Source organism: Amia ocellicauda, chromosome 1 (genome assembly GCF_036373705.1).
Source record: "Amia ocellicauda isolate fAmiCal2 chromosome 1, fAmiCal2.hap1, whole genome shotgun sequence".
NCBI lineage: Eukaryota > Metazoa > Chordata > Actinopteri > Amiiformes > Amiidae > Amia > Amia ocellicauda.
The window spans coordinates 5,239,768-5,383,946 of NC_089850.1; the positions used below are offsets into that span (position 1 = coordinate 5,239,768).

The window sequence follows — 144,179 nt, forward strand, 5'->3', positions numbered from 1 at the left end:
TTCTTCCTGATTTGTGTTTATCTTCTTCAATCAGCTCAACTCCCTTTGGCTGCTGCCAATCTAAATTCTCAGAAAGTATCACTGATCATCTCACCCTACACGACCCGTGCCGATTCTATTCATAAATATTAAACGTTTGACATTGTTGTAGTGGCCCTGCCGAGCTAAAGTTTGGATGCCATCAAGGACCCACTCACACTACATGATCATTTGTAGTGGGAATACTTGTCATCACGATCAATGCTGATTTGTTGGAACAGCCAAATCGGGCTAAATTCGGGCTAAACTTCATGTAGTGTGAGCCTAGCTTAAACTACCTTTGTTTCCCAAGGGCATATTACAAAAGTGGGGATTGCATAAAAGCACCTTCTAAACAGTTTTTTATGGTTTGGAGCAGCATTTCTGACCACATTTTCTCCTTGTAGAAGAAACAAAGCAAGCAATGCAGAACTGTAGAACTTGGCCTGATTAATTACATAACACAACCAGTTATACCAGCCAGTATCAAAGGAAATATAAGCAGCAAACACTTTTAAGCCGCAGTTTAATTAATCTGAAATAATTCATTTTTATAAAATACCATATGTGTTCTGCAGAGCTGATGTTAGGTAACTCTGCAGCATCAGATTAGGACTATTTAATGAATGCAATGCAAATTATTGTATATAAGTATATAAAAACATACTGTTGCTAAAAGCACCTCAAATGAACTTTAATATATTAAACATACCTTCTGTAGCAGTTCAGTACAGTGCTAAGAAGTAGCTTGTACATTTGAATTAAGTATGTGAATGTTGTTATTTAGGAATATTTGGGAAAATATTTTATCACCTTGAAATGAAACAATTGATCCTGGAGTACAACATGTTATATTTGTACTGAAAGTATTTACACTCTTTATTACTCTTAATTTTTTTTGCAGTAATTTGTATAGTTTGATTAATATTATGAATTGCAGTATAGTTATTTATCAGTTATATTTTTTCAGAGTTTGTTGAACCCTGATTCTGGTATACTGTGACCTATGATAGAAGCTACCAGTGCTACCATATTCAGCACGTGGGTTTGGCTTTATTATATAGAAATATATAGACTTAATTAAAGAGAGGTTCCTCAGGTTAGCTATGTAAGTAGAGATGCAGCCCTGTGAATAGAGTTGTTGTTGTTGAGTTGTTGTTGTTGTTGATATTTGTAAATCAAAAATTACATACATCACGTCACATTTTTCTACCATCTTATATTTAATTTAACAAGGCATTACATTGTAGTTTATGAATAGTGAGTCAAACCTTTTTAATTCTTTGTGTCCAGTTTGAAGAAATTTGAATTTATCATTTTGTTAGCTCAGCACAACTGATGGAAGCAGATGGTCGCAAGACTATGACTCTCAAAAGACGGCTAATAGATATTTTAAATACTCAAAAGCTTGTCCATTTGTAGTCTTACAATACTATAAATAGTAAATATTAATGGTTAAATCAATTCATTAATTTACTGGTAATGGTAAGAAATGAGTGTCCACATACTTCATTATTTACGCAGACTACTTTCGGTTCTGCCTGCACTCTAATTCGTTCACAGCGAGCATATCCTTGTGCCGACCTCATCACAGCTGATGAAATGCGTAGTTCGGTGAGATAGTTCCAAAAGAAAAATATGTTTAAACATATTCATCAAAATACTTTAGATTTTTTAGATTCCGTCCTGGGTGTATTCCTGCCTTGTGCCCTGTGCCTGCCAGGATTGGCTCTGGCTTCCCCATGACCCTCACCAGGATAAGCGGTTTCAAAAATGGATGGATGCGCTTTCCACCCAGCTTTAAAGTCTTTAAAAGATCTATTAACCGACTTTTGAGAGTCAGCATTTTGCGACCATTGACTTCCAGCACTCAAATTTCTTCAAACTGGACACACAAAATTAAAAAAGGTTTACATAGATTTGTATGACTCTGGGTAAGTAAGACATCTGGCTAAAATGCCAAAATACTGAAGTATCACTTTAAGTAAAATATGTTGCCATGGATTTGTTAGGTCTAAGAACTGATGCCCAAGCTGCTGTAGCTGAACAGCATAACCCATGTCAGTCACTCAGGTGTGGTGTGAGGAGCCAAGATGCTTCACATGGCCAGGGTAAGCAGAGGTGAATATCTTCTTCTCAGAACTAAATCTGTGTCAAGAAACAAGATCACTGCTAAAAAAGGGAAAGCTTAAGGAAAGCTTTGAGTGCACATGTCCAGGTAACTAATAATATTCACAGATCTGTTTTTATGAGTGCTGCCAACCATGGATGCGGTTGTCATACTCCTGCCCCTGGGGGATGCCTTTGTATCCTCATTTTTTATTTGACCAAACTCTTCATTAGGCCTAGACCACATCAAAACTGTGAATTTTGATTAATTAAAACATGATAGGGTACAACTTTGTAATTGGCGTTTTGCCAGCGGTTGAAAGTCAATGTGTTTCTGCTCTCAGTCTTTGGTTACAGAAATACTCTTTACATATGTGGATGCCAAGACATGAATAAAACCACATTCTATTCATAATGTAATCAACTGTCCTTTAATAGATTATATGATACACATATATAGGTTGTAGAAAAAAACTAAACTTTAGTACAAGCACTGATATTTTTGTATCAGCTCAAATGGTTATATTCCAGATTCCTGGTCATTGAAACAGCTCCCTCAGATTGGAAGATTTCTGAAATCTAGCATTTGGTGTCAGGTGTGATTGGGCTATAGTGTCTCCTAAGTTTTTCCTAATTAGTGTAATAAAATGATTAACTGGATGAATTAAATTCTTCACTCCAGGCTCAGAATGTTTTGAGGGTACAGTAACTTGAGAAATCAACACATTTTAAGTTATCAAACCTAAAAGTAAAACATGAAAATGTGACATAAGCCAAACAGAGAAAAATGATTAAATTGAGCATCTAATAACTCCTGTTGGAACAAAAACAGGAAGACACATGGGACTCCAAAACCAAGGGCCAGACCCATCCGCTAATAGAAAACTACAGAATTGTACTCAGTTGCGGCTGCATTTTTAGTGAGATGCTACTTTCTTCTAAACATAAATGTAACCGCTATGATGAAAGTTTTGATTCCCCAAGTTTGGGAAACCCTGCCCTTACACACGCAATCCATCTAAATGCTCATTTTTTCAGCATAATTTAGGAAGAGAAGAATGTACAAAAGAGAATGATCTGACAGTGCATTAATGCCCCCAACCCATTTAAAAGGATTTGTTCAGTGCTGCGCACAATTGCACACAAATCTGTTTCAGGACACCTTCATGCAAGTGGTGCAAGTTTCACAGGATGTGCATTTGTTTTTAATAGTTGAGTTTATGCTTAACCAACTGTAAGGACTGTAAGGTATTTTATTTAACTTTAATAGCTGTTACATTCAAACATAGGACTCAATATGGTATCGGTATATACACTCTCTGGCCTACAGATTTGTAGATGCCTCCAGTAAGAGGGACAGTAATTCCCAAGGCCTCCATTTGGCTGCAACCACGAGTGTAAAGGACCCTCCCATTAGAGACAAATGCCTCATATATACTTTAAATGCTTTGGGATGCAGTAGCATTTCTTTTCTGAGGGTCTGTGGCAAATCCTATTACTTTAAGATGTGACGTCTTGACAAAGTGTTTGCACTTCTGGAACAACTCCAGGACTTCCTGTTTATATGAACTGGTGTCCCCTGGGCCTGTTTTCAGTTCACAACAAATACTTCTTCTCTGGAAGAAGGCTTATCCCATTAGCCCAGCCCCACTGGTCCATCGCAAAGAAAACATGGTTCAGCTCAATCCAAACATCTCCACTGGGGCTCCTTAGTGGAGAAATAAACTGGTCTCACTGAAAACGGGGTGGAAGTGCAATATTCTGGATCCACAGGAGGAGAGCTGAAGTTTGAACTGTCTTTATCAAAAAACTTTTTCAGTCAACGAAAAGACAGTTTGCTCAATTATACCAAGAAAAATATTCATGAAGGTTTGCAGTAATCAGACAAAATCTGAGCATCAGTTATTTAACAAATTATGAATGTTGAGTTTTCTTCTGATATTTGTTTGTGTAGAATTGGGATCAAACAGAAGTTGTTTGCCCATGTGTTCCTGAAAATATATATCATTATAAACTGTCAATGAAGTACTTACTTTTATTTTATAACTTTAGGCAGAAATCATAGCATTTAAAGATTATTTTAAAATATTAGAAAGCATTAAACAACCTCACTTTCTCCATCCAAACAATGTGGGGAAGCAATAAAAAAGGCAAACAGACTGTTAGGGTATATTGTAAAAAGTGTAGAATTTAAAACAAGGGCAGTAATGTTAAGACTGTACAATGCACTAGTTAGACCTCATCTGGAATACTGTGTACAGTTTCTACTGCACACACTGACACAAGTTTGATCTTTGCTATTTATTTTCCTCAAGAAAATAGGTTAATAAGTCAAATGTCTTCATTAAGGAAAGACATGCAATGTTGCCATTCACACAACCTCAATTCACAGTGCCTGGTGCATTCATATTTAATCTTTCCTTTTTACCATTTATTTATCTTGGACTTAATTGAACTATTTTTTCAATAGCTTAACTGCAGATATCATCATGACATGGTTGTAGGTGATGTCCTTGGTATTCTCTCTCATGAAGACTATCTGCTCATTATATTCATGCTTAATATACAGTAGTTTGGAACAAAAGTTCAGGATACTACAGCATTATCCATCTCTATTTTTAGAACAAGTAAGATCAGCCACCGTGCACAGTCCTGTCTATTCATCTTGAGCAAGCCAGAGCTATTTTCAAACCATAGAAACAGGTCGGCCTAGATAGAAATAAGAACTTCTTTCCTGTTATATGAAGCAATGGGTTGAAACTAGTGGAACGAAGACAGTAACAAAAGATATGGGGTTGTGATTAATCTGGTTCCAAGAAATGAAGAATAATTGTCATATGAGTTGTCATATGAGTTGTATGACAAGATGTAACCTTAATTTATCAGTAGAATATGTCAATCTGTTTAATTTAGCCACTCTGGATCAAGGCATCTGCTAAATAAACAAACAAATAAATAAATAAATAAATAAATAAAGGCAAAGATTCTCTTCTGATCAAATCAGCAGCATTGCTCAGCTAAATAATGAATAGCTTAACACAATAATAAATAAAACACCTTTGTAATAAGGTCTCAAGCCCCAGTTTAACTCTGAAACAGTGGAAGACAACATTTTGGATTGAGTGGCTTGCCCTGAAAAAAGCAGATGTTTTAGGACAGGTTGGATCAGTCAGCTGGCAGAGGAAACTGCACACTCAGCTGGAGGCACCTAAGTGAGAGAAGGGGAATCTCTCTCTATATATCTCTATCTCTATCTAATAATGTGTGTGTGTGTGAATCTTTAGCTTGTATTTTAAGCCTGAGAGAAATAGGTCTCCTTTACCTGCAGTTTTTTTATTTTTCTTGCAAATATTTCTCAACATAAAACCAATGTCGCCTGACAATAATTGATTTTGTGTTTTGGTATTTTAAAATAAAATATCAAACAGAACAAAATTTCAATGTACCATTTGTAATTCAGTAATATGAGAGCATTGGTCATATACTGTATATATATGAGATCTGATGAAAAAGTTCTAAGTTCTAAGACTGATGTACATATATCATTATTATGTGGTGTCCCCTTGAAAGTAATTAAATACATTTGTCCCACATTTCTGGCACTTTTGGAAGCAATGCTGGATGTCTTCAACTGTTATGTGACTAAGTTCCACCTTCACGTTATTTTGGATGGCTGGAATGTCATCAAATCTCTTTCCTTTCTACTTCATTTTGATTTTTGGGAACAGAAAAAAATCACATGGAGCGAGATTGGGTGAATACGGAGTGTGTGGTATCACAGGAATGTTTTTTTCTGCCATAAATTCCTGAATAGACAGAACAGAAGGTGCGTTGTCATGGTGTAAAAACCAATGACCATTTTCCTACAGCTCGCTGCACTCTTTATCCTTCAATTGAACTAAGACCTCTTCATAAAAGCTCTTATTGACAGTTTGACCATTAGGTACAAATTCCTGATGAACAATACCTCAAACATCAAAAAACATGATGAACATTATCTTCACATTTGACCAAAACTGTCGACGGTAGTCCTGAACATGGGTCATCTTTGACTGATTCTTGATGATCCTAGAAACATTGTATCCACTGATAAATGACAGCTTTACATAAATAATCATCACCAAAGGCAGTTCTTAACATTTGGAGCATTTCTGTTGCACTTTTACAAATTTTCACACAAAACGTGATGCACATGTTGCTGTTCTTTTCTTACCTATTATTTTATTAAGACTGGGGTAAGAAATATGTCTATCTTTGAACATGTCTTTGACAACACTGGCATAAGATTAGTTTGTTCCTGGGATAGGTTAATACTTTTCGTTTGTACACACCTCAGGGCAGCTCACTGCCTCCATATTGTCACCTGTAATAGAAAACGTCTTAGAACTATATATATATATGACAAATTAAAGGAAGAACTTGAATAAATGAGTGGAGGAACATAACAAATGCAAGTAAGCAATTGAAATCCTATCATGCTCTGTGGAATGTATAAAAATGCTGAGCAGGTCCAGTTGACCTCAGTTTTGGATCAAGATGGCAAGAGGAAAGGATCTAAGTGACTTTGAAAGAGGGGTCATTATTGGGGCACGAATGGTAGGAGCTTCAGTCACACAGACGCTCAACTGGCTAGTGTTCTGGACAAGTGGGTGAGTGCATGTGTGGCAACACCAAGAGAACGGTACAGGCCTGACTGCTTGACCCCTACAGTGAGGGGGTCTGGAGGCTCTGTTATGCTGTGGGGGGCATTTTCGTGGCATGGTTTGGGTCCACTTGTCCCCTTAGAGGGAAGGATCACTGCAAATCATTACAAAGTTATTCTGAGTGATCACCTTTATCCTATGGTGACACATTTCTATCCTGATGGGAGTGGTCTCTTCCAGGATGACAATGCCCCATCCACAGGGCACGAGGGCTCACTGAATGGTTTGATGAGTATGAAAATTATGTGAATCATATGCTGTGGCCTTCGCAGTCACCAGATCTCAACTCAGTTGAACACCTATGGGAGATTTTGGACTGATGTGTTAGACAGCGCTCTCCACCACCATCATCAAAACACCAAATGAGGGAATATCTTTTGGAAGAATGGTGTTCATCCCTCCAGTAAAGTTTAGAGACTCGTAGAATCTGTGCCAAGAGCATTGAAGCTGTTCTGGCAGCTCGTGGTGCCCAACACCTTACTGAGACACTTTATGTTTTTTTTTTCTTTAACTTGTCACCCATCTGTGTATGTTTTTATATATATATATATATATATATATATATATATAGAGAGAGAGAGAGAGAGAGAGAGAGAGAGAGAGAGATAGAGAGAGATTATTCTAAAAGTTGTTTAATCATGTTAGGTTTAGGACTGTTAAAACAGAAGTATAAATTAAAGAAACAAAAAATACATTAAGTGTATATATCAGTGATAATCACTTCATATAAATAGTGGTAATGATTCCTAAGGTTTTTTCTGTGTAGGGATGCTTTACATGATTTTTATTTTCTTTTGACACAGGTTATTTAGTCAAGCTACAGCAAGTGAAAAACATTTTTGAATTATTTCAGGACAGAGGGACCATTGCATGGAAAACAATACTGCTGCCAAAGGAACTAGATATTCTAGCAAATATTTGTCACATAATTTGCTTCTATGATAATGCATACATATTACTGCTCTGCAATAACCTGGAGAAGGTGGGATGTGCACAATTTATAAATGAAAGTATTATTATTATTATTATTATTATTATTATTATTATTATTATTATTATTATTATTATTATTATAGTGATATTGCAAATAACCATTTATTTATGAACAGATGTCATACTTATAGCTATAATTAAATAATTTACAATGCATTTGTAGTTGTTTACACTGAATTCTAAGAAAGCATTATGTCATACCAAATTGCTGCAAAGTGTTACAAATACAATGTCAGAACTGATTTCGAGCTGGATACACCAGCTTCATTATGGTGAAAGATTAGTCTTTTGCAGTTCTGTGCTGATTTGATCATGAGAAGGTTGCCCTGGGAATATACAGTTTATAGTTCGTCTGATCTGTACAAACGTATAATTCCTGAAATCAATCTGATTTCATCCAACTCAAAACTTTACTACACAGAAATATTCTCTCATTGAAATTGCCACTGTAACATTAGCAACCATCTTCCATCTTGCAAATCAATATGTTGTCATAGGTATCATTGCAGCCACAGCTCCCAGCCTTCTGAGATTTGTGGATAAAATGAGATGGCTAAAGAGGTTTTAAGGATAATAATCTATGCACATGATGTGACACACATAGTGTCGAAATAAACACAGAAAAGTATCAGCTGAATGAGTAATATAAGGTTAATATATTTTAGATGTAGAGCCCTGTGTGTTGTGTAGCCTCATAGTTCATTTTTTATCCCGCAGGTGTCTTTTAGACACTGCAGCTCAACTTAAGCAAGTAAAAAAGAAATGAACACAGTAAGCGCTAACTCATTTTAAAAATACTTAAATTATAATGAGTATTTGTGGCCATTGACATATTCACGAAAGGTTCAGACAGGTGTTACAAAAGCAGTTTTCAGCACATACAGTAATTTTAAATGTGGTTTATACATGTTTGTACATTTTCCCCATTACAATTTTAACGTTCTATTATTATTATTGCCTCTTTAAATTATAACCATATGCTGTATAGCTTAAGTGTATTTTAGAATAGTTTTTCTTATGTATGTGTTCCTGGTAATAAATACATTTACATATTGTGTGAATAATACTGATTATAATGTTGTTGTTATTATTATTATTACAATCAGGATTAAAGTAATGTTAGCCATATGCCCTTCTGTTATTCAATGTGCAAATACACATTATTTTGTAGTAACACAATTTCTGAGATGAGCAAAGTAACGCAATGGGAAAATTGTAAATGATTGCTTGATGGAGTACAGTATCCATATTAGGACATCCTCACTCCTCATTATCAGTTGTCACGCATCACTTAGTTTTGCAATGAGCCCTCAATAAGTTTATCATTCAGCCGTCAGTTATCACTCATATTTGGCATCAAGCATCATGATTATTTTATGTCAGTTCCCATACATCAATCGAATTGAATATCGGTTGTCACTCATATTTTGTGTCAGGTATCAGAGTGGCTATTAAATAAGGTCCCAGAAAAACACAATCAAATAGCTAAACCATCTTTACTGTTATTTCATTGGTTACAGGGAATGTCAATCATTTGTATTTGTATTCACTCCGAGCTGATTTTATGGTTGTTATTTGTGTTATAATACAAATATTTTGGTAATACCACATGTTTAAATTATCCACTGATGTCTTTTTTGATATGTTTGCATTTTATTATTCATTAGGAGAAGATTCTGAAGAGAAATGATTGCCTGCCTCAGTTCCACTGTCTGGTTCTTTGGCTTGATTGACATTCCCTCTCCATCACCTTCCTCCCCCCTGGAGCCATGAACTGTGTTTCCAACCCCCGAGACGCAAAGTGCAAATGAAATGGATTATCATCCATACACGATAATATTGTCTATTGGTACAACCCTAGACTGAGATATAGAGTGAAATGCTGTGAAAAAAGCAAGGTCCTATTGATACGGTTCCCTTCCAAATTTCACTTTCCATTCTTTAAAAAAACAAAGAAAAGTTAAATTGTGGTACTGAAAGGAAGTCAGTAGTTTTATTCATCTTGTTCCCTCAAATTACAAAGTTATTCAAATAGTTTCGGCTGTTGAAAAGGGGTGTTTTCTTTATTTCAGATCGACAGTATCCAGAGTCTCTTGCAGTGTCCCAACGTGTTGATCTGTGTTGGCCGGGAACCTTTTCGACCTCTCTTGGTGGAGAGCTTAAGGAAAAACTCAGATGATAAGCTTCCAGGATTGGGTGCAAGATCGCGCTCAAGTTTCTGCAGTGACACACAGGAGAGTAAGAAAAATGGTTGGTTGCTTTTGTAACATTATTGAAATACTAAACAAATACCAAAGCTGAACTTTCTTCGCTCACATCACTGCTTGATGCTGATGTCACCATCAGTATTTGTACTTGTTTTGAGTGTACTGACTGAAGTATTCATGAAATTGGTTAAACCCTGGGCAAAGCATTTTCATCTTTGTTGTTGCAAGGATATATTTATTTATGGATTGTCAGTATGTTTCTTTCCCCTTGTGTGACAGCAATAAGCATCTATAAAACGTTTTTATGCCATGAAAGACATGTCTTGCAAATTGTGTATTTTCCCCTTTCTTGATTCTTAAATAAAATAACACCCCTGGACACTCTCCCGTCGGGATATGAAGCAGAGCATGTTTGGAAAGTACGATTCCTACATACTACTACTACTAGTAGTTATAATAATAAAAGTTATGTTTATAACATGCCTGTTTCCTATCTTTTAAAATGAAAGTGCACCTCTATGTGATGAAAGTGGTGATTCTGTCAGACTTCAGTTATGCCTGCTTATGTAATGATTCTGAAACATGCACTCTTTGGCTAGACTTTATATCAATAACAACAATGTTGCAAATACTAATCAAGTGGACCTATACAGATTCTTGCAATCTCCTTACTCTTTGCCTTTCCTGTAAATTATCAAGAAGCAATCCTTAAAGTATTCATCTTATTAGTGTATTTGGAATACTGTGTCTTCTGTTACTACCCACAACAGTATATATATAAATATCTAGTATATGTATATTTTTTTATAAATAAAATTGACTGTTTCCTCAATTTGTTTTGTCAACAGTTAACTTTGGGCTTGAAACCAAAAAAAGCATCATCCATCCAAGATCTGATTCCAGCAATAGGTCGATGAGATTTTCCTTGTCCTCTGAGAAGTCTTTTCCCAATGGACTGAACATGTCTCCAGGGAACACCACCTATCCTTCCTATGCTGGCACTTGCCCACACGCCAAGGAAGCCCCGATGGATGATGACATACAGAAGAGAGTGCTCGTCAACAAAGATGGCAGCCTTTCTGTGGAGATGAAGGTCCGCTTCCGCCTGTTGAATGATGAGACGCTTCAGTGGTCAACTGAAATTAAAAAGTCTGTGGCTACCAACAGTGAATGCTGCTTAGAAAAAGAGAATGAAATGGGCCCCATTCAACAAGGTAATGCAGAAAGTTGCTCAGAAATTGAGTCCTTCTGTCCTTGTAATACAGAGGATTCTTACATGACACAATTCCACCAAAGACAACTGGATGATTCCCATTGTCAAAACTGCTGCAATCACTGCCAAGAGTATGACATCTGGAAGAACCCCATACATGCTGCACATTGTGGACATGAAGACAAGGAGTCAGTCAGGCATATCAGGTCTTCCAGTTCAAGTGCATCATCTCATAGAATTATACGCAAAAAGGCATCCATGGATAGCTTAGCCACCATGTCTAGTGGAGAATATACCGAGCATGTTGTAGAAGAATCTACTTGCTATGAACAGACTGTTGATGGGGACACTAGAGTGGAATATTGCACTATAAGCCGCTGCTGCAGCCACAGTGAGGTTTGCTCAAAGGCAGCGAGATCCAATTGCAGGGTCACTCCAGCAAATGACCCTGAGGAGAAATGTGAGAACACTGATGTAGGTCACTTATCAGATGATGAAGAGACAAGCCCTGAACGTTCTGCTTCTGCTTCATCCAAGAGCTCAGCAAAAGATCAGGTTAGCGTGAAAATCACTGAAGTCTCTGAGGAGGAGCGCGCCCAGTCTTCAATTAGCTCTTCTTCAAAAGTTTTGGAAGCACTGAAAGAAGACCAAGAGGACAAAGAGGAAGAGAGAGCAGGAAGCTCTGCCTCTAAAGCATTGTCACAGTCTCGTAATAGCACAAGGTCTAGGAATGAACCTGAACAGGAAGAACGGCCCAAGAGCACATTGTCAAATTGCTCTGGTTACAGCTGTAAAAGTGCAGCTTCATCAATGCACCATTTATCTCCCAGACCCGTTAGTAAATCATCAAGGTGTTCCTCTGCATCTTGTAGATCTAGAATGAAGGCCATTAAAGCTGCAGAAGATAGTGATGAAAGGCCTGAAAGTCATATGTCTACAAGTACACACATTTCAGGAAAATCTGGAAAGTCCAAAAAGGCAAATTGTATTGCTTCAGAAAGAGCTGCTTCACCAGGATCATCCGTATCTGAGGCAGATGCTGGCCATCAGGAAGATCAAACTGCTGAAGAGAGCGATGTAAGGGGGGCTAGTGCCATGTCTGCTAGCACCAGAGCTTCAGGAAAATCTAAGAAATCCAACAAGTGTCACTGCAGTGTTTCTGAGAGAGCAAGTACACCAGGTTCAGTGACATCAGAGAATCCCAATGGGCCAGATGGAGAGGAAGCAGCAGAAGAAGAAGAAGATGGAAGAACAGTTAGTCCCATGTCTACTAGTACCAAAGTTTCTGCAACATCCAGAAAGTCCAGCAAGCGGCACTGCAGTGCTTCTGAGAGAGCAACTACTCCAGGATCAGTGACATCAGAGAATCCCAATGGCCCAGATGCAGAGGAAGCTGCAGAAGAGGAGAATGAACGAGCAGTTAGTCCCATGTCCGCAAGTATAAAAGCCTCTTCAACATCCAGACAGTCCAGCAAGTGTCACTGCAGTGCCTCTGAGAGAGCAACTACTCCAGGATCAGTGACATCAGAGAATCCCAATGGGCCAGATGGAGAGGAAGCAGCAGAAGAAGAAGATGGAAGAGCAGTTCGTCCCATGTCTACTAGTACCAAAGTTTCTGCAACATCCAGAAAGTCCAGCAAGCGGCACTGCAGTGCTTCTGAGAGAGCAACTACTCCAGGATCAGTGACATCAGAGAATCCCAATGGCCCAGATGCAGAGGAAGCTGCAGAAGAGGAGAATGAACGAGCAGTTAGTCCCATGTCCGCAAGTATAAAAGCCTCTTCAACATCCAGACAGTCCAGCAAGTGTCACTGCAGTGCCTCTGAGAGAGCAACTACTCCAGGATCAGTGACATCAGAGAATCCCAATGGGCCAGATGGAGAGGAAGCAGCAGAAGAAGAAGATGGAAGAGCAGTTCGTCCCATGTCTACTAGTACCAAAGTTTCTGCAACTTCCAGAAAGTCCAGTAAGCGTCAATGCAGTACTTCTGAGAGAGTAACTACTCCAGGATCAGTGACATCAGAGAATCCCAATGGGCCGGATGGAGAGGAAACAGCAGAAGAAGAAGAACATGGAAGAGCAACTACTCCAGGGTCCTCTATTTCAGAGGTAACAGGCAGTAAAGTGATAGGGCAGGCTGCTGAGGACAGAGATGATGGAGCATTAAGTGCTATGTCTCTGAGCAGCAAAGCCTCTGAGAAATCCAAAAACAATACATGTAAATGCAATGCTTCTGAAAGAGCCACTACACCAGGCTCATCAGTGTCAGAGAGGGCAGTTGGTAAAGAGTTGGACAATGAAGCCGATGAAAGTGATGAAAGAGTAGCCAGTGCAATGTCTCTTAGCACCAAGGCATCAGGAAAATCTAAGAAGACCAAATGCAGTGCTTCTGAAAGAGCCACTACACCGGGGTCAACTGTGTCAGAGGCAGCAGTTAGCAAGGAAGTGGACCATGGAGCAGACGAAAGTGAGGAAAGGGTAGTCAGTGCAATGTCTGTTAGCACCAAAGCATCAGGAAAATCTAAAGCCAAGTGCAGTGCTTCTGAAAGAGCCACTACACCAGGTTCACTAGAATCAAAGACACCTATTGATCAGGAGGTAGAACAGGCTGAGGATGAGAGTGAGGAAAGAGCAGCAAGTGCCATCTCTGTGAGTACCAAAGCTTCAGGACAGTCCAGAAAGTCCAACAACATGGATTTCAACCCTTCTGACAGAGCAACCACACCAGGGTCATCTGCATCTGAGATGCCAGTTGGGATAGAAGCAGAAGTGGCAGAAGAGAATGAGGAAAGAGCAAAAAGCGCCATGTCTGTTAGCACAAAAGCGTCAGTAAAATCAAACAAATCAAAGAATAATCTTTGTAAGACTTCTGAGGCTGACCACGAAGCACATGGAAGTGATGAAAGAGTAGCTAGTGCAATGTCTGTTAGTACCAAAGCATCCTCAAAAGCTAAGACCAAGGGCAGTGCTTCTGAAAGAGCAACTACACCGGTCTCATCAGCTTCAGAGATGCCTGTTTTAAATGAGATGGAACATGCTGCAGAAGACACTGAAGAAAGGGTAGAAAGTTCAATGTCTTTAAGCACAAAAGCATCTAAAAAAAGCAAAGCTTGCAATGACTTAGAAAATTACAGTGAAAGAGCAACCTCTGCTATTTCTAAGTCATCCAGTGGCTCAGCTTGCAAGAAAAAGGGAACTTCCTCTGCTGTTGAAGATGAGCGGTCAGCTAGTAAAGCCTCAAACTTTTCTTTAAGTTCTTGTGAGAAACAAGCTGCAAAGAAAGAATCCGAAAGCCAAGAAGGAGATCTGTCTCACAGTGAACCATGTTCTGCCAGTGAAGCCAAAGAAGAAGTGGCTATAGATCCAGATGAGGATGAAAGACCCTCAAGTAGTGGTTCCAAAAGTCACTCAAGAAATAGTGAAAACCGAAATGGAGAATGTGAGAGGCTTTCAGCAGCTAGTTCCAGAGGCGTCTCAAGTGTTTCAAGTCGTTCCAAGGCTTCTGCAAAATCCAAAACTCGCAAGGCCACTGAAGCTGATCGAAGGCCAAAAAGTAACATTTCTAGTGTATCGTCGTATTTGCAAGTAAAAGGAAGCAAGATCAAATCAGAACCTAGAAGTGGAGGTGAAGCAACTCCGTCTGTTATGTCAAAATCCTCTAGGCCAAGTATGAAGGCTTCAGGAAAGTGTATAGAAGTTGAAGATAAATCAAGTCAAATGTCAGGCCCTATGTCTGTTTCCTCACAAAGTCTTCACACTCCTAGCCCACCAAAAGGCAAACCCAATAAACATATCAGGCCAGTCATACTGGTTGGTTCCTCAAAGAGCAGTGTTGCAACACAATCTTTTTCAGATGCAGAGCTCTTGAGAGAGAAAGCTGTAAATTCAAGACCAGCTACCTCAGAATCTAAGTCCTGCCTCTCAGATAAAACATGCAATGGTGCACTTGAATTGACGGAATGCTGCAGAAATGCCAGTGACAGCAGGAGTGATAAAGGAAATAAATGCAGAAACAGGAAAGTCTGCAGTGCTTCCCGGCAAACAAAAGAAGAATCAGATGAATCTGAACTAGTACCCTCTTGCTTACCAAATGCTACACCAACAGAGGTAGTCCATGAATGGTTGAGAAAAATACCCACAGACACTTCTATGTATGAGGTGGGAGATGAATTTCATGAAAGCTGTGAAGAAATGGAAATGCAGCCACAGCAAGTGGCATCAACTGCAGAGACAGCCTTGGAAGAAGGAGAGCCAGCGACATTAGCTCCTGAACATACAGAGGAAGAAAAACCAGAAGAACAGGAACATCAAGAAGACTTATCTGAAGTAAAGGATGCCCCCAAGGAAGACAACACTGAAATCTGCACTGAAGAGCAAGAAGAGGCAGGGCAGGCAGCTGCTGAACACTTGATCCCTAGTTCTCTTCCATCTGATCCCAACAAAGAAGCCTTACTTAAAAACTGTAACTCTTCAGTACAAGTCATGAAAGTCCTTTTGAGTCAGGGCACCAAGCTCGACAGATGTAATAGCCTACCTGAAGTCTCACAGGTATATGGGAGAAAACTCAGCAATTCAGCCAAAGAACTCCTGGACTGCCTTGCAAGCCTTCAACTGATCGACACAGAGCCGGGAGACATAAAAGCCAAAAGCACAAGATACAAAGAGCTCATGGGCATCTTGCAGTCTCTCTGGCTTGGAGCTGCTGCTGATGAAGGGCAGCAGATAGAGTTAAAAAAGACGTTTAAAGACCATCACTCGACAGATGATGAATTCAACCCCAGGTCTTCTTCGGGTGTCGATGTTAGCAGTGGTTCTGCAGGCTCTGGGAAGAGCAGTGTTACTGGCGCAGTGGATGTCATTCAGTCAGAGAAGAAAACAGAGTTTGCATCAACACTGATTGATGAGGAAGGTAGACTAACACCAACTCACTTGTACACCAGACATGACTCATTACATAGGCTGATGGAAGAAAATGAAGGAAATGACGATGAGCCGAATTCTGGCCTCTCCACTCCTAAATCAAAGTTAAATGCAAAGACATCAGCCATATTGTCTGACCCAGCAACTCCTGATATAGCAAGTCGGGTTCAGTGGAGTCATGAAAGTGAAGGGATTGGCTCTGAAGAAGAGGATGAGAGGAAAAATCATGATGTAGAGAATGAAGAAAAAGCAGACAATGATGAAATCATTGAAGCTGCCTCCAACATTTTAGAAGAAACAAATACTTCTGCCAAAACTTCAGACAATGATGGCAGCCATTTGAAATCAACAGAGGAAATGGAAACAGACACACCAGAAGAAGGGGCTTTGAAGGATGACGAGGCCACCCCAAGCCAAAGCAGACCACCATTAGCAAATAGAAATTCTGTAGACCCTGATCCAGTTTGGGTGTTAAATTTACTAAAGAAACTGGAGAAGCAATTCATGACACATTACGTAAATGCAATGACCGAGTTTAAGATCAGATGGAACTTGGAAGATAACGGACAACTTGATGTTATGATTAATGAACTCAGAGATGAAGTGCGGAAGAGGATCCAATCAAGTATTGACAGAGAGTTGAAGAAAATCCACAGCAGAGCCGGGAAGTTGCCATGCCCTCCTCAGCACCCCATGACAAGGGAGTCTACAGTGCAAACAGAACAACGCCGTCGGCGCCTGAAAGTAATGCGTAATCAATCCATCAATGGATCCCTTCAAAAAAGTGATGAATACTACACTATTAGCGGGACTGAATTCAGCGAACAACGCAGTGAAGATGAATACTGTCCATGTGACACTTGCATGAAAAAGAAAAGTGCACCTAAGCCTGTGCAGGTGGAGCTTGCTGTTGTTGCAAACGCCCCCATTATGAAGGATTTTGACCTGAGAAAAATCCTTCAACTAAAGAAGGAAGTTCCTGAACAAAAAGATGTGCAAGAAAAGGAAAAGGAGGACTATGAAGTAGAGTCAACTGAAGATGCAGAAGCAGAGAAGAAAGAGATTGCTGATGAGGAAATGCTAGAGGAGTCAAATGCTACAGGAGAAGAGGAGGCCACAGCTGAAGAGGTAGAAGAAGCTGAAGGTGAGAAAGAAGAAGGAGAAGGAGAAGCAGTTGCAGACACAGAAGACCAGCAGCTTGTGGAAGAGGATGACCAAGAGGACAATGAGGCTGAACATACAGTTGAAGACAAAGTGGATGATACAGAGTTAGAAAACCCTGATTCTGTGGAAGAATTACAAGAGATCGAAGCAGGTAAAGAGGAAGAAAATGAAGTGTCTAATGAAGAAGTGGTGGAAGGAGGAAATGTGGAAGAGGTGGCTGTGCAGGAAGAAGAAGAGAATGAAGAGCCTAATGAAGAAGTGGTGGAGGAGGGAAATGAAGAAGAGAATGAAGGAGACAATGAGGAAGAGCAAGAAGGGAGTGTTGCTGAAAATGTAGAGGAAGGTGAGACAGCAGAGAATATAGAAGCTAATGATGAAGAGATAGAGGAGGGAAATGAAGCAGACAATGAGGAAGATGGAAGGGTGGAAGTGGGTGCAGAAGATGAGGAAGAAGTGGAAGGGGGTGATGCAGAACAGGTAGACAAGGCTAATGAAGAGGAGGAGAATGGGGGAAATGAAGAGGAGAATGCAGCGGACAATGAGGAAGAGATAGAAGTTGGTACAGAAGATAAGAATGAAGGAGATACCAAGGAAGAGGTGGAAGGGGGCAAGGTAGAAGAGTTAGATGAGGCTAATGAAGAGGATGAGAATGGTGGAAATGAAGAGGAGAATGAAGGAGATACTAAGGAAGAGGTAGAAGGGGGCAAGGCAGAAGAGGTAGATGAGGCTAATGAAGAGGAGGAGAATGGTGGAAATGAAGAGGAGGATGAAGGAGATACCAAGGAAGAGGTGGAAGGGGGCGATGCAGAGGAGAATGAAGAGTCGAATGAAGAAGAGGCAGAGGAGGAAAATGAAGAAGAGAATGAAAAAGGCAATGAGGAAGTGGTGGAAGGAGAGGAAGAAGATGAGAATGATGCAGAAAATGAGGAAGGGAAGAAAGAGAGTGATGCAGAAGAGAACATAGCTGAAGAAGAACAAACAACAGAGGAAGAAAATGCAGAGGTTCATGCAGAGGGGGAAGAAGCAGAAAACCAAGAAACTGTAGAGGGTGAGGCTGAAGAACAGCAAAATGATATGGGAGAAAATGAGAAAGATGTAGAAGAAGAGATAGAGCAAGATGAAGTGGAAGATGATTTGACTGTAGAAGGAGATGAAGCAGAGGTCACTGAAGAGAAAGAGGAGGAGGACACACTGGCAGAAGAGGAAAATTGTAATGCAGTGGTAGAAGACATGAATACAGAAGGAGAAAACAAAGAAGAAGATGGGGCCAATGGAAATGAACTAGATGCAGTAGAGGACGAAGACAAAGAAGGTGTGGAAGGTGATGTGGAGGAATCAGATGAGACTGAAGTCCACAGTGAAAACAACTTGGAGAATGAAGAGAAGTTAGAAAATGTGGATGAAAATATTGAACAAAACACTTTGGAACATAAACAAAAAACAAAACAATTGTTTAAGAGACTAATTCTAATGCAGGCATTTTTGAAGAATGCTACTAAAGTAGAAGCATCTCCAGATGAGGAGAATCCTTCTGCAGTAGAGGCCAATTCACAATCAGAGGACTGTGACCAGCAGCAAGAGGAAGATAATGTACTGGAGGAAGACCAGGATGGTGAAGAAAATCCAGAACATAATGAAGAGGAAGGTGGCATACAATGTATTCCTGAGGAGGAGGAGGAGGAGGAGGAGGAGGAGGAGGAGGAGGAGGAGGAGGGGGAGGAAGGAGCTGAGCCTGAAGAGGCAGAGGTAGAAAACAATGAAGATGACGAAATTAAGGCAGATGAACGCCTACATAAACAGCTAACAAAATCATCTGTTGAATCCTTACAAGGGTCCATGGACAAGGAGCTGGAGAAGAAAGTGGAGGATGGGAACAGTCCCAATGGAAGCTCCAAGAGTTCAGGTGTCAAGAGCAACCAGATGTACCCTGAAACTTCATCAGAAGAAGAGGATAAACAGTCTGTTCATTCAGACTTAAATGACACGGCTTCTGCTAATGAACAAGAAGAGAAGCCTGTACAGAAATCTCCCAATAAGTCCCTCAAGGTGGGAAAGCCAAAAGAAAGTGACATTGACCAAGATGATCTAGACTTTTAAGAACAATCTTGGACTTATAGATATGATTACCTTATAACCTACTACAATAAGCACTTTATTATATTATGAATGTTGCTGTGAAGTATATTTTTTCAATGGAGAGATATGTGTATGTGCTGCAAAGGCAACCTGTTTCACAGTACGTGGTGTAAAAAAAGAAAGCTAAACAGCAGTTGCTTAAAACAAAAATGTAAAATAATGGATGTTTACTGTCATGATGAAAATGTTTGGTTTCTGGAATATGCAGGGGCATTTATATTAATCTTTTTTTTTGTATAGTTATTTAATTTAAAATGAGTAATAACTAGAAGGGGAATTATTATTGAACCTTAAATACACATTTTACTCAATTATGAGCCTTAGCCCTAAAGTATTTAATGACATTCAGTATTTGCAAATAATTAGCATAACAGCATGTGCATTTAAGCCATACACAATCATCCTGGTATGCTAACTATTTGTGGTCATTATAAGCTCAAAATGTTGTTCTTATATTATCTTGAGCATAACAAAACAAACAGAATTCCCCGTATTAGATTAGACACTCTGCAAAAACCCGACAATGTCTTTGAGAGTGACAATGTAATCTAAATGGTTCTCTCCATTCAAGATGTCTCTCTCAACTGAGTTACTGTTTTGAAGAAAGGCACTGTTGGGCAAAAACTGTATAGTCTGCAACCTGTTATATATTTTTATTTTTTTCCAAAATTAAATGTCAAACATGCGCACAAAGAAAAAGTATTATGAAAGGCACATTGTCCTGGAAATATGCAATACCTCAGTCAAATGGCTAGATGTAAAGTGATTACCATTGTTTACATCTCAGTTTCCTTATCAATTAGTTGGATTATTGTATCCAGATTGCTATATTTTATGTCACTTACACTCTCATAACACATAATAACCCAATATCTATTTGTGCAAAGCAAGAGTTGTCTTCAGAGACATGTTTTGAGAGACCCCACCTACGTGTCTCTAAATTATTCAAAATTGTGCTTCACAACAGATAACTTTTGCAAAAACAAAATGGGGTACATAACCAAAATGAATAAACTGGGAAGTATGTGATGTCAGATGTATGTGATGTTTGTTTAATTTATGTATTTATTGGAGGGTAGCCATAAAGGCTTTAATGCAATTTTGGTTGAACTAGACCCGATTTGCAGGTTGTTTAATTTGCCATTAATGTCCTGTATTAATGTATGTATGCATCTATAATTTTATGAATACTATCCTTAAGATGTTTGAATACACTAATTTGCAAGTATAAATATGTATTCTAACATTGCTTTAAGCTGTATGAAAAGGTTTACTTTCTTACATTAAACATATGGAGCTGTGAATTTATGTGAAGTCTTGATGAATTATATATGTTTATGTATTTTAATATAATATATTACAGTAAATTATGGATATCTTTCCCTTTTGAAAACAAATGGGACAACATATGGGGAAAGCATGTATCCTTCAGTATATATACATAATTTACTCATGCAAACATACAGGAATAATTTAGAAGCAATGGACAGTCCTTAATATACACCAATCAGCCATAACATTATGACCACCTGCCTAATATTGTTTAGGTCCCCCTTTTGCAGCCAAAACAGCCCTGGCCCATCGAGGCATGGACTCCACTAGACCTCTGAAGGTGTGCTGTGGTATCTGGCACCAAGACGTTAGCAGCAGATCCTTTCCTGTCCTGTAAGTTGCAAGGTGGGGCCTCCATGGATCGGACTTGATTGTCCAGCACATCCCACAGATGCTCGATTGGACTGAGATCTGGGGAATTTGGAGGCCAAGTCAACACCTTGAACTCGTGATTCATCAGACCAGGCTACCTTCTTCCATTGCTCCGTGGTCTAGTTCTGATGCTCACGTGCCCAATGTAGGTGCTTTCGGCAATGGACAGGGGACAGCATGGGCACCCTGACTACGCAGCCCCATACGCAACAAACTGCGATGCACTGTGTGTTCTGACACCTTTCTATCAGAACCAGCATTCATTTTTTCAGCAATATGAGCTACAGTAGCTCGTCTGTTGGATCGGACCACACGGGCCAGCCTTCGCTCCCCACGTGCATCAATGAGCCTTGGACCCCCATGACCCTGTCGTCGTGTGACCACTTTTCCTTCCTTGGACCACTTTTGATAGGTACTGACCACTGCAGACTGGGAACACCCCACAAGAGCTGCAGTTTTGGAGATGCTCTGACCCAGTCATCTGGCCATCACAATTTGGCCCTTGTCAAAGTCGCTCAGATCCTTACGCTTGCCCATTTTTCCTGCTTCTAACACATCAACTTTGAGGAAAAAATGTTCACTTGCTGCCTAATATATCCCACTCACTGACAGGTGCCATGATAACGAGATTATCAGTGTTACTCACTTCAGCTGTCAGTGGTCATAATGTTATGGCTGATCGGTGTATATCTTGTATATTACATGTATGTTATTGAATCAAAGGTATAGGCAATGCTTACAGCTGTATTTCGTTGTTTTTTTTTTTAAATAGTACATTACTGTACTATGGTTACATTTAAATGGCTATAGAATAATCTTACATTAAGTATGTGAGTACAGTTTTTTCTTTATAGTGCAAACATAGTGCTACTGAAAGCTTGGTAACTGAGCCTACAGTTTTAGCACACCTCTCTCTTGTTACGAGAATGGAAGCCTTTACAGATATGGACAGCTAATTATAACATGAATATCACAATCTAAATGCAATGCTTACAACATAGGCAAATTAAAAGGAGGCTCTCTTTTAAATGTAGCTATATTACATATTCATATGTTGGCTCAATTGCTCTTAGTTCTACTTGGAAACTAACATACACTTAATGAATTGTGGTATATTAATTTAGTATTAAATCACGCACGACTATGCAATAATAACCCAGCCTCTTAATATTATTTGGTAACACTTTATATTACAGTGTCATTAACACATTATTGGTAAACAGTGAATAAAATACTAATAAACCTTTATAAGATATGATTTACAATTTATAAAAGTAAATTGAAAGTATTTTGATAGCTGCCCAATCTTTATTATTTAATCTTTATTATAAATCATATCAATCATATGTTACAAAGGTTTATTGATAGTTCATAAATTGAATTACTAATGGTTCTATTGCACTATTTACCAGTGATTTATTAATGACACCATAATATAATGTTACCTATTATTCTCTAGTGTGAGAAATAAAGTGGAACAATTTAAACATTTCAGCAATTTCTTGAGTTAAATTAAATTAAACAACACTATGTTGAATGATATAAAACAACAATAATTAGGAGGGGCCTTGAAGAAATGTAACACTTTATGTTATTTGACTCCTATTAAGTATGATTGAAGTGCTACAGAACCCGAAGAGACAGGCAATATCTCCCTTGGAAGCCAATATAGATATTTATCCATTTGCCTTAGAAGCTTAAGACAGCTTGACTGAAGTATATGAATGGAGTATTTTTCGTTCTTAATGGTTCATACTTTAGTGTGACACTGCTGCTTTCTATAGAAATATGTACATTACAATCCTGAAGACATGGAGAATATTACTGATTATTTGCCATATCTGTACCTGCTGGTTGCTTTTAACTCATCATCATATTTATAAGGAAGACAGGCTATGGTTATGGTAATAGGATGTGCACCCATTCTCAGGTTTGGAGTCAATGCCTGCAAAGACTGGCACACATGGCACATCAATAGTAATACAATCCAGGGATGAAGGATTCTTCTCTTATGGAAGTGTTGTGAAAAGTAATAGAACATGCATGTAAAGGCACGGATAAGGCTTTGAAAAACAATAAGGGTTCAGTTATACAGAGAAAGCAAAAAATAAAGAAATAAAGAAAGAAAGAAAAATAAAGAGAAAGTCAGAGTTCTATACTGCGTTAAATCACCTTCCCTCTTAAAAACACGCTATTCAAAATACTCAGTCTGATGTCTGGTGTTGCTGCTGGGAATTTTGTATGCTTCAGTGGGGTTACACTTTTACTGTAATCCTCTGGAAACAAAATGACTACGACATCCTTCTCATCTGAAACTGTGTCAAATACAAGACCTCATGTGTTAGTATTTATATTGTAACTGCTGAGAAAATCCTCAGCGGCTACCAGGTGTTATCTTACATATGGCAAGCCCCTTGGGTTTTCCCTTTATAAAGGCAAATTACTGTGAAAATCAAACACAAAGGGATGGTAAAATCAACAAACAGAACAGTAATAATTTATAAAGCATGCTGTATACAGTGCTGCAAAGACCCAGCTGAATCAATAATTCTACTGACTGTCTTGCATCACAGTAGATGTGTTTGCAGTGGAAAACCACCCACTGTCCCGACCATGGGAACAGACTGAAAGGGATGTTTGGACAGGTAACCTATTTTTATCACTCTAAGTAAGTGTTGTAGGCAGGTCGTTTTGTTTTCAGTATTGGCCAATTTCTGAGATCTAACAAGATCTAACAAGATCAGGCATTCAAGTGGTTCCAAACCTGACAGGAAATTGCCACATCCAAAACGAGTTCTCAATCTTCAATTGATCACATTTCTCCTGGGATTATTTACAACATACAATAAGAGAACATGTACAGTACATGTCTTATATATAGTAGAAGTATTTTAAAAAGTTGCTAACAGTGTAAAGGTTACATCAAAAGCAGTTTATAATCAATATGTATAATATTAACAAATGATGAATAATAACCTATGAAAGCATTATAAATAGAGTTATAATACATTATAAATTAATTATCTTTCATTAAAACAAAAATGGCCACCTGTTAATTGTATTTAACCCACTGACAAGTTGTTAAGGGCATTGGACAACACAGTTGTGTTTATTGCAAAATGTTTCATATGACACAGTATAATAGATAACATTATTATATAAATATAAAAATAATATATTGTTAGATTAATTCAGATTTGTGCAATTGATTTAGGTGATGCATTTATAATAAGTATAAGAGAATGAATACCTGCTGAAGTGATACACTGAAAGGGATGAACATTTCCATCAGCCAAGGAGGCATTACAGATTTATTTTACCTTGAAATGTAAAATACCAGTTTCCTTATAAAGAAAAATTATAGTATAATACTTTAGCATGTTATTATTAATGTAGTGGGCCATCACACTAATGCTCAGAGACACTCACGGCCTTCTTTAGCGTGTGAACATGTGGGAGTGATTGCATTAGCAATCTGCTGCCATTGCACATGGAAATTATATTTAGAAGTCAGGTTCGGGTGTGGGCTTACAAACATCAAAGAGCTGCCACCCAATCAGAGCCCAGTGTGTGTAGTAGGGCAAGTAACCAAATAAGGTATTAACCCTCCCTTCTGTAGCCAGAAAATAAAGGAAGGAGACCGGTTAAGTGATTTCAAAATTAAATATACTTAAGGATACATTAAACTAGTTACACAATTATGAGTTTTAATTGTTGACTACTTACATACAAAGGTCAGATCACCACTTATCACTGTGCCACAATATCGCAAGAGCTTGGATCAGTGATTGACCAATCAACATGCATCATTCTAAAACTTTAATTTCGAGCACAATCAAATGAAATGCTTATCTAATTTTGTGCTTAAAGAAGATACAGAGGTTAATGAAAGAAAGCCTCCTGAAACTGAAAACACTGACACGTCGTACACCAAATGTGGCATTGACCTGCTAGAGAAACAACAAAATTACATTAATACCACAAACAAAAACGGTTAATTGTTACAGTGACTGGCTGTCTGATCCATTTTACAAAAGCAGTAAACAACTTGTGGGGTTATTCAGGGTTATTGTGTTTGCACTTCAAGCCTAATAATGCAAACAAAGAGTGACAATATCCAAAATAATTAATGTCCTTGTCTGCCTTATTCCTTAATTATTCATTCATATTATTGTTATTTATGTGGTAGATACATTTATCCAAAGTATTAAATGACGGCAAGTTGAGGGGTAGAGTGCATTTTTACATACCAAGAATCTACATCTACAATGCCTGTTTTATTATTATTTATTAATTAGCATATGTGTGATAGGCCATGTGGCAAGATGCTATGAGGGTAGGAACAGATTTTTAGAAGGCAGCAAAGTATCCATACAAAACTGCAATTATTGGTATTGGTTGTGTAAAAAAACAACTCAGGAACAAACTGATCAATGTCTTCAATAACATTAAGATCATTGAAGGAACAAAAAATAAAAAATAAAAAAACAGGATCAATGTTGGCACATCAGCACTTAGACAGCCAGCTCCCTCAACAGCTCTCTCCAACGAACCTCATTCAGCCAGATTTTACACCCTTTTGATTCAAAGCCCCCTGCACCAGACCAAACCATTTCCCAACATAAGGGAACAAAGAGAACACCACATTCAAAACCAAACATAAGTTACGCACAGAAACACATCATAACAGCTCTTTTAATACAAATATAACAATACAAAACCTATAAACCTTAAAGGGGAACGCCACAAAAATTCCATACTTTTTCCAGACTCTACATGCTACGAAGTGCCTTGTAGATGAATATTTTATGCAATCAAGGTGAGGGGGGGCCACCCCTGTAGCTCCCGGGAAACAAAGACATATGCATTGAGCCTTCAAGATATAGCCCCCCCACTGTAGTCTATGGAACAACTACCGCAGGTCCCCACTAGTGCCATAAAAACCCTGCTTTATGCTATGCTTTCCCGGCCCCCAAGAAGCTGTGATTCACTTGCTTTGATCTCATGGACAGGCAAATGGACAGGCTACATTTTAAACGTGATGTCTTGAAGTACATCATATGGGCTTCTGGAGGCGCTGAGCCAGAGGGTTAAAACATGCAGTGTGTGGCCCCTGAGAGAGATGTCAGGTTGAAGTAGGTGTGGCTTCTGGAGGCGGCGCCTAGCTTACATACAGAGCGCAACACAGGCTACATGAACCTGTCCTCATTCTATTACGTTGTCTTAAATACACTACATATACATACAGAAATACACAAATGTATAACTAAAGGCTCCTTCAAGACATCACATGTTTAAAATGTAGCTTATCCATTTGTCTCTCCATGAGATCAAATGAAAGGTGACAAATTGAGCGCCCAGGGGCTAAAGCATGCTGCGCGATGTAAGGCTGTAGCAAGTATGATTTTCATAGGGGCAGCCAGATGTGGCCAATGAAAATCTTGGGGTGGCACCAGAGGTTTTTTGGTGGGGGGGTGGGTGCTGACGGTGTTGTGTTCAGACAAGTGGGGGGTGGAAGGTGTTTTGTTCATGCTAGGGGGGGCCCAGACGGTGGGCCAGGCTTAATTCAGGGGGGGGGCATGGCCACCCCCTGTACTGGGGGGCCAGGAAAGTATAAGATAAAGCAGCGTTTTTTTGCCACTACAGGGGACCTGTGGTACTTGTTCCATAGACTACAATGGGGGGCTATATCGTGAAGGCTCAATGTGTATCACAGCTCACAACAGTCTTTAAAGTTATCCATTCAGGTGGAACTTGTTGAGTAATCAGGTAGTTAGACCTTAATTATACCAATTGGCAATTAGATGTTATATCAGAAATGTGTCAGAAACAAAACAAATGCATAAAATTATTTAACAAAAGTAAATTGTGATTAATACCAATAATGGTTAAATTATTACAATAAGGGGCAATTATAAATAAAGTAATCAAATACAATTGAAAAACAATGACAGTAATAATCAACTACTGATGGAGACCAAACAATTCAATTGAACATCTGACCATGACAAATAATCATGAATTATGATAAATTACAATTATATAAAGATAGTTTACAGACAATTACATACATTATACTAGCAATTCCAAATCAAAAGTTAAACCAGAAAGTAGAAACCAGACAACATATGCAGTTGAAAACGTCACTACACTAATCAATTAAACATCTGACATTAACAAAGATACTCATTGCCAATGATACCTATATAAATAAAAATAAATATAAATGAAAACAGATAAATGAAAAGAGAGGGCTGCAACCATACCTAACAAAACAAAATTAGTTAACATAACAAAGGACTTTTATAGATCACAAGCTAGTCCCAATTCGTCATTCATGCCATTAGGAAAGAGTGTACCAAGTTCATAGATCCAAAAGGCTCCCCATTGTGGCAATTTCTAATCACAAAAAATATGCCATGATGTCACGGGGGTGCTAACTCTGGAGCTTCTTTGCTGGAAGTCAATGGATAAAATCAGAAAAGTCACAAAAATCATTAAAAAATGTAATTTAATGCATGTTCGATTGCCCCATCACCCTATCTGCAAATACAGTTGAATGAGATCTCAAATAAATGTTGAGATCTCCAAATGATTTAAAGATATCTTGAATTTTTGAAGACATCTGGAAATGCAGTTCAGGATATCTCGAAATGTTAATTTGGGTTGCCATATAAGTACTGTGTTTTTTATTAATGTGTAGGTCATAGATCTGATCTGTGTAGAAAAACTTTAAAAACACACAAAAGGAAAGAGGAAATTATTTGTTTTGCATGTTCATTATTATGGTTTAACTCAGAGATCACAACAATTATTTATATTGAATCTCTGTAGATAGATTTACCAGTAGAATGTTGAAATGTAATAAAATAATGCTGTCAACGTGCAAATGTATAAGCTGTGGTTTTCCCTCTTGTCAGCCCAAGGAAGACAGGAAATTCTTACTTTTTGATGACAATAAAGCTAACAATTTACACATATCTACCAATCAAGTAGTCAATCAATGCACACTAATTATTTCTATGGCCCAGGTGGTGACCTCATTTATTTCTCCACTAATACAATTAAAGCCATCTAGGTACTGTACACATGCTCAAGTCTTACTTCTCTCCTTCCAGAGATGCAAGCTCTTCACATGTTGAGTTTAATTACCCTGAGCAGCTGTCTGAAAGCCACCCAATCAGAGAAGCACAACACTGTCCTAATTCCTGTAGCTTCAGATGGAAAAGTAATATCTTTAGCAAGGAGATGGGATTGTGAAAGCCTTACATCACATTCAATCTGGAGCAGGGGTTTATTGGCCTCAGGCCCCGGACAACAGTGCAGTGCTAGCAGTAGAAATGTATTCACAGTGTATTACAGTCTTGACAATGCCTGTATTTTATATGTTAGACAATGATCAAAGGAAGGTCATTTGACAGATACAAAACAATTGAAACTGCACAGAAATAAACATGAACAATGAATGGTTTGTGTTTGTCATCACATGCATTGGTCATTTAATAATATCAAATTATTTGTTGATCAACTACTCTTCACACCCCTTGGTTCCTGACAAAGAGACATGCATTGATGATATAATGACACCTGCTGGGGTAATTAAGGCTAAGTGTTCTTAATGCAGATCTCATCAATTTGGCCTTGATGAGCCTCACGCAATATCAATCATGGCAGGGATTTAATATCCTGATTCCCACTGTCCCCCGCTGAGCGGAACAGCTTGATTTCCGTGTCCAGTCCCAGCCTTGCCTTACATTCAAATCTCCTGTCAGGAAAGTCATCTAAGTGTCGTTATTTCACCAGCAAAACATCTTCTGGACTGAAGGATAGTTTTCTGTCAGATGCTGAGGGGCAAATCGTTTTTTGTGTAACATCTACGACTGATTACTGCAATGCTCTCTTCTGTGCCACCTTAAGTCACCTTATATCTCGGTTGCAATTTGCACAAACTGCTGTTGCAACAACTTTATCGAGAATAAAAAGTGCACACATAGGTCCTTTGATTAATTATGACTTCCCTTACGGTCTGGGACTGACTTTAATGTCTTGCTCCTGATGTTTACGGCTTTGAATGGCCCTCCACTCCGATATCTGTATGTGTCTCCAACAGTATAATTAGATAACAAGACGCAGCACTGCTTAGTTAGGGCTCAAGAGAGAAAATATGCAGTATTTGATACATTTTGGTATAGTATTCTTTATTGAATATATTATTGCCATAAATACGTATAAGTTGCCCTACATAAAGGTATGTGCCAAATGATGATGATGGCGATTATTAATTGCCATCTTCATCATGAATAAAACAGTAAACCTGTTCTCTTAGTTACCCAGTGCTGCAGGATACAAACAGACATATGTAACATGTTCCTGTGATGGATACCATGGTTTTCATGAGCACCTGATATAATTCAACTCAACTCGATCTATTCTCACATCTTTAGGTGTCAGATTTGTCCATATGCGAGTTCCCAGTCAATATTTAGACTCCGCTGGGTCAGTTCAATTTCTTCCCCCTAGTGTTGCTGCTTCTCAGAGCTAAATGTGTGTGACTGGTATTTGGCTGCTGTAAGCTGATCTCCTTTTAGAAGCTGGAGATTAGGAACAATGAGGGACGCCGTGATTATCCCATCAGGTGGCGGCTATTTAAGCTCATCTTATCATTCCAGGAGCGCACAGGGTGACCACACTTTCCAACCTCAGCAATACATCATTAAAGATGTTGTTATATATTATACCTCAGAATCAGGCTCGCAGTGAAAAATGAACGATTTATTTTTCTGATTTTCATGATTGTGGTGATTAATAGTTAATTGTAATAATCATAATTTAATATAATGCCTCTTGAAATACATTACTACTCTTCATGACTACAAACAACATATTGATAGTGGTGAATAGAGTATTATTGTGCTTGTCAGATTATTGAAGATGGTGCAGTGCAGGGTGACCCCGGGGGAGGGGATTCGCAGGGGAGCACCTGACCTGCTGTGCCCCCACAAGTGGGTAGGTAACCTAGGTAACCTTAATTACTTAACTGAATAGTATATTGCTTTGTTAGGTCAATTAATGATTCAATTAAGGAATTAAGACCCCAGTTGGAACAAAAACCAGCAGGGCAGGGGGTACTCCAGGACTGGTTTGAAAACCACTGCTCTGGAGTGTAAGAGGGGCTGGGAGTTAAAGAGTGAGAGTGAGAGTGAGAGTGAGAGTGAACCAGAAATGTGGATACAGTAACGGGACTTTGCTTTATGAACTTAAAGGATTAATAACTGTTTGTCTTTCATTAGTTCATGTTTAGAAAGGGACGTGTTTTACATTTATTGAAGCCACAATTCCAGGTCTCTCTAAATTACCAATCAATCTTGAACACAGGGAAAGTTTGCCTAATTAAGACCCACAATTGGTTCAATTAAGCAGTTAACGATCTGGATAGAACAAAAACCTGTAGACCCTGAGGCTCTCCAGGACCAGGGTTGGCCACCCATTTCAATACAAAGTCCAAATTTTGCTATTTTTTTCCTCTACACACAATGTAACTACTAACTGTAAGTGTAACTACACACAATTTAATTTGTATACATTTAGTTTCTTTAGTTACTACAGTTTTATACCAACAATGGAATGAGAGTTATGGAAGTTTAAACAACCAACAATTACTTTGAAATTTGTAAATTAATAGTGTAATTAATGAATAAAAATCCCCTCATGTGCAACACGACATCGTTTTATTCTTGAAAAACTGGGTGTCCATGTCACACTGAACTTTACTGTTTGCACATATAAAAAAGTTAATTAAATCCTTTGGAGGTAAATGAGTGGAGCTAACAGCAAAGATTATTGGACCTTTCATAGATCATACCTACACTGCGATGACATAATAAATAATGCACCCCAAAATTTTAAAGGTAAAAATCAGCAAACCATTAATAACAGCCCTGGCATCATACATCAACTTGAAACCTTCTAGTTAGAGCCAATTCCCAGGTATTCCAAGACCTGAAGCTGCATTTTGTTTTGTTCTCTTAGTTGCTATATTTCAACAGTTTGACTGGTTCATTGAGCCAGAGCAAGGCCTGAGGAAAAACCTGAGGCCACTCCAATTACTCACGGGTGTGCTGTATATACACGATCGCCAGCTCAAACTGTAACGCACAGTAAGTGTTTAAGGAAGACAGATTTTTTTACAAGGATTATATCTCACTGGGAATGTATGGTAGTATATATCCAATCATACGTGCATGCTATATTACACATGTCTGTAGCTTCTCAAAGATTTGCACTTGTATTTTGTGTTTCCCCACAATGGTATTGGTATTATTATCGATCAATATCTGAGGGTGATTGTTTTAATTCTGTAACTGCAAAACTGTGAAAGAGGAGTTATTGAAAGAAAGCAAAATAATGGTGCACAGATAATCATTTGTGAAAAAGGACAACACTACCATCCTAAATCATAATATTGCAAAGGTGTTTCAATTTCATATTTAAAAGTTACATAAATACCTGTACCAGAAATACGATATAAGTGATCTATCTGTTGCAGAACCCTAAAGTTTTCCATACGTGCATGTGGCGTCATTTTTGTTCAAACAAACGTGATTGTGTTGATCCCGAGGTTGAGTGCATCCCAGGCTTTCCGCTGAGACACCGTTCTTGCTCAATAACGTGTCAAAGCCGTGGGCTCGGGCCCCATCGGAGGAGCCTGATGGATGGTTTTTTAGCAAGATTTCATATATCTACCTTTTCCAGAGGGGACATGACACAAATAATTGGTGTCACTTCTATCGATCATGTGCCAAATGGCAGCAGAGCCAAACAGCTGACAAAACACTTCATAATAACAGAGGTCCCCCTCCAACTTGGATTGCAGCTGCCCTGCGTTGAGCTATTTCTGGGTCCTGGAAGTGCAGTTTGTGCTGAAAAGACAAGTTCAAGAGAGCAATTTGTGAATGAGATATAATTATAACAACAATAGAATATAGCACAAAAAACAACTAATATTAAGGTCCCAGCTAAACTAGAAATATACAAGAGCAGGGGGAATAAATGTGATTGATTGATATACAGTTAGGTCCATAAATACTTGGACAGTGACACAATTGTAATCATTTTGGCTCTGTACGCCACCACAATGGATTTAAAAGGAAACAAGAAACTTCCATCTTTAATTTAATCTTTGTAGGAATTACACACATTTTTATATGTGGTCCCCCAAGTTTTATTGGCTCAAAAGTATTTGGACAAACTAACATAATCATGAATTAAATTGTGAGTTTCAACACTTGGTTGCAAATCCTTTGTAGACAATGACTGCCTGAAGTCAGGAACCCATAGACATCACCAGATGCTGGGTTTCTTCCCTGGTGATGCTCTGCCAGGCCTGTACTGCAGCTGTCTTCAGTTCCTGCTTGTTCTTTGTGCGTTTTGCCCTCCTGCAGTCAGTGTTAGATGTTTCTACACAGACACTGCAACATGGAGTTCTTACTAATCACATGTAGCTGGGATTAGCCAAGCTACAAATCTCTGTCCCATGGGATTGTATGATTGTAACATGAAAACAAATGGCCACACTTAGACCAGACAGCAGTTGGCACAATATTCACAGTTATGATATAAACATTATAGTGAAAGTAAGACCAAGGTTGTGCATCTAATGGGTGTGGCCTGTGTCCATTTATTCATACACTGGTTTGGCAACACTAATATGGGAACTGAACCTTTTCACCCTGGAACAGAGGAGACTACGTGGGGACTTGATTCAAGTCTTCAAAATCATGAAAGGCATCGACCACATCAAACCAGAGGAGCTTTTCCAGATCAGCAGGGATACACGCACCTTTAAAAATAGACTGGATAGGATCTTTGGATCACTCAGTTATTAATGGACACCAAACGAGCACGATGGGACGAATGGCCTCCTCTCGATTGGACACTTTCTTATGTTCTTATGTTCTTATTAGGATGCCAGTCCTTAGAATAATTCTTCTTAACACTGAAAAGCTTGTAATTGTACCTCTTCAGACAAACCTTGATAGTAATTTGATCATCAATCTAATGAACCATGGTTAACTGGTTAAAGGGATTTAATGGTTTTAGGTTAGAAAAATCCATATTCATCAAAAACTGAAGCTGAGATTAACTTTAACTCCCTGACACCTCCCACCCCAAATGTTTTCCAATGAGAGGGGACAGCTCAGACATCACATGCATTTTAGGGATAGACAAATTAATATTATATCGGAGTAGTCATTTCTAAGGTACTGACCCAACATGATTTCATTTTAGGTTTTGACATTAGTTTATAAAGAACAGATTTGCAAGAGTTAAAGGAAGCCCCATGGAAGCTTCACAAACGGGCAAGATATGATCAAAAGACAAAGCCATGCACAACAAATTGAAGCACACACACGAATCCCAAACATGTTGGCTGGCATCCACAGTCCCCAACTCAACTGGAAATGCAGACAAATAAGGGGAAATGCTAAAGGAAGCACCTGCTGACTGGGGGAAATCCATTTCCACACCTAATACTGAGAATTTTTCAGATCTATTCTTGACTACAATAAAGGGGGTATTCCCTTGTCTCGTTCACCTCTCTGTACCAGCGCACAGCTGCAGAAGCCTATTTAATGCTGATGAATTGATTTCTAACCTGCTCATGGTCGAGTGCCAGTGATCACTGACAGTATCCTGAAATGTCTTGTTCCGAGCGTGTCAGGTGAACAGTGCCATTGTTGTATTTAAGGGGGTAACGGGGAGCAGGTGCACAGAGGGCAGAACTGCTTTCAAAACGAATGGAGGAAAACAAAACGTGTTTTATATCTTAATGGAAAAATGAAAACTCCTGCATGAAAGTGTGCATTCGATAGCCGTATATGTGCCAAATAGGTTCAAGTGTTTTTTGAGTGTGTTCATTTTGTGCAGTGCATCTCTCCTCTCTGACTCCTGCCTCTAGTCTTTTGAAGAGACATGACAACTATAACCCTGTACTAGCTGGGTTAACCTCCCCTCTGAAGCACTGAAATTACTAAAATGCTGGAGGATAACAAGGTGGTTTCTGTTACGAGACACTTTTTTAAATGCCTTTACAAGATACTGCTGCATTGTTCTATAGTATGTCATAACACCTGTGTGCAGTACAATCCTTGAGTGTGCCAGGTGGGCATACAAACAACCAGCATCGTTTCATCACTTGTCCTCTCTGAGCTGACTCCCTTTCCCACCTCTTGTTTCATTAGAAATGGAAATCAGCCACACACAATCTGTTTCTCTCAGCACTCGTCCCCTCTCTCCATCCTGCCCTGCATTTTGAAAACGATTTGGATTTACGAGCTCCAGCAGGTGGAAGTCACCAGGAAAAACAACAAAGTGAGGAAACGCCAGGCCTTATTTGGTCAGGTCCACTCGCATGCGCCTAGTGAGAGTGTCACGTACGGTTATGGACAGCACAGGCACTTTATTGTCCATTTCTCCGTGGCTATGAGAAGAAATAAGCGAGGGAGAACTTCTGGTGACCCAGCTGTGAGTGAGAGCGCAGCGTTTTCCCACACTGATAGGAAGCGCGGGCCTCCAGCGGCGAGAGGCTCTCTGAGGAAATGGCAGCGGGCCATTCATGGGTATAGTGTCTGGGGATGAGGGTGAGAAGTGTGCTCTGTGTGTGGGGATGGAAAGGGGGGTTGTTTCATTATTATGAGCGCTCTCGGGGTTATTGTGTTGCTGTTTACATTAAACCCTATTATGGTCGAGTGACCTTGCGTCTGTGAAGTAGCGCTGGCACACAATGGGTCCCCGGTGGACACGACTGCAGCGCAGCTCACAATACACTGGGTACAAGGTGACAACTGTGCCAAAGTGGAAGGTCTGCTTTTTTTCCCACAGTTGTTTAGGGCATCCTGCGGTTGTTTATAACCTCCATACTTGGGGAGATGGGTACCAGGGGATCACTTAGCGTCGAACTAAGAGCCGGAGGCCCATGGAGCTGACTTGGTGGAAAATGGGCCTGGAAATGTGTTTATAACGGAGCACACTTAATAAAGCTCTGCTCACTCACTTATTACATCCTGCATATTGTACTGGACACAGCTGATGAACAGCTTGCTTACTTCTGCAGTTCAAAAAGGACAAACATCAAGTACAATTTACAGTTAAGATAAAACAGTAATATAAAGGGAATATAAGGGTTCACAGTTTACTGTACATCTTTACATCTCTCTCTCTCTCTCTCTCTCTCTCTCAATCTATATATACACTCACCTAAAGGATTATTAGGAACATCATACTAATACTGTGTTTGACCCCCTTTCGCCTTCAGAACTGCCTTAATTCTACGTGGCATTGATTCAACAAGGTGCTGAAAGCATTCTTTAGAAATGTTGGCCCATATTGATAGGATAGCATCTTGCAGTTGATGGAGATTTGTGGGATGCACATCCAGGGCATGAAGCTCCCGTTCCACCACATCCCAAAGATGCTCTATTGGGTTGAGATCTGGTGACTGTGGGGGCCAGTTTAGTACAGTGAACTCATTGTCATGTTCAAGAAACCAATTTGAAATGATTCGACCTTTGTGACATGGTGCATTATCCTGCTGGAAGTAGCCATCAGAGGATGGGTACATGGTGGTCATAAAGGGATGGACATGGTCAGAAACAATACTCAGGAAGGCCGTGGCATTTAAACGATGCCCAATTGGCACTAAGGGGCCTAAAGTGTGCCAAGAAAACATCCCCCACACCATTACACCACCACCACCAGCCTGCACAGTGGTAACAAGGCATGATGGATCCATGTTCTCATTCTGTTTACGCCAAATTCTGACTCTACCATCTGAATGTCTCAACAGAAATCGAGACTCATCAGACCAGGCAACATTTTTCCAGTCTTCAACTGTTCAATTTTGGTGAGCTTGTGCAAATTGTAGCCTCTTTTTCCTATTTGTAGTGGAGATGAGTGGTACCCGGTGGGGTCTTCTGCTGTTGTAGCCCATCCGCCTCAAGGTTGTACGTGTTGTGGCTTCACAAATGCTTTGCTGCATACCTCGGTTGTAACGAGTGGTTATTTCAGTCAAAGTTGCTCTTCTATCAGCTTGAATCAGTCGGCCCATTCTCCTGTAGCATCAACAAGGCATTTTTGCCCACAGGACTGCCGCATACTGGATGTTTTTCCCTTTTCACACCATTCTTTGTAAACCCTAGAAATGGTTGTGCGTGAAAATCCCAGTAACTGAGCAGATTGTGAAATACTCAGACCGGCCCGTCTGGCACCAACAACCATGCCACGCAGGAGATTGTCTTGACCAGGACCACACCCCTAAATGCATTGAAGCAACTGCCATGTGATTGGTTGGTTAGATAATTGCATTAATGAGAAATTGAACAGGTGTTCCTAATAATCCTTTAGGTGAGTGTATATTGAGGTCATAAATGTAGGACCACATTACAGTAGCAGTCCGAGCCAGATCATGACCCAGTTGTAGATGATTCAGCTAGAAAATCCCATTTTTAAAAAAACTACTCACTTTTAGAATTGGTTACAGTCTGGTTCCAGACGACAATCAATACTGTCAATACTTTCTGTGCTCACGTTTTAAAAACCTTAAGATTGTTATTAAGAAATGTAGAAATCTCATTCAAATGCTGGCAACAAAACTCAAATGTACAATGTTTGATGTACATTTCCTGGAAAATGCCTCTCAGACTGACATAAAATGAACCGAAAATAATTTTTTAAAGAATAATTGTAATTCTTGTTGATTACAGTAACATCCAAGAATAGAAGGTACCAACATTTTAATCTGCTATCCATTTCAACAAAGGTGTTCTCTGTGTGGACACAGTGTAAAGTTGCAGTGCCCTTATAAGGTATTTACCTTTTATGTTCATTTTACAAAGTGCCCCGGGACAGTGGGCATCCCCTAAGCATTGGAATGACCGACTCACTGAGGTCAGCACCGCACAGTCCCTGACCTCCTGCAGGCGTCTGCTCAAGACACACCTGTTCAGACTGTACCTCGAATCTCAAGGCCAACATCTAGTGGACCTAATCCAACTCTTTCATGCATCATGTGGTTGAACTCATACGCTCCTTTGTGCTCCTGATTACACATGACTTTACCACTTTCAGTCACTGTACTGTAACTACTACTGTATTTTGGCCTTACTCCTTGGCACACTTTTATGTTCTGCTAGTTTGCACTAGGATACACACTTATTGTGATAAGCACTTACTGGATTTGCTGTACTTTGTAATGCTTTGGAAATGTTTCTTGTGAAAACTGTAAGTTGCCTGGGTAAGGGTCTGCTAAGAAATAAATAATAAAACAGGAAAAACATGTATGCAGAAATGTAATTTAACATTAAAAAAACTGAAAGCATGCTCGATCATGTCATGTTGATCCGTCTTGGTTCTTTGCATCTGTGCATCTTGTACTTGATATTTCAGCTCCAGGAAGCAGTACTGTTTGAGAAGGTAACTATTTTAAATACTGCATATCGCCTGCAGACAAATATGGAAATTTTAACATAAAATGAGGCATTCCTTATCCTGGTGTGCCAGCAGGAGATATCAGACATCACTCCACTTTTGCCATAATCTCAGGAAGGCGATGAATGTCTTTTGGTACAAGATAATGTTTTGTGACATACGGCCAGATAAATTACTTTAGAAACAAACATGAGAGTTAGCATACGACTCGTTTTAATGAATATGGTTGCAAGTAAATAAAGCTGTGATTAATTCCATCTTGTACCAGCAGGTGGCAGCAATAACCAGTCCGATTTCTATTTTTTATTTCATTTTTGGAGAAATAAAGGGATGTATTCAGAATAAAATGAGCTCAAATAAAAACAGCATTTTCTGTAATATAATTGTATAATTCCTGTTCAAAACTTTATTTATTTTAAATGCAAAAATAAGATATACAATCAGTTGTATCTCCTGATTGGCAAATACATTACCCCTTCTGAAAACGTATAAACAAATAAGTTAAATACAATATATTGAGAAAACACCGGTGATATTAAGAATGAATGTATGCAATGCAGAAGTATATGCAATCGACTGTGCATATTGTTATATTCCATGCCTGTAAAACATGCCTTGATTTTGTTTATTAGACTGACATCAAGCGGCCGTAAAGGACATTGCACTTTGCTTCTAGGCTAAATTTTGCATTTGATTTATGATTGTGCGGAAGGTTTAATGTAAGCCAGCTGCAAAACCCACACCTCGGATTAGTTGTATTTTGGACTTTAGTTCTATATTTAATTAAAAAAAAAATCACAACGTTGATCACCATGCTGTGATTTTTCTTTTCTAAAAAGGCATTTTTCGTTTTCTAAATGCATAGATTACAAAATAAATAAAAAGGGAAATTATAGAGGTGTGCTTATTACAAAGCAGCCACTAAACAGAGACAAAAAATACATGTTTCACTTGCAACTTGTTCTCTCATGATTAAAGTTTTGATCTGGGCACTGCCTATGTGCCAGAGTCACAAGTGTTATTTTAGGTGACAAGTAAGTGCTTTATCCATCTAAACTGACTTGTTTGAGTCACACATTAAAGCTTTGATACACATCCTGTCAGCTATGCTTAAACCGAACTGAACTGAGAAAAAACAGAATGGCCAAGCAAACCACTACCTTGGCCCATACAGGAAGTACAAGTGCATGTGTGGGATAGTACACAACATCCTGGGGCTCTCATTTTTCATAAAGAAATGCTACTCATGATGTATTTTTAGCTGCTAATCTGGGGTAAAAAAACTAAAACTTGCTGATGAGCTTGCACATATCACACAAATACTGTTTTCAATTTCCATTTGTAAGTAGTGTTTAGTTCACTGTTTACTGGTTTTGTAAAGTTTCTATTTACAGCAATTTATAGCAGGGGAAACTCATCTTAAATAGTAGTGGGTCTAAATAAATATAATTTTAAGACACTGGTAGCACATAGATAATAATTCTGTAATGGTGTAATGTCCTGGATAAGGGCATCTGCCTATAAATACATACAAACATAATCATTACAGCAATTCAAAAAAATAACCAAAGCCCTTGTGCAAACACATATTTTATCAAATATTTTGTAAATGTGGTGTTGTTACTTCTGTGAAGAAATTCACATTTCAATGTTTAAGATCAATCTTAACAGTCACATACATGTTTAAATATGCAAATATCTTGCTTTCTAGTGAGACATTGTTTAGAAACATTTGTAATACATTATGAAAAAGACTTGACTACTTCGATGATGAAACCTGCATGACACGTGCATTATCCTTTCATGTTCCAGCTTGTAAATCAGATAAGTCACTAATAAAAGGCAAGCTATTATATGACCATTTCCAATACCATGCAGTACATCTTCCATTTTTACTACTTATCATAAAGTGAACTGCACTGCACCTCACACAAATACATCTTTATTATCTGTGCTTCAGGGAATCTGAAGGTTTTCTTTGTTGACTTTTAATATGCAGTTTGTGAGTTGCTTTGCAAATGCAGTCAGTTGATACAGGCTGTCTTTACAGAACTCCCATTTGAAATGTATTTTTCAATAAACCTCAAGGGCATTCTACTTTGAAAAGCATGTGGGTAAAACCTAGGCAGCCGTTTTTTTGCAAGATTCCCATTTTAATTCAGTTGTCTCCAAGTGCCACTGGGCCCAGGCACGTGCACAGGTAAGGCTCAACCTGTGCAGAGCACATGCCCTTTTTCCCTAAGACTCCCAAAGTGCCCATTATCCCTAGCACCTGCCCCCTGGACTGCACTTTGACAGCCTTCCCCGGACCGCACTTCGGCAGCTTCCCCACCCCGGACAGGGTGCCCTCTTTCTGGCTTGAGCCCCTGCCCCCCAAAATGTCTGTCACGGTGCTGACTGAGCCCAATAGCTTTATATTGCCTGACTGCATGAACTTGCACTGAAGAATGCTGTGTCAGGGCTATTGGACAGTATGGGTTACAATGATAAACCTTCTCAGTTGTTTCCAAGACAGCTTCCTTTCCCAAAGATACTAAAGTTAACCTTCCTCCTAGAAATGAATGTATTTTGCTTGTCCATTCAGTTGGCCTGGCCAAAGCAGTGACATGGTCTGGGAATGCATTGGTTTTTGGATGAAGCTGAAGTCTCAGTTTCTCATGTAAGTTTATCATTTATCACTGTTTAACAGGTCACAATAATAAGAAATAAAAAAGTCCAATTCAGACATTTTAGTTCAGTCACATGTTCAATTTAATAGTTTAAGGCTTATTTGGAATATAAACACAGAAGATGCAGAGGTAAAAAACAATATTCTTCAGCACTGATCACTGTGAATAGTCATATTGCATCATGATCAACATAAGTGTGTCTATGAAATAAACAAAATATACATCCTGAGGTCAGGGTTCCCACTCAGAGACGTTGTGATGCAGAACATGTTGGTTTGAATCTGGGTTATCAGGAAAGCCAACTCTATGGCCAGCACTGTTTAGGCTGGGTGGTGGCATGCAACTCAGACAAGGATGTCTTGGTTTGCTGGACAGCAGCGCCCCCTGTGGCGTGGCAGACACTTGTCAGCCAATAGTATAATCCGTGAGATTTCAATTAGTGCTCCCTTCTCAATCAGCTCTGTTCAATCCACTGGAATTCTTATATTTTATTCTAATTGGAATCAGTGCTCAACACACAATGCATAGATATCATTCATAAATAAGCAAAATTATGTTTTTATTAAAATGAAGAAACATTGTTTCCAAAGGAAGTGTATGAATACTTTTGACTACAATTAAACTTTTTAAATTGGACACATTCTTATATCATCTTTAACTAATTTTATTCAAATGGTGTTCATTCAGTACAGGCCCTTAAAAGTAAAAATATGATGCTCGTTAACACCATCCCTTAATTGTCTGGTAACTATAAGTAAGGTGGTACTCACAAAGCTAAATTCACCTTAATACAATGTGTACTAATGTAATGTAATGTAATGAGACCTAGGATCAAATATGAGCTCAGCACTGTTCCTATGATAATGCAATGCAAAACAGAGCAGAGATTGTGGAAGTGTGGGGAAAGGATAGACAGCTTTTTAACACATTTTTCGTATTTATTTTAGAATAAAAGGGATTTGAAACATTCTTGTGAGTCTTCGCAGACTAAATTTAGAGAGAGACGTCAGACAACAGTGAGGTCACCGCTTCTGCACTTGACTACCAGAGAATATGAAAATGCATTTTACAATTAGATGTGATAATGTTACTGGTCTTAGTCAGAGATTCATATCACTGACCCATCTAATAGATAAAATCAACTTAACATTTATTTAAAAGATTAAACTCAATCACAACACATTGATAAATGGTATCTAACCTGCTCTTACACAATGTTATTTGTTTAGTAACTATTTGCTTTATTTTCTTAAGTCATTCATAGGCTTTGTATGGTTTCTTTAATATACCGTCAGAATTGTTTTAATAGCACTGTTTATTCAAGTGGTGCACTAGCCTATGAAACAGTTTCTGTTGAATTTAAGGTTACTTTATAGACAGACATAGTGTAAGACACAGCACCCATTTTCCATCAGAGCTGCATAGCATGTGATATAAGACACGGCTTGTGGTGTTATGTTTCCACATCATTTGAAAACATTTTGTTAATTCAGCACAAGCTAATGCACCCATCGTCTTACTTAGATGTGTCTTCTCATGGTTGGTGAATAACACACACTTTGCATAAGATGCTTCTTGTCGCCTAAGAATCTTGAATAAGTGATGCCCAAAATGTTGTATCTAAATCTAAGGCTTTACATATACGTATCAATTATACACACACATATGCTTTAACATAGCCTGAGCATAAAAGACACGCTGTAGTCTGAGACATAATGTATTTGTAGAACACAAAGAACATGGATGCAAAACGATAAACATTCACTTTTTTAAAAAGTTAACAAATTATATGTACTCGAATTTCAGGCAGTCGATGAATGGCACAAAGAGATTTGATGATCCAGTTCTGGTGAGCTTAAAATGTCAAAGGGTTTATTGATCAAGAAAAGGTAACCTGAACTGTTAGTACAAAAGTCTCTTTTCTGTGTCTCAGTGCATTTACAGAAGCTTTATGCTGCCATGGTTGATTAAGACCCTGAGCACATCCTTTGTCAGACACTTTCCTGAATAAGTTCCCGACCTGCCAGTTCATCCTCAGCACTTGCCTGCCGTAAACTTTCTGGGGGGAGAAAAAACTTTCACAACCTGCTTCCTTTACTGGAACTGACTCCTCGTCTCCAAACTTTAATTGACTGACTGAATCAACATAAAGTCGGTGGGAAATATTATGTTGATTGAGTTATTTTGTTTCCTTTTTTATGTTAATATATTTTCTATGGAAATGTTTTCTTTTACCGGTTATTCTCACCACATTGCAGTGTTTTATTCCACTTTCTTCTCATGGGCTCTCAAACTGCATGCAACTGAAGATGAAAGAAGTTAGACCCGTGCGCTCTCAACTACACAAGCTGTTAATTGGCAGTGAACCCCCTCAAAGGAAGTTGCTGAGCTAATGATTCCTGGATATCTGATCAGAAACCAAGGAAACTCCATTTGAAATGCGGGGCTGCTGGCACAGTAGCGGAAATTGCAGCCTGCAATTTGAGTAACAATCTTCAAACATAAATACCTAAAATGGCACAGTAATGAGAAATCTTTATAATGTCAGGAAAAAAATACATTCTTAAAGAATTTAATCTATTTAATCATATGTTCCATACACTTAAGTGTATACAGTATGGTGATTAGTGGAGATGGACTACTGGTTTACAGTAAATTCCCCAGACAGTGCATTTATTGGCAATACACTTATTGTTTTTGTTATTAAAAGATGTATCATGACTCAGTACATCTTTGACAGAGAATCCCCCCATCTTTTTCTTCATCATTAGTGACTACTGGATGAGTAAAATGCCCACACACTTCCTACCTACTATCTTGGTGGAAGACCCAGCGCCAAAGGTTAATTATGATCTAATAAAAAACATCATAGAGGAAACCGATATATTTTTCCAATGATCCCATCCCTCGTGGACTGTGTGTTGGTCCTACACAAGACACCATACCAGGCCCAGACAACTTCCTGCTTATTGGCTTGTCTTGAGGGAATGATCTTCTGATAGTTTTGCAGCATATATGTGACCCGTCTCCTCAAAAACAGTGCCAAAAAGCATGTCAGAGTGTAGCTTTGCAGCAAGTGTAGAGATGCAGTGATTGCCTTTGAGCTCTCGATGGGCGAGTATGCAGGTGAAGGCTCAGACTCGACTCAACATACCTTCAAGGATACTGATGAAATAAGAATCTGAGATCTGAGGTTACACAATGTACCGATAACGGCAAGAACATCCTACACAGTGGGATTATGCATAGTCTGTGCCACACATTCACCACACAGACAGCAGCTTTTGCATAAGCTTCAGCAGGCAGCGTTTCTTAGGCCTTGCTAATGATTTGATCTGTCTATTCTGTGCTATATCAAAGCTTCTATATGAACATGGTAGGGGCTTTGTATTTAGGTTTTTAAATTATTATTATTATTATTATTATTATTATTAGTAGTAGTAGTAGTAGTAGTAGTAGTAGTAGTAGTAGTAGTAGTAGTAGTAGTATATGTAAAAATAATAACTTAATAATGTATTTTACTGTTAAAAAATCCTTCAATTATTACATAAATATGTATTCATCAACACTTATAGTGAACATAACATCATTTTCATCTGGAGTAATGTCCTAAATGCACTAATGTTTAAACACGGTCCTTTTTAAAGGAAAATACATTACTTTGAATTGCTCTAGACTTTCTGCTAAGACCATATGATGGAAATAACACAACACTATTAATGACGCAATGCCATATTGCTAAGAATACTATTTCCTTTCTGATGTTAAATGTACCTTTAAGGGAGCTGTATCCTATAAGGCACGTCACTAAAAACATACTGGTACTTCTAAATGATAAGAAATAGTAACGGCACTAAATTAGATATGAATGAATGAATAGCATAATATAATTGTACTGCCATTAGTGTATCTTCAATCAATTGCAAAAAAACAACAACAAATCTATGCATGTATCTGTCTGTGTTTCCGAGGCTGTAGCTTCAACAGCTACTATGTCAGAGTACTAATAGTGCTACAGTGTTTGTGTATATGTATTTACAATGCGTGGTGGGCGGTGGGGGTTCAAAAATAAAAGTAAAATAAATACACAGTCTTATCTTACTTATCTATTTTTACTGTAGCTTGGTCTCATGGGGGGCAAGTGTATTGCTTAAGTTCTCTATCAGACAGATGTCGTCAGGAAGCTACAGCAACTGGCAACAGAGTATTTCTTGTGTGTGTGTGTGTGTGTGTGTGTGTGTGTGTTTGTGAGAGAGAGAGCTAGAGAGAGAGAGACAGAGAGCGAGACAGAGAAAGAGAGAGAGAGAGAGAAATAGAGCAGAGGAAGATACAGAGAGAAAAAACTGCACAGCAAAAGAAGGTTTCAGTTTTTCTTGGGTTGAACTCAATCTTATATGAAGTGGACTACAGATTTACAGAGACCTTAATGGACATGCTTTCTTTGGATGTTCCTCTACACTTTTGAAATAAAATGTATTAGCACCCAAGCACTAGGTAAGTAAGGGTTTAAATTGAACTGTAAGCATAGCAGGCTGGCTTATGAAGGATACCAGTGTATTTCTATGAATCGAATAGGCTGGGCATCTGGTAAGTAAGTAAGGTTGACTGCATCTCTATTACAATCTTTCACAAGTCTGTGCTACTCTTTCCTGATATACCACTTGTCAAAGAAAATAATAGATATAAAATAAATATATCAATATTACCAAAAGGGACTTATAGTGATACAATTATATAATTGTATTACCTTTCTGTTTTTACCTTCTGTTTTCTGTGTAATAGTCCTGCAAACATAATTATTCTGTTTGTTTGTTTGTTTTTATAAATAAATAGTTGTAGTAAATGTTTTATAGATATATGTATTTGGCTTTGGCTTCTTTACAACAGTCAGAATATTGAGCTAAGTTGACTGATTGGTGAGGAGTTTAAGTTTAATCATTACATCTTAATTAATTAATTGAAACACAGTCAGAGAGCACCTTTCAAATTCCTTTGACTTAATCATTATTTATGCCAATATATGTGTTTCTGTAATTTCAACACTACAATCTACCCAATATACAAATATTTTGATCCATAAGCATTCAAATTCTCTTTTTAAAACATGAACATTTAAAAAATATCAATCCTACATCTGTGATTTGTTTGTTTTTGTTGATTTATTTCCTCTTCTGATAGAAATTGTATACCATCACCCTGCCAATCAATAATTGGTGTATTGAGTTTTGATAGACCCTGTGCTAAAAAGAACTAAATGAAGACTTAAACCTTCATTACCTGTTGTTTATTTTTTAATTCTCAGTTAATTCTTGCGGTAACACAGAAACTACTATTTTGTCTTTACACTCACTATAATACATAGTAGATCATATCCATAAAGCTGGGGGCATCATGACCATTGCTTTGATAAAAGGTAATACGCAACATAATATTATTGCTAGTTTTAGCTCAGTTATGATGCAGTTATAAACAAGGACAGCGGCACATGGTCTGTGCATAATTACACTAATTACAATGTGTGTGTCAAGCTAATGCATAAGTCAAAAGAAAAGCTTTGAAAGTAAAATGATCAGCAAGTTATCTTAAAAATTAGGCTTCTGTTTTTTCAGACTTCATTTGTTAATAACAGTAACATACCCCATGTTCAGTTAAAAAAAGAAAAGAAAAGGCCGATATCATTGGTGAACTGCAGACGAAGCACAATATATGGATACAAGATGCACCAGCCATGTTGTGTCTCTCAGTGTACACTTGTGTTATTAGAAACATGGATTTTCTAGCTCAATGAGCATGTCGGCTAACGACCAATAATATAGATGTTTAAGTTTCATGTAGTGGAAAAAAAACATTCAGTTTAAATGCTGTACCAATCACTATCTGGATTTTATTTCTTTTGAAAACACATCCATTTCGATTGTTTAAATATTCTATCCATGATACAACATGTTACACCTTGAATGCTTCTGAAGGCACTCAACCGAATTAATCAAGATTTGCTTTTTGAAGCAGTGGATCCACAATGCTTTCTGTATCTCTCTGAGAAACCTCTTTCTTTGTATAATGTTGACAATTGGTTAACACTTAATGAATCCATTTTCAATCAAGGTAGAAGCAAACAGAATAGAAAGCTTAAGGCCTATTTGTTTGTCCATTACTGTCATCACTCTTTGAAAAAGCTAACACTACTACTTCTAAAATATCTAAAAAAAATGTGCCTCATGGATAATATTTGGTTAGCAGTAATGCCACCTTACAATAAGGGTTAAACAAGCCTGGCATTCCATTTCATTTTTTTAAACTAATAATATAATAGCATTATAATCCAATATACACCTATGTTTCTTCCAGGGCAATGGCCCATTATACTAGAAAAACACATTACGTCACTTAAACTATGCAATTCAGTAATTAACATTTGCTTAGTTTGCAGACGTTTGTAATGATGTTAATCAGTTGAAAGTTCAATCAAATGAAATATCATATGTTAAAACATACGATTTAAAGTTATGATGAGAGTTTTCATTTAAATCGTCCAGAATACAAATGTGTTTTGACAGGTTTTCACACAAAATAAATATGTAGATTGACTGTACAGTGAGGACTGATATCCTAAGGTTCTTGTTATCTATTTGAGTGCTAGAAAGTCAGTATCACAGACTTAAATTAAATATTCTGACATTTATTGTATTTTTGAGTGAATACTAAGCCACATAATAACAATGAATACTTATATATAGACATATCATATCAGGTGGAATAGACTGGGCCTCTTGCTTGCTCACTGATGTAATCTGACTCCATGTATAGTACAGTGTAGTAAACAGGAATTTCAAATGCTCTACTTTTGGAGATTCTGGGTCATTGCAGTTTGTGTGTTGCCTCAGAAAAACATAATAAGCAGCACATACACGCGGATTGCAGCATTCCTACACATTGCTTTAAAGATGAAACAAGAATGTTAAAATGTCAGAATATTAATTAAAGTTTTACAAATGAGCATGTAAGGAAAGTGTGTATGAAAGTGTGTTTGGACCCAGACTTTAATCCTGTTGTTGCTAGAAAAAAGGGAGTCAGGTTCAGGTATGCATCCGAGACGCTTTGTCCCAGATCCCTTCTGTCCTGCTTTTACATCTGTATTCATAATTTCTTTTGGATTCAGCGCACGACTCTGTAGTGGCAATCTGCAGCTGTTTTCCTCTGTTGGAATTTTTATATTTCCATCTTGCTCTGTCCTTGGGATCTCTGTGTCTGCACAATGAGCCTACAGCTCTCAGGTGTATTTTCTGTCTTGGCTCTGTAAGGCCGAAGCAATATGGACTGCTCCATTCTCCATGGTAAAATTGAACCCTCTGTCAAACCAGAAGTGGTCATTGAGTATTGTCAATTGGGTGCTTGGTGGGTGGGACAAACTTTTGATTGGCTGCGTATCAGGCCAAATCCAGTAGGCCAATGTCATAATAGAAGTGCCCACATACCAGACTAGGCTGTTATTAAATAATCAATCAATTGTGTCTGTGTAATGGACGTGTATAGCATAACAGGTGTGCAATTCATTGTGTTCCTTCTAGATGCTGTCCATGTGGATGCCTACCTTGTTCAAACATTTACATGCTGTTCTCTTTAGCACTGATTTTCCAGAATCTTCCACATCAATCTAAAGATCTGTGGCTACTGTAGGATGTATATATCTCAAACAGTTAGTCTTCCTGGCTTTACAGATGTCTTACTTGGTCTACCAGTTGTGGATAAGACTCTTGTTTGGGGTAGCGTTACAGCATTATACCCCATTATCCACTGAATACTGACCTGAACTTTGTGGCAAATCTGAGCTGTTGACAAGCCGACCTCATTTGAGAAACATGTTTTCCAGTTCATCTATTTTAGTTACTTTAATGTGTTTCATCATCTCTCAGAAAGGCAATGAAACAAATGGGATTGCTGTATGTACAATCAACCATTTAATAAGGGTACCAGCAACAAATAAAATGGCTACATTTACTACTACTACTACTACTACTACTACTATTACTACTACTACTACTACTAATAATAATAATAATATATGTGAAAAAAACTCTTCTTCTTCTACTTCTTCCTGTACATGTTATTTGTATCTTTGTGAATAATTTTCAAAATTATATTACAATATTTTGTGGTATTATTCTAATAGCAAATGACAGAAAATCATCCACTGAAACACCTGCTATAAAACAGGAAAGAGCAGGAAACATAATTTTTTAACTTAAATTAATATATTATCTGAATTTATTTTTATATTTGCTACAATTACCAATACCTCTCCAAAATATAAAACCAGGATTTATTATATTTAACACAAACTCGCTCTATGGTGTACCAGTGTATGATATGGCAAACAGTCCAAGCCCTGAGGAAGCAGTTTTCAATTATTCAAACTAAAATAATTATCCTTATGTGTGACAGAGTCCTTGGTTTTCCAGTTCTTATAGAAATTAATTATAAGATTGATCTAATAAGTATCTTTTAGATATCTTATAAGTATCTTAAATTTATAAAATAAGACAGTTACCTAACAGTTACTGGACAGAACTATTGAGAATAAATAAAAAAATAAATAATAATAATAATAATGTGAGAGACAAATATTTAGAGCTCAATATATATTTCTTACATACTATAAGTGATCGCATTCTAGTAGTAACCAAAATACATTATACTTATAAAAGTTAAACAGTGACTATAATAACAAATAACAAATAAAGTAGATGAGTATTCATGTGTTATCCATATGCGTTATGGCTAGTTTGTTCTAATGTACATTACAGATACATTACAACCTTGTGTGCATTTTAAATATTTTGAAGTAGTTATAGACCAATGCTATGATTTCTAATTATAATGTTGTTCTTGTTCTGCAAAATTCCATGTTATCTAAAACTATAAAAGCTTGAATCCTTGTTTTCATTACTAATGGTTAATTTAATCAGTTTCATATTTTTTTAGTGTTTGCTTGTCTCCATATGGACTTGCTTTGATAGCTAACAAGGGTACTTGGGGAGTAAATAAATTGAAACATTACTTGAATTTGGAGTTACTTGGGCTGCAACTATAGATGCGCAGAACTGGCAATTGGGCCACACTGAAAAAGCATTCCTATACTGTGTTTTCAAAATAACATCCAATCCGATGCATTACGCTAAAACGGTCACGTAATCAGATTACATTTGGAATCCTTTATTTAATATATATATAAACAACCAAAGCTAAATGCAAGAAGTAAAACAACATTTTAAAATTTTCTATATTATCAATACTATCAACTTTCAAAATTTCAAGACTGACAAGTTGATTTTTATTATTTGTCTTCATTTGGTAAACAAATCTAATCAAAGCGCTTGTGTAGTCGGTTACGTGTAAATATTGTGCAGAGTCTTTAATTTAAAACAAATTATCATGCTAGCTTTTCACTATGATTCCAGAAAGAACACATACTATTATGAGAGAATACCACCAATTAAACACCCAGTATACACACACAACATGCTCATAATGAGTTTTTCATGTCACAATATTTTATCTTGTTTGAACTTTGTCTGTAACTTATTTGGATTTTTTTTTTTCTGTGCCAATTTATTTTTGCTTTTAAAATGAACAGATAGTGAAACTGCATCTCTATTGATTCTACTAGTGATGGACTAGACAATATTAACTCCTGAGAACAAAGTTAACAGATTTCAGTCAGAACAATTAAGAATTAATGCATGTATGCAATTGCATTAATAGCCTTCTTAATCAAAAGTAGAAACAGAGCAAGCCTAGAGCCTACTGATTGTTTTTATGGAAAAGGTTGAACAAAATCTGAAAATAATGAAATTACAGGCTATGTGTAGTCTTGCAGCTTTCTGCCACCTGCCAATAGAAGATTAGAGAAGCATTGATAAAATGTACATTCAATGGACACACATAATGGAATATGATTCAAATGCAAAGAAAGTAAAACTCTAACATTACAAACAAAAGAAGAACCTGTGCTATTTCAGTGGCACAAGGCTGGACCTCCCCCGCTTACTTACTGCTGGATACTGATGTCACCCTTATATTTGTAACATTTTCAAGTGTACTTACTGCCTGATTTAAAGTAATGTTGAAATTCGTTAAACCCGGTCCTTTGCTTTTTCATCTTTCCATCTTGTTTTTTTCCTGTGTGGCTGTAATTTGCTTCTGTAAAAAATATTATCTCCTGTACAAGACAAGTTTTATATTTTTCCTCTTATTATTTTCATAAATAAATATGACAATTTTATTTTGCAATTTAAATTATATTTAAAAATGTTTTGGTGTTAAGGGTTTTATTATATTTATGGTGAACAGGGCCAGTCTACACATGCTGCATGTATACACGTAGGCCACAGGGTGTATATGTGCTAACAGTTTTTTTTAAATCCATTTATTATTGTGCTCTGTGTTTTCTTCTGTGGTCATGCCTTTTTCTAGTTTTACTCAGATTTTATATATATATATATATATATATATATATATATATATATATATATATATATATATATATATATATACAGTGAGGGAAAAAAGTATTTGATCCCCTGCTGATTTTGTACGTTTGCCCACTGACAAAGAAATGATCAGTCTATAATTTTAATGGTAGGTGTATTTTAACAGTGAGAGACAGAATAACAGCAAACAAATCCAGAAAAATGCATTTAAAAAAAGTTATAAATTGATTTGCTTGTTAATGAGGGAAATAAGTATTTGATCCCCTATCAATCTGCAAGATTTCTGGCTCCCAGGTGTCGTTTATACATGTAACAAGCTGAGATTAGGAGCACTCTCTTAAAGGGAGTGCTCCTAATCTCCGCTCGTTACCTGTATAAAAGACAGCTGTCCACAGAAGCAATCAATCAATCAGATTCCAAACTCTCCACCATGGCCAAGACCAAAGAGCTGTCCAAGGATGTCAGGGACAAGATTGTAGACCTACACAAGGCTGGAATGGGCTACAAGACCATCGCCAAGCAGCTTGGTGAGAAGGTGACAACAGTTGGTGCGATTATTCGCAAATGGAAGAAACACAAAATAACTGTCAGTCTCCCTCGGTCTGGGGCTCCATACAAGATCTCACCTCGTGGAGTTTCAATTATCATGAGAACGGTGAGGAATCAGCCCAGAACTACACGGGAGGATCTTATTAATGATCTCAAGGCAGCTGGGACCATAGTCACCAAGAAAACAATTGGTAACACACTACGCCGTGAAGGACTGAAAACCTGCAGCGCCCGCAAGGTCCCCCTGCTCAAGAAAGCACATGTACAGGCCCGTCTGAAGTTTGCCAATGAACATCTGAATGATTCAGAGGAGAACTGGTTGAAAGTGTTGTGGTCAGATGAGACCAAAATCGAGCTCTTTGGCATCAACTCAACTCGCTGTGTTTGGAGGAGGTGGAATGACCCCAAGAACACAATCCCCACCGTCTAACATGGAGGTGGAAACATTATGCTTTGGGGGTGTTTTTCTGCTAAGGGGACAACTGCACAAATCTTGGGTGAGAACCTCCTTCCCTCAGCCAGGGCATTGAAAATGGGTCGTGGATGGGTATTCCAGCATGACAATGACCCAAAACACACAGCCAAGGCAACAAAGGAGTGGCTCAAGAAGAAGCACATTAAGGTCCTGGAGTGGTCTAGCCAGTCTCCAGACCTTAATCCTATAGACATTCTGTGGAGGGAGCTGAAGGTTTGAGTTGCCAAACGTCAGCCTCGAAACCTTAATGACTTGGAGAGGATCTGCAAAGAGGAGTGGGACAAAATCCCTCCTGAGATGTGTGCAAACCTGGTGGCCAACTACAAGAAACGTCTGACCTCTGTGATTGCCAACAAGGGTTTTGCCATGAAGTACTAAGTCGAAGGGGTCAAATACTTATTTCCCTCATTAACATGCAAATCAATTTATAACTTTTTTGAAATGCGTTTTTCTGGATTTTTTTGTTGTTATTCTGTCTCTCACTGTTAAGATACACCTACCATTACAATTATAGACTGATCATTTCTTTGTCAGTGGGCAAACGTACAAAATTAGCAGGGGATCAAATACTTTTTTCCCCCACTGTATATAATTATTATTATTATTATTATTGTTATTTAGTTTTTATTCCATTTCTCTACCTGAATAGTTTGTTTATCCGACTGCATTTGGAGAAAAGTTTAAAACTTATTCTTCTGTAGTCCTACCAACAAAGCTACCTATCATATATGTGAGCCTGTACTGCATGTGTTCATGATAACTGTAATGCAAATGCCAGTTTACAAAATGTAAATATATAAAATGGTATATTTTACTAATATTTCACAGTTTCACGATAAATATCTTATAGTCGATCGCTGCTTCCACAATGTTTCCAAGCCTTTGCAAATACTTTCTCCCAATTTTGTAATTAAATAATTCTAACCTGTAAAAGGTTCTCTGCACTGCCACTCTGCTTAGACCCGCCTTCAAGCAAAAGTAAATGACCCAATCAGTGAAGAGGGTTTTTGGAAACCCACTTTATTAGATCAGAACGGATCTGGGGGCCGAATGTATCTGATACATCTATTTGGTTACTTGCCTTTAGGTGGGGCATACATGATGCAAACTAAGTTTTGAAAAGTTATTTGAAAGAAAATGCTGGGAGAAAGTCCAGCAGCCTATTCCAGTCTTTTTGCCAGGGGTGAGCTAATGTTCCTCTGTACAGTCCCATTATACACTTTGGAGCAGCGGCACTGGGAACTGTTCAGTGGAGATGGCTGTTAGTGATCAAGAAACCGGTCTATATTACATAACACAAGAATTTAAACTAAGCACATCAAATCTGAGGTCATTTTGTTCTGACAGGACCCTAATGACAATGCTCTTCTGTTTTCTGTTGGTTTGGTAACCTCAATATCAAGAGGAAAAATGCACTAAACCGCTTTATTAGCCAGAGCGGGAAGATTATCAGGGTCAAACAGGGCAGGCCAATGGAACTATTTGACAAATAAGTGCTGCACAAAGCTAAGACCATCCTCTCAGACTGATCACCCTTTCAGATCTGAATTCCACTCTCTACCCTCTGGTTCCCACTTCAGGCTACCCAGGATAAAAAACAACAGATACAAACACTCATTTGTTCCCTCAGCCATCACTTTGCAAAATTGCCATAATTGCCATAGTGAAATCTAAACTAATATTTGCACATTGCACTTTTTATGTGGAACAGCATTTTATTGTAATTTATTATATTTAATTGTATTGGCATATTGCATGTATTTGTTGTTTTCATGTTTTTTATTATTGCTTCCTGTGTTACTGGGTGTATAATCATTGAACTAAACAGAACTGATCAACGCAAATCACACACACACTGGGGGTTGGGGGGGCGCCTCCTCAGTCTTGCCGGGAGAGCGGGGGCGGCAGCATCAGTTCATACAGTTCATACCCTCCCGGGCAGTAGAGGATAATATACTGAGCAGCTTTGAAGTGGTGGATTTGCCGCCCCTTTTAAAATGTCGTTTTAGACCATCACCTAGTCCGTCTATTTCTCACCGGCCCTGATGGTGAATTATCTATATCACTTTTTTCTTCAGGTGGGAATCATAATCGTAACCATAACCAAATACAAATATTAAAACATTATTAAAAATTCTAAATATGTATATATATATATATATATATATATATATATATATATATATATATATATATGTCATTGAAACCTTTTTCTGATCTAACACAATGGAATGCAGTTCCACTTTTAAATGTGTCAGTTCTTATAGGAAAAATAATTGCAGTAGCTGGACTTCTGACAGCTCAAAAATATGAATAGGGCAAGCTTATGTTTAGATGGAGGTCATATCCATTTGGAAGCGGTGCCGTTTTTACATCTGAAGAAGTGATGGATTCCAAAATATCCCTGGATATTTTAGCCTAAAAAGCAGCTGCTCTTTTTGCTAAGAATCTCAAGCTTGGTCACAGATGGACTTTCAGCCAAGATAACAATTCTATGTCATCATCCAATTCTACAGACAATCAACACCCTTGACTGGTCATTACCTCCAGGCCTTTATCTGTTATATACTGTGTGTATGAATGGAAAACGTGCAACCACACAACCTGGTTTTGCATGGCGAAGAGGATAAATACCCCTCCTGAAAAGTTAGTAAACCTATTAAACGGTTACAGAAACTCCTCCATGTTATTAATGTCAACAATAAGTCGATTCACAAAATACAGCTTGAAAAATAAAATTTGAAAATCATGTATCAGGAATACACCTATACCCCGAAAAAACATGATCTGATAAAATGTGAATTTGTTGATCGCAAAGACAGCATTTGTAAACTTTCTCTGATCTTCATTGCATCTTGTCTGCAAGTCCATTAATTACTTTACCTTTTCTAACTTAATTTTAACCTTTCCATAAGAACTCCTATCTACAAAATGTTTTCACACTATTTAATAGTTAACAGTTCAATCTACTTGTAATATAGTTGGCTAAGTGACAAAGGGCATGGGCCCCTTTGTCACTTAGCCAACTATATTACAAGTAGATGTCCTATTTGTTAAAATACGAAGATATTTGTTTACAACAACTCATAAGGATGTGTAATTTAAAGCAAGTTCTGATGTTTTCTGTGAATTTAGCATTTTCCTCATTTTCCAAACATTGATGTCTGATGAAACAGAGCCCACATGGTTAAATTTCGCAGTGCTTAGTACCTGTGTTGTTAATACAATGTATCTTTTAAGTAAGCTTATATAATAAGCATTGTAGTTGAAGAAAGGATATACAATTTTACCATTGTAGAACAGATGTATTTACTGCAGACACTGCAGACACTGTAAGAGTTTTTGGCTCCCAAGGGCCACATTATATCAGGGAAGTGGCGTGTATATATATACATATGCCAAAATGCTATTGACTTTTTAAATTAAAAACCTAAAATGTTCTTGTTAATTCTACTGTAAATGTATTGTAATCAATGGTCTCAATATATTTGGAGACTACTATATATATATATATATATATATATATATATATATATATATATATATAGAGAGAGAGAGAGAGAGAGAGAGAGAGAGAGAGAGAGAGAGAGAGAGATTCAGAGATTACTTGATCGGTGTGCCACTTTATTTGTTTATTTACTTCTTTGGTATATGTTCAGCAAACTAAAAAACACTTAAACATAAAATATTCATGTTTTTTCATTTTTTTGTTGTGGTAATTCATACCCCATAAACAAAGATAAATGTTTTGCTGTGTAGACGGCATACATTACATTGCATTGGTAGATATATCCAAAATTAAGTGAAAATGCACAAAGCTCTGCATATAATTATACAGACTGGATAATTCTGTATAGCTGGTTGGTAGAATTAGAAGAAGTAACAGACGAAAGAACTATGTAGGTAGGTTTCTTATAAGTAAAGTGACTTCTTCTTAATAAAGGCAGAAACAAGGGATAATGCTTATTCTAAGAGAACTAGGACAAATCTCAGGATTTGAAATGTATGCTACTGGGTGCTCCCTGGCCAATTATAATTAAACACAGCCATTGGGATGGAAATGCAGATTACTATAGAAGATAACTTACCCATTCATTAACTAAACTAATTTGTTCATATTAAAGATTTATATTTTTGCTTCCCATATAAATACATCTGAAAAAAAAAAACTGAAATGTTGATAGGTTTATATTTTCTTAAGGTTAACATTTCAAATGTTGTTAGGTTGAGATCGAGAGATAAATTAACCTCAGGAAGTCTGGTTTAACTGCATGCAACGAGCAGTTTCAGAAATGACTTATTCAGACTCAGAGTGGGGATTTAAAAACCAAGACTGAATAATACTAATTCTGCTTCATTTTCCTTCAATAAAAAGTATGCTTTAGTTTAAACAATAATGATTCTGTTCATGTATGTATTTATTTTGATGTTAATTGTTAATTAAACAATGATCGGTTATTCTTTATTTTGTTCTTGCTGCATTTGTGAAGGTTATGGATTGGGTAAACATCATTGTGTTTACACATAGATTAATTTTGCTGTTCAGTGTTAGTTCATATAAGTTTTACTTTAATTATAGTGAGTTAAGTTAAAAGTGTTATTTAATATACAATACGAATAACTGTTAGTATTTATGATAAACACACAGGCAATATCAAGTTTTAAATCTAGTAATGTAACCCTTGGTAGATACAATTAATATATAAGTTAATGCTTTTATAATCGGAAAAAATTGTGTCAGTGTATATAATGCATGTATAACATTGTTATTAACTGGTATTTGTTTATTTATCTATTTTTAAATGGCACTTTAAATATAACGTGACCAAAGTAATTAATATACATAATTCTTTATGGTACACTTCACATTGCATGCATTTCCCTTTGTGTTTCAAAGTATCTCTATTACTTTGCTTTTCACTGATTGATTAAAGAAATTGAGTATGGTTAGCTCTACCCATTTTAAGATTCCTTATATAGAGTTCATAGGGTGAAAATCCACAGTTTTGTCATCTTTTTCAAACGTGTATATTTTTTCAGACAAATTCTGAAGTTGCTGGAAGTATCTAAGATGACTTTTTATGATTTATTTATTGATGTATAACATTTCAAAATTTGTATGCTCATTAAGTGTTTTAAAAAATCTTGTATCACTATTGAAAGAAAGTTTAATTTAATGAATTAAATGTTATATGTAGTTGTTTCGCGTACTTTCTGAAATCTAGCCAATACTATGTTGGCGAATTCTCTGGACAAAAGCTATTTTGAATTTTTAAATTCTCAGTTAAATAATTTAATGATCTCAGCAAAACAAGTTTGAAATGTAAGGTTCCTTAGATCATTTATCTGATCTTAACAGTAACCGTATAAACAAAAAACAAAAATGGATTACAAGAACAAACGTCCTGTATTGGGACTACAAATACATCTGTTTTTTGTAACAATTTTGTTTAGGTTGCAAAATGACAATCCATAATGTTTAGTAACAGAACATTAGCTTTGAATTAGTATTTAAGAAAAATTAATCCTTGGGTAATAGTATGCTATTAATCATTATTAGAGACCAAATATGATGGCGACATCTGAATCTGAAGTGTTTGTATATATATATATTACAAGAAAGTATTTGTAAATTGTATTACATGGATATTATTTATTCCATTGTATTTATTGAATTTCCATTATAACATCTTGTGTGATGTCTAAAAAAGGTTAACAAGATTTTGTTTTTTTTACAATTACGTATTGTGCAAACTCTGGTCGTCACATCCTACCGCAATTTGACAGTTATCGGCTGTTTGCATTTTAAAAGCAGTTTTATTTCATTTCATTATGCAAATGTATTACACTTTTTTATGTTTTAAATGTGGTCTCTATGTCAATAACTACAGAAGGGAAAAAATATATAATATTGTTTTCCTTAACATTTACATTTTACCATCTGAGTTCCATATGGAGAGTAGCTGTTATATTATTTCAAGTGCAAACAGATACATTTCTGTTAATTGATTCAAACTGCAACATAAGTATTTTAGCTTTTATTCAGAACTCTAAGAAAAGCAGTGTGACCTCAAATTTCTGACCTGTTTCTGTGTAGGAAAAGTGAGAGCTAGCTCACTAATGTTTCAGCATGTGACATTTCACCAGTTACAGGATAGCAGAAAAGACTTCTAAAGAGCATGGGATTTGTCTTCCTCTTAGGATCTATGTTCAGTGCTATTGGGACCTTATGGCTTCCTGTTTACTGGGACACTTTAACAGGGGAAGTGTTTCTTCAAAGTAGCCTTTAAACCGAAAGACATTATAACTATAAACGTTAAACAGTATTTTTATTATTATTATTATTTGTGATTTATTTGTGATATTTTGTGATTTGTTATGCACACTTAATAAAATACAGTTGATGAAGACAATAGCTGTGCGGGAAATATCACAGAACTTATAAATGTAACCCTGTACCTTACACTTGCTCTTTCAGAAAGTAACAAAAACATCAAAGATGGCTTTCAGAATGCACAGTGTTGGAAAACCATCCAATCAAATACATTCACACATACACAGGATCATGATAAGGTAATTAATGATATCCAATGTGAAGTGACCAGTGGGTTTCCTGCTAATGTTTGGATCTCAGACCACAATTCTCCATCACGATTTCACTTGGTTCTTTTCCCATACTATGACAGTAGATGTTTTGGGCATTTCTAAGTCCAATAATCTTTCAGCTCCTGTCTATCTGTTAACGGAAGCAGAACAACAGATACTCAAAAGCATATAAAAAATGAATAATTGTTAAAACCACTTCAATGTGTATTTCAATAGCTCTTCAATGGCTGTGCCAAAATATAATCACTTTTTTATATTTATATAGTCCCCACGGGGTGATAACAATCCTCATGTTTTGTCATGTGAATATCATGGGATATTACTGTTTTTAGTTTTTATTGTTGTTGAAGCATGGCAATTCATTATAGTTCCAAACAGTTTAGATTGTGCCTTTAATAATTTACTGCTCTGCTCAGAGTAGGCCAAGGAGTTTCAAAAGTTCACCCATAAATTCTGCTTTTCTTTTCCTTACTTTGCTTTTCAAATCCAATTTTGACATGCTTATATAGGAACCTCTCATGCCTCTCTATACTTTCAAGGGTATAGGAACATGATGCAAAATAGCTTAATTTAACTTCAGTATTATTCAGCTTGAGGAACTGTTGAGGAACTGAAGACTTTCCATTGTTTTCATATGAGCACTTGGAAGATATTTTCCATATGATCATTCACTTGGGCAATATTGCATTTTCTTTTTGTTGATATGTAATGAATGTAAATTATCAATCTAGATGCTTCACAAATGCTCAATGAAGCTACAGTGAGGGAAAAAAGTATTTGATCCCCTGCTGATTTTGTACGTTTGCCCACTGACAAAGAAATGATCAGTCTATAATTGTAATGGTAGGTGTATTTTAACAGTGAGAGACAGAATAACAACAAAAAAATCCAGAAAAACGCATTTCAAAAAAGTTATAAATTGATTTGCATGTTAATGAGGGAAATAAGTATTTGACCCCTTCGACTTAGTACTTCATGGCAAAACCCTTGTTGGCAATCACAGAGGTCAGACGTTTCTTGTAGTTGGCCACCAGGTTTGCACACATCTCAGGAGGGATTTTGTCCCACTCCTCTTTGCAGATCCTCTCCAAGTCATTAAGGTTTCGAGGCTGACGTTTGGCAACTCAAACCTTCAGCTCCCTCCACAGAATGTCTATAGGATTAAGGTCTGGAGACTGGCTAGGCCACTCCAGGACCTTAATGTGCTTCTTCTTGAGCCACTCCTTTGTTGCCTTGGCTGTGTGTTTTGGGTCATTGTCATGCTGGAATACCCATCCATGACCCATTTTCAATGCCCTGGCTGAGGGAAGGAGGTCCTCACCCAAGATTTGTGCAGTTGTCCCCTTAGCAGAAAAACACCCCCAAAGCATAATGTTTCCACCTCCATGTTTGACGGTGGGGATGGTGTTCTTGGGGTCATTCCTCCTCCTCCAAACACGGCGAGTTGAGTTGATGCCAAAGAGCTCGATTTTGGTCTCATCTGAGCACAACACTTTTACCCAGTTCTCCTCTGAATCATTCAGATGTTGGCAAACTTCAGATGGGCCTGTACATGTGCTTTCTTGAGCAGGGGGACCTTGCGGGCGCTGCAGGATTTCAGTCCTTCACGGCATAGTGTGTTACCAATTGTTTTCTTGGTGACTATGGTCCCAGCTGCCTTGAGATCATTAACAAGATCCTCCTGTGTAGTTCTGGGCTGATTCCTCACCGTTCTCATGATCATTGAAACTCCACGAGGTGAGATCTTGCATGGAGCCCCAGACCGAGGGAGACTGACAGTTATTTTGTGTTTCTTCCATTTGCGAATAATCGCACCAACTGTTGTCACCTTCTCACCAAGCTGCTTGGCAATGGTCTTGTAGCCCATTCCAGCCTTGTGTAGGTCTACAATCTTGTCCCTGACATCCTTGGACAGCTATTTGGTCTTGGCCATGGTGGAGAGTTTGGAATCTGATTGATTGATTGCTTCTGTGGACAGGTTTAAGAGAGTGCTCCTAATCTCAGCTCGTTACCTGTATAAAATACACGTGGGAGCCAGAAATCTTGCTGATTGATAGGGGATCAAATACTTATTTCCCTCATTAACATGCAAATCAATTTATAACTTTTTTGAAATGCGTTTTTCTGGATTTTTTTGTTGTTATTCTGTCTCTCACTGTTAAAATACACCTACCATTAAAATTATAGACTGATCATTTCTTTGTCAGTGGGCAAATGTACAAAATCAGCAGGGGATCAAATACATTTTTCCCTCACTGTATTAACATTTATCTGCCCGGGCACAAATATCTTTTTATAACATAATAACATAATTAATATACAATTGATAAGGCATTACCTTAACTATCAAATCAATGTTATAGTGGCATCAGCAACTCAGAACAGAACAGAATTTTTTTTTTTCCATGGTGTCTTTTTACAGATTAAACTCCATTATTTGCTAGCCCTCCTGCATTTAATTTAAACAGTGAAAATTACTTATTGATTTCTTCATGTGCCATATTTCTGTGATTGCTTTTAGTTTGCCAAAATGTTATGGAGTCTGTGCTGGTGTGTGTTGTTTTGTGGTTTCATGTCCCCACCCATAACATTTGAGTATGATTATAAGAAATCTAATTATAGATTGCATATACCAGATGTTACATATTTTTTTTTTAAAACATCAAAAGACATACAAATGCAGGAGTAAAAGTATCTAATAGTGTCACATAACATATTAGGTCAGCAGGTTCTATTTTCTGATTCCACTAAGTCCAGTGAATGCAGGTCAATGACAATTTTTCTTTCTCTAATCATTGAAAATCAGGGAAATGTGTATTGGATCATCACAAGTATGTCACATGTCCGGCTTAGCCATAATGGTAAACTGGCATTGAGGTTTTCAATTTTACAATATAAAATACATATATTTGTAGAGGGTCAGATTGGTATGAAGTACTGTATTTTTATTTCCACGTTAATACTTAACTGAAATGATCTAGCTGCATCCTGAACCTTCTAAGCACCTTATCAGCTTCCTTTAATGTTAACTACGACAGATAGTGTCATAGCAAGATTTTACATGTTGCTGCACTTTGCAGAAATATTTCATTTTCTTGATCTTTCTGATATTCTGTACACAGTATTTTTTTTTTTAGATGTGATGATGAAACATGAAAACAGATGCGTCTAACTGTTATATAATACTATAAGTGTATATAATAATTTAGTGTGTCTATGCTATTGCTGTCGTTATACATTTACTTGTATGTACTTCTGTTGTTTGGTCACACAGATATTTGAGATACGCCTATACATACATCAATGGATCAATGCAATTGTCATTCTCCTTCACAAGAAAGGAGACAGAGAAGAGCTAAAAAAAATGTAGGCCCATTAGTCTATTCCCATCTTATACAAAGATATCAACACATTGCTTTCAGACACCCTGGTCTTGGCCCAACCAAGAGAACAAGCAGGATTCAGAAATGGATATAACATGATGGATTGAGTTCCAAAAGGTATAGGAAAGACAGCCTACACCAAGACACTGACAGTAGCTAAATGCGAAATGTTACAGAAACTGGAAACTGGAATCACAAGAAGATACTGAAAAATAATTGGAATGGATCCGATAACTAAAATATGTGACATTGAAAGAGTGAAAATGTTAGAGAATGGGCCAGACACATTGCAAGAAGAACAGATCAAAGATGGACAAAGGAAGCTATTGAATGGATCCCGAGAGATTAAACATATCATCATCACCATTTACCATCAGCCTATATCAATCCACTGCTGAATGAAGCCCTCAAGATGTTTCCCCTCACTTCAATCTACAGCTTGACTTTTTCATGTCATGCCTGCAATATGTTTGATTTAATTTCCCCATCTGTTATGTGGTGGGCTTCATCATGCCCCCCACCGTCACCAAGCAGACTTTAGTGATCCTACATAGAATCTGCAGAAAATCTGAGCATTTATTGTATAAATGGTCATATTCTGCACAAATTCTGTGCAGAATGATGAAAGTCTGCTCAATGTGATCGCACCCCATGTAAATATATAATTTAGAGATATCTTCAATTGCATTTCAAGATATCTTTCAATATTTACAGATATATTTCAATGTTTTGAAGATATCTTCAACTGCACTTTAAAATATCTGCAATTAATTTAGAGATATCTGAAATACATGTATAGATATCTGCAAATCATTTGATGATATCTGAAAATGACTTCCTGTATGTAGCCCAACATTATCACTTTCTGTTCACTTTTTCATACATTTCTATGTAACTGAATTAGTAAACAGGAAGTGTTAATCTCATCCAACATACAGGAAGTGATTTATTATTTATATGTAAGTTATTTTAAGATACCTTGAAATGTAATTGAAGATATCTTTAAATGATAATTTGGCTTACCATGTTTAAAAACACAGACAGAGTGATGCATTCTGGGTATGGTAGTTTTCTGTAGGAAGTATGCTTACAGGCATGTAACCACTATTATCGATAAAAAGTAATGAGATTAAAGAGTTGAAAAACAGACTACAACTGCAGTGGGTAACTGTAACTGGATTTAATAAAAGTCTGTTTTGGAAACGGTGTAGGACATTAAGTAATATTTGATCTAAATCAAACAACACAGTAAGTGATATTTTATTTATAAAGCTACTGAATTGCATATGTACTGTATCTGTTATTTATGATTTATTATAGTACTATGTTTTTAGCACAACTTATGACATATTGTGGAAGTGATTTCTAACAGAAAACTTGTTGATCACAATGTTTTGTCAGTGACTTACTTTGGTGATTAATTATCAGTGATGATAGGTGATAAATTGTCCCTGGTGATGTTCCTGATGAAAAGTGTGTGACAAATTGAGGGGATACCAAGTGCGTTATTCGTATGGCATTATTTATGTTTCAATTAAATTAAATTAAAGTAAGAGTCATTCTTTTTAACTACCGATTAATGGCAAACTTTGGATTGCACTAATTTAACAAGAATAGATTAGATGTAAAATGTAAATTCTATATATTATGCACAGCCCCAGATTGAGAGCTGCTGGTTTAAGTGACAGTATTGATCACTTGTAACTCATCTATCAAAAATGTTGTTTTAGCCATCACAGAGCACTGACAATAAAGAGTAGTGATTTAAGCGGTTATGAACACGTGATCGTAAAAGCATTTTTAGTGGCCAGTGTATTGATAGACTTGGACAATGAGGCTTTTTTTTTGTGTGTGCTTATTTATTTTTCATTATGCCACATTTTTCTGTGTATACTGATTATCTTGAAAAAGTGGACTTTTATTACTGTGGAAGAGCAAAACCACTTTTCTTATTCAGTTTCTGATGCACACTGTGTCACAGCTAATGGATATGAGTCACCCACACGGCTCAAGGACAACTCTGTGAATGCCAAAACTATTTAGCAGTTTGTTCATTTCGAAATAACATACATAGTTCTTGAGCTAGTTCAGCCTTCTTCAAGGAAAATAATCATTGTATGCCCTTAACATTTGGTGATTGACATTGACCATGACGTCAATTTCAGCCACATTTGTTTAAAGATTAGCATCTGTGTGCTTTGCTTTAGCACCCATCAAATGTTTATTTAGGGGTCTATTGAAAAGCAAGCTTTGATTTATTCAATAATCTATTTCATGTTTCATTACAATGTGGTACACGGGTTGGGCGATGACTTAAAAATAATATCTCGATATGTTTACGTTTGGGTGATGCACGATATATATATCTCGATATTTCTTGTTTTTATCCAATCAAGCTACAAAATAAGACCAATGACATTTAAACAACAAGTCTTTATTTAATTAAATATGCAAAACTAACAAATACCACATGCAGGCTGTCATGGTAAATATATGCAGAATGCAACACAATATACAGTGCAAGTGTTGTGTGATTACTATTACGTATGTTATGTTGTTATGGGATATATATGTACACAAATACACAGTATGATTTACTGTCACATAACAACAATAACACAAGTAATAGTAATCACGCAACACATGCGCTGTAAAAAGGTATAGATTCAGGCAGATTTACCACATCCAGGATTATAGTGGCGCATTTAACATCTGCTAGACAGGGACATTTCTTCTCTGACTGTGGCGTATCGATTCTTCTTACCTGTACAGCACGTGCTAATACAAAAAAGTTATAATAATAATAATAATACTAATAATAATAATAATAAAAACTGTTGTACCACTTCACCATCATAATCAAAAGAAAATTAAACGTTCTACATTTGTTTGCATTGCGTTCCAATTTATTCAAATGCAAACCAGCTTTATTATTATTTATTTTTATACATATTATATCAGTCTAAATTAGCGGGGGTGGGGGTTGCTTGCAGATTGAGTTTAGCCCGGCGACGCGAGCTGGGCGAAATGTGTGCGCTTGCGCATTAAAGTATATCTTGGTTATTGTGGTTATTCTGCGTCAGTTCACTCTCCTCCATGTCTGTCTGTGTGTGTGATGCACATTTCTTACCTGAATCCGACACGTGTGGAAGAACCGGGGAGAACGCAAATTGTTGTCCAAATGATGTAAAAAATCCTGCCGTAAAGAGTGGGATTTGCGACACAACTGTATAAACGATAGAGCATAATATGAAATGATAGATGGTTTTCTATCATCACACGATACATATCGCCATATCGCACAGCCCTAGTATACCTTTTCTCTTGAAAGCAGCCCAATGCAGTGTTGGGCTGTTAGGCTTCAGTTTATGGCTTTGTGGAGTTAAAGAAAAGCTCAATGCAGTTGGTGTTTGAGGGAGGCTGAAGTATTATTATTATTATTATTATTATTATTATTATTATTATTATTTTTATTTCTTGGCAGACGCCTTTATCCAGGGCGACTTACAACATAAGTGCAAAACAAAGTGCAAAAATACAGTTAAGTAAAGGCATCAATCATTACAAATTCAATTTACATAAAACATAGTAATTCAAAATATAATACATTTTACAACTTCCAGTTTACACAGGCAAGTACAGTAATTGAAGTCCTACATCCTGGACAGTAAAAGCTAAGTGCTGTCAAGATGTAGGGTCACAGTCAAGGGCTACGGGAAAGGGAGCAAGGGGGAAAACAATCAAAAACGCAAGAAGCATAATAAAACTCTGTGAAGTGCTATCTAATGGGTATTAAAAGGATTAATATTATAAGTACTGTCTGAAAAGATGTGTCTTGAGTAAGCACCGGAATGAGGTCAAGGACTCTGCTGAAGTAGGGGATGACAGTTCAATAGTGTTTCTCAAAACACAAAACCAAGAAAACAAAACAAAAAAAAAATGAAATTGTATGCACTCCAATACATCAGTTACAGCAATATTTTATTCTTTTACAAATGTCTTTTCACTTTGCATCCGGACAGCACATAATGAAATCACAGCTCTAAGAACAGGTGTTGAAAGCAAACATATTGTCAGGCTAAACATAACAAAAGCACCCATCGTGGCAGTCCAGATTTAAATTGGAGCAAACTTTGTAAAGACAGGGTGCATGAAAACCAAAACCTTTCAAGAGAACTCTAAACAAAGGGTTTGATTTGTTATGCCTACAGCTGTGTATGTCTGTTTGACTACAGAAAAGGCCCCATTGGTCACAATTTTGAATGCATTTCTTACTGAGATATTTAGGAAGGCCTGCAATATTATTATTATATTTCGTAGGAGATAGCTCAGTAAGATGTAATCTCTTCCCTTTCCATATTCTTGTCATTAGACACACAAGATTGAAAATCTAACAAATATCAATGGAAGGCTGTTGACACCTTCCCATTCAAAAATGAAAGAAATTAACTGAAGAATCACAATAAAGACACCAGTGGGCATGTCTGTGCGTCACAGCTGTAATGCAGTCTCATTCCTTTCAAACTTCAATTAAAGCATGTTACATTTAGTACACTGTAGTGAATTCAGTTCAGTGGTACAGAAACAAGACCCAAGTATTTTCATATTCATTAATTATGATCTGAAACATCTTGTAAGAAAAGCTGGGCTATCAACACTTCTGGAGTGATTGTGTATCTTCTACACATTTCCACATACAGTTAGTTCCATAAATATTTGGACAGTGACACAATTATCATCATTTTGGCTTTGTACGCCACCACAATGGATTTGAAAGGAAACAATCAAGATGTGCTTTAAAGCTGGGTATGCAATCCTGAGAGGCCAGCAGTTAGCAGCTTGTTTTGAAAGCATAGAGCCGCCCTCGCTTCAGACACATGCGCACACACAGAGCTGAGTCTCAGCACCAGGAGGAGAGATGTGTTGGTGGAATATATATATTTTTTAATACATTTAGACCACTTAAATTATTGATTGCTATCAGGATGTGAAGAGACTTTCAACCAGTATAACACAAAATGTTTCTGGAAAAGATTGCATACCCTACCTTTAAGTGTAGACTTTTATCTTTAATTGGAGGGTAGTTACATTCAAATTGGGTGAAGGTATAGGAATTACACCCATTTGTAGATGTGGTCACCCCAATTTTAGGGGCTAAAACGTATTTGGACAAACTAACATAATCATGAATTAAATTGTAAATTTCAACACTTGGTTGCAGAACCAAGACCTGCAACCTAGAACCCATAGACATCACCAGATGCTGGGTTTTTTCCCTGGTGATGCTCTGCCAGGCCTGTACTGCAGCTGTCTTTAGTTCCTACCTGTTCTTGGAGCGTTTTGCCTTCAGTTTTGCCTTCAAAACAAACCAATCAGAGAGATAGCAAAAACATTTGCTGTGGCCAAATCAACTGTTTGGTACATTCTTAAAAAGAAAGAATGCACTGGTGAGCTCAGGAACATCAAAAGGCCCGGAAAACCACGGAAAACAACTGTGGCGGATGATAGATGAAATATTTCCCTGGTGAAGAAAAACACCTTCACAATAGTTAACCAGATCAAGAACACACTCCAGGAGGTAGGTGTATCAAAGTCAACAATCAAGAGAAGACTTCACCAGGGTTAATACAGAGGGCCACAAGATGTAAACCATTGGGTAAGCCCCAAAAACAGGAATACCAGATTAGAGTTTGCCAAAAAACATCTAAAGAACCCTGTACAGTTCTGGAACAACATCCTATGGACAGATGAGACAAATATCAACTTGTACCAGAATGATGGGAAGAGAAGACTATGGAGAAGGGAAGGAACTGCTCATGATCTGAAGCATACCACCTCATATGTGAAGCATGTTATGGCATGGGCATGTATGGCTGCCAAGGGACCTGATTCCCTTGTATTTATTGATGATGTGACTGCTGACAAAAGCAGCAGGATGAATTCTGAAGTGTTTAGGGCTATATTATCTGCTCAGATTCAGCCAAATGCTTCAAAACTCATTGGACAGTGCTTCACAGTGCAGATGGACAATGATCCGAAGCATACTGCGAAAGCAACCCAAGACTTTTTTAAGACAAAGAAGTGGAATGTTCTGCAATGGCCAAGTCACCTGACCTGGATCCAATTGAGCAGCATTTAATTTGCTGAAGGCAAAATGCCCCAAGAACAGGCAGGAACTAAAGACAGCTGCAGTACATGCCTGGCAGAGCATCACCAGGGAAGAAACCCAACATCTGGTGATGTCTATGGGTTCCAGACTTCAGGCAGTCAGTGACTGCAAAAGATTTGCAACCAAGTATTGAAAATCACAATTTAATGCATGATTAGAATTAAAGATGAAATTCTACACTTAAAGCACATCTTGATTGTTTCAAATCCATTGTGGTGGTGTATAGAGCCAAAATGATGTCAATTGTGTCTCTGTCCAAATATTTATGGACCTGACTGTACATATCTGTGCTTTAGATTATATTATACATTTTCTGTTTGGGTGTCATGACAATGGATGACAGGTTAAACTGCCTTGGGTAGCAAAGGAGCTGTTCTCTGCTCTGCCCACTATCTATGAATGCACTGTAATATTACTTCCCACTCTTAACTGAGGTATTAACATTTATTTCACTTTTTACTCATTTTTGTTGGGCCACGACGGATCACTGGCCAGATCGAGGTTTCTGAGGTATACATTATAGATAGGGGTTGACAAGTGAGGTAGACCCATGAAGGGAACAAGTTTATTACGTAGTTTATTGTGTTCATGGCCAAATAAAGTGTCACCGCTCCGGAAAAGGAGTCTAAAAGAATATTGCTGTGTCAACATCTGTCTGTCCAACAACACTTAAACACCTCCCAACACATAATGCATGGTTCCCTCACACTCTTCATAATCAATACTAATCAGTAGGGCACATTGGAAACAAAAACCATTGACTACCGTTAGCAGTAGTATATAGCTATAAATACAGTCTGTCTAATATGCAGCTACATCTTAACTGATAATATCTGAGAATACTGTCTTATATGCGTGTTTGTGTTGCAAGTGGAAACTATTCTGCGTATCTCTATCTGAGAAAGCATGCAGGAAACACACAGGAATGTCGACAGGAGGTTTGCTGGAGCTGTACAGGGACAGATAATGATTTAATTAAAGTGTTTATGAATTAAGGAGTTACATGGCACAATTGCTTTGAGATTTCAGTGGTGTGCTGAGGAGCTCTATGCAGATAAGTAAAGAGGAACATCTGACATTGACATGCCATTGCTTTCACACCATGCCTGCGGCTGGGCACTGTGATTCTGGATGCCACTCGCTGCACTGTAAGATCCTACAGCTCATATTAGAAATATGGTGACTGAGTTTCTTTAAACCCAGGGTAGACACCATAGAAGCAGGCAGTGATTGTTGGGGAAAACTGAAGTTTATTTAATTGTGGGATCCTTTCCCAGCAAGAGCAGAGGATTAATATCAGGCTTGTCCTTGAATTAGTCAAAAACAAGAAAATGAAACACAGTTCAAGACTTTATCTCACACCAAACACAGTGAGAAGTATGCAAAAATACTAATTAATGAAATACCTCCACACCAACAAGATATCAGAAACCCTACCAAAACCCGGGCCACCACTCAATCTGGCAGTGAGAGGTCATTGCAGCCTCGCTCCATGTTTTCACATTTTGGTTTCTTCACCATTGCTTCAGTACAGTCACTTTACAATAAACCACATCTCAAAGACATTTGTGTGTACTTCTGAAAAAATAAACCATGCACTATTAAATAGCAGATGGGTGACTATCCATTAGCAAAGTTGCATTTTATGTCGAAAACTGAAGCCAGCTTTTCTCTCTGCTGTACTCCAGGCAGTTTGGATAGGCACAATGTATTTTGGTTATTATGTCACTCACAACCTAATTAATTAAATGATTGGGCTTAATTCATCACAGTTACCATGTGTTTAAACTATTCAGTGATTAATGATTTAGAGAGACCTATTTACTCAATAATATGTACTATAAAACTACTGTACATATATTCCATTGTGGCTATATAGACTATATATTTCACTTCATGTGCAAAAGACAAAACGTACAGTCAGAAATGCATAGCTGTGAATAATCTGGCATTAATCTAAGTATAGTTGAGGTTTTCTTGAGGGAAGAATGAATACTTCTATGGGGAACTGAGATATGGGTCCCAGCCTTTTGGTAGAAAGCATGTTTTGAAGAAAAGTATAAGATGCAGATTGTGTAAATACCCCTGGAGGTAATCAGCTGCTCAGAAGGGGGAGTGTGTTATTTACGGGGTTGTTCTATTTCTTGACTTGTTTTATTGTATATCCAAATATGTGAGATTCATTTAAATACATAAAATCCTTTTCTAGTTCAAATTTCCCCCAGGACGAGACACTCTGTGTTTTTTAAAACATTGCTTGTAGCATTAGCATTCACATTGTCATAAAAACACAAACATATTAGAACTAATTCCGGATATTCAATATAGTTAGATCATGTACTAATGTTGCTGTATTTTTCTTGTAGATGTGTGTAAACAAGACAATACAATCCTGTGAATCTCTCCTGCTTGACACTGGAATTTAGTGTTTTCAGTTTTATTTGGAAAGCTGTGAAAACTCACATCCACTCTTATCTAAGTAGGTCTGGTATCATTTGATTGGTGTTCTCACTCAGCTCATTCTCAGCTTTAACATGTTGTCATATTAAAAATATAATCTTAACTGCTTCCTGAAATAAAACCACTAAAACACATGATAAGACTGACCCCAAAGGACTTGGGTTTGGGTGTATTCTTTAGATGTAGAGGTATAAGAACATAAGAACATAAGAAAGATTACAAACGAGAGGAAGCCATTCAACCCATCGTGCTCATTTGGTGTCAATTAATAACTAAGTGATCGAATGATACTATCCAGTTTCTTTTTAAATGTTTTCAGCTTCAACCACATCGCTGGGGAGTTTTTTCCAGATTGTGACAACCATTTGTGTCCCTGGGTGTGTGTGTCCCTGCTGATCTGGAAAAGCTCCTCTGGTTTGATGTGGTCGATGCCTTTCATGATTTTGAAGACTTGAATCAAGTCCCCATGTAGTCTCCTCTGTTCCAGGGTGAAAAGGTTCAGTTCCCTCAGTCTCTCAGTAGGACATTCCCTTCAGACCTGGAATAAGTCTGGTTGCTCTCCTCTGAACTGCCTCTAGAGCAGCGATATCTTTCTTGAAGTGTGGAGCCCAGAACTGTACACAGTATTACAGATGAGCTCTAACTATTATTATTATTATTATTTATTATTATTTATTTCTTGGCAGACACCCTTATCCAGGGCGACTTACAAAATAAGTGCAATACAAAGTGTAAAAATACAGTTGAGTACAAGGCATAAAACATTACACATTCAAATTTACATAATACAGTGCAATTCAAAGCATAATGCATTTTACAAATTCCAGTTTACACAAGTGAATACAATATATGAGGTCTTACATTGTAAAAGCTGAATGCAGACAAGATGTTAGGTCACAGTAAGGGCCACGGGAAAGGGAGCATAGGGGAGATCAAAATAATACGAGTACTAGTAACACAAGAGGTTTGATAAAACGCTGTAAAGTGCTATCTTACAGGAGAGTAAAGGACTAATATTACTGTCTGAAAAAATGTGTTTTGAGTAAGCGCCGGAAGGAGGTCAAGGACTCTGCTGCAATGCAACTAGTGCATTGTAGTCTTAACATTACTGCCCTTGTTTTAAATTCTACACTTTTGACAATATTCCCTAACATTATGTTTGCCTTTTTTATTGGTTCCCCACATTGTTTGGCTGGAGAAAGTGAGGAGTCAACATAGACTCCTAGGTCTTTCTCATGCGTTACTTCATCTAGATCTATACCTCCCATAGTGTAATTATAGTGGACATTTTTGTTACCTGCATGTAATACCTTGCACTTGTCCACATTGAATTTCATCTGCCAGGTGTATAGTTTCCCAAAGATTAACTCACACTTTTTCCTCCACATTAACATTTGAACAAATATATTGTTTGAATGTATAATTCTTCAGTATTTCAGAAAATATTTTTGAAATGGAGCTTGTGATTTGATGAGGACTGCAATGCTACTGTGTTTCTGCATTAATGAAATGAAGACAAATGCAGCAATAGTTTAATATCGCTATTAACTATTTGACATTAATGTCCCCATAAGTATTTGTATACCAGGTAAAGAATGCTTTTTGGAGACACTGTTGTTATGAAAGTGAATGATTTTCCATGAAGTAAACATTGATAAGAGTCTTCACAACATTTTGCTGGACTGCTAGACTGTTTATATACTGATCAGTATTCATTATGTTCCCTTTAGTGTTGGGTATAAGCCATGCACTGCCACATATGAAGAACACAGCCACATTTTCTCAAGTGAGGAGAGGAGACTCACAGTAACGGGAGAGAGACCTGTATAAGGTAAAATAATTTACCCAGAGGTTTGCTTTACCTGTTCAGTACATTGACACAAGACACATAAACTTTAAATTACTTTCCGTTAGTAGTACAACTAAGGTTAGGGATTAATATTAATATGTAAATAAATTTATTTCCATATATTTTCTCATTTTATTTCAATGAATTTTGCCAGTTAATTTCACATTCTGCAATACATACTTTTAAAACATTTATTTTTTCAACTGCTCCTTGTGTTGATTTTTAAGTATTGTTCTAATTGATATTTTAAGAATGGGCTGTGCCTGCAGCAATCAGAAACCCGAAAAAGACACTACTGACCAGTGGGAAAAAGAGAACGGGCATCTAAACAATTCATACCCTCTCAGAGGTCCTCTTGCTGTAAGTATGCACATTTCATTGAGGGTTTAATTGCAATATTCTTTGCTAATAAATAGTTTTTTTTAATGCAACGCCTTCACAATTGGTGTAAAAGACTATTAGAAAAATTAAGACAAATAATAAGAGTATGACTGGGCTCTAATACCATTCTGGTTGCTAGTAGCTGATTTAATTGAGAACTGCATCAAGCTTTTGTTAAAGGGCCCCGCTAAATGTCATCAATAAGAAGGTAGCATAATGTGTTCCTCATATTAATAACATTGTGTATTAAGATATTCAATAGCCTACATATTCTATGTTCATTTAGTTTCCATTTGTGACTCCGTTTACATACTGAGTTCACAGGATTGGTTTCAGCTGACCTTGTCCATTTGTTTAGGGGTCTTAGGGAGGTAGCAATAACTCAAAGCTCATCTCTTTTATCATTTTGTCCAGCAGCTGGCTTTTATTACAAGCAAGTCCCCTTTAAAAACTCATTGAAGGTTTGAGTGAGGGATTGAATATGTATAGGACAAATATATATATATATATATATATATATATATATATATATATATATACACTCACCTAAAGGATTATTAGGAACACCTGTTCAATTTCTCATTAATGCAATTATCTAACCAACCAATCACATGGCAGTTGCTTCAATGCATTTAGGGGTGTGGTCCTGGTCAAGACAATCTCCTGAACTCCAAACTGAATGTCTGAATGGGAAAGAAAGGTGATTTAAGCAATTTGGAGCGTGGCATGATTGTTGGTGCCAGACGGGCCGGTCTGAGTATTTCACAATCTGCTCAGTTACTGGGATTTTCACGCACAACCATTTCTAGGGTTTACAAAGAATGGTGTGAAAAGGGAAAAACATCCAGTATGCGGCAGTCCTGTGGGCGAAAATGCCTTGTTGATGCTAGAGGTCAGAGGAGAATGGGCCGACTGATTCAAGCTGATAGAAGAGCAACTTTGACTGAAATAACCACTCGTTACAACCGAGGTATGCAGCAAAGCATTTGTGAAGCCACAACACGTACAACCTTGAGGCGGATGGGCTACAACAGCAGAAGACCCCACCGGGTACCACTCATCTCCACTACAAATAGGAAAAAGAGGCTACAATTTGCAGAAGCTCACCAAAATTGGACAGTTGAAGACTGGAAAAATGTTGCCTGGTCTGATGAGTCTCGATTTCTGTTGAGATATTCAGATGGTAGAGTCAGAATTTGGCGTAAACAGAATGAGAACATGGATCCATCATGCCTTGTTACCACTGTGCAGGCTGGTGGTGGTGGTGTAATGGTGTGGGGGATGTTTTCTTGGCACACTTTAGGCCCCTTAGTGCCAATTGGGCATCGTTTAAATGCCACGGCCTACCTGAGCATTGTTTCTGACCATGTCCATCCCTATATGACCACCATGTACCCATCCTCTGATGGCTACTTCCAGCAGGATAATGCACCATGTCACAAAGGTCCAATCATTTCAAATTGGTTTCTTGAACATGACAATGAGTTCACTGTACTAAACTGGCCCCCACAGTCACCAGATCTCAACCCAATAGAGCATCTTTGGGATGTGGTGGAACGGGAGCTTCGTGCCCTGGATGTGCATCCCACAAATCTCCATCAACTGCAAGATGCTATCCTATCAATATGGGCCAACATTTCTAAAGAATGCTTTCAGCACCTTGTTGAATCAATGCCACGTAGAATTAAGGCAGTTCTGAAGGCGAAAGGGGGTCAAACACAGTATTAGTATGGTGTTCCTAATAATCCTTTAAGTGAGTTTATATATATATATATATATATATATATATATATAGCAATATGAGGAGAAAATGATATAATACATTACATACAATATTATTATAAAAGGATAATATAACAGTCCTACAATGGATATCCGTCACGCTCTGCGGGACACGGGAATAGGGGGACCTAGTTGCGGTGCTTGGTGGAGGTTGTCAGACAGGCGTGGGTAATTAGATTAATTTGTTAATTTAGTTGTATGAGTATGTAGTTACTTTGTTCCAAACTTTGTCACTCTGTACCAAAGCTACCGGCAAAGCATTTCCCCCGGGTTGATATACATTTTTGACAGATATTTCTGATACAGTAATGCTAGGTGTAGTATATTACATTATTTCCTGACTATTTTCTTTTAATTGTATCGTAAGAATATGATGCATTTCACTGCAAGTTCCTTGTTTTTTGCACATGCAGTAAGTTATGCTTTTTTATAAAAATAGAGCACAATAAATTGATTTCCAAGCACCAGGAATAGTTAGTGTATTTAATGTGATTTTCTTTGAGCTATTGTCTAGTGTCCTTGGTGACAACAACACATATTCTTGTCTCTTAAACATCAAGAGAAGCAAAATGTTTGAAAAATAAAAACAGGATGATCGTTTCAATGGAGTGGTAGTTATACGTTTACTGCTTAAGTGGAATCTTCACAGTTTTCTTAAGGACTCTGAAAATATTGAATTGAAAATTAGTATAGTTCAATTAACAATATTTACTAAATGAAATGAATACTTTTGACTACCACTGTTGCATATTGCAAAGCAGTGTCAAACTCTATCATAACTCATAATTTTGCTTTATATTTTACAGCCTCCAACTGATAGAAGACTAGGTGCTCAAGACGAAGGTAAATTGTGTTTGTCATAAAAGCATATTCACAGCATTTTACGCCTTTTAAAGTCAACTAATGAGTATGTATTCATATTCTTTTACTGAACTAATTAGCTCAACCCATAGAAAAAAATGTTATATGTAATTAAAAATGATTATACATGCTCATGCTATTATTTAATATATATGTAGACACATATAAATAAATCTACAATAACAAATCCAAAAGTGTTGTGGAGCAGTCTTGAAAATGTAAGTCAGGTTGGCCTCCTGTCTTAAGCTTGAAGAATCAGTCTCTCTTCCTGCAGACAGCTGTTTATTACTGTATCCTGTGCATCCTTCTATATCTGCGAGCTAAACACTCCCTGCCTGTAATTCCTGTGTACACTCGCCTGCTTATGAAAGCAGCTTTGCATGCTTTGTGCTCATGGTACTGCTGACCTTTTAAACAATGCCTCCAGCCCAAATAAGACTCCTGTGTATGATGCTGTTCAGCACAGAGTGCAGTAGGGCACTTGTCTTGTTGACAGAGACTCAGACTCCCTAAGTATAGACTTGATCCTGACCTGTGAAAGGTGTTATGAAACAAAGTAACATCTTATTAAAACACATGGACACTGTGCATGAAGGATGAAGGAATGGTAACTAAATATTTATTTTGGATGGCCATCAAATAAATAAGTTTATTCACTACTATGTATATATACATTTAATTCTGTATATTCAACTTTTGGTTATTTGAAACTGAAGTGCAGTGACTAAAAATGCATCACTTCACATTGATTTCAGGTTCCCGAAGATGGAGGAAGGTTCATATTATTCAAATTATTATTATTATTATTTGTCACAGATAAAGATGTCGTGGTTGCTCAACATGATTTCAACCCGGTAAATGATCACGACCTGCCATTCAAAAAAGGAGAAAAGCTGAAGGTCTTACAAGAGTAAGTCATTCTCTCTTTAATTAGAAATGAATCCTTTCTCTGGTAAACAAATACAGTCTGTCTAAAGCAGAACATTTGAAAGGAGAAGCAGTGTTCAGTGTCTGTTCTTTCTGCTGATAATAGTCACATGACAATAGACTTTTTGAGGGGTTGGGGGTTCTTAAATGGCTCTTTGTTAATAATGTTATGCATTTCATGTTTTCAAAGAATTTATGTATCACAACCTGGGGTACATCACACCTTTTCACTGTGCATTCGGGTTCTCAGTCATTATGTTGAAAATCATGTGGGCATACATTCAAAAATAGCAATTAAAACACACAATTATTTTCCACCTTTCAAACCCTCCACTTCTTAATTGCCAATTACTGTTTATTGACTGTCCAAAATAGCACATATAAGAGAGAGCTTAGGGGAGGCTGCAGATATGGTGTTGATGCAAAAGACGTTGTGGCTCATTTTACTACATTCATTGTAGAGATTTTGTTTACTGCTTAGGACTTATACCAAATCATAGAGTTTGTCTTTGCAAAGCTTTGACTGAATATTAGTTCTAATGGATACTTGTGAGCCACTGTCCTGTGTGCAGCTGTGATCATTAGTGACTGGAGAAACACCAGTGCATTGTCGTCATGAATAGAACTGTTTAATCGGAGCAACTCTGGTGGAATGAATAGATTCAACTCCTCAAACTAGACAACCTGTACTATAATTTGCTGCATAGTTGATCACGTTTAGACAAACTATATTATAGTACTACCATTTTTGTTCTCACAAAAACAGAAATGCAAACAGAGAAGTTTGAATTGTTTGACCTTTTTCCTCAATTCAAGTCTATGGGAAATTTTGAGTTGAGCATTGTATGTTGAAATACCACTCAAATTAAAATGTTTAGAAGTTGTTGGATGAAAATAGCATATGAAGTGAAGGAATAATGTGCATATGAAAGAATGTAGACTATGTGGAAAAGTTTAGGAAAATGTTGCCACAAAATGTGTGCTAAAGAGCCATTACTCCATTATCAGGGCCACAAGCATGTGGGGCCACTCAGATGAAAGCATACAAACTACAGAATAAGTTTCTGCACTGTTGATCATGATTAGACGCATTATATTGCAACACTAACGCCTTTTTTTTTAAAGATAAATAATAGTATAATTATGAATTATGACATTTATTATTATTTTAATGTAAACTTATTTTGCTTACAATTGTACTAGTCAAAATACAACTTTAAAGACAAACCGGGTGAAAATGTGATAAACATTTAAGGAGTTATGATTAAAAATAGCAATTCTCAAACCGAGTAAATTTTTCCCCCGACTTTGCAAGTCAATATCTCCACACAACGTCAGATCTTAACAGTCATTTGAAAGCCCCAAGTCTCTATTTTCCGGTGATATAAAAACAGTGGGGTTAAGTGCAATGGGTTAAGAAATGCATGCAATCTTTGAAATGGGCGTTTGCAATCCATCAGCTAGTTTTTACACCTCAAATTCAGAGATTCAAGCAATGTTGTTTTTAGGCTGCAGAAAATATCAAACATACACAATAATCTGATCTGACATAATCTTATATACCATGATATATGTTTCCAAGGTATATTAACTATAGTAGACCATGGTCCTCTTATGGTCCAGATCTGGCCCACCAGCAGGTTTCATCCGGCCCGAGATGTTTTGGGTAAAAAAAAAAAAAAACATTTGCATACAGTTATTTATTATCAACTATGTGTAAAAAGCAAAGTAAGAGGTTTCTATGATATCATACGTTAATTAACACTAGAAGTACCAACATTTCGAACTACCTACAAGCTCCAAAGCTGGTCTTTGTAACCGATGGCTCTTTAACAGGTAAACCATCGTATAAAAAACTAAGCAGTTTTATTCATGAATATCAAATCCAACATTTACATTTGCATAGCACAAATAGAGTATTTAAATTGAAATATGACCATAAAACATTAATATTATTGCTATAAATAAAATCAATACACTTTTTTTTTTTCTAAACGCCTCACTGCAGTCAAAACATAAATAACTATATATCCTACAATAAGCAAAAAGCTCAAAAACGGAATACAATAAGGGAATGAAAAAAGTAGAAATGTAAATATTGGAATAATGCTCAAAAGCAATATTTTATAGTTCAAAAATAACTATTGCATTTATCAAAACATAATTGTACACTAAACATTTTCAACACTGTGTAAACTTTGTTTTCAACATACCGTGCTTGTATTCACTGTAGCTTTGTATTTCAATAAACTATTTAACTATATATTTAGCCTGCATACCTGACAGCTCGTACAGTCCACACAGGACAGTTTCTGCACTTTCCCTGCATGAGCTCGTACCTCACACTGCATTTTGACAGCCCTCTCCAGGTGAACACTTTTACTCCACGAATATATAGCATCGCAATAATTGCTCCTCCACTGATAATGTCCATGAATCATTATTTTGGTGCGATGTGCTGCATTATTGCTCTCTGTACTGTGCAGTAGCAATCGCGTATTGATCAGTAGAGTAAAAGCACTCGGTGCCATTTGGACCTGGCGTTTCACTCACAATATTCACGATATTCAAACACAAAATGTAATTATTGTTGCTAATAGTTGTATGAAATGCTTTCTGTGGCACTTATAGGCAATTTTGTTACACTTCTCTCTTCTACTTTTTGTAATTTTACATTTTGGTGTTTTCATGTGCCAACATGCAATTTCTGATTGATTGGTACAGCTATTCTGGACAGACATTTGGCGCTTTATAACTATAACTTGCATTCTTTCAAATGTATAATTAATGAATAACAGATATTCAAACACAATATGTAATTATTAATAGTTAACATTAATAGAAAACATGCTTTCTCTCCTACTTGAAATGTATTCTTGTCAATGTTGCATAGGAAAATGCTTTCTGTTCAACATGTATTTGTTGCAGTTCTCTTTTGCTTTATGTAATAATACATTGTGTGTTATCTTCATGTGCCAACAATGCATTGATTGGTATCTGTAGGCCTTCATGAATGATTTCAAATAATAAATCTGCAAGCAGCCAAAATATCCATGTGTAGAGTCAAATTGATTATAGCAAACAATTATCCGACCCACATGAGGTCTCATTTGAACAAATCCAGCCCACTACCTAATATGAGTTTGACACCCCTGTCCTATAGTTATACGACACCTCTGCTACCTACCTCACTGCATTAAGAATAGGATTGTGCATACATTCTTATAATCTTCAAGATCTTCACATTTTCCAATACCACAGTCACACTCATGTGGTCTGATTGTGTTTGCATCCAGGTGCTCCTCTGTCCAGCCTTGTCAACCAATATGACATTGCTTCAATACTGAAGGGATGAATCTGGACACTGACTGATACGTCCAAAGAGCTCGAAATTCATTACAATCAATAACCTTCATGTACAACCATTTTATACAGTAGCATGTATAATTGTTTTTCTTTCTTTCTTTTCTTATGGAAGAAATGGGGACTGGTGGCTGGCCAAATCTGTGACCACAGGACAAGAAGGCTATATTCCAAGTACTTATGTTGCCAGAGTGCATACATTAGAGGTGGAGAGGTATGTACCATAGCATCTCTTTTTATACAAAGAATAACAAGAATTATCAATCCTATGGGTACGAGGGGAAGTTCAGGCATTATAAACTTTGAATTGAAGACCAACAGAGAAGAAAATTATGATTTTTTTATTACTCTGATTCTTGCAGAAATGCATCCTGTCCCCTCAAAACCTGCACATGCGTTATATATTGTCATTGCTGTTTTCTGAGATGATGAGGCACTTGCATTTATAAACCTTGACATATTTTACATCCTCTTTGCAGATGGTTCTTTAAGAATCTGAGCCGCAAAGAAACCGAGCGGCTACTCCTGGCTCCAGCGAACAAAGCTGGGACCTTTCTGATCCGAGAGAGTGAGACGAGCAAAGGTCTGTGTCACCACATTGGATATGATAAAAATCACAATCTTTAGGGGTTGTACAACTAAGACATGTTGATTATTGGCAGATTTTTGTAAAACGAGTCTTAATTGAGCAGGAGCAATTGTATTTGATAAGAGCACATCTGTTATATTTATATCTATTACTTCTATTACAGGAAGCACCCACCTTACAATATAAACTGTTCTATATAATAATTTCATAACCTTGGAAGATTTAAGGTCATTAAATGATCCTTTGCACTGCCTTTATAAACAGAGGTTTGTCATTTGAAATACATTGCTCTTGTTCCAGGGGCCTTCTCCTTGTCTGTGAAAGATGCAGACCAGCAACATGGGGACGTTGTCAAACACTACAAAATACGAAGCCTGGACGATGGAGGCTATTACATCTCCCCCAAAGTCTCCTTTCCAACATTGCAAGAGCTGGTGAAATATTACTCCAGTAAGTTGATCACAAAGAGATGCTGCTTTAATTAATACACTGATCGGAGGAGTGAGAGATAGGGCCATCGTGCCACCTGCATCACAAATCAGACCTATGGTTTTATTAATTGGTGCATGAAGCAAAATAGTATTTTAATTAGCATCAAAAGCTCAGAAGCTCATAGGAGATAATTTAAAAAGAAAAACAACTTTACTTAATGACTGCGCCAAAGAATTTATTTCAAGTGAGATCTTTACGATTCACCTGAACCAGTTATTCACTCGTGTCATTAATATCAGTCGAAATTGTTGTCCATTCTAGGCTGAACTTATCTTCTGACATCTTGGTAGGAAATGGATTCAGTATTATTAGAATTTGAGACACTCCCCTCACGGTTTCCGTTAAGTCATAGTCATAAACTATGTTTATCAAGTTTCAAAATGATAAATATTTATAGCAAATTGATTAAAAAAGACATTTATGAAGGATATGACACACTGTCTAAGCATTTTACAAAATTTTCCTTTTTTTTAACTCCCATAATGATTCACATTTGCCACATTTTTAATTGATAAAATTAGATTTCAGGAGGTTTGCTCTTGACAATTCATATACATTATTATTATTTATTATTTGTTAGTTTGGCAGACTCAGGAAGATACTGAGTACAATAATATAGCTTAAGTACAGAACAACACTATCAAAGAAATGACCCACAGTATAACAAATGTACGTTGAAAAATATGAAGATGAGAAAGTAAAACATAAAAGAAAAGAACCTTCTGAGAGCTTCGGAAATATCAGAGATCAGAGAAGTTCAATAGTTTTTAAATGCGCCACAACTGGAAATTGTGAATAAAAACCTGAGGAACAAAGGAAAGTGGTAATAGCCAGAAGTCTGCCTGATGGGATGACATATCAAAGCAGTTTGAAAATAAGAACTTAGACTGGGATATAATCAAATCTGTGTTCTGAGTTTTGTGTTTGTCAGAGGCCTTTTCCATTTACACTTAAAAAAAAAAGTCCAGTACGTTATAACAATTTGAAAATTGTGACGGGGTCAAACATTTGATTTGAACTCAAAATCAAAACTCAAATCAAAAGTTTGCCCTAGCCACGAACCGCTAATTACCAGCCTGTACCATATCAGTTGAATTTCTCATCAGACAGGCATGTTCGTCAAGTAGATCCAAGCTCCGAATTGGTATTGGCCATATGGTCAGAGAAAGGAAACAGCGAGGGACGAACATTTCACATGAAGTGCACACTTGAAGGAAGAGAGTGACAGAGAGTAATCAAGGCAGCCATACATCCATGTATCTCTATCTACATCCTGACAGACTCTAGGAGAAAAAACTGTGTGAAGATTTCTAGCTGTGTTAAAGCCTGAGACATGAACCTATAAATCCAATGTCTGTCATTAATGATGATAACTCTTCTAGTAATGAAGGTAAAATCAAGCAGTGGGAGGAATTAAAAACAGTAAGCATAAAAAAATACATAACCTTATGAGCGAGTTCTTTCCCCAACAAGTATTTTTTAATACCAACGTGGTCCAACCACACACAACTATTTGTGGCAAAGAAACTTGGTGTCACCATAAATGATAGCCATGAAAATAAGGCAGTGGAGATAGATGGCAAACAGACTTTAGGGCTTGACGTACTAAGACAAAGCCAATCCCAGAGCAAACATACCACAGTTAGCATCCTTGTCGCAAAATACATACAAACAAAACTAATGTACTAATGAAAATATATGTTAATGAAGTCCACAAATACTGATTTATATATATTTAATTACATCTTTGCGTGAGAAGCATCGCGTGAGATTTGCAATATTTAATATATAAAACTCTTTACAGCAAATATATTAATTATTATAAATGCATTTAATATCTCATATCTCTTTTTATTCAACATATGTGAAAGATCAAGCTCTTGAATCACTTTTTACAACATCCAGTTGTGTGACCAGCAAGTCTATTCCTGTTCCTGATTTATTCTTTTGATTTTGGTTCGGTTACTGTGTCATTTCCACATTTAAAACATGCTTTCCTCAGTTCTTAATTAACTGTTGCTAAAGCTGGCAACCTTAGTACATCTCATTTTAATAAAATCTGCACCCAATTTTTAGGTCTTTTTGCAGAAATGCAAGGATTATGACTCGTAACACATGTGGAATCTTTTAGTAAATCTATTCCTAAGTATCTAAACCTCCTTAGCACCCACTACTTGCACTTTGTACTGCACTTATGTTGTAAGTCGCCCTGGATAAGGGCGTCTGCCAAGAAAAAAATAAAAAATAAAATAATAATAATAATTAAAAAAAAAAATAAAAAAAAAAATAAAAATAATAATAATAATAATAATAATAATAATAATAATAATAATAACTACTACCTATCTCTCCTACTATTTAAGGTTTAGGTATTACATATTTTCAAGATGCTTGATACAAATTAAGTGTCACAAAAACAGGCACCAGTACATATCCACAGCTGTCACGTATAGCTACTTGACCAGATAACACACTAAATTCAGTTACATTCTGTCAACAGTATGTTTTGGCTGCATTTTGTTTCTACCAAATATGATGGAATATGTCCAATGCAGACATTCACTGCAGAGTATCCAATGTTGCTTAATGGTTGGCAGTTGTATGCATACATCACAATATTGTTTAAATAACAATATTCATACTAATATTCACTGAATGTTGCTCAGTAACACTGTTTGCATCCTTCAGTACCAGCACATTTGTATTATTGTCCAAGTTTTACAACACTGGGGAAAATAAACAGTGGTGTGGTTAAGCAATCAAACTAAAACAGTTCTCAACAAAAGTGCAGCATTTTACATTGTTGCCAGAACCCGGTTTGGTAAGCTGTGAACAGACTGATATATATGTAAAAAATCGGTGTTAGTTTCTTCCAAAAAAACAATGCTACATATCTGATGCTTTTGACACAGAAGGGTTCCGTTACACCTCTCGGCATGTTTCCCCTGATGTGGTTATCTGATGCAAAGTTATGGGCTGACATTATGACAATACATTGTTTTGTTACAGTTCTGCATCAGATAAGGATAATTTATCCAGTTCCACATCCTTTAAATATGGTCAAAGATGTATTAGCTAGGGCGACACATTGGCACAGTGGTTAGTACTGCGGCCTCATGGCTCAAGGGGTCCTGGGTCCTGGGTTCAAGTTCTAGCTCAGGGTGCCTATCTGTATGGAATTTGCATGTTCTCCCCATGTCCACATGGGTTTCCTCCAGGGACTCCAGTTTCCTCCAGGTTAGGTTAATTGGCTACACTAAATTGCCCTGAGTGTGTGCCCAGCAATGGCCTGGCATCCCATCCTGGGTGTATTCCTGCCTTGCACCCTATGCCTGCCAGGATTGGCTTCAGCATCCCCACAACCCTCACCAGGATAAGCAGTTTCAAAAATGGATGGATGTATTCAGGGATTAAACTGGGATTTGTTATGTGGGGGGGCTATGTGTATGCAAAGCCTACAAAATCGTATCAATTGACAAACTGTAAAATATAACAAGTTGAGAGAGCCCTCTGCTATGAAATCATTCTAGATGCTGACAGTGTGCATGTGAGGGGGTGTTTTCGCCGGTAACGGGGGGGCGGAAAGTGTTTTCGCCGGGGTGGTGTTTCGCGGCCCATGCACCAAAAAAAATGGATGGAGGCCATTGCCGAACACTGCCGTACAATATGAAATGGACTCGAGAACAGCAGGCGTGTCAGCGCTAGAACATGCTAGTGAGCTGGCGGACCTGAGAACACATGAAAAGTGTTCAGAAGACCTAGGGGTTCAGTTCCAAATTTCGTGATTTATTTTCACAAATAAAAACGTTTCGAAATCATAGGCTTTTGCTTCACAAATCTCACCCTGTGGCAACAAACAGGGAGCCTACTGTACATGTTAAATAGTGACTCAGTAGTGACTAATGCAGACCTAGCCTACCTTTTGAAGTGTCTGTAAGCTTCCTCCTCTTTGCCTCTTTTACCTCTGAAACTTTGTGCTCGGATCATCGGTAGGAAACAAACTTGCCACGTACAGACTTGTATAATATGAGTGCAAAAAAACATAAATTAAATGAAACATTACATACACTTCACGCCAAAGTGGTGGGAGAATAAATCATCACCCGATTGCCCTGTGAATGACGCTGTTGAAGATTTTTTGAAGGTCTGATGTAATCTTGTAAACTTTAGGGCGGACCTCATTTATTATGTGCTACAAAGGCAACACTTTTGAATCATTGCTTAAATTAGTAAGAACGAGAAAGGTGTACAGAAAATATAGCCTATATTGTTGAAAATGTACGAGGAAAGTCGTAAGCCTATGTGCCTGGGCTTAGCCCCGGACAGCCCCGGCCCAATTTAACCCCTGGATGTATTAGCTATGTTATTGTGTATTTTCTGAATCTTAATTCTGGAGATTTCTGATTTGGATTTGGATCACTGATATAGACTTCCAGTGTTTGATGTTCACATGAGATTTAGGAAATGAAACCCCCACATTTTGCATTCATGTTTAGATGGGTTCTACCCTCACTTGTGTCGTGTGTGTGATTTTAGCTATACTACTGAGTTCTACTGTAGTAAATGTGTATTACTGTGCCTCCATGTCTTTTACCCATTTTATTAATCAAAGTGACCACTTTGAAGCTCAACAACAAATAGAAAAAGAAAATATCAGCCAGACCTTCCTTATCTGGTTTCAGGATACTCAGTTCCCTGTGTATAGATTTACCAAGAATATTTACAGCACATTTTACATGTCTCTTGTCTTTTCATCACTCCTGGTTTATTGGATCTGGGCCATTTTACATCCAGTCCAGTCAACCTAAAGTACTACAGAGGCCCGATAGAACATGGGTATGAAAGTCAAGAAATCCCATTGTGTATTTGTAAAATAAATTGGGTTTAATCTGCACAAAGACCGTTATGAACATATTTGACTATGAATTGCTTTATTTTGTATTAATGCAAATATATAAAATGACAAAAAGAAATTGTGCATCTATCTATTTGGTATGTTTTATGAAGCCACTTACAAAGACATTTATAAGTTACATGTAGATGGCGTAAGTATTCATGCATCATATGTGTGTATCAATGATCCGTTGCTAATATAAATATTCATAGTTTGAAATCATCAGAACATTGTCTTGAATCCAACTCCTTTTTTTACCATTCCAGAAACATCTGATGGCCTGTGCCAACGGCTGACAGCCCCCTGCAAAGCTGTGACTCCCCAGAGGCCCTGGGCGCAGGATGAGTGGGAGATTCCCAGGGAGACCCTCAAGATGGTGAAGAAACTGGGCGCAGGGCAGTTTGGAGAAGTCTGGATGGGTGAGATGTACCACTGTTTACTATGAAGCAGTAGAGTTTTGCTCTAGTTGGGAAACTCTGCCTCTGTTGCTCTTCAGAAATTCCATCTGTATGTTTTATTTCATTTGGAAAAAGTCAGGCATTCTCTGTTAACTCCTGTAAAAATGACAGACAAAAAAGGAAGAAAAGGGTGGCAGCACAAGGAAAAATAACAACAAAACATTGCTCAATTTATTAAACATATTGGAGAATGGAATTATTAAAGATGAAAGCCAAACTGTGTACATTATGTAACATATTTCCATTACTGCAAAACATCACGTTATTGAGAGCAGGGTATTTAAAAATAGCGTGATTTCAATACATTTAAAAAATAATGCACAGCTCTTTCTCTTAGATCTCAGATAAGTGACCTTTCTTTGCCTTTCATTTTGGGAACTAGAAACAATATAGCATTAGGCACAAAGTTTCAAACAGATGGTAAATCAAAAGTTCAAGATTCACATTTCATATTCAAGAGCCTGAGCTGAATGAAAAAGGTTACATACATTTGCTTTAATATGTCTTACCTGAGACATCAATGAATCACAGTTTACATCATGATGAGCAGTAATAAGATCCCCAATGCAAACTAAATCAATAATGAATGCACTATGCAGAAGACATATGAATTGGTCTCCACAGAAGAGTTGGCAAAACACTGCTAAGGCCCTTATGGTGAACTAATTCCAGCCAAGATCCTGTAAGGGCAAACCACAGAAATGATATTGGCACAACCATTGCCATGTCTGGTGGGAGATTGCCACAGATAGCATGCCACATGGTTTGCAAGCTCCATTATCTGTGTAACTTTGCAGTGGATCATATTTTCACTCTAAACAGATAACACTGAGGAGGAAGATTTGCTTTTGCCAGAGCTTTTTACTTTAACGTCTGACAGTTAATTGATGCTGATTCCTGCAGGGTACTATAAGGGCAACCAGAAAGTGGCCATTAAGACGCTGAAGGAAGGTAGCATGGCCCCTGAGGCATTCCTGGAAGAGGCCAATTTAATGAAGGAACTCCAACATGACAAGCTGGTCCGTCTGTACGCTGTGGTCACCAAGGAGCCCATTCTGATTGTCACAGAGTTCATGGCCAACGGTAAGACATCCTCTATCCCACTGTGGTTCGAGATCCTCAATGTATAATAACCCTGGTGCTGCTTGCAGGATTGTGTGATGGGTTTCTAAAAAAGGATTTGTGTTCCTCCTGTTTTCATCTCTAGGTAGTCTACTAGACTTTCTAAAAACAGACGAAGGAAACCGGCTGAAGCTTCCCAAACTGATAGATATGTCGGCACAGGTTAGTGAAATAATTTATTTTCCAAACGCATTCAGCACCTCTCATTTACCCGAGACATAGTCAGAAGACAGATTGAAATGAGGAAAATATCCTCTGATTATTTTCCTTTTTATGTATTACTTTATATTCAGTCATATTGCTAGTACCCGCTAAAGGAAGAGACACCAACAGACCTACTAAATGAATCTGATGGTGTGAGATTGAATAGTTCAGGCCTTAATTAATTATTCTGCTTAAAGGTGTAAAGCATTGCTTTTCAGTAAGGCAGTAGTATTACTTTTATTATTTGTAAATAAACTGTCCGACTCTTCTATCCAAGGCAACTTACACAGTTGAAACGCTGCTACACTAATAGCATCTACAAATATTATGCATTTTTCCATAATAAATTATTGAATACGTCAAAACTCTTATCAGTAAATATTGCCTCCTGCCTTAATGCAGTTTTTCAAAATTAAAAGATACAGCATCAGGTCAATTTTAACATTTAGAGCAAAACAACGAAGATTAAACAAACTAAACAAGAAATAGACTGTTAAAATCAATCTACACATTTTACTTGCAAATACACTTTTACTTTTAACAACAGTTTGCATGTTTAAACATGTAGAAATATAAAATGCTATTTGATTATCTTCCAATATATACATATTTTGCAGTCAATGTGATTTTGAGCAATATGGTGTGAATCTGACATCAGAGTGAATGCACAGTATTGTCTCAAACCGTATACAAACAAACCTAATATCATTCAATGCAGGAGAAAATGTTTGTACAGCAGTTTCTGTGACTTAAAAATGTATTTGTACTTTAAAGTGGTAATAGGTATTTGTTTGTTTGTAAATTTTTACCTAAAACATAACAATGATGATAATGATGAGTATATATGAAAAAACAAACAAAAAACAAATATGATCTACTGACTGACTATTTGAGGTAACAAGTTAATTTAGAATATCTGGCAAAAGTAGCTTTTTTCACATCTAAACTTAGAAAGTGGTGAAGGGCTGTGGTCAGTCACAGGCTCAGTTCTTCAAATTCAACATAAACCTGTATCACTGATTAACATCCGGACAGGACGTGATGCATTTTCTTCCATTTTCCATGCCATTAACACTAGCAGTGCATTTCCTGTCTATGTCTATGCATCCTGTTTGAAACCACTTCATAGCTCTTGCGACACCGTAGTCTCCCCCTTTAACTGTCTGGGTCTCACATATGCATGCTATACAAACTGGTATTAATGACACCTTTTAGTGTGCTTTCTTTGAAAGGATCAGTCATTTTGTTTACATAAAGTTGTACACATTTTGAAAATAATTATTAATAATTGTATGTACAGTTATGACATCCTAAACTATGAGTAAAAGTTCCATTTATATAATTAAATGTGTCAGATTCTGATCATAAAAATGTTTCTACATGTTTCTCATTGTGGATGAATACATTGCAGTAATAAACACACTGGGAAGAGTCTTCAATTCAGAATTTGCGATCTCGAAGGCTGGTGGAGCTGAACCCATTCACCTGCATTGCACAGCTAACTAGTTCGGGCACAGGCGTAGAGGTACAGCTGAGCCCTAGTGGAAACCCCCCGGCATGGCACGGCCACGCTGAGGTGCAGCTAAACGTGGCTAGTGGAAACAGCAGACCTGCCGTGCTGGCTAGGATGCTCAGTTAGAGAGCTTCTGCAGTTAAGCATTATTTGTAACAGTCAACCACAAATGAAAACTAAAAACAGTGGATATGACTCTAGTACGACACATCTGCTCAGACCTGTAATACCTGTAATACCGCAGCCTGATCTCCTGGGCTGCTCTGATGCACTTCCTTATTAAACAATGCACCCTTGTGCTCCTGATTACTTTTGTGTTGTTAGCATTTCTTTCGTTTTACTGCAGCTTCTCCGATGTCCACCCCTCCCTTTAGCACATACCTGGGACTCGACTGTATTATGTCTGCACTTGTTCGCTCATTGTACTGAGATGTGTGCTTATTGTACATTGCACCTGCACTTTGTAATGCTTTGAAGTGTTTCTTATATAAACTGTAAGGTGCCCCAGATAGGGGCTTATGCTAAGATATCAATAATAATAGTACTGCCACATTTCAGCAACTACCACCACTAGGGATGGGGATCGAGACCTGGTTCTATTAAGGACCTGGTTCCAAATTTCTCAAAACCTGAAGATCAATAAGGTCTGAGCTTATTGATACTGCTATCGAGACTAGTGGGTAATATAATGTAACGTTAACTTATGTCTGGAGAGACGAGAGTCATGTCATTTAAATCAAATCACTGGTGCACAAACATACATCGATTGTCTAATAAAATGACTAAATTCAATTGAATTCCCTGCCAACTGCCTTTAAACTAAACGAAGAAGAATTTAATTGAGTCACGCCCTAATTCCCTTCATTTCTCATTTTGTTGCTTGCTAGGATGGCTGAACGTACTAAGCGTTCAAAGGCTACATTAAAAAAAGCCAAAGATAAGGAGGAAGCGACATGTAATTTATGTTCAAAGGTAATTTCTTGCAAGGGGGGGACACTACAGCAATGATTAAGCACCTCAACGTTGTGCATCAGTTAAAGGGAAAATGCAGAACCTTCGACTGTCTTCGGGTTGCAACCGTGCCAACCCCCGGCTGCCATTGCAGGACAATCATTCTCCTCCACCCAAGGTATGCATGGTGAGCGCAGCCCAACTTCGTAGCAAGTCTCCATCGTTGACAATAATAGGCCAATTCAGGGCTCTACAGTGCAACTATTTCACTCGCACATGCCCCTAAAATTAGATACGTGTGCGAAGTGGAAAAAATATTTACGAGCACAGTGTGTGAGTAAAGATTAGCCTCCCCCCCTCCTCCACCCCTTCAGAGAGGGTGTTTTCCACTGCTGGGGACACCATCAGCCAGTTGCGATCCAGGATCATGCTTGCTAGGCATGGCAGACATGCTCATTTTTCTGCAGAAAAAACACTGTTAAGAAGAGCTGTCGATTATTTTTTCTTTTTGTTGTGTAAAGCATAATATTTATGTTATTTATGTATATTATTTATTTTCTTTGTTGTTGGAAAAAAAATGTTGGACATTTTGCTGCTGATATATTATTTTACTGTTCTCATAGTTATATGTTATGTTGAAATCAGAAATTAAAGACTCACAGTTTTTGCAATAATAGCAATAACAGTTCTGTTAATTTATTGTCGTCTCGTCTTTCCACCAAATAATAGAAAAGTATCGATAGTGGTATCGATAAAGACTCGGATCGTTAAGCAATCTCGAAAATGGATCAATATCAATAAAAATTAACGATCCCCATCCCTAACCACCACTCCATGGGGCGCTATATAGAAAATAAATCTTACATACCTCTCCTTATTCCACAGATTGCAGAGGGGATGGCATACATTGAAAGAAATAACTACATCCACAGGGACCTGCGTGCCGCCAACATCCTGGTCTCTGAGTCACTGAACTGCAAGATTGCAGACTTTGGCCTTGCCCGGATTATTGAAACAGAGTACACGGCACAGGAAGGTATCAATACACTTATTTATATTTTCAGCCGGTTAATAAAAACATTTTCAGTTTTGCAAGAAAGATGAGTGTGTTCTAGAGAAAATAGGTCATTATGACCTTATGTGTATATTAGCACCAAGCTGCACTTCTGGCTCGTAGATTTGATGTGTATGAAAGAAGAATGTCTAAATATTGAAAATTCTAATGGTTTGTCGCAATTCTATAGCACTAACCTACAGACGTATGTTACACTAAATGTGGTATTCAGTACAGTTGCTATCCAAAGTTTATATATAGTAAAGGAAATTTTAATTTCTATAAAAATTATAGGATAATTAAGGATGAGGGAAAAAATGCTGAGGACATAGCACTGATCAATCATTTGTTTCTGCAATTTTGACTGAAAAAAAATGAAGATAATTTAGGTTTCCATTAGAATGTGCAAACGTTTGATGACAACTGTAGTTTTAGAACAAGATGTAAGAAACAGATCATCATTAACGTTTTAAAAAGGACAACATTGCTTCGTACCTTAAAGTTATTACTGACTGCTTTTGTTACCTTGTGAAAGTTTGCTTGTCGTCTTCTGTTAAATATTTTTATGTTTCTGCTTGTCATCCTCAGGTGCCAAGTTCCCCATCAAGTGGACAGCGCCAGAGGCAATAAACTTTGGCACTTTCAGTATCAAGTCTGATGTCTGGTCGTTTGGCATCCTCCTCACTGAAATAGTCACGTATGGAAGAATACCATATCCAGGTGGGGATTGTGAAACCTTCTCTTGTGACGTTGTTTTACAAACAGAAAATGCTGTCAGAGGTCACAGAATGCTTACACACTAAAGACTGGACCAAACCAAAACTTTGACCTCTCTGCAAATCACCAAGTACAAATCTGTGCCCTATTATATTTTAATGTATTGTTAGAAGCCACTTTATACTATTTATACATCATAACGCCACAGGTACAGGTACAACTTCGTAATTTGCGATTCGTGGCTGGGTCAAGGTTTTGATTTGAGTTACCTCTAAAGGACTGTTGCTTATAATAATAATAATAATAATAATAATAATAATAATAATAATAATAATAATAATAATACAGTTTGTACATGTAAGATTGGAATGAGTAGCAATGTATTTTCAGTGTAATCTGCACTTGTCTAGCTTCAAAAGGGTTTTGATGGCTTTTCATTAGAATAATCTAATTCAGTGGTTCTCAAGCTTTCTCAAACTAAGATGCGGTTACTAAAACATTGTGGACAACCACAATATGAATTATGTGCTTTTCCATGTGATCTGTAAACGAGGTCACTGCCTAACTGTGTCACTGTACTGTGTCATAGATCAGCCACAGTTCAACCCAGATTCCCAGAAGAGTAGGGTCTGATAAGAAAGTTTGGGCTAATACACCACAAAAGCCCCCCTAATATAAAACCTTTGGAAATCATCCTTGCAGTAAATATGCTTCTGAATAACGGTGTCCTCTTGTCTGATAGGCATGACCAATCCAGAGGTTATAAGGAACCTGGACAGACAATATAGGATGCCCTGTCCAGAGAACTGTCCCCTGGAGCTGTATGACATCATGCACAAATGCTGGCAGGAGAAACCAGAGGACAGACCTACTTTCGATTACCTGCAGGACACGCTGGAGGACTTTTTTATAGCAACAGAGGGACAGTATGAGATGCAACCCTAGTCATTTCAATATACAGACTTACTGAAGCTGGGAAGAGCTCACAGGATGTTGTGTATGGACCTTTGAATAAAGTGCCTTTTCGACTTCTTGATACAACGTTAAGAGAAGTATTTTTGCTAAAAAACAAAACAAAACAAAACATATACTTGGACTGTCAATCATTGTTATAAACCTAAAGCGTGACTTGAAATATACAGTGCTTTGAGTGTAATTTGAAAGAAGCATTAGTGAACATTTTTAAGATGGCCTTATTATCTTCAGAGAACCATAATATTTTTCTTTTTACTAATTAATATAAATGCAGTTAGTGAATAGCAGTTAAAATCTGTTACCAAGAGTCTTTTTTCTTATTCTGAGACAGACATTTCTGTAAATATTCTGACCATGGGTCGTGTATGAACCTAGGAATGAGGAATCTGTGCTGCCCTTGTCTCTGTCATGTTGTATTGAAGATCAAGTTGTCAGCAAAGCAGAAGTTAGCTCTGTATTTTTCTGACATTGTGGTTCTTGGTTAACCATGCAATGATGCTGCCCTTAAGCTTGAGGTTGAAAAAGACGAGGCCTCATTCGAACCCTCCAGATTCATTTAAAACACAAAGAGCCAAAGAAACAGCAAGAAGAGGATTGTGTGAATCAGTAGGTGGCACTACTGTCTCTGATAACTGTGGAGTCCTGTGAATCATAAACAGGTACGCCTACAAAATATCCCTGCCCTGCCTGTTACCTATGTCCAAATGCTGGTTTCCCCAACTTAATCCCAGGTTTGCTGCTGCACAAATATCAATATTAGTCACACTTACTGTTTAAAATAAAATTGCCATAGCTTACTCCTTGTGTGCAAATAAATTCACACTTACTGAGGCAATGTTTAACGTTAACTTGTTGGTTTAGGTTTTCTGTTCCCATGTGTTGTTAGATATGTATAAGTAAAGTATTACACATTTTCTGTTCAATTCTATCATATTAGCACATTTTAACCCTCAATACAAAGGACAGCTGTCAAAAGTCAAAGGGGGAGCAGTATTCGGGTCTCAGGATGTGTAGTTTCATTTTCTACAGGTTTACAAAATGGTGAAGGAATAACCTAAAGGAGCACAGGGTTTGTCTTCCCCATGGCAACACGAACGTCAATAACATCTTACCCAAACTCGACTGCCGTATCTTAGGAAAGGTTAGTCTTTAACTGTTGAAATTTGCTGATATGACAGATTTGAACGGAAAAATGCTTCTACTTGAGTCAGTGAGGCTGATGCTCATTAAAATTTCTGAAAGGGTACATTTCCATGAAGGACAGTTTATTAAACACATCTCATTAAATCCGAGTGATCTGGCAGCTTGTCAGGTAGATAGAAAGGATGGATAAAACAGCTGAGGTGTGTGCTTTAACTCACTAACTTTGTTACAACTATACTTAATACGGTATAGGCTGAGTTACAGAATTACAACCACATCTTTCCTGAGGACCCAAAGTCAGTGTTAGATTGACCTCTTCCTTCATCTAGGAGGTGCAATTCTAGTCAGGGTGAGACCTGTATTTCTGGGTTCAGGTGTTCTGAAATATTTAAAACTACCTTGCAAAAAATATATTTTAACAACCTCAAAAGCCAATAACCTGTCCACCTTATCAAGCATGTTAACATGCAATGTCATGTTTTTCTCCCAAAATACATAGGCTACATATTGGTGGTTTATCTGAGTTTTATTAATTCAAGAATGTATTAGTAAAGGACATGTATTCATATTTCTGCAAGTGGAGAAAAATGAATTCCTCTTCATTGCCTGTTGAGCTGAACTCTTACAAATGTACATGTCCAAGATTTTATTTTTAATGTAATGTAATATATATAAATATATACCACAAATTGCCCCTGTATTAATATGCTAATGTTTTAACTCGAGTCTGTACAATAAATTGCCTTACACATATCCAAGTTCTCTGTCCTATTAACACATTAAATGTGCAAATCAAAATGTTAATTTACATTACCAATGTTGGCCCATGTTAAGCAATTTGGAAATAGTGAAATTGCTTAATAGTGAAAAATAGTGAAAAAAGTTGAATACCACTTAGAAATGTTAAATTATTACTGCCTTATCAATTATGTATTTTATTAATATACTATAACAAAATGTGTGAAGTCTTACCAGTCTGTTTTAATGATATATTTTCCCACATTTTCAATATAAGTTATTATAGGTATATAGGTATATAGGTATTTTCAATCAGAGACTGATGGACTTTAGTTAAAAGCCAACTCCCCCTCCCCTCTTACTTTAATTGGGGCCTAATTGAGTACATTTTTGTTAATTGCCACTGAGTTAGCTATTTAATGCAGCAGTTTAGTGCATATGTGGACAAGCAGGTGTTTGACAAAGAGCCACCGGGAAGAGATGCGACTTTGTGAGTTTTGGCAGCAGATTTACGTGGGACACGAGGCTGCTGTGAAGGACAGCTGGAAAGAACTACCAGTAGCTGGGTCTGATGATCGGTGATTTGCATGTTAATAGCTGAGCCTGGTTCAATTTAAATAAGGCTGCAATATCAGTAAACTATGATTAGTTCTATTCTATCCTAACCATGGGTTGTTGGCCATACCGAATGTTTTGGTAAATGCTGTTATTAATAGAACTGGATTTTACTGAAGATGCTGTTAAGTACATGATTTTCTACCTGTGTGAAATCTGTGTGTGAGAGTGACTGGATAGCATTAGTTAACAGGGGCACTTAGTCTGAGAGGGGGGTGTGTGTGGAGCTACTGGCCTAAGGTGGGGAGTTTTGATGCAGACCAATTGGGCGCCGGTTTGATAAAAAAAAATTTTGGGGGGGGTTTGTTTCCCAGGTTTAACTTGGGTAGAATAATTGTAATGTTATTTATTTTCCAAGGTTTTTGATTAGAATATATCCTGTCATTGTTTTGTCTGATTCACATGGTTTATATTTTTGAATACTTGGGGGTGTTTGGGTCTGGGCCAGATGGGTGTGTGTCTGTGGTTTCAATAAATAAAGGCTGGTCTTCTTGATTTGAAGAATTGCACCTTTTGGACTGCTTTTTCCACTCCACTCTTGTTACATCTTATGTAGCACAAGATAATGCCACAGTCTCTGGCCTCCTGCTCCTCCACACAGCATCTCGTCAATTGGCCCTGCTGACCCAAGGATGTGTGGGTGCTTCAAAATGTTAATCTCGGCTACTCCTACTACTCCGCCTGCACCTTCTGCAATGCACAGCCTGCAATCCAAAACCTCTGCTGTTACTCAAACGTGTCATTTGTCTCCCTCCACTCTCCACAGGGGCTTTTAATCTAAATATTTCCTAGTGACCAAGAAAGACTGCAGTTTCTGTCCCATCTTCGATCTGAGACTCCCAAACATCCAGCTGCAGGTGCTGAATGTCAAGATGCTCAGACACCATTCCATCACTCAGGCTGTTCAGCTGGGTGACTGGTTCATGACCATGGACTTGAAAGATGTGTGCTTTCAAGTTCCCGTACTTCCCGGGCATTTTAAGTTTCTGAGGTTTGTGTTCCAGGGCAAACTGATGGAGTACCGGCTTCTCCCGTTCGGTCAGCACTTTCAAAGTGCATGGACGCTGTTCAGAACTGCTCCAGGGCACGAGGTCCTGAATTACTTACTTGACTGGCTGTTGAGGGCCCAGGTGTGGGACCAGGTGATGACGCAAGCTGGTCCTCATGCACCTCCAGGGGCTGGCCCTGAGGGTCAGTCTGGAGAAGAGCTGGTTAGAGCCAAGTCAACGTCTACACTTCTTGGCATTGCATCTGGATTTGGTGTCATTGGTGGAGTTCAAGTGTGTTTTGACCTCACTTGAGACAATATGCTCAAAACGAACATGAAATGCCCCTCTCCCTCTGGGGGTTTACATAGCTTTAGTTTATTGCACTCGGGATGAGCTGCTGTTTACCCTCTGTTTAACATCATGCAAGTTTAAGCCAAAGGAGTGAATTAATACACAAACTAGCTCCGTGTACAGCTCTCATGCTGTTTTGGCAGGAACATCCCAGAAAGGGTGGTTTACAAGTGCGAGAACAATACTTGAGACATTGACGTCATGGAATCTATGGCTGTCATGTGACAACATGTTCAAATTAAACAGTGCAGATGTGGTTTAACAGCTGCAAGCTGTGAATAGAAGTGTTTTATAAAGTTAAGAGTCCAACACGATGTACAGTACTGAAAAGTGCACAACAGACCCACAATATAGATCATGGGAAACAAACAAAGACAAAATCTGCTTTCCATATTGCCATTAAACTGAAATATACTATTGTTTACCATTAAATGCCCATCAGCAACTAACTTTACCTTGAACTGACCAGTTATCTTGCACTTTTTCAGTGTGGTCATTTAAGGATGTACATGATTATATCAGTCACATTTACACGTGACATTTATGTTTTAATTTACTGGAGTACTTGGGATTAACCCTGTCCTTCTCTGGGGAGGTTGTTTTGGCTGCTGCTGCTTCAGGCCTGCTTCAACCAGCTGGTGTTGCAACTGTCCCAGTCGCCGGGTACAGGTGATGCCAGCGAGGTGGAGGGCGCTCTGATGGAGGAGACTGGGACTGATGCATGCCGAGTGTCCCCCCCAGACTAGGTGGTGGACAATTTCAATAGTTTGGGAGTGATGGGGAGGGTTTGTGTCCTGTTTTCCCCATTTCCTTCTGTACTGACCTCTCTCTCTCTCATCCTGGCTGTGTCAAAGTGTCTGATACAGCCCATCGCCCTTTCCCGTCAGTCGTTGTCTCAGAAAGCAGCCTAAAGTCTTTGTAAAGACTTTATAAGTGAAGCACCTTATTAAAAGGCAGGTTCAATGTAAACCAAAGTGCAGAGTGTTCCTTGTTTGTAAACTCCATAGTTTGAAACTGTGACAATACAAACAGTAATAATTGAAGGTTATTAATAATTGAAATCACTTACTCATCAGTCAAGATGACAATTCTGCTATGCTAGTTAAGAACTTAAGAACATAAGAAAGTTTACAATCAAGAGTAGGCCATTTGACCCATCGTGCTCGTTTGGTGTTCATTAATAACTAAGTGATCCTAGGATTATTTTTCCTTATGCCCTTACATTGTCACACACAAATGAAAAACAAACTTATTTAGATGCATGTGTGTCCCCTTGTGTCCAAAAACGTCACGGTTTATCTTATATCTTGTGAAAATATTGGACAGTTTTCAAAAGTCATGCACTCAAAACAGCTTATACTGGAAATGAAACTGCTACACCTCCAGGTGTTTAGGCACATTTTGATTAACCTTATTGCTGGCATACATAACCACCAATCAAAGCACTTAAATTTCAAGACAATTACTTGAAAGCCTTTATAGTGCCAGCAGTTCTAACTTTATTATTATTATTACTAAATGTAAGTTATCGCTTAATGGTATATTTTCATCAGTGGTGACCGTTTTGTTTCCAGCCTGATTTAGCTTATTTTTAAAGCCGCAGCCACAGCGATACAACAATGAATTGTCAGGTATTACACATTGCCGTTTTCTTACAGCAGTTCTATGTTAATGAAATGCACCTGATGAATGTATTCTTTGCAAAATATGTATTTATTTTTTATTCTTTTGCTGCTTTTTATTTTCAGCTATCCAAGGTCATTATGACTATATTGTTATATAAATGATATAAAGAATGGTGGTAAATATGAAGATGTATATGATGAAAATAAAAGTAAATTAATACTTTTTCTCTACATGTAAAACAATACTGCAAGTGATAGATTAGAAATATATCATAAACATATTAAGTCATGTATCAGATGATCTGTTTAATGACCACAGGCGTGTTATGACAATCTGGTGGTACTTCCTTCACATTTAATTCACATTTAATTAACATTTTATTTTGTCTTTGGAGTTCAGATGTGCTTCAGATAACATTGCTGTCAGCAAAATGTTTACAAACTGCTGGTATTTTTCCATTCCCAGTTCTGTTTCATGGCTTCTGCAGCATTACGTCTTTGAAGTGGCCTGTGGCAATTGCCTTGAGACCATATATGACAAAAAGCTGTTGGACTTTGATGTCTCGAAACCTTCATCATGCCGGAAAATTCCAAAGTGGACCACCAGTATGGAGTTCTTAGAATAAACAAACAAACATACAAAATACTGAATTCCTGATTTGGCCTTTTTCCCTCTTCCTGGTTTTCCTCTTCGACCAACTGATTTCCCACTCCGTCCCTGCTGGTGTATTGAAACCTTTGGTATGTGCAAAAGGATGCAATAATCTCACAAGCCTTCATTACTCCAGCTCTGGTATGGTCTCCTCTGTGTCCTGGATGAGTGCTGTCAGCATGGCCTGCAGTTCCCTAAACCAAGGTCTCTCCAAAGAGTTTGGTCTCCAGCAGCGTAACATGATGTCATAGAGAGATGGGGGGCATCCTTCAGGTTGGGACATATGATGGCCCTGCAGCACAGCTTTTATGCAGGATATTTTGTCCAGATCTGTTTGGTGAAGAGCATACATTAAATAGACTGTGAACCAGTCATGGATGTAATTCGCATGCATGGGGTTTCTGTATCTTAATTCCAACTCATGAGAGAGTAGTGAGAGTATTATAGTACCATCACTGAGAGATACAATGTAATAGTTTATTATTTATATATTTATTTATTTATTCAGCAAGGCAATGTTTTTGAAGGCCACTTGCATGGATTTAACAATCACTAACATACACTATTCTACTTGCACAATATTACAAGGGTCACAGCTTCTCTAGAAATATGCATCTCCACATCACAGTGAGTATAATTAAGCTGTAACAGAAGATTAATGGTTTATGTGGATGAGGGCTGAACAGCTAATACAGCTCTGTGCCACTTCAATACATAAGTGACTACTGTGGCAAGGGTTTCAGTTTGGTACCAGGCATAAAGTTGTTTTTCCAAAATAGACATTGAGAAGGTGGCATCTATTTAATTGCGGACAAAGCCAAACCACCAAGTACAGAATTGAACAAGCAGCAAAAAATACCTGGATATGGCTCCTCCCCAAATGTGACAATTTCTGTTAAGAGAATCCCAAAGGACCAGACATCACATTTAATAGTATATTCTTCTCCACTGAAAATCTCAGGAGCCATCCACTTCACTGGAACTTTCCCATCTGGGGTGGGAAAGAGACATTTTGTGTCTTCATTCTGCAGCTCAAACCAGGGATTATCATTCATTGTGATTATCTGTACAGACAGTATACTGTGGTACAATAAAGAGCCATTACAAAATGAGTTTTCAGGTTCCACTTCCTTTTTCCAAAGTGTGTAAGGCTCTTAACGGTTTTCTTCATTTATAGCCTCATTTGGAATAGTCAATTGTTCATCAGTCTACACTGAACCAAAATATAAACGCAACATGCAACAATTTCAAATATTTTACTGAGTTACAGTTCATATAAGGAAATCAGTCAATTGAAATACATTATTTAGGCCCTAATCTATAGATTTCAAGACTCAAGTTTTGCGGGAGAGTGCAATGGACCTGCTCACTGCAGAAATGTCCACTGCACATCATAGAGTGGCCTTTCATTGTCTCAGCACGAGGTGCACCTGTGTAATGATCTGCTGTTTAATCAACTTCTTTAATCAGATGGATGGATTATCTTTGCAAGTGTGTGCACACACTTTGAGAGAAATATGCTTTTTTTTGTTGATGTACAATTTCTGGGATCTTTCATTTCAGCTCATGAAACATGAGCCAACTAATTTACATTTGTAACATTAAAATTGTTGTTCAGTATTCAGTTTAGTATATTCAGTTTTGTTCAAATTTCACAATTCCACTATGGGACTATAGACTGAAATTTGACATTGCGGAACATAGTTTAATAAGTATGGACACCATTCTGTTTGTGTATTGAATAAAAGTTACCAGAAAACATGAAATAAGGTTTTGATGGGACTTTTGGACATTGAACAGAAATTAATTTCCTAAGATAAAAAACATCTCTTGGCATTGGTGTAAGTATACAGCAAAGTACATTTTTATCTTGTACAAAACTACAGTTCAAATCCATGTGTTACATTTCAAACATCTTTACCAAAAATCAGTCACCTGACATGGGTGGGTTAAATACTCTACCAAGTTCAGAGATGGATGATGTCACTGTTAGTGTTAAGTTTGCTTTTTTGGTGCATACTTTTTGTGTTTGCACTAAATTAGCTGTTCATCAGTTGGTAAAGTAATTTACATGCACTTATATGCATAGCACAATTAAGGATGGACAAATTCATTACCCATCTTGACTTTCTGATCTCCAGTAAAAGTGTACTGTGCCAGCCCAAAATCAGCGATCTTGCAGGACTTCATTTCAGTGAGCAGAATGTTATCTGCCCGCAGGTCTCTGTGGATAATGTGCTGTGACTCCAGGTAAGACATGCCTTCAGTAATCTTGGAATACAAAAATAAATAATGGATAACAGGAATATGAACCTGAACATTTCAATGTATACACTACCGGTCACATGTTTTAGAACACCCCCATTTTTCCAGTTTTTATTGAAATTGATGCAGTTCAAGTCCAGTGAATAACCTGAAATGGTACAAAGGTAAGCAGTAAACTGCCAGAGGTTAAACAAAAAAGTTTAGGTTACCAGAAACTGAAAAATAATGTATATTTCACAGTTATAAAAAAAAAAGCCATTTGCAGGGAACAAGTAATGGGTTAAATTAAGCCTTGAAAGTTGATGCTAACAATTCCTACAGGTATCCCAACTTTTGTTGATTTACTTACAAACTGTCTGTCTGTATAAAAGCAGTGTTGGAACAGACTGTGTTACACCCTCTTAAGCATTATTTGGAAAGTATTGTACTGCAGGAAGTAGTATATTGCTATCATAATGGTGAGAAAAAGGCAATTAACTAAGGAAGACAGACAGACCATTATAACCCTTAAAAGTGTAGGTCTTTCCTTTAGAGAAATTGCAGAGAAAGCCAAGGTGTCAGTGAGTACAGTTTCCTACACCATCAAAAGGCACTTGGAAATCCACAAAGCCACAACAGAATCAGAAGAAAAGTTTCTGAGAGGCAACAGCTTGCGTGATCGGCGGCTCACAGGACAACAGCTTCAAGCACAGCTGAACACTGGTTGAAGTAAGCAAGTCTCAGTTTCAACTGTGAAGAGAAGACTTCGAGCTGCAGGTTTGACAGGTCGAGTGGCAGTAAGAAAGCCATTGCTAAGATAGCAAAATAAGAAAAAGAGGCTTGCCTGGGCCATGAAGCACTGAAAGTGGACTACTGAAGACTGGAAGAAGGTCTTATGGACCGATTAATCAAAATTTGAAATCTTCAGTTCATCACGCAGAGTTTTTGTATGCCGTCGAGTAGGCGAAAGGATGGTTAATCAGTGTGTGACACCAATTGTCAAACATGGAGGAGGAAGCGTGATGGTCTGGGGCTCTTTTGCTGGATCCAGAGTCGGCGACTTGCACAGAGTGAGTGGCACCCTGAACCAAAACAGCTACCACAGCATTTTGCAGTGCCATGCAATACCCTCTGGTATACGCCTAGTTGAATCATGGAATGGCCAGCACAGTCTCCAGCCTTTAACCCCATCAAGCTGGTTTGGGATGATCTGGACAGAAGCGTGAAAGCAAAGCAACCTACAAGTGCAACACATTTGTGGGAACTTCTGCAACAGAATATTTCCAAAAATATTTGATTTCCATTGTAGAAAGAATGCCACGAGTGTGTTTGTCTGTTATATCTGCAAAAGGTGGCTTCTTTGATTAGTCAAAAATGTAGATAACATTTTGTTAAAAAGATTCCATGATTTATTTTTTATCTCCAATAGGTTATTTGTTCTATGCTTTAATTCAGAGTACATTGAGAAATTAAACTGCATACATTTCAATAAAAACTGGAAAAATAGAGGTGTTCTAAAACTTTTGACCAGTAGTGTACAATACGCGTGTATGTAGGCATCCAAGATTTGCAAACATTGACAGTAGCTTAATAAGCTGACAAAACAGTGTCCAGATGTACATTGAGTACATTAATTGAACCTGCAGTCTAAAATTCTCTGCAGGTGTAAATTGTACTTCAGCTGACAAAAACGTTTACGCATCTAAACATTTATAAACATGACCTCCTCTGTCAAAACAACTGGTATCCAGAAAGCAGTCATACAACACTATTGAAAAGTGAATAACCCAGGGCTCCAGATTCAAGCAGCAAAACAAGGTGCCTTTCCCTCCCTTCTCTTTCTTTGTGAACTTTGTCTGTCAAGAAGCAAAGACTAGAAATGATCCTAGTTTTGACTTCAGCATGTTTGGAGCTACTTCCCTCAGATCAGAACAGCCTATCTTGAAGCACACCAATCAGAGAACATCCATCTTAGTTCACAAAACTGACGTGTCCACTACAGGTTCCTCTTACCAGCCTATTCTATCCTATAACATGGAAAAGAGAGAGAAGATGGCAGAAGAGCCCGGTAAGCAATGCCCTTTAAACAAGAAGCCTCACCCCCTTCAAAAGTGTCGTGGCTTCAGAGAGAAACCCCTGGATGTCAGGAAGGCCTTCCTTAAAGAAAACAGCATCTGCTTCAAATGCTTCGCTTCGACATCCCATCTTGCAAAACATTGCATAGTGAACATTAAGTGCTCCGAATGTGGCAGCGAAGGCCACAACTCAGCCTTACATCCAGGACCAGCCCGGGGGACCCCAAAGACCAACGACCCTATGCCAGCGCATGGCGGGGAGGAAGATGACAGCACCCCACCAACTGATGTAACCTCTCAGTGCACTCAAGTCTGTGGTGGAGATCTCAGTGGTAGATCCTGCTCCAAGATCTGCCTCGTTAAAGTTTATCCAACAGGCCACCAAGACAAAGCAGTTAAGCAATATGCACTCCTCGATGAGCAAAGCAATCGATCCCTAGCCAGCTCTGTGTTGCCCCAACTCCCCTTACTCACTCAAGACATGTGCAGGAGTATTAGAGACAGCGGGGAGAAGAGCTAGCGGCTACCAAATTGAATCCATGGACAGCCAGACGTGTTTGTCTCTACCAACTCTGATCGAATGTAACCAAATCCCAGACCATTGGTCTGAGATCCCCACACCAGAAGCCACACTCCATCATGCTCACCTGAGATCTGTGGCCCATGAGATTCTTGACCTGGAACCCAACACTCCCATTTTGCTCCTCTTAGGGAGAGACATCATAAGAGTACACAAGGTGCGTAAGCTGGGAAATGTCTGGGAAATGTTCACAAGCCATCTACCGTGAACACTTTCTACACAAACACATTTGAAAGAGGACACCCTTCTTTCCTCCATGTCCCAATCGTTTCCTTGTGAAAGAGAAATACAGCCATCCACTGCCTAATGACTTCATTGAAAACTGCTATGCTAAGAAACTCACTCGCGAAGTGGAAGATCACTTGGGACATACAGATTTCCAGAGCATGAGAGAGGACAACAAGGTGGCTCCCTCCATTGAAGACGAGCCCTTCCTGAAAATCATGGGTCAAGGGTTCCATAAAAATGAAGCAAACAGCTGGGTAGCTCCGCTCCCATTCAGAGAACGGAGGCGGCGCCTTCCCAACAACAGAACCCAGGCATTTAATCGTCTCTCTGCACTCAAACGCAACTTTGAGAGAAAGCCAGAGAGAAAGCCAGAAAATGTTTGAGAACGGGCACGCAGAGGTCGCACCTCCCCTGAAAGAAAAAGGAATGTTGGTACCTACCAACCTTCGGTGTATACCACCCGAAGCAGCCAGGTCAGATTCGAGTGGTATTCGATTCAAGTGCACAGCATGATGGAGTTTCTTTGAACAATGTTCTCTTAACGGGACCAGACCTCAATAACACACTGCTGCCGTGCTGGCAGTGGAGTTAGCTGAACTCATCACATCAGAAATCGACATGAAACTCAATGCCACAAACTTCTACACAGACAGTAAGGTGGTACTGAGCTACATCAATAACGAGACTAGGAGATTCTATGTCTACATTAATAACAGAGTTCTAAGGATATGAAAGTCTTCACAGCCAGAACAGTGGCACTACATCCCCACAGACCTTAACCCAGCTGACCACGCTACTAGAGCAGTACCAGCAGCTCATCTGAAGGACACCACCTGGCTTACAGGCCCTACATTTCTGTCTAAGCTTGAAAAGTTTCCTTCTGAACATAATGTGTTTGAACTAGTGGATCCAGGATCAGATGTAGAAGTCCGCCCTCAAGTATCTTCAGTTCTTACCTCAACTTCAAGGAGGCAGCTTGGATGTCAGCGCTTTGAAAGGTTTTCTACTTGGAAATCACTGACTCGTGCCATCACTTGTCTGACCCACGTGGCAGGAGTCTTCACGAAAGTGACAGCCAAGGATACAATCAATTGCAAAGGCTGGCATTACTGTCTGAAAGTCTATTCAGTTGAAGAGCTCTCCCGAGCCAAGGCCGCCATCATTCGTGCTGTGCAGCAGGAAACTTATGCCAGAGAGCTAGAGTGCCTCAGGAATGGGAGATTCACAAAACCAGTACTCTCAGAAAATTGGACCCATTCATTGGCGAAAATGGTTTATTGAGGGTCGGAGGCCGGATCACAGAAGCTAAACTAGAACGCGATGAGAAGAACCCTCTGATTGTTCCTGGGCATCACTATATCGCGACTTTGCTTGTGCGTCACTAACATGAACAGATCAAACAACAAGGACACTTTTCACCAAAGGAGCTATTTGTATGGCTGGCCTATGGATAGTTGGGGCTAAGAGACGGGTGAGCAGCATCATCTACAAATGTGTCACCTGCCGCAAACCCCGTGGCACATTCCAAACACAAAAAATGTCTGACCTGCCATCAGATATACTTAGCACTGAGCCTCCTTTCACCAATGTTAGTCTCGATGTTTTTCACATGTCACGTCGCACTAGAGGAGGCAATTCCAACTGCAAACAGTGGGCAGTAATATTTACTTGCATGAGTATCAGGGCAGTTCATATCGAAGTCATTGAGTCCCTGGACACCTCAAGCTTTGTAAATGCCCTTAGACGGTTCATCTCTATTCGAGGTCCAGTTAAGCAAATCCGCTCTGATCAGGGCACAAATTTTGTTGGAGCCAGCAAGGAGCTCAAAATTCCCTCAAACATTGACAGCACTTGTGTAGAAAGATACTTGACAGAACAAGGCTGCACTTGGCTGTTCAACCCACCTCATTCCTCTCACATGGGCGGTGCCTGGGAGAGAATGATTGGCATAGCACGGAGGATCTTAGACTGTCCAGACTTACTCATGAGGTTCTCACTACTCTGATGGCTGAAGTGGCAGCCATCATAAACGCACTTGGCTCCAGTGTCCACTGACTCAAATGACCCTTTCATACTTACCGCAGCTACCCTTCTCACGCAAAAAGATGGCACCTTGTCAGCTCCTCCTGGGGAATTTGATGACAAAGACCTGTTCAAGCGACAGTGGCGACAGGTGCAACACCTCGCAAACACATTCTGAGAGAAATGGAGAAAGCAGTTTCTATCTACATTACAGACAAGGAATAAATGGTCGTCTGAAAGGCCAAACATTGAGCCAGGAAACATTGTACTCATGAAAGACTGTCCAACCAAGTGAAACGAATGGCCTTTGGGGATCGTCACAAGGGTGTTCCCCAGCAAAGATGGAAAGGTTCGTAAGGTGGAGGTCAAGGTCTCCAGGCAGAACGACATCAAGCTATTCCTCAGACCAGTAACAGAACTGGTCCTTCTACTCACATAAGATGGCCCCAAGTTCAAGTAGAGACATTGGTCACCTTTTAGAAATTGTAAAAGAAATAGTGGTATCTATTGATCCCAGACGGGGAGTGTTCTGTTATGCATATTATTTTATTTTCTGGTGTTTTTGTTTCCCCCTGCTGTTCATTCTAAGTATGCGATCTGCCATCTGTCATGTGATCTTCACTGTCATGTGTCAAGGGTCAAAGTTCAGTGCCTCATGGAAGATTGTACCTGTTGTTTTCATTAGCTTTACAGTACAGTACTTTATCCATTTCAATCCTTCGAACGTTTATGCCTTTGGTAGCATCGTTGGTACGTATCTGCATTCTTTGATTGTTTAACATACTGTATCAATGATTATTTCTGAAGTACAACTTTAATTGCTAAGCATTTTAGTGTTAATATGTTAGTACTGCAGTAGGTTCAGTTTTAAGTTAGTATTCTTACTTTATTATATTTCTGTTAAGTATATAGTAAACATATTATGAAGTAATTAACCCTGTATGTTACATATTACGTATGTTATGTATATTACTTTAGGAAGTTTCCTTTATTGCTGTTCTAGGCCACAACACTATCTACACTTTAGTTACCATGTGCCTCAGCTAATTTCTAAGCTGTTTCTTTGTGTGTTGTTATGAGCAAGCTTATGTAATGAGATAATCTGAGTGATTATTGTCATTTATTTTTAGTTTCACCCTTTCTCAGTAAATAAATCGGAGTCAAACCAAAATCTGTCTCCAGTGCGTTGATGTGGGAAGGTGTTTATCTGCCTGTCAAATTGTACTCGGATACATATAAGGAGGACAGGACAATATGTAAGAAAAACAACAACAGGTGGATCTATCTGACTGTCTGTAGATTAATCAGTCTTTATGTGTAAATATGTAATGTGTTGAAGTAGTCATTATTTTCATTTTTCATAAAATAATGTGTATTTTATTTTATTTATTACATCATGGACAGTGTTCAATACAGTTTTTTTAGGATAATGTACACCCATCTCGGCAATACCACATATTATTTCCATTCAATTACAGCATTGTTAAATATATATATTTATGTATTAAACGTAGTGGAGGAAACTGTCGTGTACACCGTATATATGAGAAAAAACAGATTAAACTATCTTTCTGTATTGATACAACTGTTTTTGTTTGTTAACCTAGAAAAAATCTTTTTTTTGTTGATCTCAAACTTTAAATTACCATGTACGAAGTTAACATTAATGTTGCAGTTGTTTGCATGTCTTCTTCAAGTGTTGGTAGACGATGGCGTGTGTATCATGGTGGACATGAGCATTCGGGGGCACATCAATTCATCCCTGTCCCCACGTCAGCTCACCCACATATACAGTACTATGCAAAAGTTTTAGGCAGGTATGAAAAAATGAAAAAATAAAAAAATCTACATCAAATCAATATTTGGTGTGACCACTCTTTGTTTTCAAAACAGCATAAATTCTTCTAGAAACACTTGCACAAAGTCTGGGATTTTGTAGGCATATAGTCAGGTGTATGATTAAACAATTATAAGAAACAGGTGCTAATGATCATCAATTCAATATGTAGGTTGAAACACAATCATTAACTGAAACAGAAACAGCTGTGGAATAAAACTGGGTGAGGAACAGCCAAACTCAGCTAACAAGGTGAGGTTGCTGAAGACAGTTTTCTGTCAAAAGTCATACACCATGGCAAGACTGAGCACAGCAACAAGACACAAGGTAGTTATATTGCATCAGCAATGTCTCTCCCAGGCAGGAATTCCAAGACAGACAGGGGTTTCCAGATGTGCTGTCCACGCTCTTATGAAAAAGCACAAAGAAACGGGCAACGTTGAGGACCATAGACGCAGTGGTCGGCCTAGGAACCTTACTGCAGCAGATGAAAGACACATCATGCTTACTTCCCTTCGCAATCAGAAGATGTCCAGCAGTGCCATCAGCTCAGAATTGGCAGAAAATAGTGGGACTCTGGTACACCCATCTACTGTCTGGTCAGAAATGGCTTTCACATAAGACTTGCGGCCAAAAAGCCATACCTCCAACGTAGCAACAAGGCCAAGTGACTCAACTATGCACGAAAACACAGGAACTGGGGTGCAGAAAAATGGCAGCAGGTGCTCTGGACTGATGAGTAAAAATGTGAAATATTTGGCTGTAGCAGAGGGCAGTTTGTTCGCTGAAGGGCTGGAGAGCGGTACACGAATGAGTGTCTGCAGGCAACAGTGAAGCATGGTGGAGGTTCCTTGCAAGTGTGGGGCTGCATTTCTGCAAATGAAGTTGGGGATTTGGTCAGAATTAATGGTCTCCTCAATGCTGTGAAGTACAGGCAGATATTTATCCATCATGCAATACCATCAGGGAGGCATCTGATTGAACCCAAATTTATTCTGCAGCATGACAACAACCCCAAACATACAGTGAAAGTCATTAAGAACTATCTTCAGTGTAAAGAAGAACAAGGAGTCCTGGAAGTGAAGGTATGGCTCCCACAGAGCCCTGATCTCAACATCATCGAGTCTGTCTGGGATTACATGAAGAGAGAGAAGCAACTGAGGCTGCCTAAATCCACAGAAGAACTGTGGTTAGTTCTCCAAGATGTTTGGGCCAACCTACCTGCTGAGTTCCTTCAAAAACTGTGTGCAAGTGTACCTAGAATAATTGAAGCTGTTTTGAAGGCAAAGGGTGGTCACACCAAATATTGATTTGATTTAGATTTTTCTTCTGTTCACTCACTTTGCATGTAGTTAATTGATAAATATAATCTATTAATATGTCTATTTTTGACAGCATTCTTACTTTACAGCATTTTTTCACACCTGCCTAAAACGTTTGCACAGTACTGTATATATATATATATATACACATTTGTTATTTATTATATATTTTGTTTTGATACATCATTGCAATTTGTATTGCATTGTAAAACTGATTGGTAGCACAAACAACGATTAGATCGAATACTTGACTGGCTAGGAAACTCATAGGTGGTAGCAAAGACGAAATGCACTTCCGCCAGAAGTTTCACCCATAATGTCAAACACATACAATCTCCTATGGAACACTGTGGATAGATAAACAAACTATGAAAACATAAATATAGGCAAAATTGTCAAAAGAAGAAATAAGTTTGGCCAAAATGTTGTTACAAATTCTGAAAAAGCATACAGACCTGTATAGCAAAGTCCAACATAAGGGAGAATTCAATATCTCTTTGTTCTCTGTGACCTAAGAAAGAAGTATAAAACATTTAAATGTTTCATGGGATTTTCCAAACTAAAATAAAATGTAAATGTTATTTTTATACATACTATTCTGTACACAATATTTATGATTTATGTCTAGTCCTTTACAATCCACAGTGTTGCCCTTTCTGTGTATAATACCTTTCTGTTGCGCTAAATCGATAGACTGTGAACATGCACTTGAAGTGTTTTGGATTCAATTTGTATTTTTTACCTAGCACTTCTTCTCAGTTAAAACCAATCTTATTGATTGTAATACAAAATGAAGTTGAGTGTAAAAGTGTAAGTGTGTGGACCATGGTGCAAGAGAAGAGCTCTCTATTTGTCTTAAAATTAAGATGACAACTGCTTTGCATTTTCCTATTAAAATAATCACAGTTCCTTCATCAAGTAAATATGCATTTGAAATCTTGCAAGCCTTCAGTTACAGTTTGAATGGAAAAGAAAGTGGACTATTTTGCCTTTGTTGTCATTGTTAGTAAATGCAGGAATGTTTTGCTAATAGAAACGGAAGCATTATTACTTATGTACGGCTTTTGTCGATGGTTGTCATGTACTTTCATGCTTGAGCAAATTGCTTATATCCAGAACAGCATTGACATTTATTTGAATAAGTGGAGAAATGTGCATTATATTCTCCTCAGCCTCAGTGAAACAACCTGATTTATAGAAGCCATTTATTCAGATTCCCAGTTTCTGAAAATGCTATTGCCTCAAGGGTCTCTTCGTGTAACAATTCAAGTTGTTAAACCATGTTCATACCATTCGTTTTCTGACACAATTTATACTACTACCGGTATTATTATTTTCTTCCCCATTTTAACATTCATGTGAAGTGTATAAGAAAACCCCCTTCTTTGTGTATTGTGTATATTACACATCTACACCTTCAGATTTATGTTTTCATTACTAGACTATTGTGTTAATTTCATTAGTTCAGACAACCCCCTATAGAAGTAGGTGGAAGAAGTAGTGGTTAAAGTAAAGCTGTTATTTAGGTCTTAACCTAGTGTGAAGGGTGATTGGGGGTTGTCATTATACTGTACTTTTAATTTCAAACTCCATACAATGTTTTAAATTAAAAAGAAAAAGAGAAAAAAAAGCTATGACCAATGTTACTTTTTAGGAATTTCGATAAGCTCCCATTCCTCATGAGCTCGGTGACAATGCAGAATGGCTCATCCTTGGTGCAGATGGCATACAGTTTCAGGAGCCTGTCATGTTTCAGATTCTTCATGATCGCTATCTCGGACAAGATATCCGATTTCACCACTGGAGAGACAAAGGTGGCTTATGTAGCAAAGCAGGTAGAAGTAGCTATTCAAGTACTGTACTTCACAACACATTTGATGTTTCTAATTAGAAATAGGAATAAAAATATGATTGCTGGTAAAAAACAAAACAAGTGCCCACATCAACACACACACACATTCATGATATCTAATCTAAGGACACCCTAGCAGCCTGGTTATTAAAAGGCCTCTTCTTGGAATTCATTATATTGTACTTTTGTACACCCAGACCTATTTCATAAATAATAAATCATAATAAAAATATTAATAGTCCACAAATTAATGTTCCAAGTCTGTATTTGTCATCAGCCAATCAGATGTCAATGAAGAAGTCCCACCTCTGAGCTCTTTGATGGCCACCTCAATCATGTTGTTCCAAACTCCTTCCCAGACCTCACCGAAATCCCCACTGCCCAGTGGCTTAACCTTCTTTAAGGAGTGTCTCTCGATCTCCCAGTTCTCTTCATAAGACAATGTTGGAGGGGATGGAAACTCCAGCTAAAAATAATGTTGGTATAGAGAAAAAATTTAATAAAAACAAAGGAAATCATAACAACATATATAGAGATTAGCATAAGAGGAGACCGTAATGTACTAGGTAGATACCAATGAAACATCTTGTACAATTGTGAAGCCAGTATCCTGGCTGGTGCCTGAGAGGGAACTGGCTTCACATGTCACATTTTAGAATAGTGTAAAATATTCTGTGTATTTCCCAGTTTCAGCTCAATTGTACCCTGTGGTAAGGACATACATATGGTATACATTTGTATATAAGAAACGTATGATTGTGTATGCCTGCCAAAGTAACTGAACTTCTGTGAAGACATTTTAAAATGTCTTGTTTAATTGAGACTTTGTTCATTAACTAGAATCAACAACCTTTGTTGTATAGTTAAGTTACATTATCTTGAATTGGTACAACTATACATTCAGGACATATACTAGATGTGTACAGTACTTGTTCAATATATGTCATGTTTAATTTGTAATTATCTTTTGTGATATAGTAAACTACATTTTAATATAAAAAGAAATTTCACAGGCAACTATAATATCAGTATAGAGATTAGGATACAACTAATATATTTCACTATGACATTTGTTTGTGTTTTATATTGTTAGTATGTTTCTTTCATGATGATGCACTGTATTGTTTTAACTCATGCAATAATCATATATCTTTCATATAGTAAACATATTTATGTATCTTATTTTATATATATATTGACAGATACAAATGGCCATAATTGTAGTATGATGCACATGCATTGTTGCCTGGATACTCTATATACCCTGCTGAAACTACGAGGAATCTGGTGTTGCAGATGTTGCAGACTACCTGTAAACACTTCACCTGCTTGACAACCCTGTTAGGAAAAGTCAACCAAATGAAGGCCACGAATCCAATCCAACATCTATCAGCATGGTAAGCAAATACAGGACCCAAGTCCTACTCATGTTTATATACAAAGACATAGCTTATCTAGATTGTATTATTTTATGCTATAAAGCTACCAGGCAAAGTAATGAGACCTTTGGCATTCAGAATTGTGGCAACACCTTATATAATGGTGTCAATAATAAATTATTAGAAAATAGTTTAAAAAACAGTTAGGAAACATTAATAATTAAATGTATAAATGATCAATAAACCTTTATAAGATATGATATATCACTTATAATAAAGATCTGAAACAAAATAGTGTTTCAAATGGCAGCTCCTAAAACAATTTTGTTTCATTTAAATAATAAAATAAAAAACAAATACTAGCTGTCAGTTAATAATAATGTTGAATCCTTCTGTCTATTCAACAAGGTTTACTAGAGGACAGGCATTGTTATATGAGACTACATGAAAGAAATATTAAATATATATATACATTTTTATACTTACCATCACACAAGGTGTCTCAAGTTTAGTGCAGAGTCCATCTGTATCCATGATATATGATGTAACGAGCTCAGAGACAGTCTTAAACTTCTTGCGTTTTACAAGGTAAAAGGTCCTTTCAGACTCGAGAATTCTGTAGTGCCTTGCTACATTTCCGTTTCGTACTGGAATATGAATTATATAAGATTAATATTGTAATTCTGGCAAACATAGATTTAAGACGGATTTGGAGGGTATCTAAAAATGTGACATCTTTATGTATGCTATTAGTTTTCAGCATCCAATCAATGAGTAAAAAAAAATAAAAGTCTACATATAATATTCATTCACATGACAGAAACATGTCTGGTTGCATTTAATTTAACATCAACTGTTTTTAACCATCATTTGTAGAATGCATAATGTATTTAATTACTACCATGGACTTTTTACTTTGCTATCCATCTTACAATAATTAAGTTTGCATCTTGTGCATCTGAAAACATCTGATAATATTTTGGTGCAAATATTCCTTATTCAATAGAAAAAAGTCCTAAATTAACACCTGGAATATCCCATACTTGTTTTAATAATATACTATAATACTAATGAAAACAAACAAACAAAAATATACAAATTAAGCCACAAAATGCAGTACCATTCTTCTACAACCACAAAAGGATGGTCTTAGTAGTGTAGTGCCAAGCTGGTAGTGTTATACACTTCTCTTATGAAATAACAGATTAAACTCTGGGATGGATTTGAAGCCGAATTCCTCTCTCTGTCTCTGCATTTGTTATCATTACCAGCTTATGTAAAGAAGGTGAGCATCTGTCCGAAACACAAAGGAGAACAGGATAACTAATCTCAGCAGGGGTAAGTCCAGAATGCTCTGATAAGTCATAGGATATCAGATATCAATTAATAAATCTGCTGATACTTGCAGGTCAGTCATCACCCATTGGCTGGACTCCCAATCCAACAGCAATGGTGGACTGTCATTTCACTATAAACACCAATGGGGAGATACAGCATCGTCACAATCCATGAATCTGAACTGTTCAATCACCATGGACAAGGAAACGGGCCTTGCACACTCAGCTTGAAAGGTTCAGAGAAAAGGTTCACTGTCACACCTGTCAGCCACAGTTCCCCTGTTCACCACCATAGGTCATCATCCCCTGAATACTAACCCTGCAATCATCCAATTAACATTCCTACCTACCATGTGCACTTGTCCTAATAACCCTCTGCACTCATTGGTTCTACCTCTCTTCACCAGCTCCAATGACTCCACTCTGCCCTGCACTTAAACCCCTGTTTGTCCTTCAATCTCTGCTAAGTCTTGTTGCATTCATTGTAGCATTTCTAAGCATTACCTCTGACAATTGACTTTCCTGTGTTCCTGGCCTCCTGCCTTTGCTTTTTGACCAACCCTTTGGATTGCCTGTTTCAGCCTGTTTGCCCCATCTATTAACCCCTGGACTGTCTTTAAACCTCGTCTCTTAGATATCCCCTTTGTATTGTTAGCTGTGCTTTCTCTGTATGAGAGCTTGCACTTGGGTCCACCTCAGCTGTCCTATGAATCATTACATTCACTCAGACACAGAGTGCACAAAGATCCAGTAGTTTCTGAAAAGATACGTTTGCTGAAATTGCTCTTGTTCAAACGCCAGCTTCTAACATCACATGCACTCAGTACCTCCAAGAAAGGCCCCAAGAAGTCAAACCACTTTGTAAACTGCTAGAAAATGACCACAGCACACTAGTAAATAATAATAATAATAATAATAGTAATAATACTAATAATAATATAGACCAGTAATATATACAGTGAGGGAAAAAAGTATTTGATCCCCTGCTGATTTTGTACGTTTGCCAACTGACAAAGAAATGATCAGTCTATAATTTTAATGGTAGGTGTATTTTAACAGTGAGAGACAGAATAACAACAAAAAAATCCAGAAAAACACATTTCAAAAAAGTTATACATTGATTTGCATGTTAATGAGGGAAATAAGTATTTGGTCCCCTATCAATCAGCAAGATTTCTGGCTCCCAGGTGTCTTTTATACAGGTAACGAGCTGAGATTAGGAGCACTCTCTTAAAGGTAGTGCTCCTAATCTCAGCTCGTTACCTGTATAAAAGACAGCTGTCCACAGAAGCAATCAATCAATCAGATTCCAAACTCTCCACCATGGCCAAGACCAAAGAGCTGTCCAAGGATGTCAGGGACAAGATTGTAGACCTACACAAGGCTGGAATGGGCTACAAGACCATCGCCAAGCAGCTTGGTGAGAAGGTGACAACAGTTGGTGCGATTATTCGCAAATGGAAGAAACACAAAATAACTGTCAGTCTCCCTTGGTCTGGGGCTCCATGCAAGATCTCACCTCGTGGAGTTTCAATGATCATGAGAACGGTGAGGAATCAGCCCAGAACTACATGGGACGATCTTGTTAATGATCTCAAGGCAGCTGGGACCATAGTCACCAAGAAAACAATTGGTAACGCACTACGCCGTGAAGGACTGAAATCCTGCAGCGCCCGCAAGGTCCCCCTGCTCAAGAAAGCACATGTACAGGCCCGTCTGAAGTTTGCCAATGAACATCTGAATGATTCAGAACTGGGTGAAAGTGTTGTGGTCAGATGAGACCAAAATCGTGCTCTTTGGCATCAACTCAACTCGCCATGTTTGGAGGAGGAGGAATGCTGCCTATGACCCCAAGAACACCATCCCCACCGTCAAACATGGAGGTGGAAACATTATGCTTTGGGGGGGGTTTTCTGCTAAGGGGACAGGACAACTGCACCGCATCAAACGGACGATGGACGGGGCCATGTACCGTCAAATCTTGGGTGAGAACCTCCTTCCCTCAGCCAGGGCATTGAAAATGGGTCGTGGATGGGTATTCCAGCATGACAATGACCCAAAACACACAGCCAAGGCAACAAAGGAGTGGCTCAAGAAGAAGCACATTAAGGTCCTGGAGTGGCCTAGCCAGTCACCAGACCTTAATCCCATAGAAAATCTGTGTAGGGAGCTGAAGGTTCGAGTTGCCAAACGTCAGCCTCAAAACCTTAATGACTTGGAGAGGATCTGCAAAGAGGAGTGGGACAAAATCCCTCCTGAGATGTGTGCAAACCTGGTGGCCAACTACAAGAAACGTCTGACCTCTGTGATTGCCAACAAGGGTTTTGCCACCAAGTACTAAGTGGAAGGGGTCAAATACTTATTTCCCTCATTAACATGCAAATCAATTTATAACTTTTTTGAAATGTGTTTTTCTGGATTTTTATGTTGTTATTCTGTCTCTGACTGTTAAAATACACCTACCATTAAAATTATAGACTGATCATTTCTTTGTCAGTGGGCAAACGTACAAAATCAGCAGGGGATCAAATACTTTTTTCCCTCACTGTAGGTTTCTTCATGAGAAATGACTTCATGAATTAAGAGCCTACATATGTGAAACATGATGAGTGATATGTAAACCTAGTACAATCACTCAAATGACAATAATCAATTGTTAAAGGTAGAAATCGTTCATTTCCATTTCCACTTTACAATCAAATAGTGCACATACTATGAGGACACATTTTCATATTTATATAATTATAATGTCTTTGAAGCTACTGTAAACATAACTGTAACACTTGCCCTACCCTGACAAGAATGCTTTAGTCATTCTGTAACTGAACTTCGACATGTTTCATCAGTTATATTATGCTGTCTTTGTTTCTTTTAAAACTATAATAAAAATCCAAAGCAGAGTAAGTAATATGTAGCACTTGATGTGAAGACAGCCACTCACCTGACAGATAATAGTGCTCTTCATCCACATTCCTCCATACAAGGAAGGCACCCTCTCCATTTTCCTCTCTCAGCAGGCATTGCTTAGCTTCCATGCGCTTGGAAATGTGATCAAAGTACCATCTGACAAAGACAAAATTGGAATTCAGATGAGATAGAGGGAAGTATTATCGGTTGTTACATACATTTATCTCTGAATCTGCTTCTCTCTGTTTATTGTTATGTATATATGAGCAAATAGGAAGAAACTAAGTGGTGTTAGAATTTATAATGAATGGATATCTGACGGAATGTAATGATTATTGGGAGAGGGAGATTTGGATTTCCTAATTGCTTTTTAAAGACACTTGTCATGGTAATTGAAATGGCTACCTGTTAGTTGTTTGCTAATAAAATGGAGCTGTCAAATATAAGAAATAGACTTGTCTAACACCTTTACAGTGAGTGTGTGGCTACAATTTTTTTTTTAATTATATATATATAGTGACAGTTTGGGTACGTCCAGCACTGCCAGGTTATCACTGCACCGCCCAGCACATCATCACTATATATATACAGATGGGTGAAACATTAAAGGCAAATCCAACATAAAGTGTCTCGGTAAGGTGTTTGGCACCATAAGCCGTCAGAACAGCTTCACTGCTCTTGGGACAGATTCTACGAGTCTCTGAACTCTACTGGAGGGATGAACACCATTCTCCCAAAAGATATTCCCTCATTTGGTGTTTTGATGATGGTGGTGGAGAGCGCTGTCTAACACGTCGATCCAAAATCTCCCATAGGTGTTCAATTGGGTTGAGATCTGGTGACTGCGAAGGCCATAGCATATGATTTTCATACTCATCACACCATTCAGTGACCCCTCGTGCCCTGTGGATGGGGGCATTGTCATCCTGGAAGAGACAACTCCCATCAGGATAGAAATGTGTCACCATAGGATAAAGGTGATCACTCAGAATAACTTTGTAATGATTTGCAGTGAACCTTCCCTCTAAGGGGACAAGTGGACCCAAACCATGCCAGGAAAATGCCCCCCACAGCATAAGCAGCAGCGTAGTACAGGGGTGAAAGGTGATGACGATTCAGGGGGCTCTCAGGGGGGGTGGGGCCCTGTACGTCTTGTGTGTGGTGCCCATACAGCAGGGATGTGCCTAATTGTACTTTGCCAGCACCCCCCACTCCGCCCCCCTCCAGAACAGCACTCTTTTTCTAATGAAGACTTTTCATTATTTTATTTTTAATTGTTTCCCCCCCACCCCAAAACACATATGACTTTGAATGAGTTCAACATTTTCTCTTAAGAAACATACAAATCTTAACATTAGCTGCTTATAGTCTGAAATTGTGTTTTTATGGCTGATTTAAATAATTTAGACCATGGCTTTAATTGTTTCTTTGAAAACAGAATTTGGCACTGGCTGCACTTTTAAACTCTGCATTCAATTCAAAATATGACCTAACTACATTTGCCAAGTGTAAACCCATTTCCAAGACATTCACATACTGATTTTCTTCCATTTAAGTTTGTGTGTACACATGTTCACACAGGCGTGAGATGAAAACTACACCACCAGGAATGCCAGTACATTGTACTAATGGTTTTCCATTGAGATCATACACATAAATATCGATGGCATTCCTTTATTCAATTTATACTCTGTGCATACATAATGTTGCTTTGCAATCCCATGAGGGACTTTTGTGTCAAACTGAACATTGAACACAAAGGCAGCTTTGTTTTAAAAATAAGATTCTTCCTTTTAGCTTCCTTGTTGTTCTAGCTATACAAATTGCTTTCGAAATTGTCAAATACTGGTTACTTACCCATTCGTTAGTGCCATATGAGAGTGTTACTGTTCAACAACACACCAACATACGGGCTCTGTACTCAATTTCTTACAAATGGCTAAACATCCACAAAATCCATCAAATGAATGGACAGAGTTAAATATGAGGCGCCGTTATGGACATTTTCACTGATAAACACTTGCACTCTCTACACTGAAATTGCTTGCACCGTGTACACTGAAATGACTTCCGTGTACACTGAAATGACTTCCGTGTGCAGTGAAATGACTTCCGTGTACACTGAAATGACTTCCGTGTGCAGTGAAATGACTTCCGTGTGCAGTGAAATGACTTCCGTGTACACTGAAATTGCTTGCGCTCTCTACACTGAACACACTTGCGCTCTCTACACTGAAATCGAGACCAGATAGGTGACATCAAAATATAAGTACTCCTGCGCAGCATTATTGTATATTAAGTGAAAGTGGTTCGTAACGAACCTGTGTAATACAGATGAAGCGCAAAGCGCTGGTTTGTCATGCATTTGCTTTCTATACATATGTGTGACTATGTACTGTAGCCTATGTATATACAATTCATATAGTTGTATAAATGTGTTGTTAGGCTATAGATTAAAACTGGCTAAAGCACAAGACAAGAATCCAAGCTTGTGTCATAAATACACAATTCACTATGATTATGGCGCGGTCGAGTCTGGACGTTGGCGGAGGTGGTGTGGCATATAGCCTGGATAGGATCCTTGGATCACTCGGTTATTAATGGACAACAAATGAACACGATGGGGCGAATGGCCTCCTCTCGATTGGACACTTTCTTATGTTCTTATGTTCTATTTGATTAAATAAAAATATGTTGGCACATTTCTGTGGACTCATGCTTAACTTTGTGTTAACTTTTGTATTATTAATCTTTACTATTGATTACAGATAAGGGATAAAAAACGAATTTAAGGAACATATTATTATTAAGCCTTAAGTTATATAAAGGGATACTCCCTTTTGTCATTTAGACAGATTACCTACTCAAGACAGATATTAGACAATTGGCTTCCATTGTGCTAAACTAATAAAATGAAAAATGTAAATTACCTCAAACTAGACACACAGACCTAAAATGGTATCCATGCGTTGGCAGGAAGGTAGGAAATACTGAAGTATCCCTTTCTAGCTTGGATTCTTGTCTTGTGCTTTAGCCAGTTTTAATCTATAGCCTAACAACACATTTATACAACTATATGAATTGTATATACATAGGCTACAGTACATAGTCACACATATGTATAGAAAGCAAATGCATGACAAACCAGCGCTTTGCGCTTCATCTGTATTACACAGGTTCGTTACGAACCACTTTCACTTAATATACAATAATGCTGCGCAGGAGTACTTATATTTTGATGTCACCTATCTGGTCTTGATTTCAGTGTAGAGAGCGCAAGTGTGTTCAGTGTAGAGAGCGCAAGCAATTTCATTGTACACGGAAGTCATTTCACTGCACACGGAAGTCATTTCAGTGTACACGGAAGTCATTTCACTGCACACGGAAGTCATTTCAGTGTACACGGAAGTCATTTCACTGCACACGGAAGTTATTTCAGTGTACACGGTGCAAGCAATTTCAGTGTAGAGAGTGCAAGTGTTTTTCAGTGAAAATGTCCCTAACGGAGCCTCATATTTAAATACACATAATTTGATCTATAACATGTATACACTGTGACTTTGTATTCTACCTTTCTTTTGGATTGCATTACCTTCAAAAAGTGGGCTAACAATGAATCTATTCATTCATTTTGCTTTAGTTTGATTATGCACATTTGCATTGTATCACGAATATTGAATTGTATTATTCACATGAGTGTTATAAATGAATGATTTTATGGGTGGCAACCTAGTGGGATTTTATATATGCAACTGTAGTTTTAGATCTTATTTTAATTGCTGTGCAGTGTATGTTATAAAATCAGAATGTACTCCTTGTCTCCCACTGGCTCCTTGACCCCCACATATGGCAAAATACCAGCCCTTCCGCTATAGCAAAGGTGGTGGCCGGGATTGCACTATTAAAACAGTCAGACATCAGGTGTGTTAAACACTCAGTCAGTCCCCTTGAGGACAAATCATGCACTGCTGCTACCTCATTGATTTTCATTGCATCTCTAGTCCTGCCCACATTGACATAGGCTACATGTATAACCATCACAGCACAGCGAGCCGATATGGAACATGGTTTACAGAAAGAGCAGTATGTACAGTTTCATCACAGACATTTTTCTTGTTACTGTTGTTGATTTAAGTGTCTCATATTATCTGATGGGTGCACAAATCTTTGTTCACCACTGTAACTGCAGGATCGTTATAATTTTAAACATGCTGAACTACTATACAAAGCCAAAAAACAACAGGTTGTATGTTTTTTAAATAGGAGGTACTTACGGCTCAGCCTCAAGGCAGCACAGAGGCTTTAAAAAACATCGGGGGATGTAGCCACAGTCATGTGTGGGATGTTGTGGATTGGCTTCAGACTCTGGCCGCTTCCTCCTCACATATACCCAGTTCTCCTTCTCCTCTATTACCTCCAGTATGTCCCCTCTTTTAATACCCAAATCCCTCCCAGTGCGAGGCACATAGTCATACATTGATTTGTAAGCTTCCTCTGGGTCAACAAAGTCATTTTCCATTTGGCTCTGACAGATATTGCATGGACATTTCTCACAGCAAGCAGCATTTCCCATCCCTGTTACCTCTCCAGCCACTGACAACAAGAGACTGCGGTGAAGGAAGTAAATTGCATTCCTGTCATCCAAACACAAGGAACAGGTTTTCCCTGTTTTCTAATGAGATGGGGTGCTTTGCAGAAAGTGCCACAGATTGCAATGCATGCATTAAATGCTCCTTGGGTGAATCGTGATATACGATGTAGATCAATTAAAATCCACAGCTCACCTGTAAAGTGGATTAAGTTCAGGAAGTGCCAGTCTCTTGTCTGCCAGTCTGTAAAGCGACGCCCCTTTGCTTCACCTTTATGCAGTGCGGCAGGTTACTGCTCTCACCTGCTACAGTTATTTGGATATTTCTTAGAACTTGTACTCAGTCTTAGTGTAGTATCTCACTCCTCCCTGACCTTTCAACTGTCCCCCACAGAACTACAAACTGCAGGTTTCCTTTTCTGTGACTACACCATATATACCTTTATAAATAAACACATTCTCTTGAATTGTTTGTGACTCAATACTAGTTCTTAAGGAAGATAAAGATTAAAGAAATACAATAAAGAACAACCCACTACATGCCTCACTATGATTCTTTTTTCATTCAATTAAATAAGTTTTATTATATATTAATTTATTTCATATGAAATTCCAAAGGTAGTAAGTCACCTCTAACTGAATTCCAATAGGATAGTACTGAACACTTTAAAGGCTAGGGGGCAGGGAAATAGGGGAAGAATTGTAAATGAATCACACCACCTCTGAACCAGGTACCATGGCAAGGATATAACTTGTGAAGAACTGGTATAAGTGTTTTGTAGTAACTGTATAATGTTTCATATTAATACTAGCATTAGAAATAATAGCAAGAATATGGACTTAGCAAATTTGATCTATCAGGCTAGCAAAAGTGATAAAAGGATCACACAGTGAATAGGTAGCCTGCATCTTGTTTAGATTCTGTTTGTGGACTTAATTGTTGTTCCAGACAGGCTGAAGATGTCACGTCATAGTGATTGATTTACAGTTGTTAATGATTACCGTGAAACCGGACTTCTCGGAGTACATCTAAGGAAGCCATTTGGTTTCCAGATCCCACACCTCCCCCCAGGAAGACAGATTACGAACATTCCAAAGATTCCATTAGACTCCTGATTAGATTCCAGTCTGGTTCAATGATTGTCACTTCTAGTCCTGGAGAGGCACAACACTGTGGGTGTTAAAGGTAACTTCCCCTCTCTGCAAAAGACCTGGAAACAAGTGGTATTGGCTTCAATTCAGTCATTAGGTAATTAGACGGACTGAAAACCAGAACCTGCAGATCTCCAGGACCAGCAGTGAGTGTCATGGTTCAGTTCAAAAGGACACAAGAACACAAATGTTTGTAGGCTCCTTGGAAATGTCTCCTTGGAGTGTCAAACAATTAATCACGTTAAAATGACAAAAACATTTACATATACAGGGTGTGGCAGCGTATATACATGAGTATTAAAGATGCGCTAGTCAAAAACTCTTGGGATTATTTGTTTGAACAGTGAGTGCGCGGTGCTCTGCTGTCCATGACGCCATTTTCTAAAATGGCCTGTCAAACTCAAGGTCACAACTCCCCCGCTGTATCACTCCCCACTGTCGGTGGAGTACTGCCCTAGTCATAATCATAAATGAATGCTGCCCCACTCTGTGTAAGTGTAATTGCAGCAGAATGGGTGTAGAATAATCCAAAGGAAATCCTTCAATCAAATTCAGTTTCAATATCACTTCCAGAAATCCAGTACTAAAATGTCCAAAAAACATTTGCCACAGTTTCATGAGGAACATGTTAAATTATAACATTTGTTTATGTATTACATACACTATATACTGAATATACACGTTTCTTTACACATTTTCAGGAACACATGTATCGTGTTAAGTGAGAGCTCCTTGTACTTGAAAAGGTCCCCTGTAAATGCAGAATATATATGTAGTGAGGGACAGATGCAGACAAATGTATTAGCAGCCTTTACATCCATCAATATTATCCACAAATTAGTAAATACTGTTTAATAAATAGTTATCATATATAGTATATGTGTTTAGTGTGTCCGATTTGTTGGAGAAAGTTGTAACAGGTGCAAATACTCATCCCCTTCTTGCAATAGCAGAAATCACACCAGAGGAGGGCAATGTTTCCTCTAGAAACAAAGTAAAGCCAAGAGCTGATTTACAGCATAACTCTTTCTTTTTCTTTCTTTCTGTCATAAGGAAGAAGTACACAGGGTGTTTTACTCTATTATATCAATAACTCCTGAGATTAAGTACATAATAATGGTTTATTGCAGCCTTGTCATATTTTATTTTTGCAGTTTTATCTCTAAATCAGATTTGTTGTTTCCAAAACAAATGTGGTCTCTTTATTCTTTAAATGCATTTCTATGCCCCCCAGAGATGAATGTCAAAGTGAAACATTGTTACAATCACATCTCATTGCTGGCTGAATTACAGGGGGTGGTTTGGCGATGCGTCAGTGTTCTTCCTCCTCAGGCAGGGCTCTCAGGGTTGCACCCTTCTACAGGACAGTGATGGAAGCCATCAAACACACTTTTCAAGACCCTCAGTTTTTATTTCTTGCATATCAAGACTAAGCGGCAACCTGTTGGGTAGTCTTCCTCATTCATTCCCCTCTAATTCTCCAGCTGTGATTTGGCCAACCCGTTTCCATCCTGGTGCAACCAAGCAGGCCTCTATCGCATCTCTTATCACTGAAGTGGCATCCAGCCTGGACTTGGCTTCAGCAAGGGAGCACTTCCGGGTCAAGATCACCACTGCAGTTGGCACCACCTGTAATAGAGATGGTTAGAGACTTATCTAGGTTGAAAAACTAACAACATTAGCTTTATATGTACTTACATCAAACAGTTTACAACAAAATATTTTTTTGAACATTAAAACACTCAAACACAGTAATGCAGCAATGCTACTATTATTATGAACTCATTAACTACAATGGCTTGCAGTGACTAAAGTTGAAGCTAAAGTGTGGCCAACTTTCTACTACATTTTTCACCTCCACAATGTTTCTGTCCCCAAAAACAATTATGGCTCCTTAGTTGACCACCTACTTTGCCTGATGGTTGTGCTGGCCCTGTTTGCTGAGCACAGGGTTAAATTTTGATCCTCAGAGCATTTCACTATAAAGTACAATTCATTGCTTAACACTAGCCTACATTTCTTATTTAGCGATCTTTATATATGTATTGTGGCAGTGTGAGAGGTAAGGCTGGGGTCAGGGCGGGTCTTTCAGTGGAGGAGAATATAAAACATCTCCTCCAGGACTCCAAACCCCAGAAGCCAGCAGGGCTCCTGATGGCCATAGCCCCGCCCACCACTTCCCCTATAAAAGGAAGAAGGAAGCGAACCAGTGTGTGCATGCTTGGCTGGGGGGTAGCAAGGTGCACAGGATGGCGAGAAGACAATGGAGAGAGGCGAGGGCGAAAGTGAAGCCCGAGTAGCCCGAGTAGCCCGAGTAGCCCGAGTAGCCCGAGTAGCCCGAGTGTCCAGAGCCCCAGAGCCCCGGAGGGAGGAACCCGAGTGTCCAGAGCCCTGGAGGGAGGAACCCGAGTATCCTGAAGATGAGGAAGAGGTACTGCCTTCCTTGTCCCACTCCAAGGGTGAGTGTCTGCCACCATACCTGGTGGAAGAGTATCTGCCACCGTGTCTGGCAGAAGAGAGTCTGCCCCTGAGCACTGAGGAGCTACCAGGAGAAGATGACTTCAGGAGGGAGTCACCATCTGTCTCCTCAGAGGCCACACCAGAACAGGAGGTGCCTACAATCCAGGAGAAGGCATCACCTGTTGTCCCCTGCACTGAATTAGAGGGGAAGAATATACCAGGCCCTGAATCTGGAGAGCAGCCGGAGCAGCCGCAAAAGGAACAGTTACCGTAGACGCTGCAGTTAACTTGGTCGGGATCCCGGAAGACAGAGGAGTCACAGCAACCAAAGGGTGAGACTCTTGTGCTTCCTCCATCAGGTCTCCTGGACAACCAGAGTTCCTGTCCTCGACCTGAGTTCCTGGCTGCAGTAAAGGAGATGGACACCCCAGCGTGCCCAGGACCCGCTGTGTCTCCAGGCTGGAGAAGAGACTGGAGGGGAGCCAAGTGATGCTGTGGAAGCAGAGAGGTCTCTGCCAGACAAGCCTGGTTCCTGGAGGGATCAGGGAGCAAAATGGGAGCCACCTTCATGGTAGTCCACCCCGAGGACGAGATGGGTGCAATATGGAGAAGGACAGGACATGGGGGACTGGCACGTCCACTGCGAGGATGACCCAGCAGATGGCTCTTCGGCCCGCCTGCCCCTTGTGTCTTGTGTGGCGAGGGCGAGAGCGTGGAAGAGCAGGAGAAAGAAGGGATAAATTCACAGTTGACGGATTCACTGGCTTACGACCCTTATTCTGGACCATTCTCCCTCTTAAACCCCGGACTGTCTGACAACCTCCCACCGGTAACAAACTTTGATTACAGATTGTGACTACGAATCTGCCTTGCCCCTGTCGTGCTTTTGTTTGCCCGGTGTTCGGCTCCACTGACCCGGGCATTTACTATTCTTGTTATTGTTTGTTTTGTAGTTAGGGATTGTTTACGTTTAGTTAGTGCTCGGACAGAGCTAGGTTTTGTTTTGCTTTTTGACACTGTGCCTGCCATTAAGGGAAGCAATAAAACAACCGCAAGCCTGTTTTGTACCCTCTGCCTGCCTCCCTACTGTGTGTTTCAAGACCAGACCCCGCCTACATACAGCCCTTTCTTGCGATGGGCCCCCCAACCTGTTTCAGTATGTATACATTGCTCAAATGAGGTCCAATGACTTACTCTGTTCTTTGTGTTTGCCATATAGGTGTGCTTTGTGACCTCTGCATTTCTGATGTCATCGCTGAGATCCTGGGTGTCATAGATCGCCTGGAGAAGGGCCTCCTGACACTCTGGGTGGGAATGACCCGTGAACTTCTGGATACAAGAAAATTAAGTTTCAAAGGATTATGATCAAATCATATTCATAAATGAGGAGAAAAAGGTCAGAAGCAGCATAACATGGTGTGGCATCCAGACCGTGGCCCTCATGGACTGGAGCTCTATTTCATAATTTTAAAAATCTGATTTAATTATTACTGAACTACTTCATGTTTTTAAGGGGAAAAAGCTAATTGCTTGATGTTGCACATTTCTCAAAGGCCACACTATGCATCTCCAGTGCCCGAGGGTCAATTCATGCATCTGTGATTCTTTGCCAGGGGATGAGCGTGGATGTGGTTGTGTGACAGGATCCCAAGAGCCACAATGGGCACCAGGGCATTCTGTACTGGCAGAAGCAGGTCATCAGCCAGGGGGTGCAGTGAGGTGGGAGTACTCTTAACTCATTTACTACAGCTTTCTTATAAAACATAAATTTTCCACCTAGCAGAAACCCTAGTAGAAAAAGAACACCAAAAGTGTTAAAGATGCTTCAAATTGTTAAACCCTAGTAGGTCACGTTACCTGGAGAATCGCCAGGGCTCTCCTGTACAGCTTGGTGTTGCTGACTTTGAGGTCCATCATGTAGTTGTTGTAAATTTTTCCTTTCAAGATGTGGCCACCGCTACTGATTGCATTCAATATCCATTTTGTAGACAGTTCCCTCTGGAGTTTCTACACATCGTGGGGAGGAAATAATCCTAGATTTTATTAAGCATAGATGTTGATGGCTTTAACAAGGTAAATATTATATTCAGGTTTTACTACCAAATCTTGACAGAACTCTCACCCTCCATCACTTACTGCACAATCATAGAAAACCACATTGACCTTCTGATTGGTTTAAATATATGCATAAATAATGTAATGTTTTACCTGTAGAAAACAGCCTTCAAATTCAGAGAACACAACAGGCCATGTAATGCTTATGACTGAAGCAAATGATTTTTTAAGATTTTCCTAAAAACAAGAAACAGACAGCAGTATTATATTTCAATCTGTATTTTAAAACCATATCTCCTGACATCTTGAAAGTTCAAATACATAAACATCACAATATGTTGCACATTGATTGCTTGACATTCAGGATTATTACTCTCACCTGGAAGTGAACTAAAATGGACTTGTTTTCTAATTAAAACAGTCTACAGTTTTGCTGTTGATAGTTCTATCATGGCTTCAGTTGTATATAGATAATTACCCATGTTCTATACTAGATCATAAATTATAATCAACATTATTAATAATACATTGCACATTTATTTAGAAGTGTGGCATAAGTTATTATTGTCACGCTCATCTGAGCAGGGCAAGGGGGACCCAAGCGCAGACTCGCGTACAGTAATAAACCGAGGCAAACTATCCAAAAAGGGGCAAATCCAGAGAACAAAGAGATAACAGTCCAGAGGTCAATCGAACGTGCAAACAGACAAAACCAGGGAATCCAAAAGAGTAGTCAAAGGTGGAGAAGACAGACATCAACACACATGCAGTCTCAGCCTACAAAGCTCAGCAATGTCTATCAGGGATAAGGCAAAACTTCACAATTAATGAAAGAGACAAGGGTAGATTTATACAGGCTCAGAGGGAGGCTAGAGAAATAGGCTGGGAGTGATGCACCAATGGGAGAGGAGAGAGAAGAAAGAAGTGCACATGGTGGTTTGGAATGTTGATAGGGTGAATGAGACGTGTCAGTATTCAGGTGAGGAAGACATCTGGAGGCGAGTTGGGGAATAGGAAGGAGAAGAAGTGAGGGGAGAAGTGAGAGGAGAAGTGACAATTATGCTTATACATTTAGTGTCCACTGTAAATATACTTTCCTATTTGTTGTATCATGTCAGGATTCTGTGGCTGATTATTTCATCCTAATTAATGTATTTGAATTAATCTGTCAAAGACACTGACACTGTTATGAATATTACCTACAGAAATAAAGTGTCCCGCAGTTGTATGGGCGACTGCATGAAGATTCGAAGATTTCTCTGTTGTTTGGTTTGCCAGTTCTTCAATTTCAGAAAGGTCATCTACAGTAATACATTTTAAATTAGCTTTTCATACATGTATTTTGGAATTTTGAAATACCCTATACAAGCAGAAATTATTTGTATGTATTAGTTAAAATTGGTATGCATTGCAGTCTTTATACATTTTTACTGTAATACTGTATGGTAAAATTACAATAAACTGTAGACAAGAAAAAAAAAAATATATATATATATATATTTACACACACCGATCAGCCATAACATTATGACCACTGACAGGTGAAGTGAATGACACTAATAATCTCGTTATCATGGCACCTGTCAGTGGGTGGGATATATTAGGCAGCAAGTGAACATTTTGTCCTCAAAGTTGATGTGTTAGAAGCAGGAAAAATGGGCAAGCGTAAGGATCTGAGCGACTTTGACAAGCGCCAAGTTGTGATGGCTAGACAACTGGGTCAGAGCATCTCCAAAACTGCAGCTCTTGTGGGGTGTTCCCGGTCTGCAGTGGTCAATACCTATCAAAAGTGGTCCAAGGAAGGAAAAGCGGTGAACCAGCGACAGGGTCATGGGTGGCCAAGGCTCATTGATGCACGTGGGGAGCGAAGGCTGGCCCGTGTGGTCCGATCCAACAGACAAGCTACTGTAGCTCAAATTGCTGAAAAAGTTAATGCTGGTTCTGATAGAAAGGTGTCAGTGCATCGCAGTTTGCTGCGTATGGGGCTGCATAGCCACAGACCAGTCAGGGTGCCCATGCTGACCCCTGTCCACTGTCGAAAGCGCTTGCAATGGGCACGTGAGCATCAGAACTGAACCACAGAGCAATGGAAGAAGGTGGCCTGGTCTGATGAATCACGAGTTCAAGGTGTTGACTTGGCCTCCAAATTCCCCAGATTTCAATCCAATCGAGCATCTGTGGGATGTGCTGGACAAACAAGTCCGATCCATGGAGGCCCCACCTCGCAGCTTACAGGACTTAAAGGATCTGCTGCTAACGTCTTGGTGCCAGATACCACAGCACACCTTCAGAGGTCTAGTGGAGTCCATGCCTCGACGGGTCAGGGCTGTTTTGGCAGCAAAAGGGGGACCTACACAATATTAGGCAGGTGGTCATAATGTTATGGCAGATCGGTATATATATACACACACACATTCAATCAAAAAGTGAATATAAAATGACTAACCATCCAGTGTAAAAATGAAAAGTATTGTGTCATTGTCTGTAACATGGGGAAGAATGTTCTTCACAAAATCTTCATGGGAAATACAGAACTGTGGACCCTGGAATAGAAACACATTGACAGTATATTGGTGTATTTATGTTTTGCTTATTCAAATGTTTCTAAACTTATTTTATAAGACATACAAGCTAGAAGTGTAAGAGTCAAGGTACTAGAAAGAAGCCCTTCGAAGTGAAAGGGTCTAAGATCCAAGCGCGGGAGGCGAAATATAAAACAGATAGTAAAGGATAGAAAATGGCAAAGGTACAAAAGGGAGTTAGAGTCGTGGTTTACAAACAGGCAGGTGGTCAACGATCAGGATAACAGGTCAGGACAGGGAATCCAAGAGTTGTGAAAAAAAGTATGAGTGGAGGTCAAACACACAAGTGATCAGACACAGGGGTCAAGGCTCAGAAGTGTAGCAGCAATGCACACAAGACTACGCAATGAACCTGTGGAACAAAGGGTGTTAAATACACAGCCCTGAAGGGCGTGGGCTATGGAGGACAGGTGTGTGTGAGCATTACTAATGAACTTGAATTAACGAAGCAAATTGGAGCTGAAAGGCAGGAGGAAAGGAAACAAAAATTCAGGAGACTGTGACCTCTGGAGGCAATCTGGGGAAGTGCGGTGTGCAAATATGACAAGCAGGTTGTTTGTGTAGTTGAGATGTTTATTTACTTACTTGTGATGTTATATCCCCTTCCTTGTTCTCCATTTCTCTATACCCATTGTTGATAAATCCACAGATGTCACTGGCATCTATGATCATGACAGAAAAGACTATATTAATAAATTGTTCCGACCATACAAACTGTGACTGGCTTGGTGGTATAATTCATTTTTTGGATCATTTCTTAAAAGACTGTGATAATTACAACAGAGTCTGTGATCAATAATATGCCTGCTACATTCGCCAAATATAATTTTCCCTCTTCTTCTCAGCAATGAATCAGAGTGTTGATTGACATTCAGATCTGTCTTACCTGAACCCAAATTCACAAAGCTACTTTGGTATGTTTTTCCAGTAACATGGGCACATCATTTAATTATATTTTTTCTCTCTTTTCAGTGTTTATTTAACTTTCAGAGCTGTGTGTTGTAATGTGTTTCATAAAATACAATAAATAAAAATAAGCCCTACCCCCAGTCCAAGTCTGTAACCCTATCCCTAACCCTCACCTTTAAATACACGTGATTAACAGCAGAACTTCAATAAAGTGCAAAAGGTATTGATGTGGGATTTATACATCAGTTAATTAAGACTTGTGTTTGCAATATGTTTACATATGAAATTGTTTCATGATGGATGTTCTTAAAAACCCTTATGAACTGAACCAAACTGTAATGTGAACTAGACCTTTGAGTATACACTTCTCCAGAGTCTTGTATATTTGAGAAATGAGCAAGCAATAATAACTGAGAAGGTTACACTTTAAAATAATGAGTAATCAATTTACATATGGATACCAACTTAAAAACACATGAATACCACATGCACTTTCTATGAGTTTTGATGTTGATTACATGAATCAGGCCCATGTGACCAATATCAGAGTTCCTGTGGTATTCAAATAGTCATTCAATAAGAATTTCTGCCCAATATTGCACAGTATGAGCACAGCGTTCACTGCAAAGGGCATCTTTCAGGTTATTTGCAAATTATTAAATTTACATAATTTAAACGGGGGAATGGACTCAACTTCCAACTCCCATCAAAGTAGAACTTAGTCTTTCTGAGTTAATGAATTAAAAGTTATTACCTGCTCCAAAAGTGGGTATGCATTCACTGGCATCGATAATCCCCATTACTCCTAAAGTCTTCCAGCCTATGTAATACACATGTCCCCTTTTCTGCAAACTGCAAACAAAACAAAGATATATTTCACTGACATTTCCATCTTTTATGGACAATGGTTGTTGACATCATTGATCTAATTGAGCTGTTTTAAAAATGGAAGAGTTACTGGTCTACAAACAGAAAACCTTAACCTTGTATAATCCCGATTCCACACATGAGCGGCTACACAAGATGAGCTCTCATTGGCACACAGTACAGAAGCAGAGACATGAACAGGGGGTGAAATGCATTACCTTCTTCCTGCTTGCTTTACCAAGGCTGCTATTTTGTTATTCTGAGAGTAGGTACTTTTATGAACTCTTTCATAAGTTCTCAGCCCTTCCAAAACCACCCTGTAAGATATGAAGAGCAATGTCATTGTGACAGAGGTTCAATTAGGGTTTGAATAAAGTACGTGAAAGCTTGGTTGGGACATAAAAACAGCAGGACAGTGGGTCCCCAGGCACAGGACACAAAACATAACTTAAACAAACATCAATCAGCTCGATTTAGCATTTGTGTGAGGTCTCCATAAAATATCTTTGTTTACGCATTATAAAGGGTTGACGTGACAATCCCTTGAGTGCATGCCTTACTATCATATACATTCATAGACACAGAGACGCATGTAGCTGACAAATGTATAGGCCTGCACTGTGGCTTTTGATCCTCAGACCACACAGCTTTGAGTGGAGGGTGCAAACGGTCATCCCCTTTAGGGAGCAGGGAATGCTGGGAGCAGCCTCCAGGACGTTAGCTGGACTGGATGGACAGAGGACTGGTGAGAGGCCCCTGTGAGTTGTTGTTCTGTGTGCCTTAAAAGGTGGATTGCTGTGCTGTGTAGCCATCCTCCTCTGTGTGTAGCCTTGTCTGTCCACCCTGACAGGCCCTCTCCCTCTCCCCTCTGTCTGCGCCTCAGTATCTGCTTACAGTCTGTATACGTATAGTATAAGTGCATGCACACTGAATAAACAGCACTCCGAGTGTTTGCACACATTCTTGTGGTCCATGCATTAAAACCCAACTTGAGATCCAGCATTGCTATAATAATTTGATATACATTCAAACCTGCTTTACTCGATTTGGCTTTACTCGGATTTATCTCGGATATTTTTTCAAGTCCCAATCAATTTGCTATTTAGCTGCATGGCAAAGTGTCTCTTTAACCCGAATTATATATTTCAGATATTCACTTGTCCCGGACTAGATTTCTTAGTCAATTTAGTACAAATGCACTACAATTTGTTTAGTTTTGGATCGAAAATTCCATACATGTTGAAACTCCCGCGCTTTAAACTTTTCATTCACTATCACCATAGTAACACCATAGTACAGTATCATAGCGTGCATTATGGACAAGTATCTATTACTGCACTCTTTAAAAGCCCTGCACACATGCTGAGCAACATCATTTCCTGGGAAAAGCCAGGGCATTATATGATACGAAATGGTAATGGAAATTGCAATAGAAAATTAAGGAGTCTTTCTAATATTAGGTATTAAATAAGTCCAATTCTATATTCTCCTACCCTTTTACATCGTGGTTCACTGTTTCTGGCGATCTCTGATGCTAGCAATTGGATTTTCTTAGGATTATTGCACCATCAAAAACAATCTACTTTTAACTCAGATTTCGTCTAACTCACATAAATTCCCGTGGTCCCAATTGATCTGAGTAAAGCAGGTTTGCCTGTATTTATATATGAATGTATTTAGGATTCTTATGTTTGATATATCAACTTGATTTCAAATGCAAAACGAAGGAGGAATGTTAGAAGTTTCAAACTGTACAACCATGCTGGACATGTACTGCATATAACTCATTCAGCAGCACAATAACAGTACTACTACTAACAGTAATAATAATAATAATAATAATAATAATAATAATAATAATAACCACAAACTGACTCAGCTGTGATCTCTTTGTGGCTGAAGGCAGCTCTGTGGGCAGTCAGGAATAGTGTCTCGAGGATGATTTTTGTTGCGCTCCCCCCTTTCATACGGGAAGAGCCACTGATGGCTTCAGGCTAGGATAGGGAAAGACATGTCAGCTAATCCCCACACTGCTGCATGAACTTCAGAAACGCTGCATACACTGTCTTACAGTGCAGTGCAATCTCATTAAGTATATCGAGCTGGATGGCACACTCAATGTAGTGGAAGTGAAAGGATGAATAACGCTAGGATCCCAGTTCAGACGGTGTGGCATTTAATGGGATGCAGCTTTACTCACAGAGCAGTGGCATTACAGTTGCTTCCACATTTATTTTATTGCATTATACACTTAGGAGCTGGCATCTGAAAGTTCACATTAATGTTCTGCTTCCATTTTGGAAAGGTTCACTGTCCTGAATTGTACACTAGCATCCAGGAAAAAAAGATTTGGCTTCAGCTTGTTATTATGGGTTGCATAAATAATGGTACTGCTCATAAAAAGAAAAGAAAACCAACTCTTATTCAGGCTGTGTACATAAACACTAATAAATAATCCAAGGCAAACTTTAAAACCAATTACAATGAGTTACACACATAATGGTGCCATTATGGTGCTGTCCTCTTCGATAATGACAATGTTACTTGTAATACAAGTACAAGCCATAGACTCTGGAAGGAAAAGGGAAATGTTTTAAATATATCAGATAGAAATAATGTGCTCCTCACAAAGGTAGGCTTTTAAGTGGAAGTTAAATGCAAATGATATATATTTTTTCATGTACCAAGACAGCATCTTAAATGGGACAATACCTTTTGAATTGGGACATTTGTTTTTAGAATTAAGAACAAACAAAACAAAAACAGGGATACTGAAACCAGGAGGTCAATAATATTATGTAGTATAAGCTCTTGGGGGCTTTTAGTAACCCTGTACATGTTACATGCTAAGTCCATCAATGCTGAGATGGCATTAAAGGAACCTACTCCCACTGCAGGGTTCAAGATGAAAGCTCTGTGGGTTTTCTGCAGATCCTGCATCCGTTTCGCTACCTGGCAGAAGCTCAGATGCCAGCCTTCAATGACCTCATTCCTGTTTAAAAGAGACAGAGAACTCTTCAAATGCACTTGGAGAGAAAAGCCCTATCAGGTGCATTTATTCCACAGCTTCATTCATCTTTAAATTGATTCATTATTAATCAAACAGATATGAAGAATGCCAAACCATTTAATCAAGAGGAATGGGGAACCAAGCAAATATTTGTCAGGGTGATTGAGAAGTTAAAAGGCAAAAGGAGCCCCTTTAACAAATTATAATTGAAATATTTTCTCTTACATAGTATTTATCATATTTGGAGGCACAACATGACCTGATTGGTGGACTGATTTTAAATATTCCTCATTGGCATTTATAAGATTTGGGGTTACTGCAGCCAACTATGTGGTGATGCCTCTAGTACGCTTATTTACATGTATATGTTGGGGTGTTTCTTATATTGTTGGATTTCTTTCATAGATTTTGTAGACACATTTACCTAAGGGGACAAGGTTTACAAGGATACAATCGTATGCAGTCAATGTACAATACTATCATTACAACATCTTACAAGTGCATTTATATACAGAGATCAATAATGACATCGGATCGCAATGATTGAGGCCAAAAGCAAAGCAATAAATGACAAAAGCAGAATAACAGTGTTCTTAAACGGCAAGTGATTCAGCTGCCATCCAGGCTAGTACAGTGGTCAGAGGCACGGGAGAAATGTGTTGACTTCACAGATGCCAAATTGTTCAAATATACTCACCTGGCGGTGGTCACTGGGTTAAAGCCAAGCAGCACTGGTGTGAAGACATCCAGGTTGTCCATGCAGAAATCCAGCTGACCAGCAATAAAGGGAGCCTTCAGATTCGGGAAGAGGAAAACAGCATACATGTAATATACTGTAATGCTTAACTCCTATAAAACTCCTATTAAACTAATTAATTGAAATAAAATGTTGGTACTTTGTTTTTCTTGTTTAGTGCAATTCAATTTAAATTTAGAGAAAACATTTTACTTATATTGAATCTAAACATATTCTGTTTCATCAACACAATTCAACTAATTACATCACAAGGGAGATTAAATACATAAAATACATGAACAAATACATGGCTGAGTTTACCGATAATCCACATGATATCCCAATAAAGACGACTTGCTTCTTTCCTGCACACAACTTTACAGAAGATAAATGTATTAATTGGGGCAATTCAGCAAATACATCCTGCATTCATGTGCTTGTTTGTTGAACAGTATAAGTTATGCTACTCTACAAGAACTTCCCAGACTCCTTAGCATCAACAACACACACAAACGACTCCAGGGGTGATATACAAAGAAACTGCCTTTTTCATGGGATTGTAATTCCTACCTTATCCACTAGAGGGAGACTAAGTATTGCCAATCACAGCACAAAGCCGCGATATACAAAGTGACAGACCTACAGATGTCTATTTCAGTGGCGGTTCTAGACCTTTTCAGCTGGGGGGGCCTGGCTGGGGCCAGTTGTAATATTAGGCGGGCCATCAATTTCTCCACGGTGCCGGAGTAGGGGGGTCGTTTGTCTGCGGTGCTAGTGTGGGGGGTTGCTGATGGTGTTTTGTCCGCAATGCTAGTTAGGGGGGCCACAGGAGGGCCAAGCTTGCTGTCATGGGGGCACTGGCCCCCCTGACCCCCCCTCAGAACCACCCCTGGTCTATTTATTTATTTCTCTTTTGTATTCAAAGGCTCTTAAAAATGTATTAATTCATTTTATTTGTCAAAGAACACCTTGAGAAATCTATGTCTTTGTGTCATTTAGGTAGTAATCTACTTTCCATTCATTCCACACTCAAAATGACATTTTCTGACTAATTGCTGGCTTTAATTGGATGCATGTGACTGTGAATATTGACAACTACCTTTGAGGATTAAAGATACAAAGTTGTTTACCACTGTAATACACTAAAAACGATGGACAAAACGATAAAAGCAATCTCTGAAGAAACCTGTATGTAGTCGGCAAACAATGATCAGTGTGTGTTTAGTCATACATGGCAGAACAGATCAAACGGACATGTTCTGGAGTTGCTAGGCAGCAACTTTTGACTCACAAACGACTGTGTGTAGTGGCTCCATCTCAAAGACTTCAGACGCTCACCTTGCCGAGCTCCTCAGCCCCCAGATGAGGGTTGTCTTCAGCATCTTCCTGTGAAGTCAAAAGAGCCCTGCGAAAAAAACAACATGCCTGCATGACACTCAGTCAAGACACACTTAGATATTGGAAAGGCATTTGATTATTTCTCCACATACTTACTTGTCTCCTCCGGCAATCATGTAGGCATAGTTCTGTTTTCTCTGCAGGGCTTTCAACAGCCTGTTAAAGGACGTCTGAATCATGCAAACATTTAATCAATTCAAGATGGAAAATTAGGAAAATATCAATTCAAATATAAATGGCATTTCTTTTTAAAACATTCAAATATTTAAGTGTCAATATTTATTATTTATGTATACTGAAAAATAAATGTTATATATATATATATATCTATATTATATATAGATATATACACACACGCACATTTTTTTTTTTATTAGGTTCAATAATATTTTGTAGGAACAACTTCAACATAACTTACTTGTTAAGACCGTTTTCCTGTATTTCATCCAGAAAGGGTGAGAAAAAAAGAAAGAAAGAAAAAAGAAATGCATGTTTACCGCTAATAGGAATGCAAGCCGTCCAGATGTGCCACAGCCACTCAGCAGGACCAGGCTGTGCTCTGGGTCCTGAAAAACACCGCCACGTCATTACAGTGGCCTCCGCGTTTATTCATACCTTTGATTAATGGTAACAAGAAGATGGTTTAACAGAGCAAATGCCACTTGATTTGCTCAGATAAATGAAAATATGTAAAATGTGTACAATAACACAGCAAAGATCTTCATCATATGCTGAGTTTATATGATCACATTGATTCACACTGGTATGTATCTCCTGTATATTATCCTGTAAAACTAATAATGCATCAAGTTTCTGTTCTCTTGAAGTTAACAGGAAGCTGTTGTCATCAGGGTACAATGCTTCAAACAGTATCGTTTGACCTTGGCTGCTTGAATCTTGTACTAATGGCAGAGTTGCAAAGAGGAAGCCTCTTCTGAAAGCACAACAAAAACAAAGCAGTACAGATTTGCCAAACTGCATCTCAATAACAACTGGGACCATGTTTCATTGGCAGATAAAACAAAAATTGAGCTTTACAGATATGCTCATCAGTGTTATGCTTGGCGCCAAAAAGGCGAAGGTCATGTTGAGATGAACATCATCCATCCCCTGTGTGAAATAACAAGGTGGATCTGTTTGTTTGGGGTTGTTTTACATCTTCCGGTCCTGGTGCCCTTATTAGAATCGTGGATTCAAGCATGTTCCAGGACAGGCTGGCCAAAAAAAGTGCTGGAACTTTATAAAAGACTACAGGAAGCGTCTTCACATTGTCGTCAAAGTCAAAGGAGGAGCATAAACTAATGGTTGCAGGTAGTTGCTATGTCTCTTTTTTTGTTGAATAAGTGAGTCTGTCATTTTCGCAGCATTGTAATTTTGTAAACACAAGACTGGCAAGCTGAAAGCTGATCTCATTTACATGTGGCATTGTAAGCCATATAATATGTTTTACTTAATTTTCCATGTACTTCATATTCTTAATCCCTCCTCCTCCCCATATATATATATATATATATATATATATATATATATATATATATATATATATATATATATATATATATATATATATATATATATACAGTATGTGTGTGTATATTAAAAACTACAATCAACCACATTGCTCAACACCTACGAGTACATCTGCACTTGTCTGCGTCTGTCGCCAAGTAAAGAGTTCAGTGCAGCATGTTAGCTGCCATTAGATCAATAAGAAAAACAAAGACACACAGGGAAAGAGAAATAACAGCACCTTCAGAATCTCTTCCACCTTCTTAGCCACACTGATGAGAGTCTGAAGCACAGATTCACTGTAGAGTCTCTGTGAACACAAACAAGAAAACAATTATACTGTGGCAATTAAGGAAATTCAATTCCTTTGTAATAGGTTTGTTCAATTCAGAGCTCTAATGCATTCCTTTCCTTAATGATCGTGAACGTGGGCTTCAAACCACCCCAGAACTCATCTTCAGTCATTTAGAGTCCTTCAGCAATCACGCTTTATTACATTACATAGCACTGCTGGATTCAGTTTCACACCGTGTATATATAGTGGTCCTCTCCCAAAATAACTACAACTCATAAATCATTACAGTGTATACCGATCAGCCATAACATTATGACCACTGACAGGTGAAGTGAATAACACTGATAATCTTGTTATCATGGCACCTGTCAGTGGGTGGGATATATTAGGCAGCAAGTGAACATTTTGTCCTCAAAGTTGATGTGTTAGAAGCAGGAAAAATGGGCAAGCGTAAGGATCTGAGCGACTTTGACAAGGGCCACATTGTGATGGCTAGATGACTGGGTCAGAGCATCTCCAAAACTGCAGCTCTTGTGGGGTGTTCCCGGTCTGCAGTGGTCAGTACCTATCAAAAGTGGTCCAAGGAAGGAAAAGCGGTGAACCGGCAACAGGGTCATGGGCGGCCAAGGCTCATTGATGCATGTGGGGAGCGAAGACTGGCCCGTGCGGTCCGATCCAACAGACGAGCTACTGTAGCTCAAATTGCTGAAAAAGTGAATGCTGGTTCTGATAGAAAGGTGTCAGAACACACAGTGCATCGCAGTTTGTTGCGTATGGGGCTGCGTAGCCGCAGACCAGTCAGGGTGCCCATGCTGACCCCTGTCCACTGCCAAAAGCACCTACAATGGGCACGTGAGCATCAGAACTGGACCACCCAGCAATGGAAGAAGGTGGCCTGGTCTGATGAATCACGAGTTCAAGGTGTTGACTTGACCTCCAAATTCCCCAGATCTCAATCCAATCGAGCATCTGTGGGATGTGCTGGACAAACAAGTCGATCCATGGAGGCGCCACCTCGCAACTTACAGGACTTAAAGGATCTGCTGCTTACATCTTGGTGCCAGATACCACAGCACACCTTCAGAGGTCTAGTGGAGTCCATGCCTCGACGGGTCAGGGCTGTTTTGGCGGCAAAAGGGGGACCTACACAATAGTAGGCATAATGTTATGGCTGATCAGTGTATATATTCTGAATTTTGAGTCTTTTCTTTTTTCCTGAACATTTATCTGCATTTGGTGCCTTTGTACTCTTTTCTTCAGTGTGGTTATTATATGCTATTTGAATTATCATTATACAGTACAATAGAGAATTAATTAAGATTATTTATTAGTGCTGGGAATCGCACAATTTGCTGTGATTAATCGCAATTAATCAATTCTTTCCCCCAAGCTTGTAATCATCAATATTTAAACGTAGAATCACCTAATTAAATTAATCAACACAAAGGAAGTCTATTTTAAATAATATGTTTAATGACATCTTGTGAACTGTAAACATCCTCAGAACTACAGAGTAGTTATTCCCATCAAATATATTGCATGCAGCAACATTATAAACAAAGTGTTTAAGTGCAAGTTGAATATTAAAACCATCAAGTTTATCAAAAAGACTGGATAAGCTTAGAATGTAGGGCAATAGGCCAAAATAAATACTTTCTTTATATGCACCAACAATATCAAACACAACAAAATGTTAAAGTGCCAGTTGAATTTCAAAAAGGTACAAAAGTCTTTGCAATATGAATAACAAAAGGAGAATGTAGATTTTTTTTTCACCCCAAGATTTTGTCTACTCTTTTACATTAAGCCAGCAACTGAGACAGGCCAGTCGGTTTACATTATCAGGGGACAAAGCAGCTCTCTTTTTCTGGACATTGTGTCATTAAAGTCATTAAAACAGAGGCAAAAAAAGTGCTGTGTCAACTGCGTTATTTTTTCTTAATGCGTTAAACATTTCAAATGAATCAATCAATCAAAGATTAAAGCGTTAATTCCCCCAGCCCTATTATTTATTTATTTATTAACAAAACTTTTTTTTCAGTCTGTCCTCTAACATCCGGTTTATGTTACTTCCCACATCTGGTGTAAAACATCATTGATATGAAAAGTACTTTTACGTTGTATAAAATATTGCAGTATGAAATATGCAGTATGCAGTATGTTTTTTCTTAATTAATAAAGATAAATGAAATACAAATGGTATGAAGGGGGTGTATTTGGTAGAAAAGTTGAAGCAGACATCTTTATGTAATCTTTACAGATTTATGTATTGGGTATTATTATGGGCGAAACTTCTGTCGGAAATGTATTTCGTATTGTTTGCTACTGATCTGTTTTTTCTGTGTGGATAAAGCTTAACGTTAGCACAAAGTGTCACTAAATATAGTGAATTTAAAAGTGCAACGTTATGTCGTTAAGGAGTTTGGGGACCATCTGCACTGTTTGTGAGCACCAATCAATATGCTTTGGCTTTCCTGCTCCTGAGTGCAACTCCAGCTCCTCGTGCACATCCTACCTGGTAGTCTACGATAGTCTTTCCTTCCCTCCTTTCCTCCTGGAATATTTCTGCATCACACATCTGTAACAGGTGAACAATCTGTAGAGGGTCAGCTGTGTCAATCTCTCTGGTGATTGGGTTAGACTTCTCAGTGAGCGAAAGAGAGGCTTCATAACCAGCTAGCTGAAGGAAACAGTAAAGTTAGGATTGCAGAAGAGAAACCATCAGAGCTAACGGTTATGGAAAACAAACAAACAAACATATTTGGTAGATTTGCTTATATTTTTCATATACCAAAATGGCTTTTTTAATATTACATGCATGGTCTGTAATCAATAAATACATTTTATATGTTAAAAAACGATAGTGGAAATTGATCTCAACATGTATTTTGAATATATTAATAAAAATATGGATAACAGACTAAAATATATAGGGGTCAATTTTGGTACATGGAAAATATTAAGTCTAGTATATCAACCTATATCATCATTACCATATATTTAAAATAGGTTTGTTCTATTTGGGAACCCCCAGGGCTATACATAAAAAATATGACAATTTTTGAAAATGTCATTGCTAAAATACTCCAGAATAGATGATTAGTCATTTAAATGAAGAATAAATAAGAACTTAACAGTTCTTAGAAATTCCATATAAGAAAATTCCAAATGACAAACAGCAGCAACAAAAATGCAATGCCCCTTCAAACAATATAACTGCAGCTTAGTTATTCTGTTATACAGTCCCTTCAGCAAAACAGTGTTTTGAGAGCACTAAGTTATTTAAATGAAATGTCATAGCTAATGTTTACTCCTCCTGTCTTTCTTGGTCATCCAGGTTTATAATTGTGACCACCCCCATAAAATCTCAGCAACATGAATGAATGTCAAATAAGTCTTTAGAAATAATTGCAATTAAACAAATATATTTACTAAAGTACATGTAGCAGAGGGTAACATATACAACAGATTGCTGATATATATGTTATTTTAATACATTCAATGTAATTACCTGTGTACACATGCATTGAATTTAAAGTTTCAAAGGTAAACAGAACAGTGATTGTTTTTGACGTTTTGAGGGAGAGCTACCGGACATGAGTGGAACAATATATATATATATATATATATATATATATATATATATATATATATATATATATGTTATGACAAATATATTATGCAATGAAGGCAAAAGGCAATGAAATTACATTTAAATATACACCTTAAATATAATTAATTAAATAAGGATTGAGAATGTAGGTATGAATTGTACCTCCTATAAATACATATATACGTAAATTAAGGTCTAAATAAACATTATTATTATTTAGTGATAGTGTCACAAAATGTAGATTGTCATTGTGGAAAAACACGGGTGCACGTCAGCTCACCTGCCACATTTCGATGTCTGCTGTTTCAATGGAATGGCAGTGCTTCCATGACCCTGACATTTTTCTGAGTTACTGAGGCCTTGCTGTATCCCGCTGTGTGTATTTTCTTTTTGTTTTGGACCGGAAGTGTGGTAACGTATCTCACTTCCACAGCTAATGGCAGCCAAGAGAGAATTGTTTGCATAGAAGAAGAAGAAGAAAAAAAATGGAGACAAAGTCCATTAAGTAATTATTAATCTAGGCTGTTACATTTCTTAACTGCTGACAACTGCTCTTTGTGCCACCTGCAATATATTGGTTCAGTCATCACGTCTGGACACATACACGTGCAGTGCTGACTATCACTCTACAAGATGTATGACCGTTTGCTTTGAGCTGCCATATCAGTATTGATGTGATTAACTATCTGCCCCTTGAACTTTGATAATATCTTAACTCTTTCTAGTGCAGAAGCTCACTGTCATTATTAACACTTTATAATTGTTTAGGCATGGCAATTAATCTCCCTATTAGCAAGCATGCCTCTTGTAGAATTGTGTTTCCAGTAGGATAATAGAAAAGAACATTTTACGAAGTACCTGCCATTCTCCTTTTTATATAATAGGCAAAGCACAATACTCCATTCAAGTTATCCTTCTGAGTGCACATTCTGAGGGATTTGCACTACAAGACCATTCAGTAGACAAATCCTTGTAGGTGTCCCATACGGCCATTTCACGTTCATTCATTATTAACTACTCAGTTAAGTGAAAGTGGAGGTTGTGCCCAAGTCGTCCCACAGTAAAGTAGATTGGAAAGGTCAGGCATTATTTTCCCCGCTGAGCAGTGTGAAACGTCCAGATACTTGCTGTTGTGTGGAATCCATTCAGTTTATAAATCTGGGTCAACAATTTAGTAAACTGTGCACATGAATTAGAATCCCTATCAATGAATAATGCGTGGGCACGGTTTCATGAATCCAAGGCACGAGTTAAAAAAGCCTGTAGAGACTGATAGACTACCTTATGTTTGTTGGTTATATTTGGGTAGGGGACGTTTGGTCTGGGTCGAATGCTCTGGGAGGTTCTATTGTAGTTATTATGCATACTTACCACATCTACTTCTCAAAAACTGTGAATGTGGATGTGTGAGTTCTTGTTTTTACAAATTAAGATCGATTTTAAGAAATGGTGGTGGTGGTTCTCCTCTCTGGGCAGTAAATGGGGCTGGGTAGTGCATGAGGCAATGGCAGAGAGGAGAGGCGACCAGAGAAGGGGGTGAGTGACCAAGTGCCGGTATCGGGAGCCAGTGGAGGGAGCTGGGTTGTGGAGTAGCGTGTGCAAAACGGGGCAGAGAGAATACCAGATGAGCCGCAGAGTTCTGGATGAGCTGGAGTGGGCGTGTAGGCAGGCCGGCCAGGAGGGAGTTGCAGTAGTCTAGGCGGGAGAGGACCAGTGACTGGACGAGCAGCTGAGTCGAGTAGTCGGTGAGGAAAGAATGGATTCGGCGTATGTTGCTCTGGAAGAATCTGCAGGTGCGTGTCAGTGTGGTGATGTGCTGGGTGTAGGAGAGCGCAGGATCGAGGGTGACTCCTAGATTTTTAGCGGAAGATGAAGGAGAGAGTGTGATGGATTCCAAGGGGATCGAGATGCAGAGGTCAGCAGAAGGTTAGGAAGAGTTGGGGAAAAACAGGCGATCCGATTTGGGCTTGAGTTGATGTGAGTGCATCCAGGTGGAGATAGCAGATAAGCAGGAAGAGATGCGAGAGGGGATGAGAGGGTCAGAAGAGGGAAAAGACAGGAAGATCTGGGCATCATCAGTGTAGAAGTGGTAGGAGAAACCATGGGATGCGATGAGGGGGCCCAGGGAGCGAGTGTAGAGAGAGAACAGGAGGGGGCCCAGGACAGAGCCTTGGGGAACACCTTGTGAGGAGAGGTTGGAGGTGGATGAGGAGCCTCGCCATGTCACTTGGTAGGTAGGAGGAGAACCAGGTGAGAGTAGTCCCAGAGATTCCAAGGTCAACTATAACTAAGGTTATAGTTATGGCCGGGCCAGTAAGGCATTTTAAAACGGTTTTAGTTATTAGTAATTGTCCCTCTCTTTATTGTATTCCATTTGTCTTTTTATTGATCTGCTTCTTTGCCAATAAATTGCACATTGATTGAACCTGGTGTCCTGTTTGGTGTGCTGAGATCCAAACGTCCTGTGCGGGGAGGGTGCGGAACGAGTTCTCTGTCTCCGTAATAAAACAGTAATATGATTTTT

General features: G+C 38.2%; 4 protein-coding genes and 1 long non-coding RNA gene across 7 annotated transcripts in view; 3 read left to right on the forward strand and 2 right to left on the reverse strand.

Annotated features, from left to right (window-relative positions):
- The window catches only part of LOC136717620 (retinitis pigmentosa 1-like 1 protein), a 21,193-nt gene extending 1,769 nt beyond the window's left edge, over window positions 1-19,424 (forward strand). Inside the window, exons 2-3 of the mRNA XM_066695462.1 lie at window positions 9,896-10,073; window positions 10,879-19,424. Of these exons, the coding sequence (XP_066551559.1) occupies window positions 9,896-10,073; window positions 10,879-19,424 (8,724 nt within the window). The remainder of the gene's footprint in view (window positions 1-9,895; window positions 10,074-10,878) is intronic.
- A 25,214-nt stretch (window positions 19,425-44,638) lies between these two features.
- Window positions 44,639-95,544, forward strand: blk (BLK proto-oncogene, Src family tyrosine kinase). Its single transcript, XM_066707690.1, has 14 exons — window positions 44,639-44,815; window positions 72,184-72,284; window positions 72,554-72,662; window positions 75,272-75,308; window positions 76,143-76,236; window positions 79,732-79,830; window positions 80,096-80,199; window positions 80,506-80,655; window positions 85,858-86,010; window positions 86,953-87,132; window positions 87,257-87,333; window positions 90,725-90,875; window positions 91,482-91,613; window positions 92,353-95,544. The coding sequence occupies exons 3-14, from the start codon at window positions 72,555-72,557 to the stop codon at window positions 92,553-92,555; spliced, it is 1,488 nt and encodes a 495-aa protein (XP_066563787.1). The 5' UTR covers window positions 44,639-44,815; window positions 72,184-72,284; window position 72,554; the 3' UTR covers window positions 92,556-95,544.
- A 2,788-nt stretch (window positions 95,545-98,332) lies between these two features.
- Window positions 98,333-121,098, reverse strand: LOC136752410 (tyrosine-protein kinase Src42A). Its single transcript, XM_066707756.1, has 9 exons — window positions 120,756-121,098; window positions 116,516-116,637; window positions 112,724-112,884; window positions 111,165-111,324; window positions 110,654-110,806; window positions 109,462-109,517; window positions 100,816-100,969; window positions 99,558-99,689; window positions 98,333-99,028 (listed from the first exon to the last, which is right to left on the reverse strand). The coding sequence occupies exons 1-9, from the start codon at window positions 121,052-121,054 to the stop codon at window positions 98,826-98,828; spliced, it is 1,440 nt and encodes a 479-aa protein (XP_066563853.1). The 5' UTR covers window positions 121,055-121,098; the 3' UTR covers window positions 98,333-98,825.
- On the forward strand, window positions 106,490-114,593 carry LOC136752489 (uncharacterized). Its single transcript, XR_010817309.1, has 3 exons — window positions 106,490-106,597; window positions 112,061-112,255; window positions 113,646-114,593. It is a non-coding gene; the product is annotated as an uncharacterized LOC136752489 (long non-coding RNA).
- A 1,796-nt stretch (window positions 121,099-122,894) lies between the features above and the next one.
- gckr (glucokinase (hexokinase 4) regulator) lies at window positions 122,895-142,082 on the reverse strand. Of its 3 annotated transcripts, XM_066707973.1 has the most exons (19): window positions 141,936-142,082; window positions 140,558-140,722; window positions 137,989-138,057; window positions 136,736-136,804; window positions 136,335-136,408; window positions 136,179-136,245; window positions 135,162-135,215; window positions 134,802-134,896; window positions 133,981-134,086; window positions 132,970-133,088; window positions 131,313-131,411; window positions 130,982-131,079; window positions 129,904-129,980; window positions 129,183-129,279; window positions 127,940-128,037; window positions 126,890-126,973; window positions 126,539-126,688; window positions 125,876-126,010; window positions 122,895-123,850 (listed from the first exon to the last, which is right to left on the reverse strand). In XM_066707973.1, exons 1-19 carry the CDS (start codon window positions 141,993-141,995, stop codon window positions 123,680-123,682), a joined length of 1,887 nt encoding a protein of 628 aa, XP_066564070.1. In that variant the 5' UTR covers window positions 141,996-142,082; the 3' UTR covers window positions 122,895-123,679. The 3 variants fall into 3 exon arrangements, with proteins under 3 accessions (XP_066564070.1, XP_066564155.1, XP_066564235.1); XM_066708058.1 differs by lacking the exon at window positions 135,162-135,215; XM_066708138.1 differs by lacking the exons at window positions 127,940-128,037; window positions 129,183-129,279.
- Window positions 142,083-144,179: the final 2,097 nt, after the last annotated feature.

Coding starts and splice junctions, on each gene's coding strand:
- blk (XM_066707690.1), top strand. CDS start 72,555: ATGGGCTGTGCCTGCAGCAATCAGAAACCCGAAAAAGACACTACTGAC. Junction 76,237..79,731: donor AAGCTGAAGGTCTTACAAGA/GTAAGTCATTCT, acceptor TTCTTATGGAAG/AAATGGGGACTGGTGGCTGG. Junction 86,011..86,952: donor GTTTGGAGAAGTCTGGATGG/GTGAGATGTACC, acceptor TGATTCCTGCAG/GGTACTATAAGGGCAACCAG.
- LOC136752410 (XM_066707756.1), bottom strand. CDS start 121,054: ATGGGAAATGCTGCTTGCTGTGAGAAATGTCCATGCAATATCTGTCAG. Junction 116,638..120,755: donor TGCTGCCTTGAGGCTGAGCC/GTAAGTACCTCC, acceptor TGTCTTTGTCAG/ATGGTACTTTGATCACATTT. Junction 112,885..116,515: donor AGAGCACTATTATCTGTCAG/GTGAGTGGCTGT, acceptor TTCATATTCCAG/TACGAAACGGAAATGTAGCA.
- gckr (XM_066707973.1), bottom strand. CDS start 141,995: ATGTCAGGGTCATGGAAGCACTGCCATTCCATTGAAACAGCAGACATC. Junction 135,216..136,178: donor GGGCTGAGGAGCTCGGCAAG/GTGAGCGTCTGA, acceptor TCTTCTGTAAAG/TTGTGTGCAGGAAAGAAGCA. Junction 126,974..127,939: donor CTGCGGGACACTTTATTTCT/GTAGGTAATATT, acceptor TCTTGTTTTTAG/GAAAATCTTAAAAAATCATT.